General features: G+C 38.3%; 2 protein-coding genes and 1 long non-coding RNA gene across 3 annotated transcripts; 2 read left to right on the top strand and 1 right to left on the bottom strand.

Moving 5' to 3' along the window:
* Positions 1–24,315: 24,315 nt before the first annotated feature.
* LOC103096335 (uncharacterized) lies at positions 24,316–136,504 on the bottom strand. The gene is made up of 4 exons (XR_461924.3): positions 136,450–136,504; positions 95,509–95,642; positions 59,752–59,798; positions 24,316–34,081 (listed from the first exon to the last, which is right to left on the bottom strand). It is a non-coding gene; the product is annotated as an uncharacterized LOC103096335 (long non-coding RNA).
* LOC100012625 (olfactory receptor 4D1-like) lies at positions 108,751–109,828 on the top strand. The gene has a single exon (XM_001366936.3). It carries the CDS (start codon positions 108,818–108,820, stop codon positions 109,766–109,768), a length of 951 nt encoding a protein of 316 aa, XP_001366973.3. The 5' UTR covers positions 108,751–108,817; the 3' UTR covers positions 109,769–109,828.
* LOC100012586 (olfactory receptor 4D1-like) lies at positions 119,810–120,745 on the top strand. The gene has a single exon (XM_007481826.2). The coding sequence runs from the start codon at positions 119,810–119,812 to the stop codon at positions 120,743–120,745; it is 936 nt and encodes a 311-aa protein (XP_007481888.2).
* Positions 136,505–143,900: the final 7,396 nt, after the last annotated feature.

Genomic DNA, 143,900 nt, shown 5'->3' with positions numbered 1-143,900 from the left:
CGGGCATTAAATGCATCAACCAGTACAGTTCCACACTCACCGGTGAGGAGAATGGAAGGAGCAAATAAGCCAGTATTCCCTGTGTCTGTTACCGTAGTAGGTAGAGGGATGAGCTGAGTCATATTCCAGTGGCATATTGTAACCAGTGTAAAAAATAGCTCACATACAAGCTGGACAACAGAAGCAGGTGGATGGAAGGGGCCAAATGGCTGCTTAGATCCCATTCTTCCTCTAGGAAAAGACTCAGTGTAGAAGCATGAAAAGGTTTTGTAAATCTTAAAAGAAAAAAGTAGAAATCTGGCCTCAGACACTTCCTAAGGATGTGACCTTGGGCAAGTCACTTAACTGCCATAGCTTAGCCCTTGACATTCTTCTGTCTTAGAATTGATATTAAGAAGGAAAGTAAGAATTTAAAAAAGAAATGAAAAGAAAAAGTAGACCTTTTCCTAAAGGATGAGCACAATGCCTGATGCATTGGAAGGCACATAATAAACGCCTCTTTGTTCACTGGGAAGTTGATGACCAATTTAATTGACCAGGGGGGTTGCCTCTAGCTCTATATCTGTGCTTTTTGTTATTTAGTCATTTCAGTTATATCTAACGTTTTGTGCCACCATTTAGGATTTTCTTGGCCAAGATAAGTGAGTGGTTTGCCATTTCCTTCTCCAGCTCATTTTACAGGTGAGGAAACTGAGGCAAACAGAGACTTGCCCAGGGTTGCACAGCTAGTGAATGTCCAAGGCCAGATTCAAACTCAGGAAGATGAATCTTTCCTAATTCTAGGTCCAGAACTCTATCTACTGCACCATCTAGTTGCCCTACATCTTGGTATAATTAATTAATAAACATTTAATAAGTACCTGTCATGTGCCAGGTACTGGGTGATATGAACAAAGGCAAAAGACAGTCCCTGCCTTCAAGCAGCTCACAGCATGCTGACCACAGTGTCATAGGACATAGATTCAAATACCACCTCTGACAAATTATTACTAATGACCTTAGACAAGTCCTTCAACCTCTGTGAGCCTCAATTTCCTTATCTGTAAAATCAAGGGTTAGGAATGCTATGATGCTGTCAATGGTATTGGTCCATCTAGCCACATGACATCAACGCTCATGAAGGCCAGCTATTCATACTCTTTGTTAACTAGGGGTTTTCTAAAGCTGCTAATCACTGCCCTGTGATCCCCCTCCTAAATCAGTCCTAGATTGCATCCTTCGTGTGAGTGATTTCTAATGGACTGAGCCTTTCTTGGATGGAATGCTTCTTGAAAAGGTGACTAAACAAATGTGGTTAGGTGAATTAAGTGACCAGTTCCCCCCATCTTCTGACCAAAGGGGGGACAGGATAGCTTTCCTAGTCTCCAATCACTTTGCTCTTCTACTCATCGTTATTCTATTTGGAGGTTCCCAGTTGCTTGAAAACGTTTAAAATTCTGATCCTGCTATTTAAGGCCACCAAAAATTTGATTCCTTTTTACCATTCCAACCATATTTCACATAACGTTCCTTCATATAGTCTACATTCTTGTCAAAGGATTGCTTTCCATGCCCCATTTTCATGTACATTTTTAAATTTTATTGATCCATTTTTAATATCATTTAAAAATTTCCAAATATATCTCATCCCTGCTCAGGGAGTTGTCTCTGATGATAAATCCATTTCCCATTCTTTTTTGTTTTCTCTTATTTCCATGCCTTTCCCATGGCCTCCCCTGAGGTTGCAGTGGAATCGCATCTCCTTTCATTCCCATCTTTTGTACTCCATCCTTGCCTTTAAGGACCAAGTCAGGTACTATTCCATGAAGTCTTACAAAGTCCTAGAACTCTGATGGATGAGCCTGCTGCTCAGAGCTTGCTTATTCTAAGATAACTAACTACTGGTTGGTTAAAGACTGGCTTGGCTGGTGTCACTTACTAATTGCTCCAGCTCCCCTCCTATTCCTTCCTGAGGGTATTTTTAATTTTTATTTTAATAACAGATTTACCCATAAGTGTTCCAAATTTATGATTCGTTGTTGTCTCCAAGAATATTAAGAAAATCAACAACCTTACCTTTCATCTTAAAATTAATACTGTATATTGATTCTAAGGCAGAAGAGTGGTAATGGCTAGGCAACGAGGGGGCTGCGACTTGCCCAGGGTCACACAGCTAGGAAGGGTCTGAGGTCACATTTGAACCCAGGATCTCCCGTCTATAGGCTTGCTTTTCAATCCACTGAGACACCCAGCTGCCATCACTTTAAGAGTAATTTTGATTAAGAAAGTCTTGGGTTAGTGGAAAATCAAGTACTAAATACTTTGCATCCTTCATTCATTCAATCAGCAAGTGTTTATTAAGCTCTTTTTATGTTTCAGTCAGTAAGGGGCAGTGGTGGCTAGGTGGTGGAGTGGATACAGCACTGGGTCTGGAGTCAGGAAGATTCATCCTTCTGAGTTCATATCTGGCCTCTGACACTGTGTGACCCTGGGTAAGGGTTACTTAACCTATTCGCCTCAGTTTTCTCATCTGTAAAATGTACTGGAGAAGGAAATGGCCAACTACTCCAGCATCTTTGCCAAGAAAACCCCAAATGGGTTCATGGACAGGACTGAAATGACTGAAAGTTAATTGTTAAGGCTGATTATACCTTTGGGCATGCAGGTAAAAGTTAACAACCAGCTCTGAAAACAAAAGGCACACTTTCAAATGTAATCTTATTAACACTTTCTCCATTACTTTCTTCAGTCTACGGAATCAAGAAAACATAGATCAAGCCCTCAAGAGTAGGTTTGCCATTTTCAAGGTGTATGTGCCCATACTGAAAAGTTATCTATCTATCAGCTCTCATAAGGCATTGGGAGATGGCTCTAGCACACTTCTGGCTCTATCCCCGATGAATCTAGATTAATAGGATCATAGTACAGACGTGGAGAGGGGAGTATCGACTGTATAAATAAATGCAATTCTCCCTACTGTTGTAAGGGATTTTTAGTAGGAGCAAGCTAAAAATAGGAGATCCTGTAGACCAACATTTCGGGGTTCTCAGGAGCTGAGGAACTGATCACAAAGACAGTTTCTGGGAGCAGTTGGCTTCTTCTCTGGAGGAGAGAGGGAGACTTGAAGTTGCCAGGAGACTGGACCTTCCTACAATCAAAATCATCTTAAGGAAATGGTAGAAATAGTGGATAACATTACACTGGTGGACAGTGTGTGCTAATCCATCACTCCCCTTCTGATCTTGATTCCTGCAGTGTTACTCTTCATACTAGGACTTCTGCTTGACCCAAAATGGACTCCAGTTGTGTGAGATTAATTTTGACCCTTGTTCTTGCTCCTACCAAACCCTCCCCAATACTAATTAGTAATTAAGCAGTTAGTTTAGAATAGGTATAAAAGGTTGTTAGAGTTTTGGTCTGATTTGGATATAAAGTTAGATATTCCCTGATTCCCTTTCCCTTCTCCCGTTAGTTAAATAAATCTGTTCTTTTGTTATATATATTTAGTTTGAACCCTTATTTAACCCATTTATTTCATTACCAACTAAAAGAAGTGATAATATACTATTCCCTGATGCCTTTATCAGGTGAGAACAAATTTGTATTGTGCGCTAGGCATGAATAAAACCTGGATACCTCTCTGGGAATAATAGGACATTTATTTGTATTTGCCTGGGGATTGGTCACATCCTCTGGGAACTGTATAAAGTCACAGAGCTAGCTGGAATGGACAATTCAGGCATCAGTCAGAGTGAAAAGAGCTGCTCCCCCCCCACCCCAAAGAAAATGCTTGGTGTTGGGGTAGGAGTGGAGAGAGAAAGAGTGTCTCAGCATAGAGTCAAGAATTGCACATTACAGTCCTATTCCTTCCTTCCTTCCTTCCTTCCTTTCTTCCTTCCTTCCTTCCTTCCTTCCTTCCTTCCTTCCTTCCTTCCTTCCTTCCTTCCTTCCTTCCTTCCTTCCTTCCTTCCTTCCTTCCTTCCTTCCTTCCTTCCTTCCTTCCTTCCTTCCTTCCTTCCTTCCTTCCTTCCTTCCTTCCTTCCTTCCTTCCTTCCTTCCTTCCTTCCTTCCTTCCTTCTCTTTCTTTCTTTCTTTCTTTCTTTCTTTCTTTCTTTCTTTCTTTCTTTCTTTCTTTCTTTCTTTCTTTCTTTCTTTCTTTCTTTCTTTCTTTCTTTCTTTCTTTCTTTCTTTCTTTCTTTCTTTCTTTCTTTCTTTCTTTCTTTCCTTCTTTCCTTAATTTAATTCATATAATAAGTACCTTCAATGGACAAGGTACTCTATTAGGTCCTAAGGATACAAAAAAGAAAAATAATTCAGTTTTCCCCTTCAGATAGCTTACATTCTACCAGATGGGATGTGACGTTTATTTAAGTACGATATAAAATGGAATATAACAGGGACTAATAAGAGCCTAACAAAGAGCTAGAAGAAATTTGAGAAGAGGGAGATTCCTCTTACCTGGAGGTGAGTAGTTCAGAAAAGGATTCATGGAAGCAATGACTCCCAAGTTGGGTTTTCCCTCCCTACCCCTTCAAATTCTCTCCTTCTTCTCCACCTTTCCCCCTATCCATTGAGAAGGCAAGAAATATGACACACATTATATATAATGAAATCATGCAAAACATATTTCCTCATTAGCTATGTTCCCTCCAAAAGCAAGGAAAAAGAAAAAATACCCTTGAATCTGAGACCATCTGGAGGTAGGTAACATTTCACATGATTCTTTGGAAATTGTGGTAGAACATTGAATTGATGAGTGTTACCAAATCTTTCACAGTTAATTGTCCTTATAATGTTACTGTTAAAAAATGCTAGAGAAAGAGATATTGGAGTAGGAATGCAGATGAAAGCATATGATTTTTCATTTGCATATTTGGGTACATGTTTGGGGGTTTTGGTTTTATAAGATTATTCATTTACAAAAATGAACAATGTGGAAATATGTTTTGCATGATAATACATATATAACCCAGATTGAATTGCTTACCAGCTCTGGGAGAGGGGAGGGAAGGAGAGAGGGAGACAACTTGGATCATATCAGTTTGGAAAACTTATGTGCATATTTGTTATCACATGTAATTTATAAAAAATAAATAAATGCATATTAAAATATAATATTGCTATTAACTTTATAGTTTGTTCTCTTGGTTCTGCTCACTTCACTTTGCATCAGTTCATATACCTCTTTCCAGGTCTTTCTGAAGCCATCCCTTTTATATTTTCTTATAGCACAGTGGTATTCCATCATATTGATATATCATAACTTGGTCAACCATTCTCCAATTGATGAGTAACCCCTCTCTTTCTAACTCTGCCACCACGAAAAAAGAGCTGTTATATATATATATATATATATATATATATATATATATATATATATTTTATTTTTTTTTTACTTAAGTATCCCTTTCCCTTTTCCTTTTATCTCCTTGGCATATAGATATAGTACAGATATTACTGGGTCAAAGAGTTCACACAGTTTTATAGCCCTTTGGGTATAGTTCCAAACTGCTCTCCATAATAATTGTACTAGTTCACAGTTCCACCAATAGTATATTAGTAGACCTGTTTTTTCATATACCCTTCAGCATTTGTCCTTTTCCTTTTCTGTCATGTTAGCCAATCTGATGGGTGTGAGGTGGTACCTCATAGTTGTTTTACTGTGCATTTCTCTAATTAGTAGACTTACATGACTTAATAGCTTTGATTTCTTCTTCTGAAAACTGCCTGTTCATATCCTTTGCCCATTTATCAGTTGAGAAATGGCTGCTATCCAAATTGCATTTTGATTAAAAAAAAAAAAAAGAGGGGCCTCCACAAATGGAGATAGAGATAGAGTGATGAGGGAGAGTCTATTCCAAGAAGGGAGGACAGGGAGCTGCCTAAGGACTAGCTAAGAACAGGGGATGAAAAGTTTGACTAGAACACAGAGAAGGTAAAAGAGAGAAGTCTGGACAGCAGCGCCTAAAATGCCAGTGTCAGATGTTTGAACTTATTTAATAGATAATGTTGAGAGACTGAGGATTTTTGAGTAGAAGAGTGACGTCATTCTGGGGGGGGGGGACATCAGGAAGATTACCTGGGCATCAGTGTGGAGGATGGATTGGAGAAAGGATAAACTGGTACCCAGAAGACCAGTTAGAGGACTATTCTAGCACTCAAGCAGATGCTTCCTCAATTCCTTGACAATGCACTAATTACTCGGTGATATTTGCATTGTCAGCTGGGAGAGGAGTGCTGTACTCTAGCTGAGCTTTTGGTTCTTTTGTCTTGACATCAAGAAGCAATTAGCCATCAACTCCCTCCTTCCTTCCTCACTTGAAACATTCCAATCACCTAAACTAAATCACCACATTAACTATCAGGATGGCACATACACATAAAAGGTTTAGGAGTCTGAAGGAGAAAAGAGAATGGGGTGCTGTATATCTAACACTCTTTCCTCTTCCCCTATTATACTCAGTGCACTTTTCCTTTGTTTATTCCCTGAAGAAAGGTGGACCAGCATCTCTGATTCATCTCTTATGTTTTTTCACATTAGAAAAAGGCTTTCTAACAACGGGTTTATTAGAATAAAATTCCACCACAACCAAATAACTTGGAAGCTTCTTAGAATTTGTTATAAAGGGAATTGACCTTACAGGTAAGGAGGATAGAAGTGGGAACAGAAGATAAAGTACTTTGGGAACCAAAGAAGGATATAGACAAGATGTTTTGTTATATGGAAGCTGTGTGGTAGAGTTAATAAAGTGCTGTTCTTGGAGTCTGGAAGACATGAGTTCAAATCCTGCCTTAAACATTATGACACTGGATAAATCACTTAACCTCTACCTGCCTCAGTTTCCTCATTTACAAAATGGGGATCTACATTCCAGGGTTGCTGTGTGGATAAGATGAAATAATATTCCTAAAAGAGCTTCTCAGACCTTAAAGTTCTCTATAAATACTAGTTATTATTATTATCGTCTTCATCATCTTTTAGATGAAGTCAGGATGCTGATAAGTTGCCTGTATCAATGGATTATATAGTACACTTATAGGAAGAAGGAGAGTCAGAAAGAAGTCAGTATGAATGAAGGCAAGTGTGCCCTGACTTGGCTTTCACATAAACTTTCCCTAGTCCAGAGTATTCCCCATCTGAAACAGAGTGGTTCTGGGAAGACTTTAAATAAATACTACTTATATTTTAGGAAAGGCCCTTTTATTCCTATGCTTTCTAGTGTTGCTTTTTAAAATATCCTTACCTTCTGTCTTAGAATCAATACTGTGTATAATTTCCAAGGCAGAAGAGTGGTAAGGGTTAGGCAATTGGAGTTAAGGGACTTGCCTAGGGTGCCACAGCTAGAAGTGTCTGAGGCCAGATTTGAACCCAGGACTTCCTGTCTCTGAATCCACTGAGCCACCCAGCTGCCCCCCCTTTCTAGTGTTTTTAATAGGCATGGGTGTTGAATTTTGTCAAAGGCTTTTTCTGCATCTATTGAGATAATCATGTGATTTCTGTTACTTTGATTATTGATATGGCCAATTATGCTGACAGTTTTCCTAATATTAAACCAGTCTTGCATTCCTAGTATAAATCGCACCTGGTCATAGTGAATACTCCTTGTGATATATTGCTGAGTCTCTTTGCTAGTATTTTACTTAAGATTTTTGCATCAATGTTCATTAAGGAAATTGGTCTGTAATTTTCTTTCTCTGTTTTTGGTGAGAAGGTTGAGAAGGTTTTTAGGAAGGAGGAAGAATCAAAAAAGCTTTGAATGAGGACAAGGAAGTAGCTTCACCAGATGTTGTTGTTCACCCTTCCTTTTTTTTTTTTGATGAGTCAAGATTTTTAGGCACCTTTATTTATTTTTTAATGTTTTAATCTTTATTTTATTTTAATAACAAATTTCCACATAAATTTTCTAAAGTTATATGATTCATGTTGGCTCCCTCCCTTCTTCCTTCCCCCCTCTCAGAGCTGATAAGCAATTAAATCTGGGTTATAGATGTACTATCAAGCAAAACATCGCTCTTCCTTTTGAAGAGGAATAGTGACATCTTGAGGTGATATCTTTACTTAGGCATGAATTGGAGTTAAATGAGGCAGATTGGCACAAAGTCACATCAGCCTCACTTTCACTTCCAAGGTCACTAACATCCAATGGCAAGATAAAAGTCAGGATGACTGGCAATGGTTCAGGCTGCAATAGATGACTGTGGCCTCTTCAATATCTGTCCAAGTTCTAAGCACTCCACAGGGTCTGCTTCAGCTATTTTCATAGCCATTGGAACAAATTGTTCTTATCTGTCCTTTCCACCTCTGGAAGTCTTCACATGCTGAGGGTAAGACATTTCCCTTAACTCACCAATGGGTCTGAGGTTCATGGGTTACCCTCAACCATATTGGGCCATCTGCAGAGATGATTTTACTGGGATGTGGCAACTGTGCATGCTACAGCTTCTTGGAACCACAAGGGAGAGCTGGGTGAATGGCTGTTAAGGCAGGGTAGAAGAATAACATGAAGTGAGAAAGGAGTTTGGGGAAGATTTAATGAAGAGAGGGCAGCTAGGTAACACAATAGATAGTGCACCAGGTGTGGAGTTGGGAGGTCTTGGGTTCAAATTTGACATCATACACTTCCTAGCTGTGTAACCTTCAGCAAGTTACTTAACCTTCTTTGCTTAACCCCTGCCCTTCTGTCTAGAGTTGTCACTAAGACCAAAAGTAAGAGTTTGGGGTGAAAATATCTAATAAAGAACCAAAAGATTGAAAAAGGTACAATCTAAGGTAGTGTGGTACAGTGGAATGAGAAGATCAAGGTTAAGTTTTCTCTCTGACACTCATCATTTATTAGACGTTGGACAAGTTCTTTAATTCCTTTTATCTTAGGTTCTCCGTCTTTGTAATATGAGAGGGTTGGACTAGATGGGTCTGAGGATTCTTCCACTCTAAATCTATCTTTTTATTTTTTATTTTATTTTGTAAAAATACTTTTCCATATTTCCATGCTTCATTTTCTTTCCCTCTCCTCTTGGTCCCACTCCCAGAGCTGACAAGCAATTCTACTGGGTTGTACACATGTTCTATGATCTTATTTTAGAAAAAGTTTTCTTGAGACTTTTGTTCTTGACACCAGAATCACTTCTTGATATTTTCTCCACCTCCAAGGAAATCCCTGTTGTAACAAAGAGGATTTCTGTAGGACCAAAGACCTCCTAAAGTTGGAAGGAACATTAAAAGGCCATCTAATCAAAGTCTTCCATTTTGCAGATGAAGAAATTGAGACTTAAGGAGATGAAGGGACTTGTCTAATGGCACCTAGATAGTAAGTAGGTGAGATGGGATTGAGACTCAGGTCCTCCAATTCTAAAGCTTGACTGCTTTCTCTGCTTCACCACACTGCCTTCCATGTTTCCCTGAAATCTTCATATTTATCTATGCTTAGGGTACTATGGTTGTAACATTGTTTTCCTTTAAAAAGTAGGTCTATGCCTTTTTATGCTTAATTCTTTAGTATTCTTCTCAGAAGATCTATTGTTTGTCATGGTGTCATTGGAGAAACCAAGATGAATTCAACAGATGCACAAGAGCTTTCATTTTTTCTTATACCTCAGAAAACTTGTTTGGAGTCCCCTAGCAGACACTTAAAAATGTATATATATATATATATATATATATATATATATATATATATATATACTTAGATATATACACACACACACACATATATATGTAATTCCTTTCCGTCTCCCCCTTCTTCCATCAGCCTCCCTCTAAGCTTTCTACCATCTTAACTCCTCTTCTATACCGTCCCAAGAGTAGCCCAGAGACATTGCATCAGAATTTTGTGCTCTAAGAACAGAGGAAAAGCTACAATCCTCTCCTGGGACCCTTCACTAACCTATCCTATTTCCATCTGGAAGTCTTTCAGCTTCAAGATCTGAAGGAGGGAAGGTAGAATTAAAAGAGATGTGGGAAGATGGCAGCTGGGTGGCTCAGTGGACTAAGAGCCAGACCTAGAGGCAGGAGATCCTAGGTTCAAATTTGGCCTCAGACACTTTCCAGCTGTGTGACCCTGGGCAAGTCACTTAACCCCCATTGCCTAGTTCTTACCACTCTTCTGCCTTGAAACTAATACACAGTATTTATTCCAAGATGGAAGGTAAGGATTTAAAAAAAATTTAAAAGAGATGTGGGGAGAAAGAAGACGAGAGCTAGGAAAGAGAAAGGAAGGGTTTGAGGCTGCATTACAAGACTTACTTTTTTCTCTTCCCTTAGTGAAAGCTAGTCAGTAGCTAAATGGTACAGTGGATGAAGCATTGGGCCTGGGGTCAGGAAGAACTGAGTTCAAATACAATCTCAGATACTAGCTGTGTGACCCAGGGCAAATCACTTAATCTTCAATTGCCTTAATCCACTGGAGAATGAAATGGCAAAACACTCCAGTAACTTTGCAAGAAAATCCCATGGACGGTTATTGGCATGATATGGAGTCCAACAGGAATGCTCATGGATTAATTGATTGAGATAATCTTCAGTGTCCCATCTAGCCCAAAAGGTCTTCGGGAATAGCAAGGGCAGAGATTCAGTAGCAATACAAAGAGATTTAGCTTAGACCAAAGGAAGCTTCTCTGTTCCCACTATAAAAATTGGGAGAGGCTGATAAAGAGATTAGAGACAGAGATGGGGATGGGCTTTTTAGGATGCTTTGAGTCTGGGCATTCAATAGCCTAATATCTTTCCTCATGCTACCTCATCGGCTCCTTTTGGCTGCATCCAGACATGGTTCCCCAGAGAGGTCCCTTCCTGCTCCTTAGGGCCAAGAGGGAGAAAACTTTTCAAGTGGTTCCAGTGAGCCTTGTTATGGGAGTTTGTCATAATGTTCTACCCAGGGCTGCCATTAAAACTTTGCATGCCCTGGGGGGAGCATTAGCTCTTATTAGGCCTCCCTGCTTCTTTCCTGCCTGCATCCCTCACACCCTTGGGAAAGTGTTAGGGTTGGTTCAGTGGGGATTTCTGCTCGAGGTTTTGCAGAGCATTATATATTTTTGAAAATACTTTCACATGCATTGCCTCCTTTCACCCTCAGAACCGTCTTATGTGATAATCAGGGCAGATATTAACATCCTCATTTTTTTAAGTCAAGAGACCAAGGCCTACAGAAATTACTAAAGCTTCCTTAGCCAGTTGGTGTCAGAGTTAAGGCTAGAATTCTGATTTCTTAGTTCCCAGTTCAAGGCTTAAAAAAATTTTTTTTTAACAGAAATATTTCTATGGCAAAGCTTCTTTTCATTTCTTTTTGCTTTTCTCTTCTCTTCTCTCCTCTCTTCTTTTCTTAAAAAAAAAAAAAAAACCATCAACCCTTACTTTTTGTCTTGAGATCATTACTCTGTACTGGTTCCAAGGCAGAAGAGCAGTAAAGGTTAGGCAAGGGGGATTAAGTGACTTGCTCAGGGTCATACAATTAGGAAGTATCTGAGGCCAGATTTGAACCTAGGACTTCCCATCTCCAGGTCCGACTCTTTATTGACTGAGCCATATGACAGTCTCTTAACTTTTTTGGGGTCATGGATCACTTTGTTAATATGGTAAAACCCATGAATCCCTTTTCAAAATAATAGTTTTAAGTTCACAAAATAAAATACGGAGGATTATGCATGAAACCAATTACAAATTATCCCTACCACATCATGACTTTCTCCATCATGACTTTGATATATTGAAGGTCAAGCATAAGAAATTAAATAGGAATTTTGGAGGAGTTTTGCAGAAGCCTCAGTCAACATGCAAAGGCTAGCAGATGATACAGAAAAAGTTTAGAAATTCAGAAATGCATACTCAACCCAAAATTTACCATAAGACACTGTAAATACTTCATAAAAGAAAAAGAAAAAATCAGATTTCTTTTCTGATATGAAGAGCAGGCCAAAAATTTTTATAAGGATTTTCCAGATCTCAATGGCTTTGTAATGTTGAAGAAATAACTGTATATTGAAATAAAGTAAATTTCTATTTAAAACAAAATAAATAATTTTTATTGATAAAATTTAAAAAACAACCCTAATTTCCCTTCCATAGACCCCCTCAAATTTATCAAAGGATATGAGGTTAAGAATCCTTGCCCCACAGTCTTCCTGGGTAATTCTTTTTCTTAAGAAAAGACCAAGGCTTTTATTTGGCTAATGGTCCCAATTTATTTGCAGAGATGAGGAGCTAAAGTGGAACAGTATCAGGAATGGAGTCAGGAAGACACATCTTCCTGAGTTCAAATCTGGCCTCAGACACTAACTGGGTGACTCTGGACAAGTTACTTAATCTGGTTTACCTCAGTTTTCTCATCTATAATATGAGTTGGAGAAGGAAATGGCAAATCATTCCACTTTCTCTGCCAAGAAAACCCTAAACAGGGTCATGATTGAAAAATGAATGAAAAAAAAATCATGGTTGAAAAATGACAACAAATTTGGAAAGAAGAAACTACTCAGGGAGAAGGGGGGGGGCTTCTATGTGGAGGGGACACTTGGCAGAGGAAGGGTGGGGCATGGAAGGGAGAGGAAAGAAAAACTTTAGACGAGTCTTATGAGGGAGGAGAAAGGCTCTAGAAGATTCTGGAGACATAGAGAGGGAGAGAAACATCATACCAAAGTCCTTAGAAGGCCTTAGACATAAAGGAAGAGGAAGAGAGGCTAGGAAGGAAGAAGCCCTGAGAGGGAGATGTGGATGAAGATTTTAGCTTCAGAATAGGAGAGTGAATTTGGACTAAGATTTGCTGGAAATGTGGGTAATGGTGAGATGAGAGTGGACTGAAGGAAAAGATAATAATATCACTTTTATAAGTAGTCATTTATGTGTGTTAGATACATGTGAAAATATAGACAGCCTCTCAGAGGACTCAGATCTAAAATATATAGAGATCTTCATTAAATTTATAAGAATAAGAGCCATCTCCCACTTGATAAATGCCCCAAATATATGAATAGACAATTTTTTGGATGAAGAAATCAAAGCCATATATAGATATATGAAAAAATGCTTGAAATCACTACTGATTAGAGAAATGCAAACCAAAACAATTCTGAGATATCACCTCATACCTATCAGATTGGCTAAAATAATAAAAGGGGAAAATGACAAACATTGGAGGGGAAGTGGAAAAATAGGGACACTAATACATTGTTGGTGGAGTTGTGAACTGATCCAATCATTTTGGAGAATAATTTGGAATTACTCTCAGAGAATTATAAAACTTTATAAACCCAATACCATTACTGGGTCTGCTTCCCAAGGAGATAAGGGAAAAAACTGGAAAAGATCTTGTATTTTCCAAAATATTTATTGCAGCTGTCATTGTGGTGGCAAAAAATTGGAAATTGAGGGGATGGTCCATTGAATAGAAAAGCATAGGTTTAGAAAAAACTCAGCCTCTAGGCAGAACTATACCAGAGTCAGTCTATATCCCATCTCTGACTCCAGGCATTTTCTCTGGTTGTCTCTCATGTTTAGAATACTCTCTCTCCTCAGCTCCACCCACTGATTTCCCTGGCTTCCCTTAAGTCCAAATTAAAATCCTACCTTCTATAGAAAGCCTTTCCAACCCCCCCCCCTCCCTTAACTCTAGTGCCTTTCTTCTATTAATTATTTCAAATGTAGGCTCCACATGATTTGCTATGTGTAATTTGTTTATACATTGACTCCCCCATTAGATTATAAACTCTTCAAGGGCATAAAGCTATCTCTTGATTCTTTTTGTATCCCCAGTGCTTAGCACAGTATCTGGCACAGAGTAGGTACTTAATAAATATTAATTGATTGTACATGGTCATATCATTCTTTAAAAAAAAATCAAAACCCTTACCTTCTTAGTATCAATTTTAAGAGAGAAGAGTGGCAAGGGCTAGGCAATGAGGGTAAGTGACTTGTCCAGGGTCACACAGCTAGGAAGTGTCTGAGGTCAAATTTGAAACCAAGACCTCCTATCTCTAGACCTGGCTCTCAACCCAGGTTGAGGTGGCTATCCCTCCCATGGAAGTCTTTCAACGCTGTTTTCCTTAACATTACTATTCTCCTCATCTAAATTGTTCTCTTGGTTCTGCTCATTTCACTAAATCATTATGTACTAGTCTTTGTGAAATTTTCAGAATCCTTCATCTCTGCCAAACCTTATGGCAACAATATTCCATTATGTTTAAATAAAACATTTTGATTCTCCATATGGTAGACACCTATTGCAATCTCTGGTTCTTTGCTACAACCAAAAGTGCTGCTGTAAATATTTGTGTACAAATGGATTCTTTCCTTATGTTTTTAATCTCTTTGGAGTCCAATATGTTAGATCCCAAGGATGCTGTTTTCACTCATTTGAAATTTGGACTGTAAAATTGTAGGGATGAAACAAATAGACCTGGTCCTAATAGAATGGAATAAATAGTACCCTCTTTAAACTAAAGGGCCAAACTTCCTTTCCCTAAGATGAATGTCAGAGATCTGGAAAGTGGGGAGTTTGAAGAAACCAAAATAGATCTGGAAGAAAAGGCAATCCTTTTAATGTCTCTAGGCAAACCCACCTCGAGAAATCTAACAACTGCCTTAGTAGCTGGGGGAGTAGAAGTGGCAGGCATATTTAGAAACTATCCTATGGGAATGGGATTGAGGATATGGAATTGGAGGAACCCAATTTCCCACCCTGAAAAATCAGCCAGATGGTTAGGTGCCCAGATAGTAGAAGTAGCATTTATAGACCATCTTGAGGGTGGGGAACTGAGAGAACCTGAAGACAGAAAAGCTAATGTCTAGTCTAATTCAGTCCTAAAATGTTTTTCAGATATGGAGGGGATAATTTCTGACTTTTCCCAACGTCCTACCAGTCTCTTTTCCCCCTACTATAACGCTTCCTAATTGTGTGGTTCTGGACAAATCTCTTCACCTTTCAGGGCTAGTTTCCCTATCTGAAAAAGGAATGATGCCTGTCCTACCTAGTTAACACAGTTATGGAGGCAAAGGTGCTTTTGAAGCAGAAATCAACAAGTTAACAGATTAAATCAATAAGCTGACAGACATTCATTAAATAGCTACTATGTGCCAAGTGCTGTGCCAAGTCTTGTGGATACAAAGGCTAGACAAAAATAATCTCGCCCTTCATGGAGCCCAAGATAGACCAGTATAATGTTCACTATTCCATAAGAAATTCTCCTTTCACTTGTCATTCATATTTACCTGTTAGATCCCTAGAGGGATCTGTTATTTCAGGTTCCAGGGGTCACTCTGTAGGTCCACATTCCAAATACTATTAACTCATGAACCCCTACTAGTCTTGTTTCCATTAACAATCAACATGTGGATTCAAATAGTATTTTGAAAATGTATTTACAAAACAAAGCATAGCAAAGGTGTTTTCTGTTGTTCAGTTTTTCAGTTGTGTCAAATTCTGTGTGATCTACTTTTGGGGTTTGGCTCCTCCCCCAACTTCTTTATACAACTGTGAGACAATGGGTCTGAAACACTACATATAACAAAAAACAATTTTTGGAAGGGGCAGCAGGTAACAAAGTGGATAGAGTGCCCAGCCTTGAGTCAGGAAGACTCTTCTTCTTGAGTTCAAATGTGGCCTCAGAAACTGTATGACCTTGGGCAAGTCACTTAACCTAATTTGCTTTGCTCTTGCCCTTCTTTCTTAGAGTTGTTACTAAAACAGACAGAAAGGGTATATAAATATATATGTATATCACATCAGTTGGTTTTGAAGAAATTTTTTTAACCTTTTTTTCCTTTGACAATAAGATAACTCTTTGGAATTGAGTGGAAGGGATGGAAAATATGGAGTGTCCGAAAAGTCTTAGTCCAGTTTTAAGCTTCATTTTCTCTAGGACATTTGAGACATGTAGTATAGATCATTTAAAACCAAAAGATATTAATAGAAAAAATTTTAAACACAAGTGGGCTGATTTGTTTCAATTGTTTCAGTCATGTCCAACTCCTTGGAACCCCATCTGGGGTTTTCTGGGGCAAAGATGTTGGAATGGTTTGACATTTTCCTCTCCAGTTCATTTTACAGATGAGGAAACTGAGGTAAATGGGGTTAAGTGACTCACCTTGGGTCATGCAGCAAGTAATAATGCCAGATTTTAACTCAGGAAAATGTCTATCCATTATGCCACCTGGTTGCCCCCAAAGTCATTCATAAAACATTTCTCCTCCCCACCCCCCCCCAACAAGGGGTATACTTCCCCAGAAATAGAGTCCATGGAAAGAGTGGGCTCAAACTTAGAGTAAAGTAGCAGTGAGGCCAACATAGATACCCATGTCATGATCCCTAACAGTATTGGGAACCTTTTCCCAGTTCAAGTGCCCAGAGGGCAAATTCAAACTGTCTGTGAGCCCCTGCATTACCAGTGAGAGCTGAGGGAGAAAGTAATTTCTCTCTTAGTGCCTTTCCTAGTTCCCTTTGGATATAGCATCTCTAATGGCCAGGTTGCTCAGATGGGTTTTTCTCTTCATAGTCCAGCTATCTTACTACCAGGGATCTTTGAAGTTTCCTCCTCCCATGGGTGACTAGTTCTCTCTGTCTCTATGTCTGCTTAGAGCATGAGTCTCTTTCATGCTTCTTGTGTTCAGTATCTCCTACTGGTCCAAATAATTCCTCTTCAAAGCTACTTGACTGATGGTGGGTGGAAGGAGAAGAAGAGGAGAAAGAAATGCAAGACATTCTATCCCTTCCCCATCAGTCTTCTCCATAGGTGGCTCCAAATTTACAAATATCTCCTGCCCTCAAACTGCTGAAATTCATCCAGGACCAAGCTATTTAATTTGTTTGCTCACCCAATCATGTTGTTCCCTCTTTGACTGGAGCAGAGAAGTGACTGTACTTCATAAAGGGATCAGGGCATAGAAGCATTTTTACAGTTAAACACCTCATTAATATCTTGTGATTACATTCAGAGCCTTCTTGGGCTACATTAACTGAGATTGTCTGGGGAATCCCCCCCCCCCAAACAAAATACTGTGTGACATCTCTAGAAAGGAAAGGTCATTATTGCCTGGGTAAAGGCTTCTTAAAAGCGGTGGCTCTGATTTAGACTTTAATCAATATAAAAATTCAACAAGTTAAGATAGCGAGGGAGAACATTGTAGGCATGATGAACACTAAGCAAAGACATGGGAAAGTGTGAGATATGTTCATGGGACATATGCAAAGTCAATTTGGCTAAAGACTAGAGTACATTGATAGGAGTAATACAAGATAAAGCTGGAAAAATAAACTAAGTCAGATCATAGAGATTCTTAAAATCCAGGAAAAAGAATATTTATTTTAATCATCAGTCAGGCAATAAAGTAATATACTGTAACAGTTAATTTTAGTCTCTTGTAATAAAAGTATTATATTTTAGAGGTTTATTAAAGATTATTAGAAATCAAGGAAATAAGAAAATACAAAATAAGAAAAAGCATGTGCCTAGGGCTGAATAGCCCATTCACAGCCACTTACTCTACATCTTGCATGCCAGTTAGAGAGACATGTGTGCTTAGAAGCCAAAGAAGAGAGTCTTGGGAGGCAGAGAGCCTTTAAATAAAAATTGTGTTCTCGTACTCAGGTGAGATTATAGGGAATTCTGGGGAGTACTTCTGGGGATTGAAGTCTGGGGTTCAAATCTCCATTTTTACAATAGGAAGCCAAATACAGTGAAATACACTTATAATCAACTCTAGATCAAGATCTAGCTAGAGATGTGGATTTGGAATCACCTATTTCTAAATCTAAATAATTTAAATTTAAATAAAATTTCTTATTTAAATAGATAAGTTTGATTTCTGGGTATAAACATCAATTTATTAGACCAGCATTAACCAATAAATTAGTGGTTTGTGAATTTCTTCATAATCAGAGACTAGGCAGTCCCTTCACTCTGGTCTGCAAATACAATTTGGGGGTTCATTATTCAATCTTGGACATCTCAAGGTATCTCTGATTGGTGAGTAGTATATGAGGAAGCAGTTTTTCTAGATTCTCAACCCTTCCTCACAACCATAGGTGATGGTGAGCAGTGATGAAGAGGCTTATTATTTCTTTTTATGAGGTGGAGGAACATTCCTTGGAGTTCCTAAGAACAAAGGAAATGTATACAACAGTCACAAAACTGATTTGAACTTCTGATTCAGTTGTAGAAATATTTCAGTATATATTAAAAATAAATTTCTTTCTAAAACCTCAAATTCAGCATGTCTAAAATATAATTTATCACCTTCACCGGGCATTCAAAGTTCTTCGCAATCTAGCTCCAACCTGCCTTTCCAGCCATATGCTCCCTTGTACCCCTAAAAGAAACCTACATTACCCCATTCAAACAGAACAACTTGCCATGAACATCCCGCCTTTTCTTGCCTCTCTCTTCGAACCAATTATTTCCTTCACCTGGTGTCTAGATCTCTTACTCCAATCCATTTTTAGGAACTGCACATATAGTTTTCACAAGCTTGCCTCTTCTAGAAAGATGTCCTAGATCCTCTCAGTCAGAAGTAATCTCTTATTTCTTTTCTGATGGCATATATCAAATGCTGCTTTGTGTCATAGTTCATAGGATTACAGACTTAGCAACAGAAGGGACCTTGGAGGTCATCTTGTTCAATCTACCCATTTTTCAGGTGGTCAAACTAAGGCCCAGAGCAGGGAGGTGACTTGCCCAAAGTTACATAGATCTGAAATGGTAGAGCAGGGATTTGACTACATTTTTCAGACTCCAAATTTTAGCACTGTTTCCATTGTCTATTTTTGTTGTTGTTGTGTCTTTGTAAACCCACATGGGGAGGCAACTTGGGATTATACCTAAGTGATTTGCCATTTCTTTCCTCAGTTCATACTCCAGATGGGGAAACTGAAGTAAACAACTGAAGAGACTTGCCCAGGGTCATACATCTAGTGTCTGAGACTGAATTTGAACTTATGAAGATGAGTCTTCCTGATTCCAGGCAAGGCACTCTATCCACTGCACTACACCTCTCTCTCTCTCTCTCTCTCTCTCTCTCTCTCTCTCTCTTGGTCCCCAGTACAATTCATGCTTTTTTTTTTTTCCCAGACCTACCTGTGACTTTACTAATGTAGGGAGCTGCTAACATGGTTGCTACCTGTGCTAATGCAGATTTACATCTCATCTGTCAGAGTATTAGAGATAATTGCTTAGGACACTGTAGAGTTACACGACTTGCCCAGGGTTACACACTACCATGTTTTAAGGGTAGAAGTTGATGCTAGATCTTTCTGATTTCAAGACTATCCCTCTATTCACCATGTTGTGCTACCTCAGTTTTACATAGTAGACAATGAATACATTTTTTAAAAAAATGAATTATTCATCTTTGTAGAGAGTACCTGATATAGAGCCTTGTGTACAACAGATATTTAAAATCTTTGTTGAAAAAGTGAATTAATTTAGATACATTGTTTTTGTTTCTTTCTTTTTAATACAAGATAGAAATTGTATTGAACATAGAGATTATCATACCTCAATCTTTCTTTCTTTAGAAGAAAAAGCCCCATTCTCTTAACCTTGATTCAGAGAATTTATTTTCACTTTTTTGAACACATATTGCTCCTTGCTGATGCTCTTTCTCCTAGGACTGATTATTGTTAAGTGGCACAGTGGATAAAATCTGGAACACTCATCTAAGTTCAAATCTGGTCTGAGAGTCTACCTGTGTGACCTTGGGCAAGTTGCTTCACTCTGTTTGCCTTAGTTTCCTCATCTATAAAATGTGTTAGAGAAGGAAACAGTAAACCACTCCAGTATCTTTGCTAAGAAAACCTCAATTGGAGTCATGAAAGGTTGGACACAACTCATATGATTGAACAACAACCTTTCCTTTTTCATGTTTCACAATAACTTACTCATTGAGCTTTGTTAAAACTCCTGTTAAATAACCTACCTACTGGTTTCTCATTTCTTTTCTTTTTTTAAACCCTTACCTTCCGCCTTAGAATCAATTCTGTGTTGGTTCCAAGGCAGAAGAGGGTAAGGGATAGACAAGGTCAAGTGTCTTGCTGAAGGTCACATAGCTGGGAAGTGCCTAAGGTCAGATTTGAACCCAGGAACTCCCATCTCTAGGCCTGGCTCTCAATCCACTGAGCCACCTAGCTGCCCTGCTGTACCCCTTCTAATTTATTTTCTTTACAAACTATCAATTCTTCTTCTCAGTCTCACTAAGTATGTGCCCTTCAGATTCTCTCTACCTCTTCTTTCTTAATATCTAACCACTGTCTTGTCACCAACTTCTGATAGCAAGGGCATCCATACTTTTAGAGCATTTTAAATTATTTCTTGTGTATTTTCTAATTATACTCTCATGACATCTCTATTTTATAAGACAGAGATTATTCTATCTATTTCAAAGATGAGGAAATTGAGATCTAATGTGAATCTTCCAAGGTTGTGTCCTTAGTGGAAGAGCTGAGACAAGATCCCAGATTTCCCAGTTTCTAGTTGTCAAAGTGGAATCATGAAGTTCCCAGATTTGTAGTTTAGAAAGATTTAGTGATCCTCAGTTTATTTAATTTGGAGGGAAAGTCCTACTTCACTGGTCTCAGGCTAACAATAGACCTCCAGGTAGTTTGGGTGGGAATAGCTAATCCTATCGGATGTTATGTATCTCTTTTATCCCAATGGTTTCTCCCCCTAGGCTAAAGTCCTTTACCCAGGTGGCCCAGCCCAGGGCTGGATCTTTCCCTTTTGTGTCCATAGTGAAGCACCAGCCCCTCACAGTTATTCCTGTCTGCAACTCCACATTTTCCTTTCTTACCATTGTAAATTCAATCAACTGTCCCTCTCATCCTCAAGCCCCCAAGTTTCACCTAGAAAGGTATTTAAGCTACCTACTTTAAGGGCTCCTTGGAATTGTCCAATCTAGCTTAGTTGGCATTCCCAGGGGTCAGTGTCCAGAGCGGCCAGAGTTCAATCCTCAGACTCTGTGCAGTCGTGTGCAGCGCACAGCTCTATGTAGAGGCCTACTATTGCATTGAACCTCTTTTTTCCTTAATTAAAGAGTGATTTTGACTATTTAATAGTTCTGTGTTTTTTCCCAGTCAACACAGTCTAGGGATCTTCCATACTGCTACCAATAGCAGGGCTTCTTAGTATTTTCTTTACTTGTTCCTCACACTACTTTTTTGCCTTTTGCCTTAGTTTTGCCTTTATTTTTTCCCCTGCTGCTTGCTCACTTTCAAGATCAAGACTTATCCTTTCCTGGAGAATTCTCAATTTCCTTCAAGTCAGTTTTGTCCTTTGGGCTCCATTGTCTTGTCCTTTCTTTGTCACCTTTTCCATAGCATTCCTACCTCTTACTTTTTGCCTGGAAGGTGTTAACTTGGAAATAACACAGAACTATTAAATAGTCAGAAAAACCAAGTTTTTAATCAGGAGAGGGATAAGTCCAAATTTAATTCTTTACTCAGCCAGGCACCACAACTTTTTCAGGTATAAACCCTGGACTCTGGGAATGTAATCCCTGGGAATGCCACAATGCTAGATGCCGACTCCAAGGAACAAAAGAATTTGGGGAACCTATATACCATTTGGGGAGTCCAGGGGCAGGGAAAGATGATTGATATCAATATAGCTACAAAGAAAATGGGAGTATTCAAACTACATTGACAGGATACAATCAAGCTTGGGAAAGGAATAATAGTTAGAGGCTAGGGTATAAGAGAAGGGGCTACTTACAATGGATATTAAAGGATGGTTCCTTACCATATGCCTACACCTACTCAACTAGGATTGTCATTCTTCAGAGGGTCCCCCACTTAGTCTGAAACTGCTAGCCTGGGATTCCCTTCAGGGTGGATTCCCATGGGAACAGGGAACAAGTGCAAACTTTGGGGTCTCCAACCAATAAGCTAGTCCTGAAACTTGGGGTTCATCAGATCCCATTAGGCCACAAGTTTGGGATTCCTAGATTCTGTGTTGACAAAGGGCATCTATATCTTTTGTGTTTCTTCTCCACAGGATTCCATTTTTCTTTCCATTCTTCCATCCTCATCCTGTTCATCATATGGAGCTCTCTCTGTCCATTGTGTTGTTATGGAACTCAACCCCAAGAAATACAACATATGTATTGCCTATGTTAATATGGAATCTAGAAACCTCAAACTTGTGGCCTAGTGGGATCTGGTGAACCCCAGGTTTCAGGACTAGCTTGTAGGTTGGAGTCCCCAAAGTTTGTACTTATTCCCGTGGGAATCCACCCTGAAGGGAATCCCAGGCTGGCAGTTTCAGACTGAGTGGTAGAATCTCAGGTGAATGACAATCCTAGTTGGGTGGGACTAAGCATATTCTAAAACCCTCTTTGTTTTAGGTAGTCTCCCCTATTGTATCAGAGACCCTTTCCCAAGAAGACCCACACCTGGGTAGGAACCATCCTTTAGTATCCCTTGTAAGCAACTCCTTCTCTTTATAACTAGCCTCTAGCTATGATTCCTTTCCCAAGCTTGTTTGTATCCTGTCAATTGTGAACTTTAGATTACTCCACCCTACTTAGTCTAACAAAAACAGGAATGTATACACCCATACTTAATGATTAAGTATTTAGGAGGATGGCCTATGCCAGACATGTGGTAACAAGTGACAAATCAGAAACAACTGACAGACCCCTGGGCTGTCCTAAGTCAAGCTTAAGCTACCATTGGTACATGTGAGATGCAGGAAAGTGATGTAAAAACTGTCTATATATTTCACATCACTTCCTCTCTCGGGGCCTCTTTGGCAGTGGAGAGGTAGCTGGTGGAGCATCCTGAGCATTTCGGTATCTTGGGTGGTGGCTGCTATTGTCCAGGTTTAGCGGTGAGTTTTCCTTGATGCCATACTGGAGGAAGCTGAGTAGCCTAGTTCAGGTGAGGCATCTTTACTGAGCCCTCTTGGAGTTTAGGCTAATTCTTTCTCCTTTACTTTCCAAACACTATCTTCTTAGAAAGCCATTAATCTTCTTCAGATACCTTGTGGTGGAGGACTTTGAACTCCCCCTGGCACAGGCCAGGTGGGAGAAATCCTACACCTCTCCCTCTCCCTTCTCCTTAATTCCTTCCCTCTATATTAATTAAACCACCATAAATTTGCAAACTGACTTGGGTATTTTATTTGGGATATTCCCTGGCGACCAAAATTAATTTAGATTAGGTCACAACCCTAAAATTATCCTTACACAGTGTAGTTTGAACACTTCCATTTTCTTTGTAGCTATAGTGATGTCAATCATCTTTCCCTGCCCCCGGATTCCCCTAATGGTATATAGGTTCTCCAAATTCTTTTGTTCCTTGGAGTCATCATTTACCATGGTGCCACTCCCAGGGGTCAGCGTCCAGAGTGTCCAGAGTTCAATCCTCAGACCCTGTGCAGTCCTATGGCACGCAGCTCTGTGTTGAGGCCTACTATTGCATTGAACCCCCTTTCCCTTGATTAAAGAGTGATTTTGACTCTATAATAGTTCTGTGTTTTTTTCCCAGTCAACACCTATGACTATAGTATGGGGGTCCCCAAACTATGGCCCACGGGCCACATATGGCCCCCTGAGGCCATTTATCCGGCCCCCATCTCACTTCCGGAAGGGGCACCTCATTCATTGGTGGTCAGTGAGAGGAGCACAGGATGTATTGAGCACACTGTATGTGGTGGCACCTCAAAGCGTGGTGTTGCTCACGTACAGTACTACTTCCGGTGACATTCTTTTTGTGGTGCCTTATTCTGAGAGTAAATGAATGAGAATGAGACGCTGCGCAAAGGATTATGTGGCTGCACAATGGCAGACCTCAACATGATGAGCAGCAATCTGGGGGAGGGGATTCTATACTGTGTATACTGCTGCCCGGTATAGTGGTGGCAGTGATGGGCCTGTGCAAGGTGTGACATGCCCATCACAGACAGCACTACAGCCTCCTCTGTCCCAGACAGTGGTACACAGTATCACAGACCCAGCACCACCTCCAGTACTATATACAGGCATTGGATAGCAGTGATCTGGCCTGTGACATCAGTGGTAGACCTCTACTGTGAGAAGCCCACCTCTGCCACTGGGTGTTTTATAAGACACCCTCTGTTTTTTGGTGGTCAAATTAATATAAGACTTTTATTTTCAGGGAAACACGGTAGTACAATGGCCCCCATTCTCCTATTACAGGGGCCATTATGTTGTGCATCTGGGGGAGTATGGTTGCCATTGTACTATATGGGGAAAGTGAGGCATGTGTTTTTTGTATTATGGTCTATAATTACAGATCCATAAATACAGACTGCAAGAGGACACACACTAGTGTTGTGCCTTCTTTTTTCCTGCCGTGCAATCTGATCTCATGGGCCTAACCCATGTGATCAGATACCTGTGTGAGTTCACAGATCGTAGTGCAGTTCACACAGGGTAGTATGAACTGGAAAGGTGGTGGAGGAACAAAATTTGTAATTGTGCTGGTTCCTGGACCACACCAGTGTGAGCCTGAGGTAAAAGTGGAGTTCCACCAATATGGCTACTGGTGAGGCTGAAATGATATGAACTGGGAAGGCTGCATTGTTTTTGTAGGGCTACATATATATGTATGTATTTTACTAATAACAATTTGGAATCCCTAGGAAACAATTATACCAAGAAAGAGAAAAATTGACTCGAAATGTAGGATATTGTAACAGTTAAAATTTAGGAATATGGGGAGACTGAGGCAGGTAGAAATTAGTTTCTCTCTGCAAGGAGTATTATATTTTTTAGAGGTTTATTAAGGATTAAGGATTAAAGAATATACAAGTAAGAAACATGTGCCTAGGCCAGAGGCCTAGACAAAATAACCTCACATCATAGAAGAAACGCCTCTGCTCCAAAACGGAAGTCCAAAAAAAAGAGACCCAAAAACCTTTGCCACCAGCTTAAATCCTTCCTCGATCTCCGCCCACCTCAGAATTCCCGTGAGATTACAAAGCATTTTGGGGAAGTGGAGCAAAGGCTTGTGGGGATTGTAGTCCTGTATTCGAGTCTATTTTTTACATTTCCCCGTTTGATCCTCTGGGAAGAAGTCCTTCCCCAAAGGATCATAAAAACATAATCAATTTAAAGATTACAAAAATTTGAGGATAAGAAAAAAAAGAACAAAACCAATAATTACTGGACGCATTAACAGAAAGTCAGTTAGGGGGCAGTCCCCTTTGGCATAAAAGTATACATACAAATAAATGTTCAATCAACCATACCCAAAGTTCAATTTTGTGCAACTTGTGGTCTGGAGGCTTCTTCATGGTGGCTTCTCCAACAGTTCAGTTCTGGATTCAGAGAGGTAGCATCTTCTTTACCTAAAATTGTTCTCAAAAGGAATTTAAACTTTGCAATTTATGTAATGATATTTTTTACATTCCCCCCATTTAGAGGGTGATTGACAAATACAGGATCACTTAGGGATGCATGGCTGAGGTATGAGGTATATGAATCAATTGGTAAGAGAAATGAACAAAAACATCAGAAAAATCCAAAAGAAAAGAAAAATTTCTGAATGAAAATATAGACTATCAAAGTCTTATGTGTAAAAATTACAAATGAAAGAAAAATAAATCTATAACAGGTCCTTGAATCAGGGCCCAATCAAAATGATCTAAGCAATGATGCATTTACCCAGTCAATAGCCAGGACTACAGAAAGGTACCACACTATGGAAGGCAGAAAAGGGGACCAGATTATAGGAGCCAAGGTTTTGGGGATACTCGTCTGTGAGTATTTTCAGAGTGAGTGTGGATACAAGGAAAGCCTATGTCAAGCAATGATAAACATAGTAACCTTGAGTCTTCACACTAGGTTCAAGACCTTTGTATTGGCCTAGACGTGCATCAATCCATCCTGGATTGGCTTTTCTTTGGCTCTGTGAAATGGCTCTTGTGTGTATATCTTGTCCTGGAATCAGACAGAATCATTAAGCAAAGTCCCATAATTTATTTAAATAATTAGTGGTATCATTTTTATAGTCACAAGCTTTTAGGGCAAGCATTAGGAAATGTATCTTAAACTTGTAGCACTGAAAAGTCAAAAGGTTAAAGAAAATCTTAATGCTGGTGACATGTGCTTCAAATATAAAAAGGAGAGAAAAAAAACTGAAATAGTATATTGCACATGCAAGAAAAATATAATAATAAAGGAGCTTTAAAAAATTCAAAAATATAGCTTATAATCATTGACACTCTGTGTCAGCTAAGAAAATATAAAATGCAAGGCTTTCTCACCAAAAATGAGATCCATTTCCTCTTAATATCTGGCCATGCTCACTGTGAGTAGAAGGCAAATGAATTGAACAGTAGTACAAATATGTAGGTATCAAAATCCCCAAAATTCTCAATAGCCCAATTAATTACAATAGCAAACAAACACACTTTCATATTTCACATAAGTTGCTGTATGACATTTTTAAAACCTATGAATTGATGGACATTTGTCACAATTTTTACAAACGTAGCAATCTTTCAACCTTGGTATTTAAACATATTTTTAAAACAAAGTAAAACTCATCTTGGGTTAAGAACATAATCAAGAAATCTATATATCATTCTGGTAGAAGTAAAGTAGTGAGCTGAAGAGTATAAATAAAGGGATGCTCCTTTTTCTTGGAGGCTTATAGGGATACAAATGCCCTGAGATTAACTGCCCAGACTTCCATTCACATATTTAGAAATGCGGGAAGGTTGGGGGTTATAAAATGTATTTCACTTCAGCTACTATTGGCCTTACCTCGCGGTAGGGGCAGGCAAAAATAACCAGAGATTGTTAAAAAAAATTACAAAAATCATATTTAAAAAAACCCTTAAAATCATTGAGATATTTAGCACATTAAATTTTCCAAGGTTGTTATAGCAATTGTAACCAGTTCTGAAGTCCATCTATGTGATAATTTACAAAGTCAAAATATAAAAACTATTTTTTTCATATGGGCTTAATTACAATAATATTTGTTTAGCACAGTTATAGGGGGAAAACAACAGAATTTCAAAACTCAGTACATTCAAAATAAATTCAATCAACCTTCAGTGTAAGAGAATATTGAATCCAGTAACATATGAACTTAAAATCACAAAGTTAAACCATAACAAAAAATGCAATAGAATACAGATTTTTATAACCCATTGGAGTCTGAAATGCCTTAGAATATAGCCTTTAGTCTCTTCAAGGTTCATTGGGTTCTTATCCATTTAAATGCCTATTGTCAGAAGGCAGAGTGGCAAGGACTAAGCAATGGGGGTTAAGGGGTCTGCTCAGGGACCCACATCTGGGGAGTATCTGAGGCCAGATTTTAACCCAGGACCGCATGTCTTTATGTCTGGCTCTCAGTCCATTGAGCCACCCATTTGCCTCCCCAAAGTTGAATCTTTGGGCTGAATCTTTCTTCTGGCACGCAGGTGAAATCAATGAAATTACCAGAAGAGTCAAAAGGTATCCTTTTAAACAGCCCATTGCTATTAAGTTTTTGTTTGAAAAATCTGTTTCTTCTCCTCTCCCTTTTCTCTCTCCCCTGCTCTGATACCTTCTCCTGCCCAAGTCCACGTGGAGCCCAGGCCGCCCACATGGAGTCAATACCCCCATCCACTCGGAGGCTTAGCCTAAGGGAAAATTGCCCATTCTCCTTTCCCTCACATCTCTCCCCTCCGCCCACGTGGCCAATACTGTTACCAGCTGGTCGAAATGAGTCCTGAGCAATCTGCTCCAAGGATCTGGGTGATGAGCCGTCTGGGTCGGAGGCTAGATGGGTGAGAGACAGACCTCCGGGGTGGGTAGGGCCGGGAGCCAGAGTGCAGACAAACAGGGCTGGCAGCTCGGGCACCAGGTGAGAGGCCAGGAGCAGAAGCAGGAGCCGGAGAGGGCTGCAGGCAGGAGCTGATCAAGATAGTTTTCTAAAAGGCATCTTGGAGATACATGACTTTAAAAAAATCATTATCTAGGCTAAAACATTTGAGAAGTTCTCATCCAATCTAGTGGTCGCCAAAAACTGTAACAGTTAAAATTTAGGAATATGGGGAGACTGAGGCAGGTAGAAATTAGTTTCTCTCTGCAAGGAGTATTATATTTTTTAGAGGTTTATTAAGGATTAAGGATTAAAGAATATACAAGTAAGAAACATGTGCCTAGGCCAGAGGCCTAGACAAAACAACCTCACATCATAGAAGAAACGCCTCTGCTCCAAAACGGAAGTCCAAAAAAAAGAGACCCAAAAACTTTTGCCACCAGCTTAAATCCTTCCTCGATCTCTGCCCACCTCAGAATTCTCGTGAGATTACAAAGCATTTTGGGGAAGTGGAGCAAAGGCTTGTGGGGATTGTAGTCTTGTATTCAAGTCTATTTTTTACAATATTCAAAGAACAGTGGACTTATGATTACTTTTTCATGTAGTATGTGAATTTTAAAACTACTCCACCCTTCTCAGGCCATACTTTAGAAGATCTGATTTAGCTATTTCCTGAGTAGTAACAATGGGGATACTTGGTTTAACAGAATCAAGTCTTGGGAACTATACATTTCTCCACCCTACTTAGTTTAACAAGATCAGGAATGCCTGCACCATACTCAAAGATTTAATTATCTGAGGAAATGGCCTTCAACAGACATGTGCAGAAAAAGCAGACAGACCCCTGGACTATCCTAAGTTAAGCTAAGCAGATTGGTACAGATTAGACACAGGAAAGTGATGTAAAACCATCTATATAAGGCACATCACTTGCTCTCTCTCTCGCTTTCCTCGGAAAGGTGACTCTGGCTGTCAGCATGCTAAGCTTTTCGACATTTTGGCATGGTGGCAGCTATTGTCTGGGTTTGGCGGTGAGTTTGCCCTTGAGCTGATTCAAGTTCAGGCATCTTGGCTGAGCCCTTTGGAGTTCAGGCTGATTCTTTCCTCCTTCCTCTTCAAAACCTCATCTTCTGGAGCCTCTGGTCTTCCTCCTGGCACTAGCCAGGTGGGAGAAATCCTACACCCTTTTCCTTCTTCCTTCTTCTTAATTTCTTTCCACTATACAAATTAAATCACCATAAATTTCCAGCTGACTTGGTTATATTTCTTTTATATTTGGGATATCCATGGCGACCAAATAATTAATATAGTTTAGGTCACAATGCTAAATTATCCTTTACAAGTATAAGGAAAGAGCTGTGTGTTTGATCTGCCAGAATATAGTGTCTGTGTTAAAAGAATATACTTTGCATTGACACTATCGATCTCAACATAAAGATAAATATGATTGTTTGGTCAGAGATATGAGAAAAGATAAAATATTAAAATTGAAAAATACATTGACAACTCAGCCAAAGACTTTTGTGAAGCAGAAGCAGCTAAATATTTCATCACTGTGAGCAAGTTTTCAAGTTGCCAAGCTAATAGCGTGCATTGGCAGACCATTTGTGGAGGGAGAATTTGTTAAAGAGTGCCTTCTTTCTCTTGCCAAAGAGATGTGTCCAGAAAAGGCAGACTTATTTAGTATAGTTAGTCTTTCAGGATCTACAATTACACGAAGGATTGGATAAATGGGAGACAATTTACATCAGCATTTACAAAACTCTGCAAGAAAACTTTCCTATTTTTCCTTGGCACTTGACGAGAGCAATGATGTTCGTGATTCTGTATGACTTCAATTTTTATTTGTGGGACAAATAACAATTTCAAAGTCACAGAAGAGCTTGCTGAACTGTGTAAGGGGTAAAATTTAGGGGTTATTAACTGAATATATTATACTAGTGGTTTCCAGGGATTAATTCAATCCCAATAAAATACTCAAGTTGGGATTTTTTTTTATGGTGGTTTAATTACAATAGAGGGAAGAAATTAAGAAGAAGAGAGAGAGAGGAAAGAGAATTTAAACTGTTCCAGTCCAGGCTGAGCCAGGCAGGAGTTTAGAAGCCTAGGCCAAGGAGCCTTCTCAATCTAGCTCAGCTACCAGCCACAAGACCTCCTCCGAGATGAGGGGTCTCCTAGGAGGATAATGTTTTCAGGAGGTAAAGGAAAGAAGGAAAGGAGAAATCAGTTACCTCACCAAGGATGCTCAGGGAAGATGCCTCACCTAACCCACACTACAGAGCTTCTCCCAGCCACCTCACTGGCAAACTACAATCCCCAAACCACCAAGACATCCAGCATGCTACCACAAGCCACATGAGCCAAATAGAGATCCACTTCTCTGGGAGAGAGCAAGAGCGAGAGCCATGTCTCTGTGAGAGAGGCCAGAGAGAGAAAGTGACGCGAAATATATAGGCCATTCTTTACATCACTTCCTGTGTCTCACATGTACCAATGGTAGCTTAAGCTTGACTTAGGACAGCCCAGGGGTTCTGTCAGTTGTTTCTGATTTGTCACTTGCTAGCACATGTCAGTCATAGACCATCCTCCTCACAGTTAATCCTTAAGTGGGGGTGTATACATTCCTTGGTTGCTAAATTTCTAAGGACTAAGCAGGGTATAGAAAACCTAAAATTCATAACTGCAAAGCATTGAAGGAACAACTACAGGAGAGGATATCTATGAAAAGGTTTCCTAAACTGTGAAGGATTTGGAACTGGACTGGGCTAAACTAGCCAGTGTGACGACTGATGGTGCTCCTAGCATGTTGGGGTCTAAGAAAGGAGTAATTGCTCACATTAATCAAAAGATGGACAAGTGTAACCATTCTCATCCAATAGCCATACACTGACTCATCCACCAACAAGTGCTGCTATATAGAAAATCATTGAAGCAGGACTCTGTTATGAAAATTGTGGTATCTTGTGTTAATTTCATTAGAGCTAATGCAATAAACCACAGACACTTTTAGGAATTTCTGTTTCAGCTAAATGTTGCCTATGAAGATGTTCTGTATCACACAGAAGTCCATTATCTGAGTCGAGGGAGAGTTTTGAGACATTTCTATGACTTATTTCCACAGATTACAGCTTTTATGCTTTCAAAAAACAAAGAAGTACCAGAGCTCAATGATGAAGAATGGAAATGGCACCTCACCCTTATGACAGATGTCAGAGCTACTCAACAGTTTCAATGGCAACTTCAAGGAAAAGGGAACCTTATTTGTGATATGCAATCACATGTGAAAGCATTTGAAGTAAAATTAGACCTCCCTTATTAAACAAGGGAAGGAGGAAAATTTCTCCCATCTCCCCTTAACTCAAAATCTGTTAGTGGAAAAACCCTTGATTGCATTCCCAAAAGAAACATGTGTGGATTCACTGGAAAAGTTGGAAAAGGAGTTCTAAATAAGATTTAAAGAGCTTCATCTCTATGAACAAGACATACAGCTTTTCCATAACCCATTTTTTATTGACATTGAAAATGTGGATTGAAGGACCAGCCCTTTTCTCCCTGACCCCCTTGCCCCTGGAGCCCCTGCAGTCAAGTTAATGAAGGACCAGTTACCATACCCTGGAATGTGCTAGGAATGGATAACAACCCAGTCCCAGGAGTTCCTGTCACCCCACTCCAGGAACTGATAATGACCCTAACTGATAAGGATCTCCAGCCCTAGGAGTTCCTGTTCACTCCCCCCACCCCAGGAATTCTTGTGCACTTGCCCTACTATTCCAGTATAAAAAGCCTACAAGCTCCAGACTTAGGGTTCCAGCCATTTTTTAGAGTGCTGAGCCCAACTGCAGTTTGTTTAATAAACTCCCTCCTGTGTGTTACATTGTTAGTCATTGTTTCATCCTTGGGATCAATTAACCAGGCACTTCAGGATACAATTTACCAAATGAAACTGGCTGAACTGCAGAATTGTGACTCTGAAAGACTCATTCAAGTGAAGCAGTTTGCCTAATTTCTATGCATCTCTCCCCTCTGAGACATATCCTAATCTCAGGAACCATGCACTCAAAATGTCAGCCATCTTTGGCAGTGCTTATATCTGTGAACAGACTTCTTCCAGAATGAAACATCTGAAATCTCCAACCAGATCTAGACTAACTGATGCACACTTGCATCACTTGTTATAGCTAGAAGTGACAAATATGGAACTGGATATTGACCATCTCATTAACCAAAAGCAGGTCCATAGTTCCCATTGAAATACTGGTCAGTTTGTTGATTTAAATTTACTTGTTCTTTATTTTAAATATTGTATTTGTTCCCTTTTTTTTTTTACTTTAAAATAAGATATGTGCAGTGTGCATAGGGATTTGTTCATAGTTTTTTTTTTTTTTTAATAGTCTGGCCCTCCAATGGTCTGAGGGAAAGTGAACTGGCCCCCTGTGTAAAAAGTTTGGGGACCCCTGCTATAGAATGTTAGTTAGTATTGGAAGAAACTTTAAAAATCATCTAGTTCAACCTCCTCATTTTCAGAGGAGAAAACTTGAGTCAGAAATAACTTGCTCAAGGTGACCTGGTGAGTTAGAGGCATAACCTGAACTAGTTAATTAGTTTTCTAACTAGAATTTGAGAGCTAGAAGGGACCTTAGAAACAAGTTGATCCAATCCCTTCACCTTCATTTTATTTATTTATTTTTTGAAATGAACTTTATTTTATCTTCCATTGACAAGTTTAGGTATTCAAATCTAGAAAGAAGAGCCCAGAAAAAGGAATGAGCAAATAAAATTAAACAAAAAGGAAACGATAAGTGATTGTGCATGAATCTATTTACTTCTACTATCTTTACCCCAAAAATTTATATATTGACTTTGTCAATGTGGAATCTAGACGTCCCCAATCTTGTAGCTTAGAAAGATTTAGTGGTCCCCAGTTTATTTAGCTTGGAGGTCGAAAACCCAGGTTTGACCTTGTCACATGAGAGTTCCTCCCAGAGAGAAGGTCCTACTTCACTGATCTCAGACTAACAATAGACTTTAAGATATTAAATATCTCTTTAGTCCCAATGGTTTCTCCCCTTAGGCTAAAAGTTCTTTGCTAAGGTGGGTCCAGCCCTTGGCTGGGTCTTTCCCTTTTGTGCCCATTGTAAAACCATCACCCCCCACCCTCAAGCTCACTTGGTAGGGTATGAGACAGGGTTGTAGGTTCGAGCCATGCATTGTGTAGAATTGTCCAATCTAGCCTGACTTCCTTTCCCGGGGGTCAGTGTCCAGAGCAGCCAGAGTTCAGTCCTCGGACTCTGTGTAGTTGTGTGGTGAGCAGCTGTGTGTCAAGGCCTACTATTGCACTGAACCCCTTTCCCTTGATTAAAGAGTGATTTTGACTATTTAATCGTTCTGTGTTTTTTCCAGTCAACAACTTAAACATAGTAGTACATTTTATGTATTATTTTCTAGATCTTTTTGACATTACTTTTTTGTGGTCTTAAGTTGAAGGATTTGGTGTTATTGTGTATGTTATAGTAATTGTGTATAGTATTCTTTTGTTTCTGCTTTTTTTTTTCACTCCAAGTAATGCCATTGAAACTTTCCCACATTTCTTTCAAATCATAGGTATGTGTTTGATGAACTATTATTAAATGATCATGAGGAATTATGGGGTTTAGGAGACATGCCCAGCAACTGGAAAAAAGGTAAATATTGTTTTGATTTTACAGTATTATAGGATTTTTAGTTGAAGGGGAACTTGGTATATAGTCTTCTAGTCTAACTTCTTATTTTACAAATGAGGGAACTCAGGTCCAGACAAGTTAAGTGATTTGTCCAAGATCATATACTTATTAAGCAGTAGAAGCAGGATTCATATCTGTCATTTCTAACTCTGAATTCAATGGTTTTTCTACTATGCAATATTATCTTTGTTGGTATGTACAAGGTGTTTATGGAAGATGAACGTTTCTGGTGTGAGGGCTTGTTAAGCTCTTTTCAGGACTATTCATCTTCTTTTGGTGTCCACCTTAACTTAACTCTCATCTGTGGCTTCAAGAAGCTGTAGCATGTGTAGCAGCCACATCCTGGCATAAACTATTTCAGCAGATAGGCTAAACCAGAATGAGAGTAACTGGCAGGCCTCAAACCCATTAGTGAGTTAGAAGGGTATCTACCCCAAACATGGAAAGACTTCCCTCAGTGGAATGGCAGATGAGGACACTTTGTTCAAGTAGCCATGAAGGTGTTTGAAGCAGGTTTTGTAGAGTACTTAGAGCTTGGTTAACATTGAAGATTCCAAAGTTATCCACTGCATATTGAGCCATAACCAGGCATCCTGACTTTGGTCTTGCCACTTGACTTGAATGATTCTGAAAAAGAGAATGAAGTTAATGGCTATGCAACTGTCTCACTTGAATCCATTTTAGGTGAAAGTCAAGATATTGCCCTTGTAATATCTTGGTCCTCTTTGAAAATGAAGGATGAATAGCAGCTAGAAGTTGGATTCTTCAAACAACAGGTTTGCAATTTTTTTTTGAAAATTTTATTTAATTAGTCAATTTAGAACATTTTTCCTTGGTTACAAGAATCATATTCGTTTCCTTCCCTCCCTCACCTCTTCCCATAGCTGATGCACAATTCCACTGGGTTTTATATGTGTCCTTGATCAAAACCTATTTCCATGGCATTGATGTGTACACTAGGATGATCATTTTGAGTCTACATTCCCAATCATATCCCCCTTGACCCATGTGATCAAGCAGTTGTTTTTCTTCGGTATTTCTACTCCCACAGTTTTTCCTCTGAATGTGGGTAGTGTTCTTTCTCATAGATCCCTCTGGGTTGTTTAGGAACACTGCATTGCTACTAATGGAGAAGTTCATTACATTCAATTGTACCACAATGTATCAGTCTCTGTGTATAATGTTATCCTGGTTCTGCTCCTTTCACTCTACATCAATTCCTGGAGGTTGTTCCAGTTCACATGGAATTCCTCCAGTTCATCATTCCTTTGAGCACAATAGTATTCCAAGATTTGCAATTTGTAATGATTTAAAAAAATTTTTTTGGAAGGGGAGAATCAACCAACAATAGATGGTGAGATTTTGTTTTTTTAGGTTTTAACCTTCTTTGTCAGTTGTCTGATTATTAATTATGAAGATGTGTTCTACTGCTGAATAAGTTGTAAAAGCCCACCTTCTTTTTTTCTTCAAAGAAACCCTAAATTTGTAAAACCAATTTCATATATGAATGATTCTCATATGATTCTCAAATGATACTCATGTTTGGTAAATATGAGTAAGTATGCCTATTGTCCAACCTATGAAATAGTTGGATATCTAACATATAATAACATGTATATGTCAAGTACTACATTTTAAAAGATGTTGCTGAAAGATGGTGAGAAGAATTCAGAACTGGATGAGATATATAGGCTGGATGACTTTTGGAAATGAGTTCAGCATTTTTAATGCCCTTAAGCTTCCTCCTGAAATGAAAGCTCATCTTTTTTTTTTTTTGGTGATATTCTTTTGGTGTTTAAGGAACAGAATACCACAGTCTCCAAAGGAGGAAGGTCAACCAAAGTGTGGTAGAAAGAGATTCATGATGGGAATGAGTTGCCTGCAATACATTATAAATGAAGAATTATGGAGAAGTGGTGCAAAGGATGCTATTGAAAAGACATAGAATTGAAAAAAAGGTTGATCACATGTTCAGAGTAAGATATAATTGATGGATGGCTCATGTTGCTCAATTGGAAAATGAGAGGAAGGCCCCCTAGAGTATTGGGGTGTCTCTCCTATGGAGGATCTATGGGAGGGAATGCACAAAAGTCATAGAGGATACACAACATAGATACTTTCTAATCTCTATCATTGGAGCACATACTTAACACATGTCTATTGAAGGAACAAAGTTTAAGCAAGAACTTCATGACAAATATAGCTCTAGAGAAATGAAGTGGATTTCTAGAGATTCCTGATCACTGGTGGTTGCTAATTATGCTTCACAAAACATGTTTCTTGTATTTGTGGATTGCTTTATGACATTGACAATGGCAGATGTAGTATTCAAACTCAGGTCTTCTAATACTGAATTTAGTTTTCAGTTCACAATAATATGTTGCCTTCATGCATTTGTGAAATGAATGTTAATTGTTAATTCAATTCTGCAAGCATGAATTAAGTGAACACTCTGGATAAGTTACAATAGTGAGATATAGCAGATAGAAGTAGCATGTTTACTTCTAACCGGAAAAAAGGCCGATTTTTGAGTGAGGAAGACCTGTGTTCAAGTTCAGCCATTGACATATACTAGATGTGTGTTCACACTGTTATTTCTGTGTGACATATCATTTCCCATCTCTATGGCTTTCTCTCATTCCTGAATTGCACTTTTTCCTTCTTTGTGCATTTAGGATCTTTAGCTTTCTTCCAAGCTCAGCTCCAATGCCACCTTCTAGTTAAGGTCTGTCTATATGATCTTCTCCACTGATAGTGTCTAATCCTCAAATTACCTTTTAAAATTTGAATATGTTTATACCTATTGAATATATTTATATGTTTGCACATATTGTATATATTTGTATTATTCTCCAATAGAACATAAGTACCTTTGGGGTAGAGAATTTTCACTTCTTTCTTTGTATCTCCAATGCTTGGCACAGTATAGGACCACAAAATAGGCAATTAATAAATATTTATTGCTTGATTGCAATGACTCATCTCTACTTTATGAAGTGAAACTTAACAATTTCCCTTTTCTGTGATGTATGATTCCAACTCTCCTTATATGATCTCCTTAGAGTTCCCCAAAGATTATTTTATTCATAATTTCTCAATTATTACTTGTTCTCCAAGTGTGCATTGGTGGGACAGTGTGACACAAGTTTATGGGTAGACTGCTATATTTTAATTGTCCTATCCTTGATTTGTATAAAGATTATTATTATTATTCCTGTTTGACTTCTACTGAATATAAATGTTTAGATTATTTCTTTACTTTCCTTCTATTGATTAAAGGTTATGATTATTTTTGCTTCTGCGTTATTGTTAAGTAAATGTTTCATACTGAAGAATCAATCAATGATGTTGTGACTGATTTTGTATAAATGGGAAGTACACCAATGGGGGTTTGGGAACTATAGGGGTAAATAGTAAGAGTTTATACCCCTAAAGTAGGTTTACCCTAAGAGAAAAAGTCAGGAAGAGAGACACAGAGAAAGTAGAAACAGACAGACAGAGACCAAGAGACAGACAGTTGTAGCAATGTCATTGTAGCTATGACTAGTCTCCCCACTTTAGGAAAACTCCCATACCTGATAGTTAGAGGGCAGATTGATTTAGTCAGACCATAGTGAAGAGGAGAGGGCATAGTCTATGTTGGATACCATATCTATGAAGATAGTACCATTTTGGTCAAATTGGCACTAAGAAGGTGTCATGGTTGGTCTAGATGACCTCTGAGGTCATTTCCAGTTCTAAAATTCTGGAACATTGCAGGTATTTAATCCATTTCCTCTTCTCGTTGCATAAAACCTTGACCAAAATGAATAGAGAGACTGGCAAGCCTTTGGATATAATAGTAAAGAGATGACGTCTTGTTTTAATTCAACACCATCAGTAAATTAATTTGTGCCAGAAGTAAAAGTATAGATGCTGTCACACTGTCAACATCAATCAGCCGTGAGTCCAGTGCCTGGACCTGCATTTTGTGAATTACTGTTTTAGAACACTTTGCCAGACTTCTTCAATTTATAATTTACCTATGGATTTCCCAGAACACCCAGGACACTTTGAAGTCAGCCATCTGGTACTCACTCATGGGCAGCCCAACACTCAGCATCAATAATCCTGCTGATGAGGTTACTTTTGCTTTGAGAAATGAAGGGCGAATCTCATGACACCTAGATGTACAATCACTTACCTCCTTCCATTGTTGTATTAATAATCTCTTAAATGAAAGTTTGGACTAAATGATATGCAGATTCTGCCTTCTCTAACAATCTGAATTCCCTTTTGATCAGCACATCAAGGAGCAGTAATGGAATCCAATCTTTTTCTAAATTTTCATATGAGGAAATGTTTGATTGCCATTTTTCTTTTTGGAATGGATCTGCATTTTCTTTGTTGTAGGAAACTCCTGTTAAGGAAACTTCCTCTACTGATGTAGATGGGCAATCTCTTTGATCTGAGAGAGGTTAAAGAACTTGCCCAAAGTCACATGTCTAGTATAAATTATGGGTAGGACTTGAATGAGTCTTCTGGTGTCTGAGGCCAGGTCTCTACCTACTATGCGCTATCCATTGCCTTGCCAAATGTTTTGTTATCTTTTTTAAACCCATACCTTCCACCTTAGAATCATTACTGTGTATTGGTTCCAGAAGGAAGAAGAGTGGTAAGGGCTAGGCAATGGGGGTCAAGTGACTTGCCCCGGGTCGCACAGCTGGGAAGAATCTGAGGCCAGATTTGAACCCAGGACCTCCCATCTTTAGGCCTGGCTCTCAATCCACAGAGCCACCCAGATGCCCTTTATTATCATTATTTTAAATAAAAATTATGTTTGATGTAACATTTTATTTTTCATGTTACATATCTTGGGGGTATTAGAGAATGTTTTTAAATGTAAGAAATTAACATTTAATATGAAATAGCCTTTGCCTGTCTAGGTGATTTCCTTTAGGATTTTTTTTTAAACCCCTACCTTCCATCTTGGAATTAATACACAGTATTGATTCCAAGGCAGACGAGTGGTAAGGGCTAGGCAATGGGGGTCAAGTGACTTGCCCAGGGTCACACAGCTGGGAAGAATCTGAGGCCAGACTTGAACCTAGGACCTCCTGTCTCTAGGTCTAGCTCTCAATCCACTGAGCTACCCAGCTGCCCCCTTCCTTTAGGATTTTGAAGACCCTGGTTCCTTATTTATGGTCCTTGGAAGAGTCTGTCTTTCTAAAACATAATTTCCCATTTTGCCACCTTGCTCAAGAATCTTCAGTATCTTCCAATTTTTGTTCAGGAGTGTCCAACTCTCCATGGCCCCATGGACCATAGCTATCATTGGGGTTTTCTTGGCAAGGATCCTGGAGTAGTTTGCCATTTCCTTTTGTCAGGTAATCAGAGGTTAAATGACTTGCTCAAGGTCTCACAGGTAGGAAATGTTTGAAGCTGGATTTCAACATAGGTCTTCCTGATTCCAGGCCCAGTGCTCTGATCCACTGAGCCACAGCTAATTCTACCTTCCAATTACCTCTAGGATAAAATACAAACTTCTCAGCTTGGAATGTAAAACTCTTTGTGATCTGGTTCTTACGTTCTTAGGCTTATTTATTGTTTTTGACATCCTCTATTTTATAGCTAAACAAATCTTGCTATTTCTGAGCTTGATATTATACCTCCCACCTGTGTGCCTCTATAGAGGCTGCCCTTTGTGCCTGATATGTAAACACTCCTTACTTCTGCCTTTTAGAATCCCTTTCTCTCAAGACTCATAACTTGAGTTGCCTCCTTTGGGAATCCTTTCTCGATTTCCAGTTGAAAGTGTTCTCTCCATCCTCAAAAAATCATACATATAATTCTATGTCTATGTGTGGCATCCCCTCACCCCACTGTAGAACATAAGCTCTTTGAGGGCAGAATTCACAACATTTTGTCTTTGACCTCCTATTATCTACTACAATGTCATATACACTGTAGGTAGGTACCTAACGCTTGCTGGATTGGGTTGGATACCAAGCCTGGTAGTTTTAGACTCCCATTGGCTACCATGGGTGAAGAAAGACTCTGGATATCAAGATATTTTATCCCCCTCTCCTTCCCCTGTCTAGAGGAAGGTCATTCCCCTAAACCTTTTTGCAGATCTTGGAGCTATGAGGGCTGGGGATAGGGCTGGACTAGACTAGAACCCAGCTTTCCCGTCTAATACCCTATTTCCCTGAAGGTCCTTCTCCTCTGGGAGTAAAGCAAGTGAGAATAAAATTCTGTGTCTACAGAGGAGCACAGATCTACTGCCTAATTCCCAGCATTTAGCAGAATGTTTTGTACATAATTGACTGCTTGATTGGTTGTGTAACTGAAATTCTCAAAGGGTAGTATTTTGTTTTTGAAAACTTTATTTAATTAGTTAATTTATAATATTTTTCCTTAGTTACAAGAACCTTGTTCTTTCCCTCACCTTCCCTTACCCCCTCCCATAGCCGATGCACAGTTCCACTGGGTTTTACATGTGTCCTTGATCAAGACTTATTTCCATAGTATTAATATTTGCACTAGGGTGATCATTTAGAGTCTATATCCCCAATTATATCCCCATCAACCCATGTGATCAGGAGTTGTTGTTTTTCTGTGTTTCTGCTCCCACAGTTCTTCCTCTGAATGTGGATAGCGTTCTTTCTCAAAAGTCCCTCAGAATTGTCCTGGTTCATGGACTTCTCCATTAGTGGCAATGCAGTGATCCTGAACATCTCAGAGGGATTTATGAGAAAGAACACTATCCACATCCAGAGGAAAAACTGTGGGAGTAGAAACACAGAAGAAAAACAGCTGCTTGATTACATGGGTCAATGGGGATATGGTTAGGAATGTAGACTCTAAATGATCATCCTAGTGCAAACAACAACATGAAAAACAGTTTTTGACCAAAGACACATGTAAAACCTAGTGGAATTGTGCATGGGTTATGGGAAGGGGAGGGGAGGGGAAGAATATGATTCTTGTAACCAAGGAATAATGTTCTAAATTGACCAATTAAATAAAACTTAAAAAAAAATCCCTACAGTTAGTAGGAAAAAACCCCTAAAATCCTTACTTTCATTCAACAACAACAACAACAACAACAACAACAACAACAACAACAACAGAATTGTCCTGGGTCATTGCATTGCTACTAATAGAGAAGTCCATTACAATTGATTGTACCACAGTGTATCAGTCTCTGTGTACAATGTTCTCCTGGTTCTGCTCCTCTCACTCTGCATCACTTCCTGGAGGTTGTTCCAGCTCACATGGAATTCCTCCACTTTATTATTCCTTTGAGCCCAATAGTATTCCATCACCAACATATACCACAATTTGTTCAGCCATTCCCCAATTGAAGGGCATCCCCTCATTTTCCAGTTTTTGGCCACCACAAAGAGCGCAGCTATAAATATTCTTGTACAAGTCTTTTTCCTTATTATCTCTTTGGGGTACAAACCCAGCAGTGCTATGGCTGGATCAAAAGGCAGACAGTCTTTTATCACCCTTTGGGCATAGTTCTAAATTGCCCTCCAGAATGACTGGACCAATTCACAGCTCCACTAGCAATGAATTAATGTCCCTACTTTGCCACATCCTCTCCAATATTCATTACTTTCCTTTGCTGTTATGTTTGCCAATCTGCTAGGTGTGAGGAAAGGGCAGTATTTCTTAATTTTAAAACAATTTATTAATTGATAGGTCAAGATATCCTAATTTTGTCAGATGATTCTCTCAGAAAACCCCTGGCCTGGGTACCTATATACACTTATTGGGAGCTCATTATTCAGTCCCTCTCTTGAATATTCCAAGACATCTCTAACTGGTAAATAGATAATTAGGAGATGACCCATCAAACACCCAACCCCTCCCCAAACCATAGGTGCTCAAGGTTATGCCTCACTTTTCCATTAACCAATTTTTGTTAAAAAGGAAGACATTCCTTGGGATGCCTTAGGACAAATAAAGTGTCAAAAGCAGTAGACTGATCAGAATCTCTGACCCAGAACTTAAACACAGGAATTCTCCCTAATCTATCACTCTTGTATAGAAATTAATATAGTACATGAAAAAGAAATTCTCACAGTGGTTATTTTCCTTTGTATTTAAAGAGAACCAAAAATAACATCACTATGCTAGATGCCTGACTGTGGCTGAGCTTGGAAGGCTCTATCACAGGTTGGGCACAAATAGCCTATATGAACTTTTGGGACTGAGATGTCTCTAAATTGGTGCATCTCACATTTCTTTTGAGCCACAGAAATTCTGCTTTGCTTATAGAGAACTACAGTTAAGTGGTTCAGTGGGTAGAACAATGATCTGGGAGTCAGGAAGGTCCATCTTCCTGAGTTAAAATATGATCTCAGACACTTACAAGCTATGCCACCTGACCCTGGACAAGTCATTTAAACTTGTTGGTTTCTTGCACATAGTAGGCACTTGTTTGTTTTTAAACCCTTACCTTCTGTCTTGGAGTCAATACTGTGTATTGATTCCAAGGCAGAAGAGTTGTAAGGACTAGGCAAAGGGGGTTAAGTGACTTGCCCAGGGTCACACAGCTAGGAAGTGTCTGAGGCCAGATTTGAACCTAGGACCTCTCGTTTCTAGGCCTGGCTCTCAATCCATTGAGCCACCCAGCTGCCCCCATAGTAGGCACTTGTTGAATGAATGAGTAGGTCAAAAGGTGAACTTCTGCAGGTATCAGGATTCTCTTGTTTATAGAATGATGATGTCTGAGGATGTTTGTTTACTAACCTTCTCCCCCCTTCCAATAAAGTAATAATAGTAATAATGCTATTTAGTGATTTTAGTCATGTCTGATTCTTTGTGATGGCATTTGGGTTTTTCTTGGCAAAGATAATAGAGTGATTTACCATTTACTTCTCCAGCACATTTTGAAGCTGATAAACTGAGGCAAACAGGGCTAAGTGACTTTCCTAGAGTCACATAGCTGGTGTCTGAAGCTGGATTTGAACTTAGGTCTTCATAACTTTAGGTCTGATGTTCTATTCACTTGCCAACTATAATAATAATAATAATAATAATAATAATAGCTATCATTTATACAGCACTTTAAGGTTTGCAAAGTGCTGTGTATGTTTTCTCATGTGATCCTCACAACAACCCTGTAAGGTAATACTGTGTATTGGTTCTAAGGCAGAAGAGCAGTAAGGGCGAGGCAATAGGGTTAAGTGACTTTTCCAGGTACACACAGCTGTGAAGTTTCTGAGGTCAAATTTGAACCCAGGACCTCCCATCTCTAGCCTGACTCTCAATCCACTGAGCCACCCACCTGCCCTGTAGGTGCTATTTTATAGAAAAAAAGAAGCCAGGTTTGAGTTAAGTAACTTGCTCAGGGTCACAAAGCTAGTAAGTGTTTGAGATCAGATTTGAACTCAAGAAGGTGAATCTTACTAATGTGTCCAGGGCAGAATTTGAGTCTTCCTGACTCCAGTTCTAATATCTTATCTATCAGGTTTATGAGGCTCTTTTCTTCCAATGTCTCAAATGAATTTCTGAGCATTTTCCTTTGGGTTCTAAGCCCCAGAATGGGAATTTTAGAGTCTCTGTTGTTACTTCCAAATAGAACTTTGTTCTAATAACTCCCACTGCACCTTTGTTCTTAGGAGACAATCTCACTTCTGTGTCTTTAATTTAGTACAGGCCCCTTTCCCCTGGAGTCTCTCTCAGAACAAAGCCTGGGTAATTAAGGGGTCTGGAGAGACAGAGAGGCTGCTGGTGTAAGGAGAACCTCTGGGAAAGCGAAACAACATGAGGTAGAAGAATAGTATCTAGCGATGGAGCTAATGTTGATGTACTATTTGCTACCAGTAGCTGCTGGGCTTGGAGATAGGAGTGCCCTAAATGTGAATTTTGCATCTTGCATTTAGTAGTTATGTGACTATAGACAATCTGCTTTTCCTCCTCTGAATCTCAGTTTCCTTATCTGCAAAATGGGGATTACAATATCCTCTATTTCAATGAGTGATTGTGAGGATCAAACAAGAGGATTTATACGAAGTGCTTTGCAAACTTTAAAGTGCTTTATAAATGCTAGCCATCATTGTCTGTCCATTATGCCATCATACTCCTTTTTGTATACAGGAGACACTTAATAAGTGTTTTTCAATTTGAATTATTCATTTTGTGTTTCTAGTACCTAGTATAGTGCCTTGCACCACACAAGAGGCACTTAAAATCCTCATTGAATAAATGAATTATAAAGTGCTTTGCAAACCTTAAAACAGTACATAAATGTTAGCTACTATTATTCTAATATCAGGCTTCTTAATGGCTAACTTTTTTTAAACCCTTACCTTCTGTTACTGTTATTGTTCTAAGGTAGAAGAGTGGTAAGAGCTAAGCCCAGGATCATACAATTAGGAAGCACTTGAGATCAGATTTGAACCCAGAACTTCCCATCTCTAGGTCTAGCTCTCAATCCACTGAGCCACCCAGCTACCCCCTCAAAAATTAACCTTTTGACTCCTGACCCCATCCAAGGTTTCCCAAGGAAACTTCCTATTGGCTTATTTTTAGCTCTAGGGTATTTGGTTCACCAGCTAGCAACCAAAATCAGCAATAAATATTTCAGTCTAAAGTATACTTGTGACAAATCAGATAAGAGACAGAGATAGGACTCATATCTGAGCCCTCATTAGCAAAAAAAAAAAAAAAAAGAGGGGTATAGCTAGAATCACTCTCTTCTCAGAGAGTTAGTTCCTGTTCTCTCATAAACAAATTTACAAAAATCAATACTGGGAGTTCCATATTTGTGAATGAATCTGCAAACTTTGTTGTAAGCAGAGTTTGCATTCTCCCCTCAGCTGTTTCTCACAAGGGTATTGTTACTTTGGCCTTTGCTGCCTTTTGTAGTTCCTGGTCCTCACTTAAGACCTCTTCAGCCATCATACTTAGCCACAGTCATCTTTGTTTCTGCTCCCCCCCCCCCCCTTTTCAGTCATTTTTTCAGTCATATCTGACTCTCTGTGACACCATTTGGGATTTTTTTGGCAAAGATACTGGAGTGGTTTGCCATTTCCTTTTCCAGTTCATTTTATAGATGAGGAAATCGAGGCAAATTGAGTTAAAGTGACTTGCCTAGGGTCACACAGCTAGTAAATGTCTAAGACAAGATTTGAACTAAATAAGAGGAGTATTTCCTGACTCCAAGTCCAATGTTCTACCCATTATGCCACCCAGTTGTCCTTGTCTCCTCTAGTTTTAATTTTAGATTCCTGCCATCTGATCTTGGCTCTGACCCAAGACCTCTCTGTGGTTCAGGAGGATCATATTCTAGATTGCTGTCATTATGCTACAAGCATTCTCTTTCTCCTTACATTGAGAACATATGTATTGGGTTCATGGCATCATGGGACAGTGAACCTTTTAAAACTTTCCTGTCTTTTCTAATTACTCAAGTCCTTCCTTCTACTGTTTATGTAAAGTTCTTTCATAAATTCAAAGTCCTGTCCAAGGTGGCAATTATTATTATTAAATCCTGGATCCCATTCTAGGCTGGAGCTAGGTAATGGATCCAGAGACCCTTTCCTTTGGGTGGCTTTTAATTTCATCACCAAAGAGGTTGGAAAGATTGAGTGGTTGAGTGGAGGGGGAAGAGGAGCAGTGGGGTGATAATATTGAAGAGGCAGAGGTAGAGATTAGGAGTGGCTTTAGTAGAAATGAGACAGAATAGATGCAGAGGGATGATGAATGGGCTATGTATGAAGGAAGATGACAGTGCCTGAGGAAGAGACCTAAATATGCTTTGTAAAGAAAGAGACACAGCAATCCAATGATTTACAATTTCAAACAAAATATTCTATCTTTCTCTTCTTTTTTTCTCTTTTCTTTTCCCCTGTCTGTCCTTCTCCTTTCTCTTTTTCTCTCTTCTCTTTCCTCCTATCTTCCTTCCCTTCCCCTCTCTTCTATTTCTTTGTTCTCTGCTTGCTTTTCTTTGTTTCTTGCACAGTTCATTCTTTGTATACAAGTATTTTCTTCTTACACACAATTATACTCTGTCTATATTTAAAATCATGCTGATTTCTATCTCTCTGTCTATTTATTTCTATTTTTCACATACAGGGTTCTTTCAGTGTCTCAAATAAATTTTTCTTTTTTTTCCCACCACTCACATATAGTTTTGTCTTCCTTAAAACACTTGTAGCATTGTGTTGTGCCCCAACATATAACAGATTTTTTTTTTGTAGTGGTCACAACTTGTATGATTTTGTTTATTTTGTAGTAACTTCTAAGGGTGCATGCCCTATCAGTATCATGATCACCCTTTTAGAAGGCTGGTCCTGTCAAAATCTGGCTTGATTTCACCTTAGTTAGAACTAGGGGGTCTGTGTCTATGTCTTTGTCTATGTCTATATTTATGTCTAGGTTGTCAACCTCAGAACCAAACAAACAGCAATTATGTTACTCTAATAAACCAATCAGGCAAACAGCTCTGCAGCAAAAATATTTATTTCTTTTGAGAGAGAGGCCACATATACATATGGGGATTGGATAGACCCCAACCCCACAGAGAAAAAATCTGCAGTTTTTATAGTGTTTTAAGAGGGAGGGGGATCTCATGGGGGAGCAACGTGGGAAAACTTCTGCCCAGAAACAGGAGATATACTGTAAATCATTTGGAATGTAACTGAGGATGTGATTTCAATAAGATGCAGAAATAAGGGCACTCTGATCTTTTCTTGTGGTCAGGACCATTGCAAAGTGATTTCCAGGGTAATTGTCACTGCTGTATCAGGCTGATTTTGATGTGTAAGGGGGTAAATTTAAAGGTTTTTGACTAATATATTATCCTTATATGGATTAATTCAAACCCCAATAAAAATACTCAAGTCAGTTTGGGAATTTTGTGGTGGTTTAATTAATATAGAGGGAAGGAATTAAGAATTAAGAAGAAGAGAAAGGGAAAAGGGTATAAGATTTCTCTGGCCTGAACAATCTGCAGGGATCATGGAGAAAAAACACTATCCATAAGCAGAGGACAAACTGGAAGTAAAAACACCAAGGAAAAGCAATTGCATGACTACAGAGGTTGAGGGGATATGATTGAAGAGAGACTCTAAATGAACACCCTAATGCAAATACTAACAACATGGAACTTTTTTTTCCAATGAATAATGTTTGAAAATGACCAAATAAAATAATGTTTAAAAGGAAAAAAAAGATTTCTCTGGCCTAGCCTGAGCCAAGGGAAGTTCAGAAACCTTCTAGCTACAAGGCCTCCTCAGAGATGAGGGGTCTCCTAGGAGGATGGCATTTTTAGGAAAAGTAAAGGAAAAAAAGGAATCAGCCTAAACTCCGAGAGAGCTCAGGGAAGACGCCTCACCTGAACCACGCTTCTAAGCTTCACCCAGTCACCACATCAAGGACGCTGTGTAAAGATTAAAATTTAGGGGAGATGGGGAGACTGAGGCAGGTGAGGCAGGTAGAAATTAGTTTCTCTCTGCAAGAAGTATTATATTTTTTAGAGGTTTATTAAAGGTTAAAGATGAAAGAATATACAAGTAAGAAACATGTGCCTAGGCCAGAGGCCTAGACAAAATAACCTCACATCACGCAAGAGACACGCCTGCTCCAAAACGGAAGTCCAAAAAGAGCCAAGAGAGCCCTCAAAAGCCTTTGAATCAGCTTAAATACCTTCTCCATCTCGGCCCAGGTGAGATTACAAGGCATTCTGGGGAAGTGGAGCAAAGGCTCATGGGGATTGTAGTCCTGTATTTGAGTCTATTTTTTACAACGCTCACTGCCAAGCCCCGACAATACCTGCAGCCATGCCAAGATGCGAAGATGCCCATCATGCTGCCACCAGTCACCTCTCCACCCAAAAAGACCGGAGAGAGGAAGTGACTTGAAATATATGTTCCAAGGCAATTCTAAATATCAGAAAGCCTTTAGAAACTTGTTAAAGCTTGATGATGTCTACATCTATGACTATGATTATGACTATATTATTTTCTCTGCTTTTGTCTCCCCTGTTTATAGCAACTTATGCTTGCATAGAGGTTAGTAATCAATATGCCTCTCTTGCTTGTGGGATTTCCCTATGGGATCAGTGCCTACTCTTTCCTCTTTACTCATGCCTCAATCTCCTGAATATTAGGTCTTCTATCTCTCTCCAAAGGATCAAAATCTACTCCCAAGTCTCTACCCACTATTGTCATTAAGTATATCAGTCAAGGATTTTTGTGGCTGCCTGATTTTCTTTTATGAAAGGTAGGCTAAAGAGGTTCATGGATAAAGGTAACAGTGGCAAGCAATTGAAGAATAGTTTATTTGTAAGGAGACAGTTGTCTGGACTATCTCTGATGGGCAACATGGTCAGTTCCTCTCCTCTCTGCCTCCAAATTGCTCTTTTTTTCCAGAGGTTGGAGGTAGAAAGAAATTGTCTATCAACTTCATAGAAATAGGAGTTTTGCACTAATTACCCTTTTCAGAAAAGGATGTAGGGAAACTTCTTTTTTCCAGAAGCCTCCAAAAGCAGTCTCAGAAGGTCAGATTCAAAGATTTCCCCAACTGGTGAATTTGGGGATGATATCTGCTTCAATCTCTCATATTCATAATAGTGCATGCTATTATGAGAGATGTATTTTGCTAATTCCTCCTAAGAGCCAGAAATTTTGCAGTCCTTTGTAAAAAATCAGTCTGAGTTTACTTAAAATCTATAATTATGTAGCACAGTGGTTCTCAACCTTTCTAATGCCGTGACCCCACAATACAGTTCCTCATGTTGCAGTAACCCCAAACCAAAAAATTATTTTGGTGGCTGCTTCAAAACTATAATTTTGCTACAGTTATGATTTGGAATATAAATACCTGATATGCATTATGTATTCTCATTGCCACAAATTGAGAGGTTGAGAACCGCTGATGTAGCACATCCATCAAAAGGAATACCAATATTTAAAAAATGACAAAGGTGATTGTGGGAAGCCAACTCCAAAACCCCATCGAACAAAGGTCTGGGGACATGGAAGGCATCCTCAGTAAAGCTGAAGGCCATAATGCAGCTGAAACTTGGTATCTCACCTTTTCACCCTGAGGCCTGTAATTTCAAGATCCCCCTCCCTTTTGACAGGAAAAATCACTGATGTATGCATTTCCTTGGAAATCTAAGTTAGGCTGTTACATATTGATTTATGATCCTATAGAAATCGATGAGGTAAACAAGATTATATTGTATCACTTTACCAATCATTTACTTTCATTGTGTATGTGGAATCTTGTGCAAAGACTTCAGCCTATTTTGCTCTCTCTATAAAATAGAAACTACAGAAGGTAAAGTTTGCCTTGATTAGCTAACAGTTTTTTTCAGACCTCCTGAATCCAAGTGTATTTTGTGTCATCTCCCTTATCCCTTCTTGGAGACCCTTGAATAATTTGTTAAGTGGGTTTGAGAGGTGATTATTATAATATCCTAGATAATTATTCCATGGTACTATTAAAAGATAATGGAGTGGCTTGTCATTTCCTAGTCTAGCTCATTTTATAGATAAGGAAATTGAGGCAAATAAGGCTAAGTGATTTGCCCAGAATCACACAGCTAGTAAGTGTCTGAGGCCAGATTTAAACTCAGGAAGACTCCAGGCACGGCACTTCAACCACTTTGGTGCCTAGTTGCTCAAAACAGATAGGTATGTATGCAAGTCATTTCCCCCACCTACCCATCTATTTTATCTTTATTTATTTACAATAACCAATAATATATATTTTTAAACCCTTATCTTCCATCTTGTGTATTGGCTCCAAGGCAGAAGAGTGGTAAGGGCCAGGCAATGAGGGTCAAGTGACTTGCCCAGGGTCACACAGCTGGGAAGTGTCTGAGGCCAGATTTGAACCTACAACCTCCCATCTCTAGGCCTGGCTCTCAATCCACTGAGCTACCCAGCTGCCCCCAATAACCAATAATATTAAACATTATTTTTATTATCTAGTGATTCTAATATTTATTATTTTAATAGCTAATAATAATAGCTATAATAAATACATAAGCAACTCAAAAAACAGCTAAATAATGAAACAGAAATATGACTGAACCATGCAGTAATTAACATGTGTATCAATAAACAGATGCAATTATATGTAAGGACATTAAAAAAATACATCTTACCTTTTGACTTAGTGTCAGTTCTAAGGCAGCAAGAAGAACAGCAAGGGCTAGGCAATCAGGGTTTAAGCAACTTGCCCAGAGCCACACAACTAGGAAGTATCTGAGGACAGATTTGAACCCAGGTCCTCCCAACTCCAGGCCTGGCACTCTATCTATTGTGCTACGTAGCTTTCCCCATATAAGGTATTTTTTACATGGTGTGAAGATGGGATTAATTCCTCCCCACCGATTTTTAGATTTAATCACCAGAAGCATATACACTCCACTTATCCTTAAGTATGGGGAAGTCTGTGACCCATGTGTGTTATAGTAGATGACAAATAAAAAATGACTGACTGCCCCCTGGGCAATCTTAAGCAAAGCGAAAGCTGCAATTGGTCCAAGTAAGTAGAAGGAAGGCACAGGAAGTGACAAAAGGAATGGTCTTTAAAAGTGGGAAAAACTTCCTGTGAGGGGCCTTTGGCCTTAGAACTTGGTCTTAAAGGAGCTCCAGCTTGGGACCTCAGACTGCTCTTGGATCTTCCTCTAGGACTACGATGTGGGTGAGTGAAAAGTCTGATTCCTTTTCCTGGCTTTTCTGGAGGTACTAGCCTCCAGAGAGGCCCCTCATCTTGGAGGAGGCTTTGTAGCTAGAACCCTTGTTTAATTTACCTCTGGGCCCCCCTATTCTAGGGCCTCTAAAGCCCTGCCTGGTTCAGACCAGGCAGGAGTCATTATCTACTTTCTCTCTCATTTCCCTTACTTTTACTCTTTCTCCTTTTGTAAATAAACCACCATAAAAAGTCATTCTGACTTGAGTATTATATTTTTGGCTACCACATTTTTAACCCTTACAATGGACAATTTCTATTATTGCCATTTGGCTATAGACTTAGCCACTTTGGAGTCACCTGTTACTTCCATAAGCTAATCTAACTACAGTTTGAGAAGGTTTGGCTATTTGGTGTTCTGATGACTTCTCTGTGTCTATACTTAAGCTAGTTGATGGTATGGGCTCCTCATCAGAGCTATAGGCCTACTTCTCTGAACCTGGTCTTATAGGAAGTTCAGCTTGTCTCTCAGAATTCCCATGTCTGTAGATCATTTGTGTACCTTTGCTCTCCCATTAGCTGAAGTTTTGACAAGAAAAAACTTGCCTTTGAGTTCAGTCCTTGTTTTAACTGAGGTTCCCCATTGTTTGAAGCAAGGGTTGCTGGGTATTAATACACAATGCCTCCCTCTTTCACTGGGAGTGCCAATTTAAGAGCCAGTCGTTTATTCAAACAGCTTTTGTATAACTGGTGGGTAGTTTCTTTTGCTTAAAGTCTGCTTAGATGAGTGTCAATCACTTCTCTTTTAAAAAGAATGGAAAACTTTATTTTAAACCATTTGTGCACCTGTTTATTTTGTCTTCCTTTTCCATGAAGCAAGGGAGAGGCATAAAAGGATTTTTAATGCTTTTTTGAGACCCTTTTTCAATTAAGGAGCAATATTTTTCTTTTGTTCTTACATTTTTTTTCTCCTTAAAAAGAAAAGAATTTGAAAAATCCTCTTTATCAAATATGCATAGTCAAGGAAAACAGGTTTTGGACAAGTTCAAAAATGTGTGTCTCATTCTATGTATGTAGTCTTTCACCTCTGTTAGGTGGCATAAGAATGTGTCCTATATTCTTTTTCATAGTCCATGGAATCATGGCTGGTTATTGTGAAGACCGTACTACTTAAGACTTGCAAAAATATTTATTTTTATAATGTTGTTGTTATAGTTATATCCCAATATTCAAGCCTGAAATTAGTATAGCATTTTCTTCATCAGTAGAGAGAATTATTCTGTGCCTACATGAGGGGTAGAATTGTTATGGGCTTAGGAGAGGAGAATTGGTCATTTGGCTTCTAGCTGCAGGAAAGAGAAAGCACGTAGTTTTGGATGTCTTCAGAGGAAGTCCCCTAGCAGGAAAAAAATTACTTTGGGAAAAAGTCAACACATACTGGGCCTGCTTCCTTGATCATATACCCAATTTCTAGCTTGCTGAATTAGGGACTTGGGAGAATTTTCTCTTGGGGGGAATAAGGAACTTTCATTTGAATTGAGCTCTCTTGGTCCTAGAGGGAGAACTCATTCACATTGTGCATTGTCTGGCATATTCTAATATGTATATATTCTCTGATTTCTGTTTACTACTGATTTGAATTAAATAATTTAACTAATTTACTCTTCAGTGCATGTGTAACTAGCAGTCAGTGGAAAAAGAATCAAGCCTTTGGATATAGTTTGGGATACTTCTTTCCCATTATAGGATAGCAATCAAGAAAGTGTTTTAAACCTAAAAATTATTTCCTATAGGCTAGCAATATTTGGGGATAGACAGATAGGTATAATTCTAGTCCAACGTCTCCTCTCTGAGAAGAGCAGAGTAGGCCAACATCATGTCTCTACCTTTCTGCTTTCATTCAGGCAAGAATGAAAATCTCTCTTTGGAGAAGGGCAAGTGAGATTCCCTAAAAATACTCCCTTACAAGCGATATTTTGATGGTTCTTTGTGAACACAATCACATATAAACATATGGACAGCACACACACACATCCCTTACATAGTATAAATTGCAAAAGTGGCATTTATCAATAGGATGCTACTTCAGGTCAGCTTTCCTTCATGGATCCAACACTTTGAGTAATTTCTCTTCAGGGTCTTCCGTGTTTTGAGTGAGGCCATCTCTGGGTATGCTAACACTTCCAGACAGTTCACAACTGATTCTTTTTAAAAATCAGATATTGAACAGTGGCAGATGTCCCTGAGAAAACCTGGACATATGTTTAAACTGGTAAAAATCCAGCTGGGCCATGTGGAAAGCTGTCTTCCCTTCATCTTCCCTAGTCATAGGAATATTTTATTTTCTCCTCTAGGAATCCACCGTTGAGACCAATTGACATCTATCTAAGTTGAACCTGTGGCATGGTACACTGGCCCACTTTATTCCTTTTGTTCCAAGTCTACTAGTTTAAATATATTGTTGGGGTAGAAATGTAAGGGGGTTTTATAAAAAGTTGAACTGAATTATTTAAGAATAGGGTCACCAGGAATTTAATTAATTCCAAAGAGATTTATTTTGACAATTTATTTATAAAATATAGAAAGAATGAAAATAAGAAAAACCAGAGAGAGAATAGGGTAAGATATCTAGCCTACACACTAAGTATTTTGCTCTGACCCCAGGCTCAACCCAGGCAGGGCTAATTAATCCTTAGCTGGAGGGGTCTTGGCCTTGAGCCGAGGACCTGTAGGTGCAGGGAGCCTCTCTCAAGAGGGTAGGTCTCTCCCGAGGTTAGTCCCTTCAGAAAATCCAGGAAAGGAGCCAGCCTTTTTCACTCAACATGTGTCAGTCCAAAGGGAAGCAGTCTGAGATCTCAAGCCCGAGCTCCTCCAAAATCAAGTCAAAGATTGCAGAGAGAAAAGACCTGTCACAGGAAGTTTCTTGGCATTTTTAAAGACCATTTCTTTTTGTCACTTCCTGTGAATTCCTTCATTTTGACATGTATCATTACAGCTAAAACTTTGCTTAGGACTCCCCAGGGGGCAGTCAGTCAATTCTGATTTGTCACCCACTATTGCACACATGGGTCACAGACCTCTCCCACTCAAGTCTGAGTTGGGTGTATATGCTTTTTGTGATTAAATCTAAAAATGGGCAGGGGAAGAGTTAATTTAATCTTCACAATCAGGGGAGAGTTAATTTAATCTTTACATTATTCATCTTTTCATTCTTTAGAACCACTCCTATAGGGGATGCATTTGGACTGTCAGGTTCTGTGATGTTTCTAGTGACTGATTGTATTGGACATGACTTCTGAGGTCTTCCATGACAGATAAAGGAATTTTAGATTCTTTCTGAAATTGTTGGAACTCAGTCAGATGAATTCTATGAGTGGCTCCTTGGGCATATCTTACTTTCCATTCATGCAGTAAGATTGTGGGTGTCCTTTTGTGGGTCTCACCCATGCCACCATTTCTTTAGGTTCTGGGGCATCATCAAAATCAAATCCTTCAGGACCTATTCCTAAGTTTGAAAGTGTTCTCATGATGTGTACACTGCTGCCACTTGCCTCTATTTTCTAGTAGGATTCTGGATAGGCTTCATTAATGGTCAAAGTATTCAGGTCTTGGGTCCCAGCTCATTTCTTACAACATCCTGCTAGAATTTTGAACAGGCTGGAGTTGGTTTTCATCATTGAGAGTTGGCAGATTTAGTTGTTGTTTTTTAAAAACCCTCACCTTCCATCTTAGAATCAATACTGTGTATTGGTTCCAAGGCAGAAGAGCAATGAGGGCCTGGCAATGGGGGTTAAGTAACTTGCCCAGGGTCACACAGCTGGGAAGTGTCTGAGGTCACATTTGAACCCAGATCCTCTTGACTCCAGGTCTTGTGCTCTATCCACTGTGCTATCTGGCTGCCTCTATTTGAGTAGTCCTTATCACTTTGTCTTTCAAGTTCTAGCCCTTTCTTTTTAAAATAAAAACCCTTACTTTCTGTCTTAGAATCAATACTGTGGATTGGTTCCAAGGTAGAAGAGTGGTAAGGGCTAGGCAATGGGGGTCAAGTGACTTGAAGTTCTAGCCCTTTCAAACAGCATAAAGGTGCTTTCCCTGAGTGTCTCTGAAAAAACAATTGAAATATGAAAACAACTTGAGGTTCCCTGTCCAAGATAGCAATTCAGTCCACATATTCAGTTACCAGTCATCTTCAATCACTACCTGTAAGTAGGTTCCTATGAGCCCAGGTATCACAAATTCCTAAGGAACTGATGATGAGGTCATTGCTATTGTTCTTAAGGCCCAGGTTGACTTTGTTCCTTGGCCGTCTCCTTTTCTTCAAGGGATTTCAAGAGATTTTGACTTCTGTAGGATCAAGGCTACATTTTTTTTTTACTACTACATTCAACACATGACTAGCCATTGAATTCCCAAAGGAAAGTGAGTTTGCCTCTCTGGTTATAGGAAAGGGAAAGGGAATAATTGTTTGTATAGGGTCTACTATATACCAGGCACTGTGCTAAGCACTTTACAAATATTATTTTATTTATATTCTGATGGAAGTGTTTTATCAAGTCTCTGTGAATGCTACTCCCTCTGCCCTTTACTTTCCCAAGGAGAATGGTTTTGTCTACTTCTTCCTATATATCTGTCACTCAATCTGCTGGCTTCTGCCTCTGAACCTGCATTTGCATGATGGATTCCTTGCATTGTTTGCATGGCTTATGAAGGAGAAGATATACATGGGCCAGGTGAGAAATTATGGTCCTCCATATTTGTTAGCTTTTGTCTCACCTCAGTTAACTATGGTGGTAGTAGCTGTGAATCAAGACCAGTGGTGGTTAGGGTGGTATATATCAGACCTCTGCATGCTAGATATTACACAGTCTTAATCAGACCCTGAATCCCATATGAATACACGGAGAACTGACTTTTTCTATCTTCCATAAGCAGCACTTTCTAATGACCTCTCTCATCTCTCTGTCTCTGTCTGTCTCCTCTCTCTTTCTCTCTCTCTGTCTGTCTCCTCTCTTTCCTCTTTGTTTCTCGGACTCTTCCGCTCTTACATATAAATACACAGACACAAAGAATTCTCTACTTCTTTGTCTCTTACACACACTTTACTCTCATTCAAATGGCCTTTTCTCATACAAAACCACACAGTTCTTTTTTTTCTCAGATAGCATTTTGTCTGTCACTATATGCTTATCACATATACAGATAACTGTCTTATAAAGTTTCTCTCTCTCTGTCTCTGTCTCTGTTTCACACACACAAACCATATACACTACACAAATGAATGCATACATATACCTAGATCATTCACCCTGGAACATTTCTTTCCTGGTTCTGGAGTCTAATTTCTTTAAGTTTTTCTCCTCTTAGTCTGTCCTTGCTTCCTTATTAAGAAGAAGAAATTCTGGACAGAAATTCAGTGCCTTACTGAATTTCTTACTGAATTATTCAGTTGGCACTCTAGGTAGTTGGAACTACCGTATAGGTCCCAGTTCTTAGTAGATGGGGAAGAATTGGTTGGGGGGTGGGTGGGCAGAGTCCCATGGTTTAATATTCTGTAAGGAAAATGAGACCCAGAGGAATGGGAAGCTCTAAAGAATGAAATTCTGTTGACACAAACACAAATTATTTCCATGAGAAATAAAAATGGGAATTGTCTAAAGAGACTGTTTGTATATCAAGCTTATCAAATAACTACATTAAAATAATGTGATTGGAAATTGGAACCAAGGTTAAGAAAAGGAAGAAAATGAAAATGATGGACTCTAAAAAAGATGTCTGCAATGCTAAAGCCAATAATTTTATAATTGGGAAGCAGAGAACAAAAATATAGAACAGTGCCTGAAGGCCAGATATATTAAATGTTACCCCTTCTCAAGGATATTCTGATACCCTTAGGGAATTGGGGATGGTTCTCTTGCCTCTGCCATTGACTTAAATCTCCACTCTATTCTCCCAATTTTAGGTGTCCAAGCATCCCAGTTCCACTCAATCAATTGATGGTCAAATTGGCTTTTCAAATTTGCTTCAAAGGTATAGCAAGAACAAACATGCAAACATTTCACTCCAGCACCTGGGGGACATAATCCCTTCTACACTGTTTTGGTCTCTGAGAAGGACGAGGGAATTAGGTTTACAGTTTATTCCAGATCTCACATAATATTAGCCCCACTGAGTTCCAAATAGGCATGAGACAATGTTGGGGGAAGAAGAGAAGAGCTTTTCAAGGCTTCTGGATGGACAGGTTGCAATGTTTGACCCAGAATATTTGGCTTCAAAGATCAATTGCTTGAGCTCCCAGATGTGACTCCACTAGGCTGCTAGGTAGCACCGTATATAGAGTACTGGGCTCGGTCAGGAAAACCTAAGCTGACTTCTGGCCCCAGATACCTACTAGCTGCCTGACCCTGGGCAAGCCCTTCAACCTTTGTTTGTTTCAGTTCCCATATGTAAAATGGGTATAATAATACCACTTATCTCCTAGAGTTGTCATGAAGCTTAAAAAGGAAGTGATAGTGGTGAAAATTGTTTAGCATGGTGCCTGGCACACAGTAGACACTATATAAATGCTTATTCCTTTCTTCTTACCTTCCTGCCCTTAGAAGTGAAAAGGACAAATGAAATAAGATAAAAATTCCAAGCCTGTTTCTTGGCACCGCAGGGCCCAAGGGGAGAGTGAGGTAGCCCTCAGGCTCTCTCTTCCTCAGCTTGAGTGAATGAGTTGTTCATCCCTTGGCACTGCCAGAGTTGTTTACTTCTGTTAGAAAAAGAGACTGTTGCTTTGTTGGTTTCAAAAAGCAGACAATTCTGGTAATGCAGCCAATGTAAAGAAGATGCCTTCTACCACATGACAGGCCAATGTAGAATGTCCACAGGTCTCCTCTTTAGAAGCGGGTCCTTGGAATCTTTCACATGGGTACCTCCATCAGGGGCAGTCTGGGCATGCACCAAACATCCATTACAAAAGGTAGCGAATGACCAAAACCCAAGAAAAAGGAAATGATTTAAGAGAACATCTTGTTGTTTTCAGAGAGCTAGTCACCTGACCTGGATTACCTGCATCCTAGGGTACTAAAATAACCAGAATAGGCAATTGCTAGGCTACTGTCCTTTGCTGGATCCCTGACCCATAACAGGATAAGGGCAAGGGAGGTGGTTGATGTGTGCTGGGGATTAGGGCAAAGAATCCATGAAAGCCACAAAATGTGGAAGAGCAGATCCACAACTGTATGAAGGTTTGCATGGAAGAGTTAGGAATACAACATAGAGGGATAAATATAGAGTATTAACAAATACTCTTTTATCTTATGTAGCATCTTTTCCTAAAGAGACCATGATACTCCCTTATTCAGCTATGACTCTACTACTGTGAGGGAGGATAACACAGATAGGTGCCACAGGACTGGGGCCGGCTCATTGTGTTCCAGATTTTTTAAGAGGTGGATTCTTCAAATATGGATTGATGAACCTAATTTTGATTCTATACAAAATTTTATCAATTGTTAAGGAAAGGAAAGATTTGTAGCTTTTAAAGAAAAGCAAGTCGTTATAACTTGAGTCAGCAGAGATTCATTAGGAACAAGTCATGCAAAACTGACCTGACTTTTTTCAAGATTAAAAGAGGAATGAATTTCACTGACATAGTTTCCCTAGATTTTGGCAATGCATTTGACAAAGTCTTTTATTTTTATTATTTTTATTTTTTTTTAAAACCCTTACCTTCTGTTTTAGAATCGATACTGGGTATTGGCTCCAAGGCAGAAGAGTGGTAAGGGCTAGGCAATGGGGGTTGAGTGACTTGCTCAGGGTCATATAGCTAGGAAGTGTCTAAGGCCTGACTCTCAATCCACTGAGCCACCATGTTGCCCCAACAAAGTATTTTATGATAGGCTTCTCCCAAAGTTGGAGAGATTTGTGCTGGATGACAAGACAGGTAGGTAAATTAAAAACTGGTTGGCTGGGTGAGGTGAGGTTGGATAGGTGGCTCAGTGGATTCAAAACCATACCTAGAGATGGGGGATCCTGGGTTCAAATCTGGCCTCAGAAACTTTCTAGCTATGGGACCCTGGGCAAGTCACTTAATCCCCATTCCTTAGCCCTTGCTGCTCTTTTGCCTTGGAAGGGTTTTAAAAAATTGGTTGGATGACCAAATCTGAAGAATGGTGATTAATGGATGAATTTCAATATGGCTGGAGGTCTCCAGTGGACTCTCAAAGGGATATGCCCTTGGAGTTGTTCTGTCCAATATTTTTAGCTGTGATTCAGATGAAAACATATATGACATGTTTATCAAAACTGCAGATGAAATCACTTTGGGAAGGATAGTTAACACATCGGATAAAACAAATGCAGTCCAGAAAGATTGCCACAAACTGAAATGATGCACCATTTCTAATATGGTGACACTTTCAGAATCTATAATTATAGAATAATGGACTTGGATTGATTTCAGCAGTCATCTGGGCTAACCAATATTTGTTTGAGAATCCCCTCTACAAATAGTTCTGCAACCTTTGTTTGTAGAACTCCAATTAGAGGGAAATCCATAACCTCTCAAGTCAGCCTATGCCACTTTTGGACAGCTGTAATTGTTAATTGTTACATTGAATTAAAATGTATTTTTCTATAACTTTCATTCATTGCTCAAGGTTATCTGGGGCCAAGAAGAAAAAATATCATGCTCTTTTCCTAAATGGCAATCCTTCAGTACTTCCCAGAATGGCAACCTAAACCCTTCAATACTTGAAGACAAACATCATGCTTCCCTAACTCTTCTATTATTTGGGATAAATAATCCCAGTACTTTAAATCAATCTTAATTAAAAAATATCCTTACCTTCTGTCTTAGAACCAATACTGTGTATTGGTTCCAGTGCAGAAGAGCTCTGAGAACTAGGCAATGGGGATTAAGCGACTTGCCCAGATCACACAGCTAGGAAATCTTTGAGGCCAGATTTGAACCCAGGTCCTCACTACTCCAGGCCTGGTTCTCTATTCACTGTGCTACCTAGATGCCCCTCAGTCAGTCTTTAGATGGCATGGTCTTGAGGTCCTTCATTATCCTGGTTGTCCTTTTTCTAATACTCTCCAGGTTATTAATGACCTTCCTAAATTTTGGCTTCCAGAACTTAACACAACACATCTGAAATGGTTTTTCTAGGGTTGAGTACATTGAAAATACCACTTCCTTCATTCTGAACACTAGTATTCTCTCTCTATATATAGCATAAATAGTTTGTTTTTCAGCCATATTGCACTGTTGGGTCACATAGAACTTAAATGTAAGTGAACACAATAGACAAAAAAAATCAATCTCAGGTCAGTGAAGTGGTTCTAGGGATAGGAAGTCCTGGGTTCAAATCTTACCTCAGATACTTTCTACCTCTGTGACCCTGTGCAAGTCACTTGACCCAATTGCCTAGCCCTTACCACTCTCCTGTCTTAGAATCAACCTTTAATATTGATTCTAAGACAGGAAGTAAGGGTTTAAAAAATCAATCACACAGGCATAAAATGGGGGAGAAATGGCTAAACAGAAGGTCAGTCAGTCAGTCACCCAGTAAACACTTAGTAGGCACATACAATGGTCCAGGCACTGTATTAAGCACTGAGGTAAAAAAAAGAAGGGCCAAAGAAAAATCTTGCCCTCAGATACTCACCATCTAATGGGAAAGTCAAAATGCAAGCAGCCATGAATGAACAGGTCCTAGACAGGATAAAATGGAGAGAATCAATAGAAGGAAAACACTGAAAAAGGCTTGAAGATGTTATTAGATTGCAAGAGCAGCAATGTGATATGGCAGTCAAAAAAGGTAAAAGCAATATCAAGATGCTTTAACTGAAGCAAAGTATCCAGAATGAGAAGGATTATATAGTTTCATTGTACTCTTAACTTGGTGAAACCACATCTGGAGTATTATGTTTAGTTCCTGATATCACATTTTAGTCAGGATATGGACAATCTGGAGCACATCCAAAGTAACCAGGATTATCAGGAGATTTCAAACCATTCCACATAAGGATTTATTGAGGGAGCAGTGAATGTTTATCCTAGAAAATAGAAAACCTAGGATGCATTAGGGGGAATAAGATAACTGTCTTTAAGCACTTGAAGGGCAATTTATGAAAGAGGATTAGATTTCTGTTTAGACTCAGAGAAAGAATTGGGAGCAATGGGTAGATGTTTCAGAGATGCAGAATTTAGTTCAAGGTAAATTCAGTTGACCCATGAGTCATTACCAAGGTCCTGGATTTATTTGGATGAATTCAATTTTTGAATATTTTCAATGATAATATTCTATGGCTCAGGACCACACCCAGTATTTCCCCAGGGAATATTAGACTTGGCTAGGTTTTAAAAAATAAAAATGCTGTAAAATAAATGAGGAGGAGGAGAAAGAGGAAGGAAGAAAAAGCATATTTACATTCCATAAATACATAGATAAAACAGTTATTAAGCACTCATGATGTGCCAGGAACTATGATACTTTAGACTTCTAGCATATATGTTGGAGTAGGTAGAGCACTGAACTTGAAGTCTGAAGAGCCCAAGTTCATATCCAGTTCCTGTAATTACTTGAATGATTTGGGGTAGTTTACTCAATTTCAGGTCTCAGTTTCCTCATCTTTTAAATGATAGGGTTGGAATCTCTAAGTTACCTTCTAGCTCTAAATAAATGGTTCTGTGGTCTCTTTCATCCTGTGGTGAGCCTCTGCCTCCAAGACAATCCTCTAGACTTATAAAATTGCTTTTAGTGGAAACCCCACTTCCAAATCAAAGGAAAAAACTTTGGATCTTTAAAGAGTAAATTCTGTTGTGCCAGACCTGTAAATTCCTCATAGTTCTCAGTAACAATAAGGATCAGGTCCAAATTTGTTCCTTTTTAAAATAATGATTCTATACCTCTTCTTCTTGGCTTTTGCTTCCACAGCTCCTCATTTGAACCAAGTTCTTGTCTTGGATTAGTAACTTCTTGGTCACTCCGTAACTTTTATTTCACAGTTGTCAATTCTTCCTAAAGTTCCTAGTCTGACCCAGGATTTTCTGATCATTCTTCCGTTGCCTCCTTTCCCTGCCATTCTGAGAGCCACATGGTTGGCTAGAGTTGGTGGTGGTGGTGGGAAGTCTTTCTGGTTTCCTGAAGGAGTCATGCAATTCTGAAGGCTTCTATAGAGAGATGAATCTATATTGATGTATAATCTCCCTCGCTTCTCTTTGTTGGACTGCTTTTCTTTCCAGCTACAGTTCTTCTCCGTCTACAAGCCCTTGAAAGGGCCAAGCCAAACAGCATAGCTCAGATTTTTAAAATTTAACAATGCATGGACGTGGCTTAGTATGAGAATAAAGGTTGCTCCTCAGTGGAGCAATGAAGACTTTAGATCTTGATAGAGTTCTCGTATCTGATCTGGGAAACCCAAGAGGGAGAGGAGCTTCTCTTAGACCAAGCCTGGGCACATCTTCTACCTAAAGAATAGTTTTTCATCAATAAAGACTATCAAAAATCCTTAGGAGTCAGTGAGTTCTCTATCAGAAGAGTTCTTCCAACAAAAGCTGAATGACTTTTTATCAGGGAAATCCTTTTACATATATATGACTTGGACAAGATTATCTCTGGGATGCAATGATTTTATGCTTCTTCTCTTTATTTTAAATGTCCTTTATTTTCTAATTAAAAAATAACATGTTTCTATTAAACTGATCAGTTTTCAACTTCACCTTTCCTGCCCTGGATTTCTTGAATAAGCACTTAAAGCATTTATTTAAAGAAGAGGGTTCATTTAGGGTTAGGGGAAGTACTTACAATTCCCAGGAAGGAAACAGTGAAAAAAAGATTGCCATACTACTAAGTATTAAATTCTCATTGCCTGTAATCCCAGGAGGTGAGTATAATGATAATAAATTGATGATAACAGTAATAATAATAATAATAATAATAACTTCCTCAAAACTTAAACCCAAACATGCCACAGAGAAGGGGGAATGAACAACAGCAAAGTACAGGAATGCCAGCTAGGGTGATGTACAGAGGGACTTTGTATGACCACTAGTATAGCTATGAAGGTCTAGCAGAGGTCCAGTGATTTCACTGATTGGTTTAGCATCTTGGTCAGTGTAATGAACCTACTTCAGAGGTAGAAAAAAATAGATGGAGTGGCTTAGGGTTGCAGTGGAAGTATCATGGTTAATAGATTGACCCAAAGGATGTCAAACTAAATGATACTCCATGTTTTGGCACCACAAGAAGGTAAGATACACTAGAATGAATCATACAAAGCAAAACACCTATTGCTAAAAAAAGCTACAGCACAAATGGCACTGACCGCTACAACAGGCAAAACATTAGTAGTTATGAAATGGACTAAATTTATGAATACTTTCATTATGTCTCAATACTGTTTTATAGCAAAGTTAGAAAAAAATCCTACCCATTATAGGTAAGGTCTTCACACCTAGTGTTTGGTTAATGATACCTTCAGCTCCAGATGACGCAACAACATATTACAGTCAAAAGCAAGGGAATTATAAGAAACAAGTTTACCTAAAAACTCAAATTAGATGAGATAAAAGCTGAAATTAGGAAAATGAAGAAAGCTGAAGAAGAAAAAATTTTCAACTTTTTTAACCCGAATTCACTTGAGATCTTCATTTAATACAAATTACAGAAATTCTACCTAATAATGAAGTGAATGCCATTAATAGTACCAATGTCTCAAATGATTTTGAAGAGGAGATAGGCAACCCTTTAATGGGAACTTTTAAAAGAGTCTTTTTTTTTTTTCAGTTTAATAGCATGAATGCAACTAACAGACCAACTACAGCCCAAAAAAGAGATATAAAAAACTGGCATTTGCAAAAACCACCATGAACAAATTCTTCCATGATATTTGATAGAACATGTGAAAAAAATTAGGAACTACACATAACAGTATATGTCCTGGCCATTTCCATGATAATAACTATAAAAGGAAAGATAATTCTAAGAATATATCCTATCCTCTTTCAGGTTTCATTTGTTGTCTTTTCCAATTAGCATGTAAGTTCAGGGACTGTTTTTCTGCTTATTTTTATATTTCCAGCACTTATTACAGTGTTTGGCACATAATAAATGCTTAATAAATGCTCTTGGACTTATAGGACTTGACTATGGCAAAAGAAACTCCCAGAAAGCTATTTAGAATAGCTGTAGAAAGGCACTAAAGGGGGCATTTAGGTAGTACAGTGGATAGAGTCTAAAGAAGGGAGGTCCTGGGTTCAAATGTGACCTCAGACACTTCCTTTATATGTGAACCTGGACTTAGTCCTAATTGCCTAGCCATTACCACTTTTCTGTCTTAGTGTCTAAGTGTAGTTAGTATCTAAGACAGCAAGGAGGGGGTATTTTTTTTTTTAAAAAGGAAAGGAAAGAAAAAAAGGCACTGGTAGATTATATTAATTATGGATGGATGGAAAGTGAAGTAGAAAACCTGAATTCTACATCTTCCAACAACAAAACAAAAGTAACAACAACAAAAAAGAAATATGTGGCATGGAATTGGGAAAACAAGAATATATTAAAAATCTTAGATTCCCTTAATCAGCAATTGAAAGCAAAAGAAAAAAAATTAAGGTGATATGAGTCATAGCCCTGGAAAAAAGGAAAATGAAAAATTCAATATTGCCCAACAATTACTACAGAGCCTTGAGAAGAAAGGAAATCAAAGGAAATGGAAAAAACCCCAAAGAAGGAGGACAGGGAAAATTTCTAGACATCTCTATGGTCCCACAAAGTCCAATCCCACAAAAATGCAAATTGGATCAAATGTGAAATAGAAAGAATGCATGCCATTAACATAATGAAAAACAGAATGATTATGTCAATGGAGATGACTGAAGCTTTAGCTTCCCTGCAAAACAAAAAAAACATTAGGATCACGTAAAATCTGTAACTGTTCATTGAAATATTTCCCTGTGGCTCACAAATTTCTAGCAAATCACATTACCAATTTCCTCTTAGATTTGAGCCTACACCTACCTTTCTGAACAGAAGGCATCAAATATCAAAGAGATGGAAACACCAGAGACACCTCCAAATATAGCCCAAATGTGTGTTTATGTAACTTATACAAAGCATTCACCATTTGCATCTTTAATACTTATGTAATCCATGCCTCAATACTCATTTGCATGGGGCACTCCTTACTGGTGGCAATTATTACTAAATACTCTTTCGATATCTTGTTCTCATTTATTTTGTGTATTGACTGGTTTAGATTCTCATTTTTATGTTCTCTGACTTCTCTGTGCTATTGGCTTGGATAAATAGATTTATTTGCTATTTGCTATGTATGTTCATTGTGGAACTTGCCTTTGCTGGGAAGGGAGTCAAGCCTCGGATACATATCTTGGGCTGCTCTTTCCCTGTTAAGGGATAGTGATCAGGAGCTCAGTTTGAACCAAAACATTTCTTCCAGGCTAACAATATTTAGAGGGTAAATGAATAGAATTCTAGTCCATTACACTTTCTCTGAGGAGAAAAGAGGACCAGCCTCTGGTTCTAACCTGATGGCCTTTCTGGCAGGAATGAAAAGTCTCCCTTAGAGAAAGGTAGATGGAGGAGACCGTAGAGACATCTATTCATGTCAGCCACATCTAGATAGACCAATATGGACCTGAATTATTTCCATGAACAATATATACAGTCACTCTTTACATCTACAAAAAGTAATATGTTGGCTGGGAAGTAAAAGAGTGGACCCAAAAGTCCCAGCTTTGGAAAGAGCAACTTATCACTGACTTGATAATTATCGAATAGTTGCCTGAAAACACCAAGATATTTATAGCATCTTTATTGATTTGGGCAAAGCCATGACTCAGCTCTGTACTCATGGCTTATTCATATCCTGAAAATATGTAAACCAGACCCAAGTATAGTGAGGCCATGAATATTTGAAGTCTACATAGAAAACTGGTTTCTCTTTTTAAAATGCTACCAAAACAATATTTAGAAGAATTGATATGAAATGTGGAATCTTTCAGTGTCATGGCTTCTGTGTCGCTGGTGGTTCTGCTCAGTTATAAATCTATTATGGTCTTTCCTAAATATAACTGAATATGGATTCTAAGGAAAAGAGGAAGAATTTCAAAGCACCTTATTATCCACTTGATATACATGGGTAGCATCAAGTAATATAGCTCCACCAAAAATATATTAAACAATTTCTATACATCATGAACTTTTTCTTTAATATCACAATATCATTTGGACTTGGTAAGTATAAAATTCTTAATGTGGGCCAAGTAAATATAGAGATAAAGGCTTTGGTTTGAATTTGGAGGTAAAACTGAATCAATAGTTGAAAGTGATACTGCAAAATTCCCTGGTCTCCTTCAGGCAAGACACATACTACATACATAAAGTTATCAAAGAGAAAGATATGTATAGCAAAACTTCCTAGTGTCTTGAAATCAAAACTCAGGAAAAAACACATGAAAAGCAATTAACATCAATGAAATGCTAGTCTTAATACCTAGTTAAAATTCTAGACCAGTACTCCTCTGAGGAAAGCAAAGGGCCAGTCTCCAGTCCCAACCTCTTCCTTGTCCCCTGACAGGAATTAAATCTCCCTTGGAGAAGGGTGGATGACGGAAATTCTAGAAATATCTATTCATGCTTCCCTGTGAGCTAAGCTAGACAGACCCACGTGGTACACATAATCTACATGGGCAACACACACACACACACACACATTCATTTCTCCTGAAAGAAAATAACCTACTGGCCAAGGAGTAAAAGGGTAGAACAAAATGTCCCAGCTCTGAAAAGAGCAACTTATGATCAAGTTTATAATTATTAAGTTTACCTGATTTTTTTTGAACCATAAAATGGACCATAGCAGATTTGGAAAGTAGCCTGACAAAAGGGCATACAATATTAATGAAATATGGAGCCCACAATCCTAAAATACCCAAGAAAAGATTAACACTTTCTTTTCAATTAAAAGGGGAAGAAATTTACTAAATGTTCTCAGAGCATGTGATAATCATGTTAAAATCTTACAAAATACTTTTGAAATAAGAAATCATCATTTCATTGAGCAATAGGGTATATACCACTGGGTTTATTGAATGTGAACTAGAAAGTGATTTATCTTTGCATAAAAATCTATGAGTGATGAGGTGATGAAAGAATTTATTTAGTACTTTAAAAGTTTGCAAAGCATTTTACATATATAATTTGGCTATTGTAACAACCTTGTAAAGTAGGTGCTATTATGGTCACCATTTTTTGTATAGGAGGAAACTGAGGCTGAAAAAGATTATGTGACCTGTATGGGGTCACAGAGATAATAAGTGTTAGAGGTAAGATTTGAACTCAGGGCTTTCTAACTCCAGGACCCAGACTCCATCCATTGTGCTATATAGAACTCAACCAACAATATGTCACAGATCAAACAATGGTAGTCATGCAGTTTCTTTATAGAAAAGGAAAGGTTTTATGATATGATAATGATTCAGGACCAAGGCATTGTAATTAGAAATTCCAGATGTGTTATTCTTTAAGAACTGAGACTTATTGATCAATGCAGAGTATGGAAGGAAATGGTAGAAATTGTGTAATATTTCACTGTAAGCTATAAATAAGTAGCATCTATTGATTACTTAGTAAACATAAAGGAGTGAATTGGTAGATAGAATTATCACCAGAGGGACAGCTAAGTGGCTCAGGGGATAGAGAGCCAGGTCTGGAGATGGGAAGTCCTGGGTTCAAATGTGACTCCAAACATTTCTTAGCTATGTGACCCTGGGCAAGTCACTTGAACCAAATTGCCTAGCCCTGACTGCTCTTCTGTTTTTGAATGGATACTTAGTATTGATTCTAAATAAGAAGGTAAGGATTATTTTTTTAAAAACAGAATTAAAACCAGAAACTTGCTACCTTACATAAATTAACAAATGACAAATACTGGTTCAAAAATGTATACTTCAAAATATCTTTGGAAATTTAACAAATAGCAAGTGAAACCACACCATTATCATGGACAGAACTATTACTCATAATTGATTAGACTTGATATTGATTCAAAAAAAATTTAAGAACATTTTAAATAAATGTCAGCATGCCAAATACTCATAATTTCCAAGCTCTTTGGAAGGAAAATCATTCAAAATATAGGACATAACAGAGGAAATCAAAATTGTGTGGGGACTAATATTCTTATCACCCTGTCTACTACTGGACTTGTCTACTACTGGACTTGTCCCAAAGATGCTTTTAGCAAGTCGAAAGAAGATGAAATTACATCCCAGTACTTTCCTTAAATTGCAGAAAGATGTCATTTGACACCTGTGCCATAACCCACAAAATGTTAAATATAGAGTTATGATAATGTTATAGCAATTTGTTCCAGGAGCATTTTTATTTGAAATTAATAAAAAAATAGAAAAAGAACATGATGGACCCCAACAGAAACAATCATGGTTTATCTTTATTTGGTATTAGCAGCTTAGGAGGACATCAGAGAACCAGGTAGTCTTTAAAAAATCTCCATGGGAGCCCAAATAAACAGTTTTATTTGTTTTTTTCCCCCAAGGGGAGCTAAGATGGACCCAAGAAATATGATCACTGATAGAGCAATTGCAAAAGGCTCCAAGATATATGCTAAGTTTGTGTTTCTTCCTAAAATGGCCATCAATGATCTCTTCAGCAAACACAAAATAGTGTCCCTATTAAAATGGAGGGTGAAAGATTTGGTGAATATCTCTAATCTTTGGATTATTAGTGAGGATAAAAGGTTCTTAGTATAGAAGAAATATTCCAGGGAGGATGATAAAAAAATTCTGACATGATGGAAGAAAACTAGTGTCAAAATATAAGCAATGGGAAGAACATGATAAATATTAATAAATAAAACTGAGTTGGGGAACAGGTAGGTAGCTCAGTGGATTGAGAGCCAGGCCTGGAAATGGGAGATGCTGAGTTCAAATTTGGTCTCAGACCCTTCCTAGTTGTGTGACCCTGGGCAAGTCACTCTTCTGCCTTTTAACAAGTACACAGCATTGATTCTAAGATGGAAGGTAAAGGTTTAAAAAACTTTGGTTTGATTAAAAAGCCCAACAAAATAGAAAAATCATTGATTAATATGATTTTTAAAAATAGAGAAGAAAGCCAAATCATTAGCATAAAAATGAAAATGATGAATTTATCATTAATGAAGATGAAATCAAAGCAATTATTAAGAGGTACTTTGCCCTATTATATGCCAATGTGTTTAACAACTTAAGTGAAATGAAAGAATCATTACGAAAAAATATTCTGCCTATGCTAACAGAGAAGATAGAATATCTAAATAAATTTATTTTAGAAAAAGAAATTGAACAAGCCATAAATAAACTTCCTAAGAAAAAAGTATCAGGACCAGATGGATTTACAAGTGAATTCTACCAAACATTTAAAGAGCATCTAATTCTAATAGTAAATAAATTATTTAGATAATTGGTAAAGGAGTCTTGCCAAACTCCTTTTATGAAACAAATAAGATACTGATACCTAAACTAAGAAGAGCAGAAACAGAGAAATTATAGATCAGTTTCATTAATGAATATAGATACAAAAATTCTAAATAAAATAGTCAGGAGACTGCAAGAATATCTCACAAGGATTATATATTATGATCAGACAGGATTTATACCAGGTATGTAGTGATGGTTTTATATAAGGAAAACAATATAATTGATTACATCAACAATGAAAGCACCAAAAATCTATTGCTATAATAAATGCAGAAAAAGCTTTTGACAAAATACAGCACTCATTCCTATTTAAAAAAAAAATTGAAAGCTCAAGTATAATGAATTTTCTCTTAGAATGTAAAGGAAAAGAAATTCTACCTTGTGGCTGGATGACACATATGAGAATTTTCATGAAGAGTGATTCCAGACATTCTGAAGAACCACATCATGCTGGCTGGAGGAATTCTCTTACACTGTCCAAGAGGAAGAGGTGTATCATGGTAGTTGTTGTGCCCTTACTGAGGGATATAGTGCTATTGAAGTATAAGCTTGAAGACCTGAAAATAGCTAACTGACAGGTGTGGTACCTTCCTGGGGAATGTATTTAGTTTGTGCTTGAAAGCTTGCCCAAATCTGTTAAATTAACTAATAACCACCCGTTTCTAATGATTCATATGGGAACAAATAATGCAGTCAGAATAAATCTGGGTGAATCTCTAAAGATTAACATTCTGGGTAGGATAATGAAGGCATTTAGAAGCACACAGGATATTTACATCTATTCTCTCGTGTGAACTTTAAAAACTACTCCACTCTACTTAGACCCTACTTTAGGGGAAGACAAAGTTGTAATTTCCTGATTGAACAATGAAGGTACTTAGTTCTCACCTTATAGTGAAGCTATAACCTTAAGCTAAGTCTATTTTTAGATCTAATACAAAAAGGTGTTAAGTAACTATAAAGGTTAAATTAATCACAAAAAGGTCAAGTAACTTACAAAAGGTGAACTTAACATAGAAGTGTTAAGTAACTCTAAAGATATAATCAAATCAAAGAAGGTGAGAACTAAAAGTATGGGCAGTCCTGGAGAAAAAGCCTTTAATGTGATTGGTAGATGTGAAAATTTAGAGGAGGAGGCACAAGGATGAAAGGATGAAATATTTGAGATTTTTCATCCCTCAAGTAGACTCTCTCTCTTTCCCTGATTGGTGGTGGAGAGTTAGCTGAAAGCTGTGTACTGAGCCTTTCAGCATCTTAGCATGGCTACAAGCTATTGTCCCATTCAGTGCTGAGTTTCTGGCTGAATTTTCCTCCTTTACTTTCCAACTTTTTCCTCTCAGAAGCCTCTAATCTTCTTCAGAGACCTAGAGGAGGGGAGTTTAAAACTCCCCCTGGCATAGGCCAGGTAGGAGAAATTCTATATCCTCTTTCCTCCTTCTTAAATTCCTTCCTTCTATATTAATTAAGTTACCATAATTCTCCAGACTGACTTGGGAATTTTATTTGGCGACCATTTAAATCTAGATTTAAAGTCACAACCCTAAAATTATCTGACACTCAGCTGCTGGTCATGTTGTCAGGGGAGGAAAAAGTAAGACACACAAAACCAATGTAACCAATATTAGAAGGGAAGCAACAGATTGGGAAAAAATTTATAACAAAAACCTTTGACAAAGGTCAAATTTCTCTAATTTATAAGGAGCTAATTCAATTGTACACAAAATCAAGCCATTCCCCAATTGACAAAAGGTCAAGGGACATGAATAGGTAGTTTTCAAATAAAGAAATCAAAACTATCAATAAGCACATGGAAAAGTATTCTAAATCTCTCATAATTAGAGAATTGCGAATCAAAACAATGCTGATGTACTACCTCACACCTAGCAGATTGGCCAATATAACAGTAAAGGAAAATAATAAATGTTGGAGGGGTTGAGGCAAAATCAGGACACTAATTCATTGCTGATGGAGTTGTGAATTGATCCAGCCATTCTGGAAGGCAATTTGGAATTACGTGCAAAGGGCTTTAAAAGAACACATACCCTTTGATCCAGCATTACCACTACTAGGTTTGTACCATAAAGAGATAATAAGGAAAAATACTTGTACAAAAATATTCATAGTTGCACCCTTTGTGGTAGCAAAAAAATGGAAAATGAGGGGGTGTCCCTTGATTGGGGAATGGCTGGACAAATTGTGGTATCTGATGGTGATGGAATATTATTATTTGTAAGGCATGATGATCTGGAGGATTTCTATATGAACTGGGAGAATCTCAATGAACTGATGAAGAGTGAAATGAGCAGAATCAGGAGGACATTGTATACAGAAAGTAAAACATTGTGGAACTATCCAATGTAATGGACAAGCCAAAACACTACTGAAGGACTTATGTAAAAGAATTCTATCCAAAATGAGAATAAGAACTATGGGAGTAGAAATGTAAAAGAAAAACATATGGCATCACTTATCACACACACACACACATACACACACACACACACACACATATATGGGGTATGTGATTTGGGGTTTAGGCTTTAAAAGATCGCTCTATAGCAAAAATGAATAATATGGAAATAGGTATCAAGTGATAACATGTGCAACCCAGTGGAATTGCTTGTTGGCTCTGGGAGGGGGAAGGAAGAGGGTAGGGAAAGAAAATGAATCATGTAAAGATGGCAAAATATTTAAAAAGAAAAATTAAAAGGAAAAAAAAGAAAAAGTTAGAGAAGTAGTCAGAGGAGGGCATATAGGTGTTATTTCATTTTCTGGTCCATAGTTTAGGTTATTACAACAAAAGATTTTTCTTTTCAGTTCTTTCTTTCTTAAACTTGTTCTTTCTGTCTTAGTAACACTTCTAAGACAGAAGGGCAAGGGCTAGGCAAATAGGGTTAAGGGACTTACCCAGGGCCACTCAGGTAGGAAGTATTTGAGGCCAGATTTGTTTCATATGACATGGAATGTATGTTAGGGAGCTGTTCGCTGGAGAACCTTCAACCTGATCAAGATGGCTTTAAACTGAAATTTGAGGAGGCCAGAACTAAAAAGATTTAGATGAAATAGTCAAGAGTTGAAGAACAACATAAAAGATATAAAAAGAAGCGTCAGTAATTCTCACACAAACCATCGGAAATATATGGAGAGCAATATTTTTGAAATTGGATGTCTATATAGCAATGGACAGAATATAGTTAACAATATAATAAGTGTAATGTCCTATACCTGAGCTAAAATATCCACTGCTCATGAACAGAGGGAAGACCTAGGCAACAATTCTTGTGAAAATAACTCCATTTCTAGAGGATTTGGGAAAGATGGTAGAGGAGGGGGTGAAATTTCTTTTACTCTCCCAATATCCCCCCCCACCAATAAAAAAATAACGCCACCAAATCAGGGCCAAAAGCAGCAAAAAAACAAAGAATTAAGAATAAAGCTGAACAGCCAAGGACAACTAGGGAGGAAGGTCTTTGACTTTCTATAGTCCCATCAGATAGGACAAAAATTGTGGAGCAAACAGCACAGCAAGCTCTAGGGGCTAGAATGGAGCAAACAAGGCAGAATCAACAAGTAGCAAGCCCTGGGGACAGGCCAGGTAGTCTCACCTTGTCTGCAGAACCCAATAATTATATCTCAGTGGCAGATACTGATGAAGTCAATAAGCCGAAGGCCCTGGGAACAGCAGCCTCAGCTCCAGAGATCCAAGTTTGCCTATACCTGGGGGTTGATTGTTAACCAGAGAAGAACTTGGAGGCCCAAAGCAAAGGCCAGGCACCTTCTGTATCTCAGATTGTGTCATCAGGAGCACACACTGGTATGTGTGTGTGGTTGCTGAGAGGCTGGGGCCCTGTTGGCTGTGCTCATCCTTAGGAGAGTGAAGTCCTTGACTGCCACCACCAAGGGGAAGTAAGCTATTTGCTTGTAGTGTCAGAATTGCCTGGTTGTAACATCTGAGGTCAGTCAGAGACTGGGCTTACATGGGGACCAGGAATTACACCTGACCTTGGGTTATAGAAATTGGAAGAACTAAATAGGACCCAGGAAATAACAAACACAAAACACCCTGAAACTGGAAGTACAATCCCCATAACCTAGGAATCTTGGGACTCTTGTGTAAAGCTAATAATTAAGCCTATTGGTCTGGCTGCTAAAAATTTTTTTTTTAAAGAGTAAACAGGAAAAAGAAACCAAATATTAGTTGCCATTATGAGGACAGAGAAAACCTGGGTTCAAACTCAGAGGATATTGAAGTAAAAATATCTACTTCTAAAATGATAAATGGCTACAAACTCAAAAAGAGCTTTTGGAAAAGCTTGAAAAAGATCTCAAAAACCAAATGAGAGAGTTTGAGGGAAAAAATAGAGAAAAAAATAAGAGTAATGCAATGAAATCAAGAAAATTATGAAAGAAAGATAACTCAAATGGAAAAAGCCTCAGAATCTCACAGGAGAAAAGAAGTCATTAAGAACCAGAATTGGACAGGGAGAAGCTAACAACTTCCTAAGACAATAAGAAATAACTTGTTAGAAAGTAATTTTTACTAAACTCATTTTATGAATCAAATATGGTGCTGATATTCAAACCAGGAAGAGCAAAAACAGAGAAAGAAAAATTTAAAAACCCACAACTTTATTAATATGAATGCAAAATTCTAAATGAAACATTAGCCACAATTAGATCACAATAATACATCACAAAGATTATATATTGTGACCAAATAAGATTTACATTATGGATGTAGGAATAATTTAAAATAAGGAAAACTGTCAATGTAATTGATTATATTAATAACAAAAGTAATAAAAAACCCAGAAGATTAAATCAATAGATGCTGAAAAAGCCTCTGACAAAATACGACATTAATTTCTATTAAAACACTGGAAAATAACATTGAAAAGCACAGGAATAAGTGGATTTTTTCTTAAAATGATATGAAGCATCTATATAAAACTACCAGTATTATTTGTAATGGGGTTAAGCTAGAAGCCTTCCTAATAAGATCAGGAGTGAAACAAGGATGCTCATTATCACAATATTATTTAACATAGTATTAGAAATGCTATCAATAGAGCTAGATGACTCACTGGATTGAGAACCAGGTTTAGACGTGGGAGGTCCTGGGTTCAAATCTGTCTTCAGATATTTCCTAACTGTATAACTCTGGACAAGCCACCTAATCCCCATTGCCTAGCCCTTGCCATTCTTCTGCCTTGGAACCAATACATAGCATTGAACCTAAGATAGAAGGTTAGCATTTTTTTTTACTTTTATGATAGCAATAGCAATAAGAGAAAAAAAAAGAAACCAAAGGAATCATACTGGACAAAGTGGTAATAAAATTATCTCTATTCACAGATGACATGATGGTATATAGAGAAAATCCTAGAGATTCAACTAAAAAGTTAGTTGAAACTATAATAATTTCAGTAAAGTGGCACGATATAAAATAAACCTACATAAATCATCAACATTTGCATATATTACTAACAAAGTCTTCCAAGAAGAGATAGAAAGAGATATTCCATTTAAAATAACCACAGATAGAATAAAATACATGGGAGTTTATCTATCAAAACAAATCCAGGAGCTATATGAAGATAATTATAAAATACTTTTTATATAAATAAAGTCAGATCTAAATAATTGAAGAAACATTACTTGTTCATGGATGGACAGAGCCAATATAATTAAAATGATAATCCTACATAAACTAATTTACTTATTCAATGTCATTCCAATCAAATTGCCAAACAACTATTTTATTGAGCTAGAAAAAAATAATAACAAAATTCACCTGAAAGAACAAAAGATCAATAATATCAAAAGAATTAATGAAAAAATATAAAGGATGAAGGTTAGCAGGGCCAGATTTTAAATTATATTATAAAACAGTAATTATCAAAACTGTCTATTACTGGTTAAGAAAGAAAAAGGTAGATTAGTGGAATAGTACAGACATGCAACAAATAGTAGTAAAAGTTTATAGTAGCTTTATATTTGACTAAAGCATAGATCTAGATTTTGGGGCTAAGAAACCATTGTTTGGTAAAAAATGTTGGGACAACTGGAAAGTAGTTAGGGAGAAACTAGTTATAGACCAAGATCTTACACTATTCACTAAGATAAGATCAACATGGACACATGATCTAGATATAAAAGGAGATATAAGAAAATTAGAACAGGGAACATATTACCTATAAGATTTATGGATAGAAGAGGCATTTATGAATCAACAAGAGATGGAGAGCATTATGAGAAATAAAATGGATAATTTTGAGTACATTAAATTGAAAAGTTTTTGTACAAATAAAACAAATATTGCCAAGATTAAAAGGAAAGTGGGAAATTGGGAAAAATTTTATAGACAATCTCGGAAAAAGGTCTTATAGCTAAAAATTAGAATGCTTTTTCAAATTTATAAGAATAAACACCATTCCCCCAATTGATAAATGACCAAAATATGTGAACAAACAATTTTCAGATGAAGAAATCAAAGCCACATATAGGTATATGAAAAAATTCTCTAAATCATTACTGATTAGAGAAATGCAAACCAAAACTAATTTGATAATCATCTCACATCTACTCATCTGATTAGCTAAAATGACAAAAGGGCAAAATGACAAATGTTGGAAGGGATATGGAAAAAAGGGGACACTACTACACCTGTTTGTGAAGCTGTGAACTGATCCAACCATTTTGGAGAACAATTTGGAATTATACCCAGAGTATCTCAAGGAGATCAGGGGAAAAGGAAAGGAACCTATATATTCCAAAATATTTATAGCAGCTTGTTTTGCAGTGGCAAAGAACTGAAAATGGAAGGGATACCCATCAACTGGGGAATGATTAAACAAATTGTAGTATATAATTGTGATGGAATACTACTGTATCATAAGAAACAACCAGGAGGTTAGGTTTTTAAAAAGCTCAGAAAGAACTACACAGGATAATGAAGAGTGAAATGAGTAGAGCTGAGAGAACATCATACATAGCTATTGATTTAATACTTGAAGAATAAATCCAAAGAATGAACTGAAAAATGGAAACATGAAAGACATAAAAGAATGAACTGAAAAATGGAAACATGAAAGATAATTTATATATACAAAACTGTCTCGTAGATGATTCATTTTATGATGGAGGAGGGTCTAAGACACATAAATATATTTTATTTTAAAAAAGAAAAAGAAAAGGACCTCCTTTTCCTCTTAGTGCACTTCAAACTTAATAAAGGAATGGTATGCCAAAAAGGCTAATAAGATCTTAAATGGCATTTATAGAGACAGAAAATCTAGGAGGAAACTTTTTATCTCACTAGTAACAAACCCTAATCCCTGGTTATATCACATTTTGAGAATTTTATTTAGTTATTTTTAGAACATTTTAGGAATGTTATTAACAAGCTAAAGCATATATATAGGAAGGCAGTCTCACAATCTTTATACACAAAGGTAGTTGAAGGAAATGGGAATATTTATCTTAAAAAAAAGAGACTTGGGTCAGCTAGGTGGTTCATTGGGTAGAGAGCCAGAACTGGAGATAGAGAGTCCTGGGTTCAAATCTGACCTCAGACACTTCCTAGTAGTGTGACACTAGGCAAGTCACTTAACCCCTATTTCCTAGCCCTTACCCATCTTCTGCCTTGGAACTGATATTTAGTATTGATTCTAAGATATTCTAAGACAGAGGTAAGAGTTTTTAAAAAATCATATGTGCAAGAAACGGTGTTAGGTGACACAAAGATAATGTCTATCTATCCATCTATCTATTGATACATATATAGGTTACCATATCTGTATAGCATAGATTTTGCTTTGAATATTCCTGCTTTGCTTATGCCCAGTCAGTCTTTTATTCCATTTTTGTCTCTCTTTTTATGACGAGAAAGCATGTTTTCTTAACTGGTTAATTAAGAATATTATGTGGGACAGTAAAAATTCTTACTGCATCAAGAAACATAGCTTTTACTTTATGATGGGAAAAATGGAATGGCTCTGCCATAAATGACATTATATCAGTTTATTGCATAATGTTTAATAAATGCTTTCCCATTCATTCCATTTCATTCGTTCACTAAGCTAGTTCTTTTAAGAAGGATTGCAAATTAATTGGCTAATATCTTTTTCAAGGACCTTCTTAGTAGATGATGCTAAGCTAATTTGTCTATAATTACCAGAATTTTAAAAAATAGTCTCCAATCAGGAGACCTGTTCACACCTCGTTACTGAATCAGTATATGGCCTTAGACAAGTAATTTTTCTTTTTAGGTCTCAGCTTCAGTCTCTATAAGAGGATAATATTTCTCTTTATGGCCTTTTATATTTCAATATCTTGGGAGTCTATGAATACTAGATGTGTTCCAGTTCCTTTGTTGTTGTTTAGACATTTATGTCTGACTCTGTGACCGTGTGGACCACAGCTTGCCAATACTATCCATGGAGTTTTCATGGCAAAGATACTAAAGCAATGTATTATTTTCTTCTCCAGTGGATTAAAGCAAACAGGTTAAGTGACTTGCTCAGGATCACAAAGCAAGTAAATGTGTGAGGCTGATCTTGAATTGAAGTCTACCTGACTCCAGACCTAGAGCTTTATTGAGAGCCACCTAGCTGCCTCTGAGACACCAGTCCCTTAGAAATGTGGAATGGTGTGATGGATAGAATTCTGGGTATAGATTCAGAAAGTCTTGAATTAAAATCTGGTTTTTGATACTAGGGGTGTGATCAGAGACAAACCTTTTATTCTCTCAGTGCTTCAGACTACTCTAAGCTCCTTATTTATTTATTTTTGTGGATTGTTAAAATTTTAATAGCAAATCTCCACAAAAGTTTTCCAAAGTTATATGATCTAAATTGTCTCCCTCCTTTCTTCTCTCCCCCCTCCCAGAGCTGACAAGCAATTTAATCTGGGTTATACATGTCTTATTACTCAAACATATTTTCATATTATTCATTTTTGTAAGTGAATAATCTCTTTTTTTTGTAAGTGAGTAATCTTATAAAACCCCAACTCCCAAATATATGCCCAAATAAACAAGTGAAAATCATGTGTTCATCTGCATTCCTACTCCAGAAGTTTTCTCTGGAGGTGGACAGCATTCTTTGTCATAAATCTCTCAGAATTGTCCTGGATCATTGTATTGCTGTCAGTAACAAAGTCTATCACATTTGATCGTTCCACAATATTGTTGTTACTGTGTATAATGCTCTTCTGGTTCTGCTCCTCTCACTCTGGAGGTCATTCCAGTTCACATGGAATTCCACATGGAATTCCTCCAGTTCATCATTTCTTAGAGCACAATAGTATTCCATCACTATCATATAGCACAATTTGTTTAGCCATTCCCCAAATGGGGAATATCCCTTTAGTTTCCAATTCTTTGCTACCACAAAAAGATCAACTATAAATATTTTTGAACAAGTAGGTCCTTTCCCACTTTAAAAATCTTTTTATATAGTGGTATTACTGGATCAAAAGGTACACATTCTTTTATAAGCCTTTGGGCATAATTCCAAATTGCCCCTCTCCCCCTAATGGTTGGATCATTACTCAAAGCCACCAGAAATGCATTACTGTCCCCAATTTTGCCATACTCCCTCCATGTTTATCATTTTCCTTTACTGTCATATTGGCCAATCTGATAGGTATGAAGTGGTACCTCAGGATTGTTTTAATTTGCATTTCATTTATCAAGAGGGATTTAGAGCATTTTTTCATATGATTATTGAAAGCTTTTATTTCTTCATCTGAAAATTGCCTATTCATATCCTTTGACTACTCTAAGCTTCTAAATAACAAATGGGTCATTGAACCTCAGAGTTCCTTATCCTCCAAAATAATGTAATCAGATACATCAAACTAACGCTAATTCTAACCCAAATCTTAACTAGTCATTTTTCAGTCAAGTCCATCTCTTTGTCACCCCATTAGGGATATTCTTGGCAAAGATACTAGAGTGGTTTGCCATTTCCTTCTCCAGCTCATTTTACATGTAAGGAATTGAGGTAAACAAGGTTAAATGACTTGCTCAAGGTTACCCAACTAGGAAGTGTCTGAAGCTAGATTTGAATTCAGGAAAAGTAGCTTTCTGACTCCAGACACTACTCTCTCCACTGCACCACCAGAACAAAGGAAACCACTTCCTTAAGTGCCCTTGGTACAAGTTATAAATTTGGTACTTCTTTTTTTTTTTTAACCCTTACCTTCCATCTTGGAGTCAATACTGTGTATTGGCTCCAAGGCAGAAGAGTGGTAAGGGCTAGGCAATGGGGGTCAAGTGAAGTGTCTGAGGCCAGATTTGAACCTAGGATGTCCTGTCTCTAGGGCTGGTTCTCAATCCACTGAGCTACCCAGCTGCCTCCAGTACTTCTTTATAATTATCTTTGTTTCAGATGCTGCTTATCTATTTCTTTTCTATTCTGTTTTGCTTTCCCAAATGTCCATTTCAACTAGACTTCAGTAACTAGTTGACATGTTTGGTATATCTTAATTCCTTTTTTAAAAAATTATTTTTCTACTCCTGTCTGTGTGGCAGATTTTCCTCTGTCTCTTCCATTGAGCCTAATACAGGGTGTCCCAAAAGTCATAGTGCAGTTTAAGCTATTAAAGTTTAAAACTACACGAGGACGTTTGGGACACCTTGTATGAATGAAAGAAAAATGGTTACTTTTCCTGTCTCTGGAGCTGGCTGAATCTCCTTCCTGGTCTGACTTTTCTAATATCGTTCCAACGCAATCATGCTATTTCTTCCCACTCATCTGTAACCATCTGGCCTAATTTTCACTTCTTGTCGCTTTTCCGTTTGCCCCTCAGATAGCTCTGGATGCTTAGTAAGTGGTTTTTTTATGATATAGAAATAGCACCAATTTTTTCAAGCTGTAGCAATCTTGCTATTGGTGTTTGCCCTTTCAAAGGCTACATCACAGTGTTATCTGTAAATGTGCTTGCAGACAAGACAAATTGCTCAGGGAAAGAGGACAGTGGGTCCATTTTTCTGTTGCTGAGCTGCATCTCAAGCTGTTGCAATGCCAAGTAGACCCCAAGTCTATCGATATGTAAGATTCTATCACTGCCTTCTGCCTGCATTCTCTATTCCTCTTCTGAAGCCAAGATTCTGTAGACACAGAAGAATTAGAAACCCAGAAATCAAGTGGAATGGGATCTTACAGGTCATCTTATCCAACCCCCTCATTTTACAGAGGAGGAAATTGAGACCAAGAAAGAATAAGCAACTTGCCTGACCAGATTCACACAACTCATTAGTGGCAGAGCCAGGACTATAGCCCAGGGCTCCAGACACCTGAATTCTTCTTATTTTGATGGAAAAGAGGTTGAATTAATCTTTTCTTTTTTTATTCCTGATTTTAGATGAATGAGTATTTATCTCAAAAATCTATGAATCTACAGATCTAGTTTTGAAGATGTGCTTGTGAATTTTGGTCCTGAATCCTGTAGGTAGAGGTCAAGTGGTGACAACTGAGCTATTGCTCTTGAGAAGATGCTCACTGACAAGAGAATTGGTCCAAGCCTGCCTCATTATACCAGTATACATGTACCAATAGTTATTTGGATAGCCTAAAACTAAAGTGAAGTGTCAAGTGCCTAATTAGGTGTCCTGCAAACTATATTATATACTCATGAGGGTTAAGTTCCAGTAGATTGTAACACTGATTATAAGTTAGTTTACTGAATCTTGTTTTAATTTTGTTTTTCTGATTATTCAGTAAAATTTTCTTTTTTGTGTGAAGAAAATAAAGATCTATCCCATACTTGATTCATATTATATACTGAGAACTATATCTTTCTCCTTGTGCTCTTAGGTGCCACATAGAGGATAGAGCACAGGGCTTAGAATCAGGAACTCATCTTCATGAGTTCAAATCTGGCCTCATATAGAGAGTAAGATTTGATTGAACAACTTTTCTACTCTTTTTGGAGGGGGGGCAGGAATGTCATAGGCAAGAGTAAAAACTTAAACTTTAAATTATTTATCCACAGAGTGATGGTATGGGATTTAACAAACTGAAAAGTGTGAGAAAAGGGAGTCTAACCCTCTTTCTTTAAAGGTCTGGTTGTCTTAGGACTGAACCTAGTTTGAACTATGGGTCTGAGTCCAGGACAGATGGACCCACTGGTGAGAGAAATGAGAAAGAATACTTCAGCATCTTGGGAATGACAATGATTCTAAGTATAAGATTCATATAAATGATAAAAGATGTGGAGATATCAAAGTACTTATAGAACAAATGACAAAACCATGTGTAATAGATTCATAAAATATGTAGATAGTTGATTATACTGGGAGGTAACATCATAAAGAGGAAACAGTGAGTCTGAGGTCCACATTTCCCATTAAGTTGTACTCTTCTGGACTTCTCCATCAGTCCCACTCTCTAACTTTCTTTCCTGTCACTTTTTTCAGTTTCTTTTAATAGGTCACCTTTTTCCTTATTAGAATGTAAGCCCCTTGAAGGCAGGGATTGGCTTTCTTTTTGTTTGTATCTGTATTCTCAGTGTTTAGCACAGTTCCTGGCACAAAGGAATTATTTAATAAATTCATATTGACTGACTGACTTAAGTAACATATCTTCCATCTTCTCCTGGTTCAGTGTCCTTGTAAAGGGGATGGATCTTGCCCTGGGGCTTTGAGTGTTAAATAAAATTCCATCTCTCTCTCTCCCTTCCTGTGTATTTGTGGGCATATGTGTTTGTGTTAGTGTCTAATGCAAAGAGTAACTTTTAAATAATCTTCCTTCCAGGTATACTCACTTCCACTCCTTATGAGTCTGATTTCCAAATCTAACCATTACTAATTCCTTCTGAATGTCCAGCCTGTGTGTGAATGTGAGGTCCAGGCTGAGTCTCACTGGATGAGCAAGGAAGTGGTCCCCCAGGAAGATATGAAACTCCTGAATTCCCCCTGTCCTGGACTAATGGTCATCCACATGATCTTAGATGCCAAGGTCATCCATTGCATCCTTCTCCTGCACCAGTTGTACCAATTCTTGTCTTGCCATTCTACTTCTGTGACTCTAGAAGAGGGAGTGAGCTGATGACTTTGTGGAATTCTGCCTCACTTAAATCCAATTCATGCACAATTCAAAAACATCACCTCATGATGGCAACAATCCTCTTTGAAAATGAAGGACAAATAATATAACTATGAAATCCAGGTGCTGAATGGTCCAAGTCCTATCCCTTCCCTTATCCCATTTCATTTGTGGTTCACAATAATACTCTGAATTACATAATATGAGAATTATTATCCCCACTTTACATATGAGTAAGAAGTCTTAAATAAATGAAGTAACTTGTCCCAAATCACACAACCTGAAAGTAAGTAGAAACCAAATTAGAACTCATATAATAAAATTTCACATCTAACATACTTTCTATGTTACCACATTGCCTATCTTGTACTCATTTGATAATAGAGTACTAAAAATATCCATATCCATCCAGATTCCTTATACATTTTAACAAAACCTTCATAGATTTGGTGATGAAGAAAAGACCCCAACGATGTGCATTTCAGGCACTATGACAGGACAAAGAGGAAGATTTTGGAGACTTTGAACCTCTTAATCATGCCTTCAGATTAGTCTGGATTTACTTGTGAGTAAAAGTAGATGTAGGAGAAGTATTAATGACTTCTCCTTGTCCTAGAATGTTCAAGTCAAGAAGTTGACTCAACCTAATGACAAAGCAACAGTACAATACTACAGTCATTTCAGTGTAAGAAAGCAGCCATCAATCAACTGGCTTTGTGCAGACAACCAGAAGTTCTTTCCTCTCCTCCTTGCTCCTAGTCATTTGACTTAAAAGTTTCACTCTTAAGCGATCCAATAGGGTTGGCGCTATCCATGGTACTGACTCTCTTAAAAATTTTTTTTTAAGCCTGGAGAATGATTTTTCTGACTTCTTTTGAAGTTTGTCTTATTCTGAGAGACTCTTCTTGTGTAGTCCTCTAGTCCTACACCCCGAGAAGTCTTACAATTTTTAATATCCCTGGTGGGGTTTGTTCTACAACAGAAATCTCAAAGATTATATGCATGTCTGGTGCAATAATTCAGGTATGTTTCAATAACTCTTATTGTTCCTTGAGTCAGTGACAGCACCCTCAGTTCTATTTCCTACGTTAGAACCAATCTTATTTCCTTTTGTGATTACCCTCTGAACGTTTGGACCATACCTATGTGTTTATGAGTTCTGAGAAAAGATCAGGGAGATTTGTAAAGCTACAGTGTGCCTGAACAAAATTAAGGCCACAAATACCTTCTCTCTCATTTAGAGTAGAAGGTACATGAGGACCCCTGAGATTGTACCCATACCATATGACAAGTCTCCACTGGGAAGGTGACACAAGATAGCACCTTCAGGAGGTATAGAGAGCTGATGTGTGTACCCTGAGGGATTTAGTGACTTTAATGAAAGTGAGAATGAAGGTCAGAGGTGATCAATGGTTGATATAGTCTTTTGGGAGCAGCTAAATCCTATTGCACATAGAATTTGAGCTTTTCAGTGACCAAATACAGAACCAGATTTATGCAATGGAGGTAAGATGGTATGTAAAAAGATGGAAGTATATCAATAACATGCATCCATGGAGTATATTTCCCTTATATTAAGAGGCACACTAATTAAGACATAAAATTCACACAATTCATTTTCCTCTGTCTTTATCTCAGTCCTTCACTGTCTTCATTTTCTTCTACTTCCTCTCCATATCTATGTGACTTTCTTTTCCTCTCTTCCTCTTTTCTTATTTTACCTTTTTCTTTTCTTTTTTTGTCAATTTTTAGATATTTTTCTCTATCCTTTCCCCCTTTCTCTTAATTCTGCTTTCTTGTATTTGGAATCACATTTTTATTCCTATTCATGTCCATCCTAGGATTTTTTCAGACCACGCATATGACAATTAATCTGCCAGTTTGCATATTGAAGAATTCTTATTCTTTCTTGCCTCTTTCCACTCAGCCTAAGATTTTAGCACACACATAACATTTGTCTCAATTACTTACTAAGTAATCTTTCCAGGAGTCTTGTCTAAGACAGGTCAATTTGGTAGCAACTAAAGGATATGTATGGCCTTCATACTGACCAAATCCATTTTGTATCCAGTGCCAACTTGTGTGTGTGTGTGCACATGTGTGCATGTGCACATGTGAGCATTAGGAGAGGACATTGAGTAATAATACAGTGAAACTTCAGACTCCTTGAGAAGAGAACAGACTTGATCTTATTTATATTTGCATCCTCCACAGTTCCTAGCACATATTAAGGGCTCAAACATGTTTGCTGAATTGAATTGAATTATAGAATAATAGATATGAAAAGAACATTGAACATAATCTAATCTCAAAAGATGAGGAAATTGACACCCAGAGAGACTCTATTCAAGGATCTTTCCACTGCACTTGTATTTGTATGAGAATATGTGGCTGTACAAATAAGAGAGAGCAGCTTTCAGAAGGTTTTATGAGATTTTTAAGGGCCCCAATTCAGTTTAAAATGGCTCTCCCATGGTAGTAATTCCTAGTATTTCAGGGCATCTGCATTCTCATTGAGGCCAGTGCTCCTTTTATCTGGGCAAATCATGACCCATCCATGTCTGTTCATTAATGCAGATCACATTCAAGTCATCAATGCAGATCACATACATACATGGAGTGCATTTCCTTCAAATAAAGATGTGTATAATTTGCAGATATCTAATTCATATAAAATTCCCATATAATCATATAACCACAATGCCTCCTCTGCCTTTCTCATAGCCTTCTTCTTTGTCTTCCTTTTCTTCCGCTTTTTCATATCTATTAATCTATTGTGGCTTCTTTTTTCTTTTTTCCCCTCTCTCAGTTTGTAATAGATGATATCTGGAGGGTATATTCTGATGGTATACTAGATAACTAATGGATCTGGTAGTTATCTTCTTTTGCCTACCCTCCTCCCTTTATGCCTCCCGTTTTTCTCCCTCTTCAGAAGCCTTTCATCCTCCCCTCCCCCCTTCTTCAGTCTCCCTCAAGTCACTCAGTGTAAGTTGTGAGGTTTCAGTGAAATAGTTCTTAATCTTCTTTGTCAAACAAGGGGTTTATTTGGGGAAGACAGGATAAGGGTAGAGGATAAGGTAAGAGGGGTGGGATATCCCTATTATCTATAGTGAGTGTTAGGTTGGAGGATATTGAGAGAAATGGCAATTCAGTCACTAGCATGAAACAGAGCCAGTCAGATAGCGATATAAGGATTATTGTTCTTCTTCTTCTGCCTTCAAAATCAGCCAGGTCACCTCCAACTTGATTATCCCAAGTCCCAGAGACAAACCCAGCTTCTTCCTTCAGTCAGCTAGAAAATCCAAAGACTTCACATCCAGTCAAGCAGTTGACTCTTGCCTCCAACTGTTTCCCAGTCACATTCCAAATGGAATCTTCCTTTGATTGACAGATGATCCATCTCCAGCTTCTGTCCTTTGCATACATGCCTCTTCCACAAGTTTTGCATATGAAAACCATTCTTTCAGTGACCAAACACAGGAATTAGAAAGGAAGCTGAAACTCATAGAGATTGATTGTCTTTTTTAAGGTCACAGAGCTAGTAAGTTGCAAACCCTGGAACTGAATTTAGATGCTCTGACACCAAGTAGGCTGTTCTTTCCCGATAGCATAATTTAGCCCTTTCAATTTATAAATGAAGAAATTTCAACCCAGAGAAGGGGAGTGATTTTACTAAGTTAAAAGCAAAGCTAAGAAGCTAGGACCACTACAGATATCTATTTTCCAAATTCAAAGATTCTTCTACTACTGTGTGTATGAGGGTATATGAATGTGTGTATGTGGATATATCAAAGTGTATATACTAATTTTGGAGAGGATCTTATAGAGGATATATTGAGATTGTGGGAAAAACTTTAGCTAATTGTCATGCTTGGGCAATGAAACTCATTGTAATCGAAATTATTCTTTTAAAATTTATTTATGATATTTTCCCAAAAGAATTTAGGAGAGATTATGCTAGAAATTGGGACTCCTGATTCCTACTCTGTACCCAACTCCTGGTATAGAGGAAACAGGAATGTACTTGGAATCAGAGGAGCTGGGACCAGATTTCAGCTTTGACATATTCTATCTGCATATCATTGAGCAAGCCACTTTTCTCATCTACAAAATGAGGAAGTGTTAGTATATTATTCTGAAGATCCTTTCTAATTCTAAATCAAATTATCTTATGAACATCTGTGACTCCATCAGTCAGTGACAATCTTCTCCTTCTATTCCACCCATTGGCTTCAGGGACCATCGACCAATGACTTCTAGGTCCCCCCAAAACTTGGAAACAATAAAATTAAAAAGGAATTGCTTCTAGTATAGGATATTTTGGCTTAAGTAATGACAGATCAATACATTTTATCAACCTACTGAATTCTAATCCCAAAACACTAAGGGAGAAACTTGTAATTTTCTACAAAAAACATTACTGGTATTTCTCTTCTAGGTGTTGGCTAGAAAGACTCCATAGAAATAGAAATCTCACTAGAGATCAGTCAGTCAATAAACATTTACTGGTGCTTACTATGTGCCAAGTACCAAGCTAAGCATTGGGAATATAAAGGAAGTCAAAAGATAGACTGCTCTCAAGGAGAGTGGCAAAATTGACCTCTCGTGGTTCTTATAGACTCATGTAAAAGTTAAATTTAGTCTCTACTGATAGTATTATATTTTTAGAGGTCTATTAAAGATTATTAGAAATCAAGGATAAAGAAATTCAAAATAAGAAAAGCACGTGCCTAGGGCACATTAGCCCATTCACAACCTACTCACTATATCTTGCCTGCCAGGTAGAGAGACGCATATGCTTAGAAGCAGAAAAAGAGAGCTCAGTAGGCATTACAGCCAGTTTAAATACAAATTGTGTTCTTGCACTCAGGTGAGGACTCAGGTGAGATTATAGGGAATTCTGTGAAGTACCAAGGTCTTCTGGAGATTGACATTTGGGGTTCAAATCTCCATTTTTATACTCAGAACTTGCAGACTTTTATGTTTTTGATCTTATTGTTTCCCTAATAACCATTTGAAGTAACTGCCTCATTATGGTCATAGTGACCTCTGACTCCAGGCTCCATATACCTATATGTATCTTATTTTAGAATCTGGCTGTTTTAGACCTTGCCTTTTTTATCTATCACGCTCCTAACATGTTGACTAACCACATTTATGAGTCCAAAATCATCATTTACCAGGACATGACCCTAATTTTCTTCTCTTATCACCTACAGTCTTCTTTTCAGTAATGACACTTGTCTTCTATGCTGTCATTTCTTGACATCTCTATTCTATCACCATCATGAACACTTAAGTGTATTTGGGGCTGGTGGTAACACCTGGGCAAGGGTTTTTTCTACTTCATTGCCCAGATTGGTCTTCCTGCTCCTTTTGTCTCTCTATGACCCCCAAATCCTGAACAACTTCTACTGTTAAATTCCTCACATTCTGAGACTAATCTGCACAGGTATCTTCTTCATGAAGAGCCTCATGATCACTAACAATGGGAAGTTGGTCCTCATAATAATTTTTCCTCTTGGATTCCTTCATAATCATCCTGGTTATGCTGAGATCTCATTTACTAGAGAAGAGATAAAAGACCTCCTTTGTTTGTACCAATTATATCATTGTGGTACCTATAATCTTTGTGCCCTGCATTCTTTATCTCTGCACAGATCTTTTCCTTCCCCAAAGACAGGACTGTTTTTTTTTTTTTTTATCAGTTATACACAATAGTCATACCTGTGCTGAAAACCATGTTTTATACATGATAGAATCAGAAGATATGATCTGTGTTAAAGATGCCAGGGATGTATTTATTGATTTGTAGAAGAGATTGAACATCATGTAAGCAGAATTTGGATTAGGTCATTTCATCTCTGCTAGTCCAAGTTTGCAGAGTCTGTTCTAATTGTATCTTATAGGACTGTTGTGAAGATGGAGTGAGATTTGGATGAGATTTGGAACTAAGAAGCCTATACCATTATAAGAGAAGAAATGAAAACATCTCTTTCAATAAGAGGATAGCTTAGATGGATGTGATATGTTGAATTCACACAATTGTTAGAAAGATAAATTAATCTTTGTGAATCACATATTCTCCTGGACTCTGTGGTCATTCTGGCTGGAAAATGTGACCAATTTAAAAAATAATAATTACATTATTAAGTAATAGCAATAATATTAATTATTAAATATTAATACAATTGAATCAATAGTGATAATGATTAAATAATTAAATTAAATTTCTTTCCAATCCTTTCTTATAGATCAAAGATGCCATCCACTGCTTCCTGAACTAACACCAGTCATCTTGACTTTTGTATTGCCATTGCACCGCAATGAGCCTGGAAGAGAGAATGAGGCTGATGACTTTATGCAACTCTGCCTTAATTTAGTCCAATTCATGCACAAATCAAAGCATCATCCTGGAATGTCAATGGTTCTCTTGAAAATGAAGAATGTATAATAGCAGGAGTACTAAGAGAAACAAGCCCAGATGAGAAGAATGGACAGCCTCTGTCCTGGTCCTCTCTGACTTCTGGTTAATTGTGTGTATGTGTATTTTTAAAAAATAATTTAAATTTATTTTCTGGATTTAATGTTATTTCTCATGAACATCTATGGTTGACACTGTCCCTATGTTGCCTGATGTCTCTTTGTTTTTGGCATAATAGTGCAATGGATTCCACATAGGAAAGAAGGACTTCTTTTTCCTAGGCTGGGAGCTTAACCTCTAGCTCTTTGTTAGTGTTTTGCTCTATAATTGAGGGCATAAACACTGGCCATTTCATAACTACATCTACAAGTACAGTACAGAATTAGTTATGAATACAGATCATATTTTATAAATCTGCCTCATAGCTATGAAAGGATGTTATATTTATTATAAAGGGTGGTTCTCTAGGTGGGAGAAATAAGAGGGATGTGAGGGGGAAATTTAGGAAATGTAAAAGCAAAGGATATCTTTAGAAACTCATTTAAAATAACACTACTTTATCATCACTGGTATCAAATTCTGTTCCTCTTCTCCAAGGTCTATTCCATACTTGATCTTCTCTTTTCTATGCTCCAAAGCATACCATTACTACAGTAAGTAGTCAGATAACACGATTTTTCACTTCATTGAGAAGACTGTGACTGTCCAATATTAACACTTTAAGCAAATCTTCTCCATTCCTCAAACTGTCTTAGTTAATTCCAGATGTCATTTTCCTTCCATTCAGTCCAAGAAGAAATATTTCTGTTTTTCTCCCTTGATTCCATTTTCTCCAGGCTCTTCTAGGGTTCTACTCTGAAATCATTCCCTCTCATGCAATTTCAGTTTTGCCCCATCCACTATCTTTTCCCCTTTTGTCTGAAAGACTGCTTGGGTTTTCCCCAAAATAAAGTCTTCCTTCGACCCTTATAGTCATTCCAGCTACTATTTGATCTCTCTCCTCACCATTATGGATTAATTTGCTGAAAAGGAAGTCTGAATCTGATGACTAAACTTCCTCATTATCCACTTCTTGATGTTTGTAGTATTTTCTCCTTAACCTGGGAGCAACAGAACTTAGCAATAATGTGTCTATGTATTTTCATGTTTGGGTCTCTGTGAGATGGTTGGTAGTTTCTTTCAATTTCTATTTTGCCCTCTAATTCTAGAATTTCTGGGCAGTTTTACATGATGATTTCTTGGAGTATGGTGTCAAAACTCTTTTTTATTGTTGTAACTATCTGAGAGTTCAACTATTCTGTTATTGTCTCTCCTTGATTTATTTTCCATGTTGGTTGTTTTTATGCTAAGATGTTTTATATTCTCTTCTATTATTTCATTCTTTTGATTTTACTTTATTATTTCTCATTGTCTTGGGAAATCATTAGCCTTCTCTGTCCAATTCTAGTTCTTAATACATTATTTTCTTCTGTGAGTTTCTGGCTGTCTTTTTTTTCCATTTGGGTGATCTTTCTTTTATAATTATCTCAATTTTCTTGCATTGCTCTTATTTTTTTCTTAAATTTTCCTCTGCCTCTCTCATTTTGTTTTTGAGGTCTTTTTAAAGCTCTTCCAAAAGCTCTTTTTGAGCTTGTGACTGTTTATTGTATATCTTTGTTGTTTTTGAAGTAGATTTTTAACATTTCACTGTCCTCTGAGTTTGAGCCATGATCTTCCCTTACCCCATAATAGCTACCAATAGGTTCTTTCTCCTTTGTTTGCTCCATTTCATTCATTTATTTATTTATTTTTAATTTTAGCAGCCAAACCAATAGATTTAAGTACTGGTCTCTTACTGGACTTTCAGGCTTCCAATTGCACTAGGATATGTTACCTAATGCTTCAGGATTTTTTTGGTGTTTGTTTTTACCTGGTTCCTATTTATTTTTTCCAGTATTTATAGTTCAGGATCTGATATAATCTCATGTCTCTCACTCAAGCCCCAGATTTTAGGTGTTCTGACCAGAACCAGCACTCACTGCCTACTTCTTTTAACTAATCAGTATTTTACTTCAGTCATTGCCACCCTACTAAAACTGCCTTCTCTACCAACATCAGTTACCACCTGGGAAATCAACAAATCTAATGACCTTTTTTCATTTCCTTATCCTCCTTGACATCTCTGCAGCTAATGATCCTGGTGGTTACTCCTCTGGAACAGATATTGTTTTCTCCCTTGGCTTCATAACCCCATTCTCTCTTGGTTCTCCTCCTATCTCTTTGAACATTCATTTCTCTCTCCTTTGCTCAAAAGAGAATTCCGTTTCTACCTGCTAGGCGTAGATGTCAGAGGCAATTTGTCCTTGACCCCCTTCTCTCCTCTCTTCATGTTCTCTCTCTTGGCAAACTCAAACACTCTCATGGTTTCATTTCCCATTTCTCATTAGATGATTTCCAAATCGGTACTTTTTGTTCTGATCTTTTCTGAACTTCCAACCACATTTCAAACTGCCTTTTTAAGGCATCTTAGTGTCCTACCAACATGTCATTTTATACTCAAAGAGTTCTCAAAATTGACTTTGCTTTATTTCTTCCTCAATTTTCTCTATCTTTTGATTTTACTCTGCAGCATTGCCATTTGTGTTTGAATTTTATTTCAGATTTGAATTCTTGGAGTTATTTTCACATCTTTTCTCTCTCATCAGCTCACTAAAGGCTACCCTAGAATATTGTTATATCTCTCTTTTCCTGTCACCTTTACTGACCTATGAATCCTTGTCATTTCTGACTCTAAAGTACCTCCTGCTTTCATTTACCTTGTCTGGATCCCCTCTACATCTACCCTACCTTAAGTACACATCATTTCCCATCTGGACTGTTGCTTGTTAGTAAGTCTTCCCATCTCCGCTCTCTTTTCTTTCTGATCTTTTTTGTTGCTGCTAGAATAATTGTCCTTGTACATAGATCTGGTCATACCCATCTCCTATTCAAAAACAAAAACTCAGAGGTGTTCTAATGCTTGCCAAAATAAATCTCAAATTCCTTTCCCTTTCAGTTCACAACCTGACATTTCTAGTCTTTTTTTTCCTAATCTTATTTCATATTTTTTCCTTTCTAGTCTTAGTTCATATTTTTTCCCTCAGCAAACTCTATGCTTACTTACACTGGACTATTCTCTTCCATAAAATGTGACCACCACTCTCAAACATCCTTAATTTTTTTATTGGTGCTGAATTACTGCTCTCTCCTTCTCTCCCTTCTCTCTCCCTCCTTCCCTCCTTCCCTTCCCCTTCTCTCCTCCCTCTCTCTTTTTCTCTCTCTCCCTCCCTCCCTTCCTTCTCTAGAAGTGAATAGCATTTTTATCATGAGTTCTTTGGAATTATTTTGGATTCTTGTATTGCTAGGAATAGCCAAGTCACTCACTGTTGGTCATTATATGATATTGATCTTACTGTGTATGATGTTCTCCTGGTTCAGTTCAGTTCACTTTGCTCCAGTTCATGTAGTTCTTTCCAAACTTGAAAAATTCTTTCTTAAAAATTTACTAGTTACAAAGCACTATGGTAAGTGTTGCTGATACAAACAGTAAAGCAGAGACAGTTTCTGCTCTCAAGGCACTCCCATTCTAATTGGAGATAATACATGCCAAGTGGAAAAGGCCCATATTCCTTAGCAGCATTGCAGAAGACCTAGCACTGGTGCAGAGCTGGCACTGGGTAGCTGCCCCATTCCTCTCTTCCCAATGCCCGAGGACATTTTTTGCATTCCCCACCCCTCTGTCCAGCAGCCCAAAGCAAGTACTTTCTCAACTGTCTCTGGTAATTGGGGGGCTCACAAACAGCTTGAATTTGCCCTCCAGGCCCTCGAATTGGGAAAAGGTTCATCAACTAGGCATGGCAAAACAGATGAGAATGTATTGTTTTTAGTACTTCTACTGATAAAACCTTTCCCATTTCTGATGTTGAACCATTAGATAGTACCAAGAACCTTCTCCAGGTCTTTAGAAACTGTGGTTGCAGAGGAGGCAGAAACAGTTGCCAGGTTACAATAGCCAAGAAGAACTTGCTACTTCCCTGGATGGTAGTTGTAAGGGTTAAACAGGAAGCAATGGTTTGGGGGGCATTGCTATTTCCAAAGCCTCTGGATTAGGGATTGTGGGCTTTGGAGCAACTAGATGATACAGTGGGAAAAAGCATTGGACTTGGAGTCAGGAAGACCTGAGTTCAAATCTAGCCCCAGCTATTTGCTAGCTATATGACCTTGGGCAAGTTACTTAACCTCTATCTACTTCAGTTTCTTTAACCTTAAAACAAGGATGTTAATAGCACCTTCCTCTCTGGGTTGTTGTGATGATCAAATGAGATAATATTTGTAAAGTGTTTAGCACATAGTAGGTGCTTAACAAATGCTTGTTTCATTCACTTCTCTCTTCCTTTGCTTTTCTTCCACCTTAATATAGAGACTGGCTTACCACCTGACAAAACAACAAAGCAATTTGAACTAATTAGTCAATCATTTTAGTGTTAAAAAAAATCCAGTTCAATTATTTTGCATTTTGTAGGAAAAAAAAACCCCTTCATCCCTACTTCCCCATTCCACCCCCACCCAACACATATTCTGCATTCCTCTTATGGAACACTGGAAGGAAATGGCATAAGAGGGCATCAATTCAAATTCTAATACTTTCTGGGCTTTGGTTTCCTCATCTATAAAATGAGGTAGCTATAAAAGACCTCTAAGATTCCTTTTAGCTTTTGAGTTGCCATCAAATATTCTCTAGTTATCTGAGTTTCCTACTTTTCATCCATGTCTAAAGCTAAATGAAGGGTAAGGCACAGTCCATGGTACTGACTCACCACATTAACCTTTTTGAAGTATGAGAATTCATTCTTTAAACCTTCCTGGCACTTCATCCCCATCTAAATGGCTTTAGCCTTTCTTGATAATTCTAGTTCTACACTCCCAGAAGTACCTATAATTCAAAAATGTCCCCAGTGGTTTTGTCTCAAAATAGGACTCTCAGAGACTTGTGTGTTATGAAATCAAACACTTTTTTTAATAACTCCCATTGTTCCTTTGCTCCAAGAAATTCTGATCATCAGTTCCTGGATCTGGTTCAATCCTCTTATCCCTTTAGTATCTTCATGTCCCTAGGGCCACACACATGTGTATGTGAGCTATGGGGGAAGGTCACAGAGGTGTGTGAGGTTATAGGATCCCCAGAAAATTATGAGGCACTAAGCCTTATCTTTTATTCAACTATACACATCACAACTCAGTATCTTTCCTCTTAACCTTAACTCTCCCATTCATTTTGTTATTAATGTTCACAGCTTAGGAATCATCACTGATTCTTCACTCTCTCCTTGCCTCCTCCTTTACAATCAGTTGTCATGTTTAATTGGTTCAATCTCCTCAGTCTCACTTGTATTTGTCTCTACACACAATCAAGTTTGCGTACTCATTATCTTTTGCCTGGGCTATTGGAATAACCTTCAAGGTGGTCTTCTTGCATCTAGTCTCTCTTCCCTATAATCCATCCTCCATTCAGCTGCTAAATTGATAATCCTAAAATGCAGGTCTGACCAGGTTTCTATCCTACTCAAGAAGCTCCAGGTTCTCCTTTACATTTAGGTGAAATTAATGCAAATGTTTGGTTTTTAAGGCATTTCACTATCTGGTTCTACCTAGCTTTCCTGGCTAGTTATTAATTAATCCTCATTTATTTTGAACTGTGGTCAAACCACCCTACATGGTCCTTGTATCTGATATGTTGTTCCCTACCTGGATGCCCTTATATATACAGTACTCCACACCTAGAATTATTTCACTTCTTCCTTTTGGAATGCCTAATAGAAAGTCTCCACTGAAGGGTAATTTCCTTCAAGAGGTTTTTCCTGATTCCACCAGCTGTTATTTATTTTGTACAAATACTGTATTTACCTCTGTAAATTTGTTATTTAATGCACCCTTTCTAGAAGAATTTAAACTCCATAATGGAAGAGATTGTCTCATTTTAAAATTTGTATAGTCAGTACCAGGTACATCACTGGCACCTAATAAATTCTTGTTAATTGGTTAAGTAGACTTGACTGGAGGTAGTTGGGAGGCTCAGAAAATCTGCCTCATCTTCTCTTCAGATAACCAGCAAGCATCTTCCTAGCAGCAAGCACTGAAGGTATAGAAGGCAGAGGTGTGAGGACTCAATAAGGGATATATAATTGAAAATCTGTTACCCTAAAAAAAGAACCACATTTCCCGGGAGCCTACTGACTTCCTGTCATTATGTACTTCCTGTAGACAGGGGATAAATTCAGTGGGCGTTCCTGCTCTGCTCTCTTTGGCTTGATGTTGCAAGCATGGTGGTGGTAAGCAAAGGTTTTGAACTGTCTGATTAGCCATGGGCACATGGTTGGTTTTATTTTGTTACCCATTTATTCCTTTACTTCTAATGATCATTAATAAATCTCCTAAATATAATATTTTTATTATTGAGATTAAGATCCCTTGATTCATAGGCATCATATAAAATTCACATAGGTTCATGCTCATGCTCATTGAGTACTGTCTCTTCCCTTCATCCTTCTTCCCTCCCTGTTCCATTTACTTCTCTTTTTCTCTTTTTCCATATTGTACATTTTTCATGGTTCCAACTTTTCTTCTCCCTCTCTCTCAGTCCACTGGCCCCTTGGATTTAGCATCCCATTTGAATTCTGTTGTTGTTTTAGTATTCTTAAAACCTCTTTAGGCAAAATTATTCCATCTCAAGCTCCTCACTCTTTACAGCAATCTCTCATTTACTTCATGTTCTCAGTATGTACACAATGGTTGTCTCAATCGAATGGAAGAGTCTTTTGGTAGTTTTCTAAGACTAAACTGAGAACGCTTGGAAATTGTGTTAGCAATTAAGAAATATCTGTGAAGCAGTCTCTGTCATGTCTATGCCTCTCTCAGTTTGGGATGCGAACTCAGATTGTGTGTGAGTGCGCATTAATGTGTGTATGTGGATATGTTTGGGATAGAGAGAAAATATTAGTGGATAAGCAACTGAGACTGATTATAGCCCTATTCCTGTCTTCTTATGTGCTATTCATGTCCTTAGACCTGGTGTGTGTAGCTCTGTGTGTGTGCGTATGTTGCAGGGGATAAAAATATAATGGATGATATTGGATGACTAGGTGGTACCAGGCTTGGAGTCAGGAAGACTCATTTTTCTGAGTTCAAATCTGGCCTCAGACACTTACTAGCTGTGTGACCCTAGGCAAGTCACTTATCCCTGTTTGCCTCAGTTTTCTGATTTGTCAAATGAGCTGGAAAAGGAAATGACAAACCACTCCAGTATCTTTGAAAAAAAAAAAACAACAAACCCAAATGGAATCACAAAAAGTCAGATATGATTGAGAAACAACAAAAATAACAACAATAAAGATGACACAGATACTGAGACCCTTCTTGTGGGTTACTCACTAACCTTTGCAGAGAGAAGACAGGGTACTGGACATTCTGCCTAGTCTTCAGCGGTGGAATACCCAGAATCAACAGACGAAGATTGGAGAGCCCAAACAATGCAATGGGAACAGAGATGTTGGAGCAGCTGGAACCAGACTAGATAGCAAGAAGAGAAGGCACCAGGCCATTATCACTGGTTTCTGGGAACTCCGAACCACTATGGGTTCAGGGACCAGACTGGGGATCAGGGAGGGCAGCTGTTCCTTCTGCATTTCGTTGTTCCTAACTGGAAGAGGAGAAGCCCTTCTCTTTCTCCATGCTGTATGAACCTAGAGACAGCAGATAGGAGAAGGAAAGAGGTATACAAGGAAAAGCTAGGGAGTGATAATTACTTCCGCACATGTGGAGAAGAATTTGCACAGTAGTCTTTTAATTTATCTATTTACTTAGAGTCTAAGTTATTACATCCTAAATTTAGTGACTTGTTTTCTTTATTTTAATTGAATTATTTCTTTATTTTCATTTAATTATGGGCTTTAAGCTGTCATGAAAACATATGTTGTACTTCTAAAGCAGTGTGTGCAGAGGGAAGAGCAATGAGCGAGTTATTCCAACGGGGATGGGGCCAGAGACATCATTGTTGGGGTGGAGAAAGCAGCACTGGCTTGTTCAAATTGTGAGACTTGTTCAGGTTTTCGGTGCCCTCCAGTAGAAGCCACTGGGGACATCTCTGGAAAACCAGGGAAAGGCTGACATTACTATGCAGGGTGGAACTACTGAGGGAGTCGCTTGAGTAGGCTGCCACCTGTTGGCCAATTCTGACATTGCACCTGAGCCATAACATCTACTCTGGGTTTTTAAAGGCCAATGTGATCCTCCAAAGAAGCCTAACCAAAAACCATACCGTATGCACAACAGGCTTCCCGCTGGGCCCCACCTAGAGAAGGGATGAGTCCCCATAAGCAACAGGACTTTTCGTCATGCTTCCCTTTTGTGCTGTGCTCTGAGGGACAAACATGTCAAGCCCCCACCCTTCACCCTACAACTTGACCCATTGCTTCATTAATGCTCTCTCAGCTGGTTCAAATGGAATATCCACCCGTAAGGGCTCAGGGACTGTTTCTGCTTTTTCTTCATATCCCCAGCTCTCCAAACAGTGCATGGCACTTAGTTGTTATTGTTGTTTGCCCTTTGTTTTTGTAAAATGCAGATCATAAATTGTAGGACCGGGAAGGGGGTGGGGGGAGGAAAAGAAAATGATCTTTGTTTCCAATGAATAATGTTTGGGAATGACCAAATCAAATAATGTTTAAAGTGAAAAAAAATTGTAGGACCCATTTTGCCAAGAATCAACAATAAAATGTCATGGAAATGTGAATGATCTCAACTTTTTTTACAAACTAATTTTGTGATTCTGGGTAGGTCACGTAACCTTCTAGGTCTCAGCTTCCTCATTTGTAAAATCTTATCCTTTGTTTTTTGAAGAGAATGTATAGTTAGAAAATCTTGAACCCCTAAAACTACATTACCCAGAATGCTTTTCCCTCTGTGCACCTTTGTGTCTTCACGTAATTGTTTATGAGTTCTGTAGCTCTGCCGGCTCGTTCTCTTCTCTTGCAATGGGGAGTGGGTTAGTTAGCTTTTTTATTTTAGTTATTATTAATAAACTTCAAAAAATATAATAGTTATTATGTATTGAATTTTAATCTTTATAAGGACCAATGATGAGGAGGAGGATAATGAGGAGGACCAATGATGTGGAGTGGATTTAAGTGAGGCACAGTTGCACAAAGTCATCAGCCTCATTTTCTCTTCTAGAGTCTTCAAAGTCCAGGGCAAGATAAAAGTCAAGTTGGCTGGTGATGGCCCAGGATACGGTGGATGATCTTGGCGTCTTTTATGTCTGAGCCAGCTCTAAGAGCTCCACAGAGCTTGCTTCAGCCATCTTCATGCCTTTGGAACAAATCATTTTTCATCTGCCCATTCTACCAGGGAAGGCTTCCCTTGCTTGGGGTTGGCGTTCCCCTTAACCCACCAATGGGATCGAGGTCTGCCCTATCGGTTACCTTCCACCTGGTTTGGCTAGTCTGTTACCGGACTATGGTCACTTCACATGCTACTTGGAGTCACAAGTGAGAGTTGGGTGACCCTGGTATTGGCGCTGATATTTTGGTTGTTGTTCAGTTGTTTCACTCATATCTTCCTCTTTGGGATCTCATTTGGGTTTTGCGGGGAGTATTTTTTGGCAGACGCTGGAGTGTTTTGCCATTTTCTTCTCTAGTTCATTTTATAGATTAGGAAAAGGAGACAATCAGGGTTAAGCGATTTGCCCAGGGTAACATAGCTAGTAGGCGTTTGAGGCTAATCTGACTCCAGGCTCAGCACTCTATTCACTTTGCCATCTAGCTGCCCTGTGTTGGCACATGGCAAGCATACAAATGCTTATTAATTCATTCAAACACAATTAAAGAGTAGGTTTTATATTACTAAACACAGAACTGTCTTATTTCATAAGTTAATCAATTATCTCAGAGCCCTAACCTTACTTTATAAAAGACAAAGAAACTTCTTTTCCCACAATTTTTTCCTCTTGTCTCAGCCTCAGACCCTGGGCTTAGAAGCTCAGACAAACATCACTGCCTTTGTAACTAATTAACAAGGCTTATCTGAGACACAAATGGTACAGCAGAAAGAGATCTTGATTTGGAGTTTGAACAGCTGGGGTTGAATCCCAGCTTTGCCATTTACCACCTGTTTGGCAAGTCTCTTGACCTTTCTAGACCTCCGGTTCATCCTTTATAAAATGATGGGGTTGGATTAAATGGCCACTAAGGCTCTTTCAGTTATAACACTGTGATTTTCTGACTTACAACAGTTAACTTCCCAAGTCTCCCTAGAAAGAAATTCTTAGTCTAATCACAATGCCTCATCAAACTCTCTCACTAAATGACAGTTAACTGTTATGCCTTTTTCTTAGACGTACAATAATAATATCCCAAGCCTATTCCTTATCTCTTAAAGGCACAATAATGGTGTCCAAAATGTCTACAAGAGGCTATTTAAGCCAAAGTCAAACATGTCATATCTCATTTTAATTTTATTAATTATGACTCCAACAAATTAAAAAAAAAAGCATTTAGGGAAGGCATGATGTAAAATAGGGCTCTTTCTGTGATTCCTTAAGCCATCGTTGCTGCCATTTATTAGCCATTGGCTTCAGTAACATGTTTCCTCTACAAATGTAGGAGCTATCAGTGCTCCTGATACTAACATAGTCATTCTTTTTAAAAAATTTTATTGGCCAAATTTAATTTATTCAAAGGCAAACAGAAACGTTCCTTTAAAACACACACATGTATTTGGAGTATTTCCTTTTGGGGCAGTTAAGTGGTGCAGTGGATAGTGCCAGACTTGGAGTCAGGAAGACTCTTCTTCCTAAGTTCAAATCCAGCCTCAGATACTTACTAGCTATATAATCTTGGGCAAGTCACTTTATTCTATTTGCCTCAAATTCCTCATCTGTACTGTAATCTGGAGATATAAGAATCACATGGGAGCAATTAAAAGATGAGAATAATAAAACAATTCATATTTACATAATAATAGTAATCCTTAGAGAAAAAATGGCAAACTACTCCAGTATCTCTGCCAAGAAAACTCCAAATGGGGTCATGAAGAGTCAGACACAACTGAAAAAGACTGAACAACAATAAATAATACTGCTGCATTTATTGCTTGTGTGACCTTCAATGGATCACATCATCATTTGGGGCCTCAGTTTCCCCATCTGTAAAATGAGAGGTTTGGATTAGATGGCCTCTGAAGTCTCTTCTAACTTTACATCTATGATTCTATGCCTTCATCACTTTAAAGTATACACACAATACACACAATAATTCTCTGAGGTCAGTAATATAAATATTCCTACTTTCCAGATGAGGAAACTGGAATCCAGAGAAAATAATAGTCATATGGCTAATATGTATTAGAGCCAGAATTTGAACTCATATCTCCTAAGTCCAAGTTCAGTGATCTTTCTGCATAAATACTTCAACAAATCACTTTATCTATATGATCTTATTTCATTTTACTTCAGCCATCTAAGTTATTTAGAACAACCCCCACTTTCAGATGAGAAAACTAACTCTCTAAGAGATTAAATGACATCCAATTTTACAAAACATTAAATGACTCCCAATATTATAAAAATCTCACTTGGAGCAGATTTGGTATTTGAAATAGTATTATATAATCTTTTTAAAAATCTTTACTTTTTGCTTTAGTAACAACTCTGAGACAGAAGGGTAAGGCTAAGCAAACAGGGTTAAGTGACATGCTCAGGGTCACCCAGACAAGGAGTGTCTGAGGCCAGATTTGAATCCAGTCCTCCTTACTCCAAGCCTGGGACTCTTATCTACTGAACCACGTAGCTGACCCGGAATTGGAGAAACTTACAATTGGAAAGTATCTAAGAGATGACCTTTACTGAACTGTAACTGCAGCAGAAGTCTCTTATACAACACTCCCAACCAGTCTTTAATATATATATGTATATATATATATGTATTATGCATATACATGTATATATGTATGTATTTTTATATATCTACATATGTTTGTTTCTTACTTAACTTGCAGGTCCATACTATTTCCTCAAAATTAATGCAAGCTCCTTGAAATAAGGGGTTATTTAATTTTTGTCATGGTATTCCTAGTATCTACTATGGTTCTTGGTACATTGTGGAGACTTAATAAATTATTGTTAAATGAATAAATGAACTGATTAATTAATTGAAAGCATCCACTCAGCTTCCACTTGAAGATTTCCAGTAGGAGGCACTTACCTCTGGAGGAGCCCTTTCTTTTTTTCTAGAAAATTCATATTGTGGGGAAGTTTTTCCACATTTGAGCTCAAAATGTCCCCTCTTTAACTTCTAATATTAATTCTAGTTCTACCCTCTGGAATAAAGCAAAACAAATTTAACTCCTCTTCGAGCCCTTCAAATAATTTAAATTAGTGATGATGACTCACTTTTTTTTCTTTTTCAGTCTTCCATAGTTTTAAAAATCTGTATCTTCGTAGCATTGTTTCCAGTTCCCCTGGCAATCTGGTTACACTCCTTCCAGCTTGTCAAAGTCTTTCTTACCATGTGATACCCAGAATGGACTACAATATTCCAGATGGAGTCTAAATATGGGTGAGTCAAAAGTGACTATTATTCCCTCATTCTGCACATTATACTTCTGTAACTGGAACATTGGAACAGGCTTGCTGTTTGCTCAACAGATGCAGACCCTGGGAGTAGCAACTGGCTCTGCTTTTTATTGCCTGAAGGAATGAAAGGCAGAATCTGAAGAGTGGGGAGAGCATCCTTGGGAGAACAGCTGATAGAAGAACAATGAGACAGGTAGCTGGATTGAAGGAGAAGGAGGAGAAGGAATGATTGCTAGGGAGGAGTGATGGAAGAGAGACTAGAGAAAGAATAATGAGGGATAGATTTCTAGCCTGAAGGAATATCAGATCTTTTCTTCCTTTCTGCTCCTTGTTCTCCTCCTGCCCACCAACCCCCGGCAGAGTACTGTAATTTACAAGGGTTGGATAGGTCCCTAAGGGGAGCTGTAGCCACAGAGAAAATGAAGATTTAAAAAAAAATTCCTGGCACTTAAGTTTTTCTGGATATGAATCCATTTCCCATGAGGTGATTGAGGGTAGGAAAATAGGACCCATCGGGGTTTATACTGTAAGTTGTGACTGTAGAGAGGTGACACAACAGATTGAGAATGTTCTCTTGACTTTCTAGTGAACCCCAAGTTATTTGTCCCTATCTAGGGGCCATGGGTTCTTTACAGGTCTCTGGGAGGAGGTAGCAATCCCCTGGCAGAAGAAAGGAGTCTCTTGGCTCTCTATGGACTCAGGCCCTTTCTGTGTCATTTGAGTTCAGTAAAATCTCTTCTATATGTTGATGCTTGGTGAATCTGGGTATTTAGAAGAAGAGCTCGTTCTACTATTTGGGGGATACTAAATAATGAAGGTCCCAGTTTCTACCTGGGTGGGAGCACAGAAGACTGAGCTTTGTGAAAGTCTCTCCAAAGAGTACCCAGGACCTTCAGAACATTGGATCATGGTTGACAGTGTCACAGCTTCTTCAGAATGCCTCTGGGCTTTCTCTTCTTGGGTCTCACAGACCAAGGTTGGTCTCTTTTCCTCAGATTTTTCTCCTACTTTAAATTATCTTCCACTCAAGTATCAAACTGATGAGTCAAAAGCTTGGATCTGATCATGTCACTCCTCCTCTCCCCACTCAGTAACTCTAGGGGTTCTCTATTACCATCAGGCCAAATATATCTTTTTTTTAAACCTTTACCATCCATCTTGGAATCAATACTGTGTATTGGTTCCAAGGCAGAGGAGTGGTCAGGGCTAGGCCATGGGGGTCAAGTGACTTGCCCAGGGTCACACAGCTGGGAAGTGTCTGAGGCCAGATTTGTACTTAGGACCTCCCATATCTAGGCCTGGCTCTCAATCACTGACCTACCCAGCTGTCCCCCAAATATATCTTTCAATTGGTGTACAAACCCCTATATAACCTGACTCCCTAACACCTTTCCAGGTTTTTAAAATGTTATTCTCTTTCCTTCCACCTCTGATCCAGTGACACTGGCCTTGATGTTTCTCATACACAGTGCTTTATCCCCTGACTTGATATTTTCATTGACAGTCCCCCACCCCTGGAATTCTTTCTCCTTGTGTTCATTTCCTGGCCTTCATGGCTTTCTTCATATCCCATATAAAATAGCACTTTTGGCAATAAGTTTTTTTTTCTGATTTCTCTTAATGTTGGTGCTTTCTCTTTGTTGACTATCTCCAATATTTTATTTGTATATGTAATTGTATGGGACTCTCATTGGTGGAGATCAATGACCTGAAACTTCATGAGTTGTGGAGCAGAATTGGTAAGAGCAAAAGTACCCCAGGCTCTTCAAAACTTTGGACCTCCTTTGAGTTTCTTAGATCTCTTCAGTCTCTTTGTGTGCTTCTGGCTTCTAGTTTTAAGAGAAAAAATGGAAGATACTACTCTACATCAGGTGATGAAATGAAAAAGCTCTGAGAAGAAGCTGATATGAGAGGAACTGGCAGTCTCCATCATGGTGTCCCTATCACTAGCTTGCTACACTACAGACTTTGAGAATTTCCCCTTGAATGAGATCTAGGACACTCTCTCCGTTAAGCTGAATTACCTTGGTTCCAGTGAGAGAGCCCTTTCACTCTTCATTGTTTGGTATATATTTTCTATGTATGCTATCTCTGATTTCTGTTCTGTTAGGATTTGGATCAATGGGTTTCTTAGCTTCCTACCATGTGCATTTATTATGGAATTGGTATTTGGTGGTAAAGGGCTCAAGTCTTGCACATTAATCTTGGGGTCCTCCTCTTTCCTAATAATGAATAGCAATTAGAAGACAGATTGAACTTGAAAACAATGTTCTTTAAATTAACAGTATTTAAGAGAGCAGAGAGATATAATTCAAACCTGATTTCTTCTCTTTCTGAGGAAAGCAGAGTGGTCAAACCTATGATCCTAACCTCCTGCTTCCCTTCCTGGAAGAACTTAGTCTCCCTCGAAGAAGATTGGGGGTGAAGAGATTAGAGATGGCTATTCTTTCTCCTGTCAAGAACACACAATACCTCCATGTTACTTGTGGGGATCAACTCTCACTATGTGTGTGTGTGTGTGTGTGTGTCTGCATATTGTTTCCCTCATTATGAGCTTCTTGAGATCAGGGATTTGTTTGTTTTGCCTCTCTTTGTATTTCCAATGTTTTGCACATAGTAGGTGCTTAATAAATGTCTGATGACTCATTTGGATGGTTGCAGGAACCACTTCTACTCTCCCTTCTTTGCCCAAATCTTCATTTTCCACTCCTGGGTAGATCAGGATGATTCTAACCCATTTATAACCTTTCTCCAAGCACAAGGGGTAGTGAGCCATCCAATCAGTGAGTACCTTTCACTGAGTCATGCTGCCTTTCCTCTTCCTTTCTGCTTCCCATCCTCCTCTAAGGCATCTGGCTAAGTCATGCAAATTATTCCATGATTGCCTCTCGAAAGTTTATTTTAAGATATTTGAAAGAAAAAACCAAAAACAATCTAGATAGCTGCTGCACTAGCAACTGTGACCTAGAGAGGAGGGCAACTTTGACACAATGGTAAAAACACTTTTCTCTACATATTTCTATTAATGGAACCTCAGACTGGATTGGATTTATTTATTTGACTTCTATGTCAATGGTGCTCCCCTGGATTTAATGAAATTTCTTCTCTCCATTATACTATAAAGTCTTTGGCTCCTCCCTTTCAAACTCATCTCCCATTCCCTAAAGACCCTGCTCTGTAGCTAATTCCATCATTGCCTGCTTACTAGCCCTCTTCCCACCCTAGTTGCTACCAGGTACACAACTATATGCCATTCTTCCTACTTTCTCAATGGCTTTAGCACAGTGTACAATGTTATTCCCTTCACCACATCCCCTTGTTCTCATCCCAGGGAATTGGATCGTTCACTTGAATGCTCTTGCTACCTCTTATCCTCATCTCTTCAACACCACCATTAAAACACTGGCCCTTGTGGTTGATAATGATCTTCCTGCTGAATCTCACATAGAACTCTTATGTATACTTCAATCATGATTTTATAAAATAATATTGTATATTTAACTACTCTATATTTCTGACCTTTCCCCTTTCTAGATTGTAAGTTCCATGATAGCAGAGACCTTATCTAGATTTTGTTATCTTCTTCATCAAATAGCACAGTGCTTTGCATATTCATTGTGCTTAATATTCATTGAAAGAATAGATAAGTGGAATTGCACTTTGGCTACCAGAGGAGGTTGGGGGGAGGGGAGGGAAAGAATATGAATCATGTAACCATGGAAAACATTCTAAATTAATTAATTAAATAAAATGTTCCAAATTAAAAAAATTAAAAATAAAATCCTTTTTAATTTGATGTCAAAAAAGAAAGGATAAATGACATACTAATGGACATATGTATAAGACCATATAGTTATGATATGTTTACATATTATCTTATTTGATTCTCATAGTAACTCTATAGGGTGAGCTGAGTATGGATTATTACCATTATTTTATGGGTGAGTAAATTGAGTCTCAAAGACTTGAGTTGACCCAAAATCCCAATTAGTAAGCAACTAAAGGAATGAGAGCTTGATTTAGCTCTGCTGCCCCCAAATCTAATGTGCTTTCCTTTCTACTAGTATGTCTGTCTTATAAAGATGGTTAATAGAGGCCAATGATAAAAGTGTAGTTTTACTCCCAAGATATTCAGACACATTAATAGAGTCTTCATAGAATAACGGCTGAATAATTGACTTTAAGAATTTAGGACCTATGATGGGTTGATGGGAGAGGTTTTGTGATTGAAAACATCTTTAATCATACTGCATCAGTGGCTGTGAACTCAGATGAGGCTGGCCCTACCTATTAGTAAAAATAGATGTAAGAGAAATATTAGTGGTCTTTGCTTTTCTTTACTTAATAAAGAAGTTTGTTTACTTGGTGCTTCAGCAGCAAGACAGTCTGGTTACTGGCTAACCTCCCATTAATTTAAGAAAGCATTCTACTCAATTTCTTTGATGTCATATAGACACACACAAGGCACCCCCTGCTCCCCGTAACCTCATTCTCACACTGCAGTTATTTGGAAAATTTTTGACTTTTCATCTGGTTGCTGAAAGAACAGTCTTGTCTGTGGTGCTGAATTCTCAACTTAAATTAACCATGTGAATCCCTGAAGATTATCTCTACTAAACTTCCTAGAAGTTTATTTCATTCTAAGAGATTATAGTTCTTCCTGATCCCTGAAGTCCCACACCTGGAGAAGTCCTAATATATATGATGCTTCTGGTAGTTTTTGTCCAGTAATGGGTCTCTTAAAGACTATGTATTCCTGAGGTAACAGTTCAGGCACTTTTTAATAACTCCCACAGCTCCTTTGCTCCCAATAACACAGTCCTCAATTCCACTTTCAGAATTTGGCCTAGTCTTATTCCCCCTTGGGTAAACCTCACCTTTCCTCCCCCTGGGCCATACCTTTGTGTCTGGGAGGTCAGGAAGAGGCTTGAAGCTGTAGGGTAGTGTGGAAGACACGAGGCAATATGCTTTCTCTCCCATTCTGGGTTAGAGGTAGGTGAGGGAATGTGGGGGCATGCCCCTTCATGGCTCACTAAGGTTTTTCTCAGAAACCCTTATGGGGAGGGCATAGAAGAAAGATGAGAGAATCAAGGGAATAATCAGATTTAGTGTGAATGCAGATGAAAGTTAGGAGAAAGTACTGTGTTGTACTGCTGAGAAAAGTCAGCTGCAAGCAGCAGATTCTGGTTTATGGAAATCAGAACCTTTACTGACCAAATATGGAACCAGATTTATGCATTTGGAAGGAGGGTGGGTACAAAGAATGAGGAAATGTGCTGGTCTCTCTCATCTTCACAGAGGACAAATTCCCTTTGTACAGACAGGCAGAAGATTCATAGATCTGATATATTTTACATTTGGAGTGTTTCTTAGCTGTGTTAGCTCTTTGGAAGCTGGGGACCTCAATTCGAATTAATATTTCACAATCAGGAGCACACAAATGTATGTGGGACAAGTAGTGGATGCCAAGGTGTTAGGTTTTACTCTTTGCATTGTCTATCTTGTTCTTCTCTCTCTATGGCCCTAGGATTATATCCAAATATGGATATTCTAGGCAAAGATCAAGGAAATATAAGCTCATGGTGACCTTGAAAAATTGAAACTGTAAGTACCTTGTCCCATTCTGGGGTGGATATAGATGAAAAGCTTAGAGACTGTCCCCTCTATTTACTGAGGATCCTCTTGGCAGTAGCTACAGTAAGTATAGAAAGTAGAGGTGAGTAATGAGTAAATTAATGACTTTATTGGCACTGAGGGTGGAAGTTAAAAAAGATAATTTGTTGGCAATGTAAAGGGAATGCAAGATAGTGAACATTTATCTCCTTCTCCATAAGAAGAGCAGTGTTTCAGTGGGAAGGGAATAAACATTTATTAAGTACCTACTACATGTCAGGTACTAAGCTAAGGGATTTACAACTATTATCTCATTTGATCTTTATGGGAGGTAGATGCTATTATTATCCCCATTTTATCACTGAAGAAACTGAAACAAATAGTAATTAAGTGACTTGCCCAGGGTGACACATCTAGTAAGTATTTGAGGCTAGATGTGAACTAAGATCTTTCTAACTCCAGGCCCAATAATGTACCACTAAAATGCCTTTGAGTGACAAAAAACAACTGACTTTATGAGTTTAGAGGAAGATTCTAGAGGAAGATTAGAGTTTAGAGGAAGATGGTGATCATACTAGGGTATATAAATACATGGGTCACATACATAGACTCTTGACTCATGACACACTTCCCTCAAATAGAGGGTCATAAATTAATATACATTATATATTCCTACTGGTTCTTTGCCTTCTATCTCTTTCTCTTAGCAGTTACTTCCTTTTCTCTATCTCCTTTTCTTTTTCTCCTCATTTCAAAGTCTCCTTTGCTCTTCTTCTATTCCCAAAACTCACTTTTACCTCAACCTATCTCCATCTCTTTGATGACATCTGGGATTAAATATAAGCTTTAAAACTTGCTCTTCTTCTTAGGGAGAGAGTATGGTATAATGTTTAGTACATTGGATTTAAAATGAGAAAGTTTGATTTCAATCCCACTTCTGACACTGAAAAGCTATGTGAACATGAGCAAGTTACTTCTTGTCTCTGAATCTTGGGCAACCTTGTAAGAACATCAATTATACTTTTTGTTGGAGGAAATTCTCACACCTATGAAATCACTGTTCATTAATGTAATGGATTTCTTGGTGATGCTCCTAGAGCACCTTCAGACTAAATTCATACATCATTTGAGAATTCTCTTTCTCCTTCTGTTGTCTAATTTTCTTAATGGCCACAACATACATATATTGTTTGCCTCAGCTTCAGAAGTGTCCTTCAGTATCCTTTCATCTTTGAAGGATACTCTTCATAGAGGTGACAGATGGGATGGCAGTTTGGTTAACAACTGAGAGAAATTTATATCATTTACTGTGCCTTACTTTGTTCTAAAGTGTGTGTGTGTGTGTGTGTGTGTGTGTGTGTGTGTGTGTGTGTGTGTAGTGGGAGTTAGAAAAAGTCATCAGGTGGTAAAGTATCAAAAAGCTCTTTGAAAGCTAGAAAATGTATTTTTCATTTTCCACAGTTCATAAAACATAGTATGGACTCCAGAAAAATCTGTGGAAAATAATTGAATTTTAGAAGGGTAGAAGTGAAATTGTCATGCAATCTCCTCAATTTACAAAAGAGAAAACTGAGACCTAGAGAAGAAATGTAGTTAGCAGCAAACACTGTACTAATACTTAGGTCTTCTGATTCCTAGTTCAAGGATTTTCTGACTACATTATGAATTGTGTTTATATATTTATGTATGCTTGGAGATAAATAGGAAAGGTTGGCTTCTGAAGATCTGATAAGATTGTGGAAAGACCCTAAATTTTTGAGAAGAGCTTTCCCAGGATAATGAAACTCTTATGCTGGGATTTGTTAACTTTCAAATTTTATTCATCATTTATACCAGATTTGGATAGTGCTAGGAATTTGAAATGAAGTCAGAAAGACTCATCTTTCTGAGTATACATTGGACCTCAGATACTTAGTAGCTGTATGAACCTGGGCAAGTCACTTAACCCTGTTTACCTCATTTCCCCACCTGTAAAATGATCTGGAGAAGGAAATTGGCCAGTATCTTTGTCAAGAAAACCCCATATGGGGCCACAGACAGTCAGATATGACCAAAATGACTGAATAACAACTTGTTTCCTACCATCTTATATGACCCTCTAAGTCACAAATACTCTGTCTCTTGTTTCTCTTTACCACCATCCATTGGCAATTATTTTTATCTTAACCCTTATCTTCTGTCTCAGTTCTAATACATAAGAGCAGCAAGGGCTAAGCAACCAGAGTTAAGTGACTTGCTCAGGGCCACACACTTAGGATGTGTGATGCCAAATTTGAGGCAATTGGTTTTGACAGCATCTAGGTCCCTTACAGCCTTGGGATTTACTGAAGGTGACAGTGACCAGATTCTAGCATAAGTACGATGTCCCTTTAATTTAAGAGTTAATGAGTTTTGATGGTAGACTAAATTCTTACCCCTAAGCCGGGACAAGTTGTAGTTTTCTATTTTCTATTTTCATTTCACATTTAGTGTGTTTCCTGTCTAGGTGTGTTCAAGAGATCCTATGGAAGCAGGAAACTTCACTAGAGTAACTAACTTTATTTTCTTGGGACTCTCAGAGACACCAGAGCTACAGGACTTTCTGTTTCTGATATTCCTGATTGTCTACATAACAACTATTTTGGGCAACCTCCTCATTATGGTCATTGTGACTTTTGACAGCCGGCTCCACTCTCCCATGTATTTCCTTCTCCGTAACTTGGCTGTTGTAGATATTTGTTTTTCATCTGTCACTACACCCAAGATGCTGATTGACTTCCTGTCTGAACCCAAGACCATCTCCTACCAGGGCTGCATGACACAGATCTTTTTCTTCCATTTCCTAGGGGGTGCCACAGTCTTCTTCCTTTCAGTGATGGCATTTGATCGCTATGTTGCTATCTCCCGGCCCCTCCATTATGTCACCATCATGAACTCTCAGATGTGTTTGGGGCTGGTGGTGGCTGCCTGGGCAGGAGGCTTTGTCCACTCCATTGTCCAGCTTGCTCTTCTGCTCCCCTTGCCTTTCTGTGGCCCCAACATCCTGGATAACTTTTATTGTGATGTCCCCCAAGTCCTAAGACTTGCCTGCATAGACACTTCTTTCCTAGAACTCCTCATGATTACCAACAGTGGCCTGTTGGATCTCATCTGGTTCCTCATCCTTCTGGCTTCATACACAGTCATCTTGGTGATGCTGAGATCTCTGTCAGGGGAGGGGAGACGAAAGGCCTCCCTCACCTGTACCACCCACATCATTGTTGTGTCTCTGATTTTTGTGCCCTGCATCTACATCTATGCCCGGCCTTTCATCTCTTTCCCCATAGACAAGGCTGTTTCCATAAGCTACACAGTCATTACTCCCATGCTCAACCCCATGATTTATACTCTGAGGAATCAAGAGATGAGAGCTGCCATTAAGAGGTTTGGGAGGCATCCAGTGACTTGTAGAATGAGTGAAATTCATGCTAGTTGACTTTGGGCAAGCAATTTTACCTCTTCCAGTCTTAGACTCACTCATATAGAAAATGGGCAGCTTTATTCTATACTTCCCTTACCACATATTCTAATTCTATAATTCCCTTCAATATTATGCAAAAGAATATTCTGAGGATAAAGTGAAAATAAAAATTTTTCTATAAGAATTCTATACCACTCAGAAGAGAAATAAGCTTTCCTATTTATGGAGTATTGACTATGATGAATAGTCACATGGGACATCCATACAAGTTACATGATTTCCTCTTTTCTCTTACCTACTATCTCACTATAATCGCACTGTCCTGAGATTGTGGCTCATATCCTAGAAATGTCTGAGCTTACTTGCCTTTTCTAGATAGTAATGAAGAAAGTTCCATGGAGCCTTAAAGCAGTATATGCTTTTTTGTAGGGCTGAGGAACATAATATTATTCTTTTTGATAGTTTTCAAAAAAGGAAGAGATAAAAGTATTCAAACTATAGGCCAGGAAGCTTGAACTTGGATCCTGGCAACTTATTAAACATTAGTTATTACTTATTTATATGTAATTATTTATTGTCACTCTTATTAAATATCAAAGAGATGGTTAGTAAATGTCTGAGAAAGAAAGTACTAATTACACTGAGCTAGTATGATGTCTTTAAGAACAAGTTCTTAGACTGTCTCATTTCCTTTATTGATCGGGTTAAAAAAATGGCAGATCAAGGATATATGGTAGATATAGTTACCAAGAATTTTATAAGATGTTTAATAAGGCAACTTTTGCTATTCTTGTGTGGAAAATGGAGAAATGTGGGATAGATGGAAGTACAATTAGATGGGTACATACCTGGATGAGTGACTCAACTCCAAGAATAGCTATTAGTAATTGACTTTTATCTTGGAAGGGGATCTCCAGTGGATTGTTCCAAAGATCTCTGCTTGACCTTATGCTCTTTAATTCACAATTTTATCAATGATTTGGGTATAGACTTAAATGGTATGCTTGTTAGTTCTGAAGATAACACAAATCTGGGGAAAACAGGAAATGAATTGGATGACAACCAGGATTCAGAAAGCTCTTGATAGGCTAGAATGATGAAGGGGAGATGAAAAGTGGCAAAGGGAACCTTGTTGTCAGGAAATAAACTTCCTAATAATGAAAGTCATCCAAAAATAGAATGGGCAGCTAAGTGGCACAGTGGATAGAGTGCTAGACCTGGAGTCAGGAAGATTCTTCTTCTTGAGTTCAAATCCAGTCTTAGATACTTACTAGCTGTGCAACTCTGGCCAAGTCATTTAACTCTCTTTGCCTCTGTTGCTTCATCTGTAAATGATCTGGTAGAGAAAATAGCAAACTACTCCAGTATATTTATCAAGAAACTCCAAATGAAGTCACAAAAAATTGATAATGACTGAAAAAGAAATTGAAGAGCAGCAACAAAAAAGCTGTAGAGTTAGAAGCCAAGCTAGGAGGGGAATAAAAAATGTCTAGCCTGAGACCCTGCCCAAAATGGAGAATCCCATCAATGGAAGGAAGGGACTAGAGTGGTGAAGGAAAGTTCCAGGATGAGAGGCAGCAGTGGAAATGTGGTAAAATCTAAAGAGTCAGAAGCAGAGCTTGAAGGGCAAAGATGATACATAATGAACCAGTCTGAATGAATAATATGATAGTGATAAATTAATAATATGACAATGTAATGAAATAGGTTACATAATAAAACAATTTAAATTAGTAAAATACATTTATATAATGCTTTAAGGTTCCATGGCACTTTCTTCATTACTATCTGGAATAGGCAACATGAACATTAACTTTTTGTCTTTATTGCCCAGAGGAGGAAAATGGTCTCATTGAGCTGGAGTGACTCATTAATGTTCACACAGTTAGTTTTTTTTAAAAAAATCTTTTCCTTCTGTCTTAGAATTGATAGTATGTATTGATTCCAAAGTAGAAGAGTGGTAAGGGTTAGGCAATTGGAGTTAAGTGACAGTAGGCATTTTCTGAGGTCAGATTTGAACTCAGGTCCTCCTGACTCCAGACCTGGTTCTTTATACATGGAGACACCTGACTGTACCACACAGTTAGTTTCAAAGATAGAATTTCAACCCATGTTGAAATTAAGTTCTGTAGTCTTACCACTATCATTCAGAGTGCTTTATTCACATACACTTTGATATCAGCATGGTTCCTTCAATCATATGAGCATATGTAGAGTAAGCAATACTGTTCCCATATTTCAGATGAAAAAACTGAGAGACTCAGAAAGGTTAGATGACATACCTAAAGTAATGCAACTCACTAGTTATAGAATCATTGAATATTTAAAGTGGAAGATATCTCAGTGATCAACCAGCCTGATATATACCTGAATCACAAATCTACTCTACATATTCTACAAGTTAGTTTCTATTTGCAGACCTCCAGAGAAAGGGAGCTCATTACCTACTGAAGTAGCCAATTCTGGTTTTTGATTCTAACTCCCTAATTGTTAGGAATATTATATTTTTGTCCCTCTGTAATTTATGCTTCTTTATCTTCATTTTTTTCTCTAGGGACAGGCAAAATAAGTCCAACCTTTCTATTGCATACCAAGTCTTCAAATATATGCCAGCACTGATAATATTTTTCTTAAATATGTTCTTCTCCATGCCAAATGTATTAAATTCCTTCAACCAACCCTTGTTTAGCACTGTTTCCAGTCCCCTAACCATCTTGATGACACTTTGATAATCTTCTTTTCTAAGATGTCAAATCCAGAACAGAGCAGAAAACTCTATTTAATGCAGAGCATCATGGAATACACATATCTCTTATTCTCCACTTTACATGTCTAATAATTCAGTCTTAATTTGGAATTGCCTTTTTGATGACTATATCTTACTGTTAACTCAGGTTGAAGTTTGCTAAAACTAGAATTCTGTTTTCATATGAACGAATGTTCAACTTGAATTTCCCCATCTTTATTTTTGCATTTTTTGTTCTAAGTCCTTCAATTTATGTTTATTAAAATAGATTACATTGTAAAATATGTATTTATTAAAACAAAAAAACAATTATTGTAAATATTTATAATGTACACTTGCACACACCCATAACATTATATTGTTAAAAGAAATAAAAGATGTGTATATTGATTAACATTAACAAAGTACTGATATTGTTCTGTACATTTGTCCTGACTTTTATTATTCTTAATAGTTTCATTTACATAGTCTAGTTAGTTGTATACTTTTTTGGGTTCTATTGTCTTCACACCGCATGACTATGTATTCCTATATTTCGTTGAGTTCCTCATATTTCGAAGTCCTTAGTGGGCAATAATATGCCATAATTTGTTTGTACATTCCCAGATCTTTGGTTGGTCATTTATTTTGTTCCATGGTGGGTTTTTTTTTCTCATTACAAATAGTGCTAATAGGAATATTTTTATGGTACATTTTTTACATTACACATCCCTGTTAATATTCTAAATCTATAATTTACTAGTAGTATCACTGGTAAAAATTCACAGGCACTTAAAAAACTCTTTGAAGTATCTTATTAATGTCTTTAATTTGTATAGCAGTAAATCTGAAAAGAAAATTGAGTAATATTATAATTTATACTATATCAGGATGATTTAACAATTTACATTCTGTATCTCCAATTATTTAGTTCTTCATTTCTATAATTTTTTTGTATTTATACAAATCATGTTTGTCTTGGTGGGCTAACCCCAAGTTATTTAATACAATTGTGATTTCTTTAAATAACATTTCTCTCTCTACTAATATTGATGTTTTCGGATAATGACATATAGAAATGCTGATGATTTGTTGTGGGCTTGTTTTATAACTGGTTACTTTGCTGAAGCTATTTATATCTCGAATATTGAAATGAATATTTATTATTCTCTTGGGATTCCTAAAGAAACCATCATATCATTCATATGAAGAGAGAACCCAATGTAAGCAGTCATTTGGCCAACAATTTCACTGTTTCTTGTTTTATTATTATAGCTCACAATAGCCCAACTATATAAAATAACAATGATGAGAATAGGAATCTTTGTTTCATTGCTATTTTGAGTGTGAAAGATACTAATGTTTTGTCCATTATGCATAATTTTGACTCTTGGATTCAGGAGGATTTTTTTTAAGTTGAAGAAAAATCTTTTCATTCTAAAGTTTTTTTAGTATTTTTATGTAAATGGAAATTTATAATTTATGAAAGGTTTATATGCATTTATTGATATTCTGATCAGATTTTTCAAAGGTTTGTTATAAATGTACCACAAAACACAGGTCCAACAGATTATACTTGCTTTGTAAACTATTTACATCTAATTAAATTATTTTATTGTTTATATGATTTAATGTTAACTGCATCTCTAACAATGAACCATCTTTGCACATAATGAATAATTTTATGTCTTATTTTACTTTATCTTTCCATGATTTTGGAACCAAGACTGTATTTTGTACTCTAGAAAGAAATATATAAACTGTTGTCTTTTTCTGTTAATGTAAAGTTCATATAATAAATTCTTCCTTCTCCTTTGCCTTTCATAGTTGATCAATTGTCAAATTTCATTCATTCTACTCCCATAACATATATTGAATTTGTCCCCTCCCTTCCATTACTTTTGGCTTCATCGTATTTGAACCTTTCACTATTAACTGAGTGCACCATTGAAATAGCTTCCTAAGAGATCTTAATGTCCATTCTTTTCTTTCTAATTTATCCTTTATCCTTCTACTGGAACAATTGACTCTGTGCCAAGATCTAGTCACCTGACTATTCTCATTGAATATTTCCAGTGGCTACCAACTGCCTACTGAATTGAGTTCAAATTCCTTTTCCTGGAAGTTAAAGACTTCCCCAATCTGGTGACTCTCTTCCCAGCCTTTCTAGTCTTATCTCACATCATTCCCCACAATATGTTTTATACTCCATCAAAACTAGATGACTCTATCTTCAAAACACATGCCCTTCACTCTCATGCTTCCATGGTTTTGTTTCTCTGTCCTTCCCTGACTCTTCACATATTGAATTTCTGCCCTTTCTTTTAAATCAAATACATGAAGGATTTGTGACTTCAGTGTAGAGAATTACCTCTACAAGGGTAGATGGACAGTGTTATCTAAGATATAGAAGGCAAATCCTGGGAAGTTGTCTGGGAATCATAGAGGTTAAGGAAATTATCCAAGGTCAGCTGGTTGTTTATCATCCTACATACTCAAAGAGGGACCAAAATTACTTCATTGATGTCTTTTGATTCATGCTTGGATTTAAGTGAGTTATTCTCCTTTGCAATTCCCTCTCCAATGCAAGATAAGTTATATATGTATATGTTAATATAGATTTATGTTATTTATATATATATATTTATTAAATATATTAAGTATATTTAACTCACATTGGAATTAAGGTAGAGTTGCATGAAGTTGTCATCTTCACTCTCTCTTCCAGAGTCATCAAAGTTCAGTGACAAGACAAAAATCAAGATTACTGGCGATGGCTCAGGAAGCACGTAGTTAATAAATGTCAGAGATGTGGATTTTAATCCCAGGTTTTTTTTACTCTGGGCAGCTAGATGGCACAGTGGATAGAACACAGAATCAGGAACACTCATCTTCCTGAGTTCAACTCTGGCCTCACATGCTTCCTATTTGTGTGACCCTGGGCAAGTCACTTAACTCTGTTTGCCTAGGCTCCTTTATTTGTAAAATAACCTGGGGAAGGAAAAAGAAAGCCACTTTGCTTAAGAAACCCCCAAATGAGGTCATGAAGAATTAGACATGACTAAAAAAAATGACTGAACAACAACTTTCTGACTCTAAGCCCAGCACTCCCTCCATCATATATGTAGCCTTAGAACCTCTAAAGCAGTGGTATTAAACTCAAATAGAAATAGGACTGCTAATCCTCACATAAGGATCCCTGTGGACTACATATTAAATTAGTTTTAAAATCTATCTATTTTTTGTATTTTTATTTATTTTATCAAGTATTTCTCGATTATATTTTAGTCTGGTTCAGACTGCAATCAGGAGTATCCTGAGCCACATACACCATATGTTTGACACTTCTGCTCTAAAGTCCAATGAATATGCTACACATTTCAGAGAGCTTTGCCTGGCTCCTGCAGTTGGGAACAGGTTTCCTTGAACATAATGTAAAATTTGTCTTTCAAATCTCTAATGCACTTGCATATAAATATGGGTTTGATACTTTTTTGTGTTTGTGTTAGCTTTATTAGCACAATAGGTAAATTGTCTCATATATACATATATTTACTTTGTCATATGTAAATTTTATGTACCTTTCCTGCACCTATCACTACAATTACATCTCTTCAAAGCTACTCTCCATTTTATACTGTGATGATATGTTAATAGGTACTAATAATGCACATGCATTTTCCTTCCCAAGTAACTTGATTTAAAAAAAAATTTTTTTAAACTTGAATTTTTAAAGCAGCATTATGGAGTCAGTGATAAAGTGGTGTCCCTAAAGGAGAACTTTTTTAGGCACTGTGGGAGTTCAGAGGAAAAGAGGACTTTGAGATAGAAGACTTTAGCAAACAGACCCCAGTTTCTTTAACTATTAAACAGCCAGAAGATCCCTTCCAGTTCTAAATCTAGGATTCTATGATCCTTTCATCTGATCTCTAGTTATCTTATAAAAGCAGCTGACAACTCTTTTTCCAGGTAATATTGGCTTTACCTGAATTTTTCCTGGATTCAGGAAGGTTATTAATGTTCTTTGTTTGCTCTTGAAAGTTTTTTTCTTTCTCACTTGATAAAGAAGTTGGGTCTGCCAATCGCCAGAGCAGCAGCAGCAAAACCATTTGATCACTGTCTAAAACAATCTTGTCGGTGTAAGAAGCAACCAACTCAATTATTTGGTACTATGCACACACCAATACCTCCCCTCTCCCCCAAACTCCACACTCTAGTTATTTGACTAGGCTTTCATTTCATGTGGTTTGTCCAAGAGGCAAGTGAAAGGCCTGTCCATGGTGCTGACCAGACAGCTTAACCATTTTGAAGCCCAAGGACAGATCTTTCTAAACCTCCCTGGAGGTTCTTCTCATTTGAAGGGACTATAGCACTTCCTGATTCTTCCATTTCTAAATAGCAGTGTGTAATGTCCTTGGTGGCTTTATTCTTTTTTTCTTACCTTCCATCTTAGAATCAATACTATATATTGGTTGCAAGGCAGAAGAATGATGAGGGGTAGGCAATTGGGGTTAAGTGACTTGCCCAGGGTCATACAGATAGGAAGTGTCTGAGGTCAGATTTGAACCTAGGACCTCCCATCTCTAGGCCTTGCTCTCAATTCACTGAGCCACCCACCTTCCCCCTGGTGGTTTTATTCTATGTAAGGCCATTGAAAAATTGTGTGATATAATAATCCAGACTTTTTTTTTTTAATAAATCCCACTGCTCCTTTGCCCCTAGAAACACCATCCTCAATTCTCGTTTTGGATTTAACCCAATCTTATTCTCTCTTGGGTATTCTCCCAAATGTAATGTCCCAGTCTATGTATATGTGAGTTTGGAGTAAACATCAGGGAGATGTTGAAGCTGTAGGATATCTCTGAGTATGTTAGTCCCTAAATCCCATTTTTCATTCTGGACTGGAGGTGAGTGAGGGACCCACAGAATCACAATCCTTTTTGTCAAGTTGATAATTAGGGGTTCATGGCAGCACCTACAGGATGCATAGAAGTAGGGGTGTACTAGTAAATATTTAACAACTGGATCTCCAATAAAATATGCCTTCAAATTTAATATGAATCGTTAACTTTTCCCTATCATTTTCTTAAATTTAGAGATCAAAACAAATCAAACTTTCATTTTTATAGTAGTTGCTACATTTGATTAACAAGGTATAAATATTTACACTGAAAATTTAACAATTGACTCTCTTTAGCCAGTATGAGCTGGCTGCAATACTCCACTGCAAGATGACAAAGTTAAGGGAAATGAGGGATGAAATATCTTTGCTGGGAGTGAGGATGGAATCTGGTAGAGAAGGTTGAATAGTAATGTGTCTAATTTCTGTTGCATATGGAAACCAAGGTTTTCAGTCAACAAATACAGAGCCATAGTTATGAAATGGAGGGAGAATATGGGACAGAGCATATGGAAATACACAGATCACATATGGCACACTGTCCTTCATTAAAAGGAGCACCCAATTCATAGACTTCACATATAATTCATACCAACTCAAGCCAGTCTTCTCTCTCTTCCTCAGTCTTATTCTCTCACTTTCTCTATCTTCTCCCTACTTTCTTTCCCACTTTCTCTGTTACAGACTCTTTCTCTTTTCTGTCTCTCTTCATCCATATTTTTTTGTCTCTCTCTTTTCTTATCTCTTTCTGTATTACCCTCTACTCCTTCCTCTCTTTTATTTCATTAACCTGATTTGGTTTTACTTCCCATTTAATTCTGTTATTTCTCTTGTTAATGTTCCTTTGGCCCCTGCAGACTGATTTTATTCCTCATTTCAGATTCCCCTCATTCTATCTTCTCTCATTTCACTTTTTTCATGGTATCAGTGCACACCTATACAATGTTTTTATTTGTCTCATGGAATGTGCTCATTTTGTATATTTTCTGAGAGATACATTGGAGGCTTGCTTAGCATCTCAGAGACATGTGTGACTCTCATACTGCCTTATCTGGCTCTGCCTCTCTCCCTCTCTGGGACCTAAACTCAAAGCAGGGGGGGCCCTTCAAAGAGCAGCTCAAAGAAGTGACCTCTAAAAAGCCTTCCCTGATTTTCCCCCAGCTTCTAACTTCATAATTTCTTTTAAAAAACCCTTCTCTTCTGTAAGACAGGAGAGTGGCAAGGACAAGGCAATCAAGGTTAAGTGACTTGTTTAGGGTCACCCAGCTAGGGAATATCTGAGGTCCGTTTTGATCCCAGGTCCTCCTGAATCCAGGCCTGGCACTCTATCCATTGTGTTCCCTAGCTGTCCCCATGATTCCTTTCAAATCTATCTATTTCTTTTTGCTCATGCTGCCACCACCCTAACTAGGATCCTCATCACTGCTCACCTGGATTACTAAAGTTGCTTCTTAATTGATCTCCTAGCCTCCTGTCTCTCTTCCCTTCAATGCATCCTTTACACATATGTGAAAATTATCTTCCTAAAGCCCAGGTTTAATGGTTGCTCTGCTGCTCCACAATTGCCTGTAGGGTAAAATGTAAACCTCATAACCTGACATTTAAGGTATAATCTGACATTCACCTACCCTTTTAGCCTAATTTCATATGACTTCTCTTCACACATGCTTTACATTTCAAGCCAACCAGCCTACTAGCTCTTCCTTGAACTCAAGCTCATGCTTCTTACCTTAAAATTTTCACACATGCTTTTCACTTCCCATCCCTGAAATGCATTATCTTCTGTCTTCCCACCCCAAAGCTGAAAGCTTCTTTATTTTCCTTTAAGGTTCAGCTCAGATATCACCACTTCTGAGTAGTTTTCCCTTATCCCTTTAAAACTCTCTCCTCAAATATTCATGGAGCATTTTTCTGGATTTGTCCTTTGCTGCCTCTACTCCTTATCACACTTCTTTGGGTACATTTCCTATCCATTATCTCAAGTAAACTGCTTGAAGGCAGGGACTATTTTATTTCTGTCTTTCTATCACTAATGATTAGCACAATATCTTGCATTCTGCAAAGGCTTAATCAATATTATTTCAGTTGAAATGATGACACTGGACTCAGATCATCCTTGTGTGCATCCCCTCATTACTTTTCCCTTTTTTAAAAATAGAAATTTCTGGGTTTTGGACCTAATTGCTAATAGTCTTTTAAGGACTGTATGTAGAACTTTCAATTTTGAAATACCCTAAAGAAGTAACTCTTCTTTACCTTTTTTATTCTCATCTTTCCTAATGTTTGAGATTCCAAAATGGGGACTTCATCCACAAAGAATGATAGGTCAAAGTTTTTACTGACCCAATAAATCCAACCCTTAAGATTTGTAGGGACAAGGTGTATATTTTTTAATGGTGTGTTTTCTCTCTAGGTGTGTTAGAAAGATTCTATGGAAGCAGGGAATCTCACTAGCGTGACTGAATTTGTCCTCTTGGGACTCTCACAGGCTCAGGAGCTTCAGGGTTTTCTATTCCTTGTGTTCCTGATTGTCTATATAACAACCGTTATGGGAAACCTCCTCATTATAGTTACAGTGACCTCTGACACTCGGCTCCATACTCCCATGTATTTCCTTCTCCGTAATTTGGCTGTTATAGATCTTTGCTACTCCTCAGTCACTGCCCCCAAGATGCTGATGGACTTCCTGTCTGAGACCAAGACCATCTCCTACCAGGGCTGCATGACACAGATATTCTTTTTCCATCTCTTGGGTGGTGGTACAGTCTTCTTCCTCTCAGTAATGGCATTTGATCGCTATGTTGCTATCTCCCGGCCCCTCCATTATGTCACCATCATGAACTCTCAGATGTGTTTGGGGCTGGTGGTGGCTGCCTGGGCAGGAGGCTTTGTCCACTCCATTGTCCAGCTTGCTCTTCTGCTCCCCTTGCCTTTCTGTGGCCCCAACGTCCTGGATAACTTTTATTGTGATGTCCCCCAAGTCCTAAGACTTGCCTGTACAGACACCTCTCTCCTGGAACTCCTCATGATTACCAACAGTGGGATGCTGGTTCTTATCTGGTTCCTTCTCCTTTTGGCTTCCTACACAGTCATCTTGGTGATGCTGAGATCTCACTCAGGAGAAGGGAGGCGCAAAGCCTCTTCCACATGTACCACCCACATCATTGTTGTGTCTCTGATTTTTGTGCCCTGCATCTACATCTATGCTCGGCCATTCACCTCCTTCCCCTTGGACAAAGCTGTTTCCATCAGCTACACAGTCATCACTCCCATGCTCAACCCTATGATTTATACGCTGAGGAATCAGGAGATGCAGTCTGCCATGAAAAGATTAGGGATACGTCTACTGGTTTGTAGAAGGGAGTGAACTTCATGTAGACTAAATCCTGGGTAAGTCATTTCTCTTCTAGCTTCAGTCTTCCCATCCTTAAAATTGTAGGCTATATTCTCCACATGTATTCACTATAGGTCATGGGGCTGCAGGGAGATGCTAGGGGGCTTTGCAGTTGAAACCTATACCTGAGCAAGGAGAGGAGTATTCCTATATCCACAGCCAGATAGCAATTATTGTAAGCAATCCCCTCATGGTTATAGCGGCTATTAAAACCCAGGTCTACACTCTCCTGTATTTCTTGCTACATAATTTGGTTACTATAGATTTATGCAACTCCTTGACCATTAGCTTCAGAAATCAAGACCATCTCTTACCAATTTCACAAGTTACATAAGATCACTGATGTAGAATTGGAAAGGATCTTATATGCCATTGATACTAATCCTCTAGTTTTACATATGAGGAAATTAAGACCAATAGAGATAAATGACTTGTCCAGGGTCACCCAGCTAGTAAGAGTTTGAGACAGGGTTTAAACTCAAGTTTTCCTGGCTCCAGCTCTAGCATTATATTATACCACCTTACTACTTCAATGTATCAATCAATGAATGTATCAATCAAATGTATTCAAAGCATGATCCATATCCTCCTTTTCCATGTCCTATGGAAATGTTCCTATTTATGGGAGAATAGCCATGATGAATTATAATATAATATACATACACACATATACACAAATATACATGTATGTATCTTCATATACATATATATGACCTACAAAAACCTATTTTTTTATCTCTGGGCCTTGTGACTTCCTCATATACATGTTTGTTTTCATATTTAAATATTTCTCTTGGTTTCTATTTTCTTTTTTGTATTAGGAAAATAATTGAGTCCAGATATACTCTCTTCCCCATTTCTCTAAGATGGTCAGGCTATCCTGAGCCTCCGGACCTATTTCATAACAAAGGCAATTGTTTTCTGAAGATATTGGGAGCACACTAGTCTTTCTTCCATTTATCTATACAGTGGTTTTTCTGAGAGAAGGATAAGAGCCCTGATGTGCTATGGGAAAAGCATGGATTGCACAAGCACAAGGCTATTGAGGCACATGGTGTGTGGTGTGTGTGTGTGTGTGTGTGTGTGTGTGTGTGTGTGTGTGTGTGTGTATTTCATCAATCATTGAGCATGGAGCATAGTGGCAGGACCATCCCCATGAGTATAATCTGCCCATTTTCTTTCTTTCACTTTGCTTCTATATTTTGAAAATCCATTTCATTTCTTGTTGGCAATGCATCATGGAGTCATCATCAGGATAAGTGCCAGAGGAAAGGTACAGCTCTTATGTGCTATGAGAGTTCAGGAGAGGGAGAAATCTATGGAGTGGTGTAGTCTAGGAAGTCACATAAGAAGTGGGATTTGAGCTTGGTCTTGAAAGATTCAGATCAGCTGAGTAGAGAATTTAGGGCATTCTGGATTCAAGGTGAGTTAGAGTATGCAGGGTGTGTTTTGGAGATTGAATGTAGATAACTGACTCTAGTAGAGAATTTGAGGGGGAAAGCTCTAGGTACATAAGTCAGGGCAAGATTATGGTGGGAGAATAGCATGAGAAACACCAATTTTATTTGTTTGGTCTAAGACTTTAGGTCATGTGGCTGGTTATTGACTTACGTGGAGCTAGAACCTAGGTCTCTTGTTTAATTGACCTTATTCACTCCATTGTTCTTTATACCAGATGACCTGGTAATTTTCAAATACTTTTTAAATAAAATATGTTGTAAAATAAAAAGTGTTTGCAAAGTGGAACACATGCTACTAATGTGGTAGTGGATGTGGGCCTTGATATGATGTAATCCTGAACTTGATTCCACCGCTTTCTTCCAAACAGGTGAGTCCTCCTAGCATGGAGAAGACTTTCCTTCAACCTTCCCTGCCTCACATATCAAGAGAAATCAAACTCCAGTAGTTCAATAAAGAAAAACCATAGGTCTCTTGACTTCTGAGAGGAGATAGTTTTAAATGAAAGAAAGCATAAGGGGAAAGTGGAAATAGTGATGACTCCAAACTCTGCTTCTTCTACTTCTCATTTCGGGTGAATCATTTCATCTCTCTAGGTCTCCATTCCTTCATCTGTAAAATTTAGGAGTTTGCCTAAATGACTTCAAAGTTCCCTTCTATCTCTAAATCCCATTAGTCTCTAAAGCTTTCAGTCTATTTCTGCCTCACTTTCTATTGCTATGTCCTTTTGACTGTCTTTGTCTCTTTATACCAATCTGGGTCTTTGTCTCCTGGGATGTGACTTCCTATGAACAAACCTCTCAGCAAAAATCCATAATTGACCCATGGTGAGATATTAATAGAGAAATAATTCATTCCTTTCTTTTGATCCAGAACTATGATTTACTTAGTATCATGAACTCTCAGCAAGGAAACTCCCTCTGCCAATGCAGATTAGTCCCAGCTCTGAAACTTATAGTCTGAAATTTCCTGAGAAATTAAGTGACTTTTCCATGGTCACACAGTCACTATGTATTGGGGTAGGATCTGAACTTATATCTTTCCAACTCCAAAACGGGCCTGTTATTTATTATGCCATGAAGTCTTTCACATATTTGTAACAAAAGGCACATTTCTATAATACTTAATGAACTAAAAGGATTTCCTATAAACAACCCTCTGAGTCTAAATATTATTATCCCCATTTTCCAGATTTGGAAATGGTGACAAGTAATGTTAGAGCCAGGATGTGAATCCAGGCCTCCTGAATCCATATCCAGTATTTATTCCACTACTCAATATTGTTTTATGTTGTGTTCTTTAGTAATTTTTTTTCAGTTGTGTCCAACTCTTTGGGACCCCTTTTGAGATTTTCTTAGCAAAGATCCTGGAATGCTTTGCCATTTCCTTCTCCAGCTCATTTTACAGATGAGGAACATGAAGCCAGCAGGGTTAATTGATTTGCCCAGGGTCACACAGTTAATAAGTGTCTAAGGATGGATTTAAACTCATGAAATTGGTTCTTCCTGATTTCAAGTCCAGTGCTCTATCCACTGCATCAGTTGGCATTTTATTTTTACCATCTATCTATCTATCTATCTATCTATCTATCTATCTATCTATCTATCTATCTATCTAGTCTCATTCCAATGGCCCCATTTGAATGATCACAGAAAATATTTAAAGCAAGCAATTCTATATTTCTCAGATGAAGAAACTCAGATTCAGACTGGGCAAGTGATTTGCCATTTATAGTTTACTATCAGCATAAATGAAATGTGAAATTTGGGTCCAGGATTTAGAGTGGAAATGCCCTAAGGTTTAGGGAAGTTTAAAGGAAGGGAGTTTAAAGTTTATCCAGTCCTATCGTCTTGTTTTATAGATGAAGAAGCTGGGATCCATACACATAAAATGAATGACATGTAGCCACGTAGCTAGTTAGTAACTGAAAATGGATTGAAAACTAGATCCTCTGACTCCCAATACAGGATTCTTTCTACTATACTGCACTCCTGGAAGATACCTCAGTGGTCACTGAGTCAAACACCTCTTTGCCCTCTACAACAGCTCCATCCAGGCTTGACTTGAAGAGCTCTAGTAGAGGAAAACTCACCACTCCCTGTGGCAACCCATTTCCTTTCTTGGGCAGTTTAACCACTGGGGAGTCCTCTCCTACACTGAACAAAATGATCTTTCTATAAATTCTCCCAGTTTGTTCTAGTTCTGCACTTTGTAGCCAGGTGGGATGAGTCTAAGCCCCTTCTGCATGACAGCCTTTCAAGGCTAAACATTTCAAATTCAACCAATTTTTTATGCCATCATTACTAATCTCCTCATCAAAATTTCCACCATACCTAAGATCAAGATTCTTGGGGGGCAGCTGGGTGACTCAGTGGATTGAGAGTCAAGCTTAGAGACGGGAAGTCCTAGGTTCAAATCTGGATTCAGACACTTCCTACTTGTGTGATTTTGGCAAGTCACTTAACCCCCATTGCCTAGCCCTTACTGCTCTTCTGCCTTGGAACCAATACACAGAATTGATTCTAAGAGGGAAGTAAGGGTTTTTTTTTAATTTTTAAAATTTAAATTATTTTAATTTTTATTTATTTAATTTTTAAATTTAAATTTAAATTAAATTAAATAAAAAATTTAAAAATTAAAATTTTAAATTAAGATTCTTCCCTAAAATGTGTCATCTAGATTTAAACATAATACTCCAGAACTAGTCAGAGCAAAACTAAGTACAATGTAACAACCATGTCCTTCATACACTCATACATATTATTACTATTAACTATATTATTGCATAATTAGGTATTCACATTATGTGTATTTTAATGTGACCCAAGAATTTTAGTTTTTTTTTTTGGCAGGCATGTCAAACTGCCTGCTGAAGTAGTTTGATGAATCCTCAAAGAATCTTCCCTATCTGGTATATGGGCAGCTAAAATTGTAAACCTATTTGCAGAACTTTCTAGTTATCTCTATAAAATTTTATTCCCATCACATTTGACCAAAAATTACATATTAGTAAGTTCTTTGTAGTAACTAAAGAAAAGTCTTGCTTTAATGTAAATTTATGTCATCTTTCTCAGTCTTTGGAAGATGTGGGAAAGAATTATAACATCCATCCTTTTCCTAGGATAGTTTCATACTTCCTGATGCACCTCTCTTTATTGTTTACAACTTATGGAGCACATAGAAGCACTTATTTTCTGCCCCTTCAGAGCTGCCATGCTAAGCATGGTGGGATGAGGAGTCACATGAGATATGACTCTCACATAAAATGGCCAAATCTATGAATAAACATATACCAAGGAATCATTTTGCCTGTCAAAAGATATGAATAAATTGTTTTAAAAAGAAGGAAAGTCATCAATAACAATGTGAAAAATAATCCAAATCCATAATTATAAGAGAAATGCAAGTTAAAATATCTCAGAGGTTACACTTCATATTCAACAATTTGACAAAGATAATAAAGATGAAAATAGTCAATATTGGAAGGGAAGCTGAGAGATAGGCTCACTGATACATTGTTGATGGAGCTGTGAAGCTGTCCAAGAACTGTGGGAAACAATTTGGAATTATGGGAACAATTCACTAAACTCTTTATACTCTTAGTCATAGCATTCTCACTACGGTGTTCAAATAATGGGAAGGCTGTTTTATGGAAGAAGAATCAGTCTTGTTCCATTTTTGTCCTTGAGGGCAGAATTGGGAGCAGAGGGTGGAAAATGCAAAGAGGTCAGTTTAATCTTGAAAAGCTTTCTAATAATAACACCTGTCCCAAAGTAGAATGAGTTGCCTTGGAAATGTGTGGATTTCCTCTAATTGTCTTTATTTTTTAAATTTTTATTTAATTAAGAAATTAATTAAGAAAACATTTCCATGGTTACATGATTCATGTTCTTTCCCTCCCTTCCTCCCATCCTCCTCCCATAACCAACAAGCAATTCCACTGGGTTTTACATGTGTCATTGATCTAGACCTATTTCCATATTATTGATATTTGCCCTAGGGTGATCGTTTAAAGTCTACCTCCCCAATCATATCCCCATTGAACCATGTGATCAAGTGGTTGCTTTTCTAATGTATTTCTACTCCCCCACTTCTTCCTCTGAATGTGGATAGAGTTCTTTCTCATAAGTCCCTCAGAATTGTCCTGGATCATTGCATTGCTGCTATTAGAGTCCTCTACATTTGATTGTGCCACAGTGTATCCATCTCTGTGTATAAGGTTTTCCTGGTTCTGCTCCCTTCACTCTGTATCAATTCCTGGAGGTCATTCCAGTTCACATGGAATTCCTCCAGTTCATTATTCCTTTTAGCACAATAGTACTCCAGCACCAACAGATACCACAATTTGTTCAGCCATTCTCCAATCGAAGGGCATCCCCTCATTTTACTAATTGTCTTTAAATAGAGCTTGAATAACTACTTGTTATACAAGTAACAGTGAGGATGCTTTAGAGGAATGGGTTAGACTAGGGAGCTACTGAGGCTCCTTCTTGCTCTAAATTCTGTGTTTCAGAAATTCTAACTGACCCATAGTCCCTTCAGTTTCTCTCAGAAATCGTAAGTACTGTGTGGACTCCTTTCTAGTTTCTTAGAAACCCAGACATCATCTTGGGAGTTTTAAGACTAGTAATGAACTAGTCTTAGGGGTGCAATAATTTTAAACAATTCTTTATGTACCCAAAGGAATATGTAAGATCTCAGTGTTGGTTAGAAAAGATGGTCCAATAAAAATGAAAATAATTTCTTTATTCTATTATTTTGGTACCTTGGGTTTTGCTGTAGTGTTTTATAGCTAAATCCAAATGGTTTGAACATATATTTGATAACTGCTTAATGCAAATGGAAAATCTAGCCACCAAGAGAAGGATTAACCAGAGCCTTGCTTCTTTACTAGCAGACAGATACTAGGATAATTGGGATAGTGTAGAACTGAGGAAAAATGAAAAATTGCCAATTAACAGTCCTGCATACTGGTTTATGTTCTGATGAAGCTAGAGTACGTCTCTCAAAATGTTGCAGCAATAGTTGAATCCTCTTTTAAGTTTGTTTTTGCCAAATTTGCACTTATGAATGTCCTCTGTTTAGCATTACTTTTGTGTATAGGCATAATTATGTTCTATGTTCATATTGTCCATTGAATATATTTTTCTGGTCCCTTTTGGGAAAGCCTTATAGATGTGACCTAAGTAAAATTGTTCTCAGAGTTGAAGACTTAATGAGCCAAAGAATGAGGGGAAAAGGAATAGAAACCTTCATTGGAGATGCACTCTTCTAATGGAACCTGGTTTAACTGCATGCCTAGCTACAGAATAGGGAGTGGGCACAGTACCTCCATCCCCTATGGCACACTAGCAGTGGTTTTCCAAGATGAGTCTTGACTAAGTAATACAAGATCTTAGCCTTTCTCAATCTCATTGTGATTTCCAACAATGCTACTTATGTCTCAAAGACCTTGACAACCTGATGTTAGAAAGCTCCAAGGTTGCTTTAAAATCAAACCCCAAATTCAGTAGTCTTCTAGTTCTATTGATGTCTCCAAAATATAGGAGTCAAAAATATACCTTTATTATATTTGGGTAAATGTACTTAAAAGGCATATGTATGGGTTCCTGCATAGGGAAAGAATGCCCACTTAGGCACCACCAAATACTACATCAAAAAATTAAGGGCTTTATTCCCAATGCTATTCACTCTATAACTCACTTCCACTTCTGCAAGAAAACACTGAGAAAAGAGGATCGGCACTCATGGCTAAATACAAGTCTTCAGGTTTCCTTTATGAAAATAAACCCATAATACTACTGGGCATAAGACTCTTTTCTTAATAAATGCCACCAGTCCCTCCTTAAGTCCCCTAGGAAACCTAGATTTCTCCAGCTTTCCTTGTCTTGATGAGGAATAAATTTTTTTTCTAATCCAATGGTAATACCTTCATTAGACAAATGAAGGGAAATACCAATGAGCTTTAAAAGGTTATAATCTTACAATGTCAAGTTACAAACATCATCCAATATATCCCATTCCCTTTAATTTCCCTTTTAACTGGCCTCTTCTCTTTCCCAACAAATTAGGCCAAAAGGAATCAAATGAGTCAGATTTGCTTTCTTCAGTCAATCTCATTAATTCATTAATAGCCCCAAACCACACTTTTCAAGATTACTTTGTGGATGGAAAGCATTGGCAGATATCCAGACTGTCATTGGAAGGAGGAATAGGCAACCCCATCCTTGAAAATCCTGGTTGGTCTATCTCCTTTATGCAAATTTCCCCAAGCCAAATGGCTATGCTTGGCATCTGCCTAAGAGCCAAAGAAAGGCAACAATTTACAAAAATGGATAACATGAAACTGTCTGGGTCTCAATGCCAGCCCAGCTGCCAAGAATGAACAGAGGAACAGATGGGCAAGGAGTAGTGATTTGAGAATTGCCTGTAGGGTCACAGTACCCTGACCATGTATATTCAGTTGAATAACATAGAATTCAAGAACCGAGATGAACCTCAGCAGTCATTATTCAAACTTACAAGTCTAACCTAGGGTTCACTCTTTGAACTGGCTCATTTGTCCAACCTGCATTCACTCTGGCAGGTCTGGGATTTCCTGAAAAGGTCTGAAACCATGCTACTACAACTCAAAATTCTCAGAATTCTTGTGGTAATCTGGGTGTGAGGAAGTATATGCTCCCACTACTCACTACCAAGCATCTTCAGTCCCCACTAGTGTGCTTCTGATTTACATGAAGTCAGTCATCATGATGTCATTAACTCAAAAGAATCAAGCAGGCAAAAGAAGGAATAACCATTACATTAGCTCTTCAGAAGGTAAAAGTAGGAATAATCAAACTTCACAATCCACTCACAGTTAGTCCATAAACATTTATTAAGCACCTAATATGAGCTATTTGCTAAACACTGGGGATGCCAAAAAAGGCAAAAGACAGTCCCTGACCACAAGGATCTCTCAATCTAATGGGGGAGATAACATGCAAATAACTATGTACAAACAAACTATGGAATAAATTGGAAATAATCAATAGAAGGAAGGCATTAGAAATGAGAGAATTCAGGAAAGCTTCCTGTAGAAGGTGAGATTTTTATTTGGAATTTAAAGGAAGCCAAGAGGTTGAGAAAAGGAAAGAAAGAATTACGGGGATGGAAGACAGTCAATAAAGTATCATATTGTCCACCAAATGCCTTTTGCTACTCTCTCTTTTAGGAGAGATTCTATACATGACCCATAGGTAACATTATCCCCAAGACAAGACAATGAACCAAGGATCATAACATAACATATACTCTCTCAGAGTTAGATTATCTTACTTCTCCAGCTCTCCTTACCTTGGTAAAGAATAAAAACTTCTTCTATTCTAATGGTAATAACAACAAAAGGTTGTTATCACATCTTCATTAGATAAATTAGGGGAAATAGTTACAATGAGCTTTAAAAGTTTATAAATTTACAGGGCTAGGTGACTCAGTGGATAGAGAGTCAGGCCTATAGAAGGGAATTCCTGGATTCAAAGCTGGCCTCAGATATTTCTTTTTGACATAGCCTAAACAGCTTACTACCACACCCTCTAGGTATACTTCTTCTAACTGTTATGATAATGATAACAATTTTTAAGAGTTACAAATATCATCTTTCCATATAGGAATATAAGCCATTTGACCTTATTGAAGCCCTTAAATTTTTCTCTTTCTAATTTACCTTTTCATGCTTCTCTTGAATTTTGTACTGGGGCCTCAAATTTTCTGTTTGTCTGGTCTTTTCTTCAGTAATACTTGGATGTCTTCTATTTTATTAAATGACTATACATTCCCCTGAAAGAATATAGCCAGTTTTGCTGGGTAGATTTTTGGTTGTAAATCCAGTTCTCTTCCCTTCAGAGAATATCATATTCCAAACCTTATGGTCCTTTGATATGGAGGCTGCCAGATCCTGTAGGATCCTGACTGGGGCTCCATGATATCTGAATTGTTTCTAGCTGCTTCTAGAGTTTTCTCCTTGGCCTGGGAGCTCTTGAACTTGGCTATATTGTTCATGGGAGTTGTCATTTGGGGACTTAATGCAGGAGGTGACCTGTGGATTTTTTCAATCTCTATTTTACTCTCTTGTTCAAGAATATCAGGCAGTTTTCTTGTATAATTTTCTATGGTATGATGTCTAGGCTTTTTTCTTTTTTTGGTCATGACTTTCATGTAGTTCAATAATTCTTAAATTATCTCTCCTGGATCTATTTTCCAGGTCAGTTGTTTTTTTTTCAATGAGGTATTTAATATTTTTTCCATTTTTTTATTCTTTTGATTTTGTTTTATTGTTTCTAGAAGTCATTACCTTCTAATTGTTCAATTCTAATTTTTAAAGACTGAATCTCTTCCATGACCTTTTGATCCTCCTTTTCTGTTTGGTCCATTCTTCTTTTTGAGTCATTCTTTTCCTACTTTGACTTTTTTGCCTCCTGTGATAGCCCTAGTATCTACTTCAGGGTTGGGAATTATAGAAGTGAGTGGAGAAAGGACTCTTTGAGGACTACAGGGGAGGTAGGCTTGCATTGGATAAATATTAGGACAAACAAAGCACAAAACAAAACAAAACATTTCCTTGGAGTACATGGGGATATGGGTGCAAAGGGGGGTAGTTTGGAGGGAGGTGGTAGGAGAAGGTAGCTCTGTACAAGTTCTTTTTGGTTCTAAGTACAGTTGGCTGGTCTAGAAGCAGACCCAGAACCTAAAGTAGCTGTTGATCTTGAAGGTATCCTTGGGGACCTTGGAGATGCCATTTCTTTGACATTACCACTTAGAAATTTAGGTGGCAAAATAAACATAGTGCTGGGTCTCGGAGATCTGAGTTGAAATTCAGTTTCAAATACTAATTAGCTTTGTGTCCTTGGGCAAATAATTTAACCACTATATTACTTAGTTTTCTCATCTATAAAATGGATGGTTGTTGTGAGGATTGAATGAGATAATTTTTGCAAAGTGTTTTGCAAACCCTAAAGCACTATTTAAATGCTAGCCATGTTGATGATGATGATTGGGGAAGCAGAGAAGGAAGCAGTTCACTGGGCTCAGCTGGGGTAGGAAAAAAAAGACTCCAGTATTCTTCCACTAGAACCTGTGGGCAGGAGGAGATATGAGGGATTTGGGTATGATGAATGAAGGATCTGATGTACTAAAGCCTCAGTAACACTACCTTAGTATTCAGCATTATGAGGGTGATGCTGATTTTATCAGAGCAATGACATGTTGAGTGACAGTCACAATGTTTGGACACAGACTCCCTGACTCCAGATTTGGTACTCTCTCCATTGGACTATGATACATTCTCATTCAAATGCCATGGGCACATATAATTCTTACCAACAGTCATAAAGGAAGGGATAATCCTTCATAGATTTATCTTCACAACCAGACCAGGGGACTCTCAACAGTAGAATTTCTATCTTTTAAATTATTTTGTCTTCTTAGCAGCTATTCTGCTAAGCTATTCTATCAGCCCCCCAACAGGACTCTGAATACAGTAGGTACAGATGTTCATTATATTTGTGAACCAAGAAAATATATCAATCGATCAATAAGCTTTTATTAAGTGTCTACCATGTGCCACATTTTGTGCTAGACATACAAAAATTAAAATAATCCCTGCTCTCAAAGAGCTTACATTCCATCAGATGAGACAATACATTTAGTTATATACAAGCTAAATGGAAAGAAGACACAAAACAAACTTGGGTGAGAAAGAAAATGAGCAGCAGAGGGGACCAGAAAAGACCTGGAGTAGGTTGTTCTTGATCTGGTCCTGGAGAAAACTAGTGTCTCCAAAAGACAGAGGTGAGAGGTAGAGAATTCCAGGCATTAGAGATGGCAATAGAGATGGGAGATGATGTCTTATAGGTATGGAAAAGTATTTTGATCCTGACAACAACTTTGTGAATGAGATGCTATTATTATCACCACTTCACAGGTGAAAAGAGGAGTAAAGTCAATCAGTCAATGAATAAATATTTATTAAGCACCTACTATGTAATATAATGTGCTAGATAGTATGGATAGACTATAGAATATGTCCCTAAGAATAATCTGTAAAGACTGGAAAGGTAGGAATTCAGGTTATGAAGAGTTTTAAATATCAAATGGAGGAGTTTATATTTTATCTTGGAATGAATAGGAGGCAACTAAATTTTATTGAGAAAGACATGGTAACATTTGCACTTTGGGAAAATCACATTAGTAGCCACCTGAAGAAAGGATTGGAGTGTGGTAGAGTTTTGAAGCTTGGAAGCCAACGTAGGGAGCTATTGTAGTAATTTAGAGAGAGAGAGAGAGAGAGAGAGAGGATAAGAATCTGAATTAGGGTGAGTATAGAGAAGAAGATGAATGCAGGAGAGGTGGTGGTAGAACCAACAAGATTAGACAACTGATTGGAGGTGTAGAATGAGTCAAGGATGACTTCCTTCCACAATCAAAGGGAAATTTGGAAGAAGAATGGTTTTAGAGAAAAAAGACAATGAGTTCTGCTTTGGGCACAGAAGTTGAGCTTGAGTTCCATATGAAACATCCAATTCAAAATACCCAGTAAGAAATTAGTGATGCAAGATGGGTTCAGGATAGAAAGTAGGGCTACATAAATAGATCTGGGAGTCATTCAAGTAGAGGTGATAATTGAACCCATGGGAGCTAATGAGGTTAGCAAGTAAGAGAGCATAGAAAGGGAAAAGAAGAGGGTTAAGGATATAGAACCCCAAGAGACATTCACAGTTAGGGGACATGACATGGATAGTGAACCAGCAACAGAGAGTAAGGAGTTGTTAGATAATGCTAATAGACAAAGACCTTTACAGATTTTTATCACGTTTGATGCCCATAACAACCTTGTAAAGTAGATGCTATTATTCCTATTTTGCAGATGAGGAAATTGAGACTGAGAGACGTAAAGTCAGGCAATCTATAAGTATTTATTAAGCACCAGGCACTGTGCTAAGTTCCAGAGATACAAAGAAAGGTAAAAGAAGGTCCCTGCTTTCAAGGAGTTCATGGTTCAACGGGGGAGAAGATACATAAACAACTAAGTTTGAACAAACAATATACAGGATCCTGTTGGAGATAACCAACAAGAGAAGGCACTAGAATGGAGAAGGTTTTAGAAAAACTTAGAATACAGTGTTGTGTTTGGGACTTGAAAGAATCCAAAGAAGCCAAGAGGCAGAGTGAGGAGAGAGAATTACAGACATAGGGCACAGCCAATGAAAAAAAAAGCCAAATTCAGGAGATGGAGTCATACAGCTCACAAGTATCCCAGTCAGGATTCAAACTCAGGTCTTCTGATCCTAAGTTCACTGCTCTATCTACTATGCCACCTAGATATACCGTGACTTCTGCCTGGCACATAGTAAGCACTTCATAAATGTTTATTAGTGGCAGCTGGTAGCTCAGTGGACAGAGAGCCAGGTCAGGAGTTAGGAAGACCTGAGTTCAACTCTAGCCTCAAATACTTGCTTGGGCAAGTCACTTAACTCTAATTGCTTAGCCCTTAACTCATTGCTACCTTAGAACTGATTCTAAAACAGAAAGTAATTTAAAAAAAGATTTAACAGAATGACATCTCATAAAATCCTAGCGTTGTTCCTAACCATGGCCAATAACTGAGACAAACCTATCAGGCAATTAATACTCCATTTCAGACAATCAGAGCCCTCACTATCCTTGAATTCTATTTCCAGCCTTCTCATTTTTGGAACTCAGAGCAGATGTTTGTAGGGCCATCTGACACCAGATGGAGCTGTTGACTTCTTTTCTTTTATGATCCTGGAATATGAGGCTATTGTCTTTCTCCCTGAGAGACATCTAGAAATTACCTCTCCGGGAAACTGAGTAGGAGAAGCTCATCTCTGAAAGCATCCATGAAAGATTCAGCCACGGTCATCATCCACAGGTGGACATTGTCCAGGGTCCCATGAAGATCTAAGAGATTCTAAATAATTTCCACATTCCCCAATTGAGTGCTCAGTTTTCTTCCACAGTCTGAAGCTGGAAATGTTCTCAGATGTTAGATCAGGGCAACAACCATGCATTAAGTTCCTACTCTGTGCTAGGTACCATACTGAGCTCTGGAGATACAAAGAAAAAAATGAAGAGTCTTCGTCTTCAAGGAGTTTATTTCTATTGGAAGGTGTCAGGCATTATAGTCCTCAGGAAGTGGCAACAAATTCACTTCTCCTCCTCCATCTCTCAGGGTCCTTGAGGAGAAAACAGATCACCTTTTGCTGCCCTCCCCCAAAGGCTGCTTAGATTGGACAGTTCAAAGATTGCCAATTCTGTGGCCTCAGTTCCATTCTTTCCTATGCCCTCTAGGACTTCAAACACACAACTTCTATGCTGTCCTTTTAATTTCTTCTTTTTAACTGGTTTCCCCCCCTTCAAATAGGCACAATTCTTTGCTATACTGAATTGTATTCAAGTTACAGTGCCACATTTTGGGAATGATATAGAAAAGTTGGAGAGTATCCAGAAGAGGGACTAGTATGATAAAGGGAATGGAGGCTATGTCCTATGAAGAGCAGTTGGAAGTATTTAAGCCAGAGAAGAGAAGACTTGAGGGAATATGATAACTATTTTCTCATATTTGTCATACAGAAGAGAGGCTGGGGCAGTTAGGTGTGAAGTGGATAGGTCTTGAGTCAGGAAGATACCTTTTCCTGAATTCAAATCTGACCTCAGACATTTAGTAGTTGTGTGATCCTGGGAAAGTCATATAACCCAGATTGCCTCAGTTTCTTCATCTCTAAAATGAGCTGGAGAAGGAAATGACAAACCACTCCAGTATCTTTGCCAAGGAAACCCCAAATGGGGCCATGAAGAGTTGGACATGACTGAAAAATGACTGAAAAACAAAACGGATGAGAGATTAGAGATTTATTCTGCCTGGCACCAGAGAGCAGAACTAGGGAAACAAAATTCAACTTATAATGGTTTTCTACTTGTGAAAGTCATTGAGTGGAGGCTGGAGAACAATTAACCAATATATTATGGTGGGGATTTCTTTCAATGAACCAATGGTCCATCGTCCAAAAGGTCCAAAAATTGATGTTTCAGTGGTCAATGGACCAGATGGCTGCTGTAGTCCTTTCCAACTCTCAAATTCTATGACTCTGTGATATGGATGGAAGCTGCTGAGAGACAGATTTCATTTTAATGGGGGAGGAATGATCAGAACTGTCTAAGTGAATGGGTAGATACAGGAGGGGTGGCTTTCCCCTCATTGAAGGTCTTCAAGTAGAACCTGAATCAGTGCTTTTTGAGGGATGCTAGAGATGGGGGCTTTGGTCAGGTCTGGGTTGGACTTGATGGCCTCTCAGGTTCATTATGATTCAGCAATTCTGATTCTAGGGGAGCAAAACAAAACCCTTTGTCTGGTCCTGATGTTCTCTCCTTGAACTGCTTTTTTAATTTTTCTCCTTCCCTTTGCTGCCAAACTTCTCCGGTGTGCGGTTGGCAGTCATTCTCTTTTTTATCCTCATACTCTCTGGCTTCTATCCCTACCAATCTAAATCAAAGTATTCTCTCCAAAGTCATTGCTGATCTCCTACATACAAAATCAAATGGCCTTTTCTAAGTTTTCAGCTTCCTTGACTTCTTAATAGCATTTGACACTTCTGATCATCTCCCTTTGCGAAACTCTTCCTGGACTTGGATGATGCATAATTCCAGTTTACCTCTAGCTTCTCTAACTCCTCTTCCTGTCTCCTTTGTTGATTTATCTTCCTCTTCCCATTCTCTAAATGCAGACCCCTGCAAAGGTCATTTCACCTTTGTTATTGCTGCTATACATTCTCCATATCAGAGCCAGGAAGGAGTGGGAGGAGAGAGAGAGAGAGAGAGAGAGAGAGAGAGAGAGAGAGAGAGAGAGAGAGAGAGAGAGAGAGAGAGAGAGAGATTTTGGACATGCCTTGGAAGAAGAAAAACCTGGCTTCCAATCACACCTCAGATACTGTGAATTGGACAAGTCACTTAATCTTTCTGGGCCTCAGTTTCCTCTGCCATACCAAGAAGGATGAAACTTTTGGGGAAAGAGATGGACCCATTCTGCTTAGCCTTACACTTTGTTTCTGCCCCCAGTCTTGCCCGACATTCTAACTTCAGAAGTGTTATCAGGAATTGGGTTCACTATTAATTATAGATATATAGGCATGCACTAGGTATAGGAGGCTGCAGGAATTACTTACTGAATTGGACCCTGGAAATCCAAGTCAGCCAGACCAGATGTATGCTGTCTCAGTGTCTGCCTTAGGTTTGGCGCCCTGATGCAACCATCCTGGCAGGCTGATTTGGTCAGCAGGAGGCTCCATGCCAGCAGGAGCATTCCTTGGCCTGTGCCCAGATGTGTGACCTTGGCTAGTAGACTTCCATCACAGACACTTGCTGGCTGGAGCCTGGGTTCTGTCCCAGCTGGAAGGGCTGAGTCACTCTCATTGGCTGAATGTGAAGGACTTGTGCATAGACTCATAGATAGAACTAGAAGAAAGCTTAGAGGTCATCTGGTCAAAACAACTCACTTACAGGTAACTGGGACCACCCTGTGCCTTTGTATCTATTTGAATGAATATTTATTTAACTATTTATTTATTAAACCCTTACCTTCTGTCTTAGAATCAATACTGTGTATCAGTTCTAAGGGGGAAAGGAGTGGTAAGAGCTAGACAATAGGAGTTAAGTGACTTGCCCAGGGTCACACAGCTAAGGAAGTGTCTGAGGACAGATTTGAGCCCAGGACCTCCCATCTCTGAGCCTGGCTGGAGTCTTCAGCTGAACCTGAGCCTGAGTCACCCAGCTGCCCCTATTTGAATTCATCTTATTTTCCCACTAGGCTTTGGGGTTGTGTTGATAATATTTTGATAGAGGGAAATTGGCAGAACTTTTCTGGTAATTGTCACATTTTTCCCCTCTCACCAAGAATGCCCTGAATGGGCAGGAATAAGAGGCAAAAAGGCACAAGAGAAGGAGTGAGTGAGAGGGCTTGTGCATGAGCCTATATGTCTGTAGTTCCCTTTTCTTTTGATTGTCCTTGAGTGAGATTCCTGGTCACCATGTTGGCAAGTAGGAGCAGAAAGCTACTGCAGTCAGACTGAGATTTCTTTCTCAACATACAGGATTCTGGGGTATTGAGTGTCCATTACTAGAGCTAATCAATAGGAATTTACTAAGCACTTGCTATGTGCCAGATAATGTTAGCCACTAGAAATAAAAAGAATGAAATTACCTCTACTAAAAAGGAACTTATTTCTACTGAGAGGCAAAGAAACATATAAGTATATCCAACATAGAATGTTTGACCATTTTCAGTCATACCCCATTTAGAGTTTTCTTTGCAGAGATATTCAAATGGTTTGCCATTTCCTTTTCCAACTCATTTTACAGATGGAGAAACTGAGGCAAACAGGGTGAAATGACTTATCCAGGTCACACAGCTAGTATGTGTCTGAGGTCAGATCTGAACTCATGAAGATGAGTCTTCTGGACTCCCTGATACTCTATCCACTGCACCACCTTACATATAGGACAGTGTCCCTTTTATCAGAGAGTAGGAATAGAAGCTGGAGATAGATACCTGTGGGTCAGTACAGAAATTCTCAATGTGCTTTGAATCAGGGAATGTATAATTGAAACTGAGAGGGAGAGTCCTCTCTCTCGTTCTCTTTCTTTCTCTATCCCTCCCTCTTGTTCTTTCTCTCTCTCTCTCTCTTTTTCTCTCTTTCTCTAGTTCTCTCTCTTTCTCTCTCCCTCCATCCCTCTTGTTCTTTCTCTCTTCTTCTCTCTCTTTTTCTCTCTCCCTCCCTCTCATTCTCTCTCTCTCCCTCTCATTCTCTCTCTCTCTCTCTCTCTCTCTCTCTCTCTCTCTCTCTCTCTCTCTCTCTCTCTCTCTCTCTCTCTCTCTCTCTCCCCCTCCCTTTCTTTCTCTCTCTGATTCCTTCCCTCCCTCTCTGTGTATCTCTATGCTCTGTTTTTCTGTGTGTCTCACTTTCTCTCTGTAAGGTGGCAGACCCATTCTGCCTGATGATGCCAATTGTGGAATGGCAGAGGCTCTGAGAGAATCCTGGGATAATGAAGAAAGAAGAGCAGCACACTCCGGCATGGAAGTAATTAGATTTTATTGGGGGGAGCTTACTCATGAGGCCCAGTCTTAAGTGGCAGAAGGACAGTGATAGACTCTTGCATTTCCCCTAGGTCAAGCTAGATATTATATAGATATACATATACATAGTAGGGATATTGCTGGTTAAAAGAGTATACACAGTTTTAGAGTCCTTTGGGCATAGTCCTAAATTGTTCTCCAGAACGGTTGAACCAGTGCACAATTCCATCAATAGTGTGTTAGTTTCAGGGGCAACTGGGTAGCTCAGTGGATGGAGAGCCAGGCCTAGAGATGGGAGGCTCTGGGTTCAAATCTAGCCTCAAACACTTCCCAGCTGTGTGACCCTGGGCAAGTCACTTGACCCCCATTGCCTAGCCCTTACCACTCTTCTGCCTTGGAGCCAAGGCACAGTATTGACTCCAAGACGGAAAGTAAGGGTTTTTAAAAAATGCTGTGTTAGTGTCCCTATTTTTCCACATCCCCTCTAACATTTGTGATTTTCCTTTTCCATCATGTTAGCCAGTCTGGCAGAAAAAAAGGCACAATGCCAGGGACGGCACAGGGTCACATGCAGGTTTCCCCATGGTATCTTAAGGTTTCTCAGAGAAAGTTGTATAAAAGAGTTATTTTGCTGTTTACAATAACCATGGTGCCGTAGATTATGTGCTTAGCTTCTGGTTCCCATCATACACTCTCTCACTGCAAGAGAGGAAGAGTAGAAACCTATGAGAGGTGATTAATGAGTGAGTGGAAGGGAGCACAAGAAGGGGACAATGCCAGGTCTTGTGCCGTGCCACCATGATAGCAAAAGAGCTAGTAGTCATTGTTGAAGGAAATAAGGAGCCATTACACCTGCCATAGCTTCTCTGACCAAGCTGGGACTAAGAAATTCTGCAGCCCAGAAAAGAGGCACTAAGCCTGGGAGCAAGGAGAAGAGGCTCTAACAATAGTACAGGCTGGGTGATTCTTCATTTGGCTCCCCTTCCCCTGACTTTCACCTCTTCCTTACTGGGAGAGACATGATTCTTTTCCATTGGGTTTTTCCCCCCCTAGGAGCTGGTTGGTCTGAGATGTCACCTCCAACCTATCAGAGTGGCTAACATGACAGAAAAGGAAAATGACAAATGCTGGAGGGAATGTGGATAAATAAGGACACTACTTCACTGTTTGTGGAATTATGAACTGGTTGAACTATTCTGAAGAATAATTCTGAACTGTGCCCAAAGAGCTATAAAACTATACATACCCTTTGACTAACTAAATCCCTACTAAATCCCAAAGAGATCAAAAGCAAAGGACTTATATATATTAAAATATCTATAGTAGCTCTTTTCATGGTGTGTATAATGTTCTCCTAGTGCTGCTCACTTCACGTTGCATCAGTTCATGTAAATCTTTCTAGATTTTTCTGAAATCATCTTGCTTGTCATTTCTTATAGCACAACAGTATTCCGTTACAATCAAATGTCATGACTTCTTCAGTCATTCCCTAACTGATGATTATCCCCTCAATTTCCAATTATTTGCTACCAGGAAAAGAGCTGCTATAAACATTTTTGTACAGTTAAGTTCTTTTCCTTTTTCTTTGATCTCCTTGGGGGTGCAGACGTAGTAGGGGTATTGCTGGGTAAAAGAGTATACACAGTTTTAGAGTTCTTTGGACTTAGCTCTAAATTGTTCTTCAGAATGGTTGGACCAGTGCGCAATTCCACCAATAGTGTGTTAGTGTCCCTATTTTTCCACATCCCCTCTAACATTTCTGATTTTCCTTTTCTGCCATATTAGCCAGTCTGACTGATATGAGGTGGTACCTCAGAATTGTTTTAACTTGCATTTCTCTAATCAATGGTGACTTAAAGCATTTTTAATTGACTATAGATAGTTTTGATTTCTTTTATTCAAAATGTACTGTTTATATCCTTTGACTAACTCTCAGTTAGGGACTATCAATTCATATTTTATAACTTCCCATACATAAAGACCAAGAGGTTCCAGACCAGAAATCTAGACACGGGATGAAAGCCTGGTAGTCATAGTAAGGAAAAAGGGAAATGAGCTAGTCTCCTTCTTAGGTGGTTGACTTACATGCCTCAAATGCTCCTTTTTTTCCCTCCAGCTCCAAGTTTGAAAGCAAAACCCTACTCCAACAAGGGATACTGCAGATGGGTAGAGAGAAGGTAAAACAAGAAGGAAATAGTTATTGAACTAGGGGTGCTACTCTTACGAGGGTGGTGACTTGCTGAATGGAAGTAAAGAGTTCTCTTGCTCTCCATTCTCTTACTTTCCACCCTCCAAATATATTGCCCAAAATAATAAAAACCACTATTGTAACTGTTAGACACAGAAGAAACATAAAAATGCAAATATTGATAGGTAGTTAAATACAAGGTAGCAAGAGAGGTAGTGCATTAGCAGTTGGGGGGATGAGGAAAGAAGACATGCGAGAATGTGGTGCTCGAACTTTGTCTTGAAGAAAGAGAGAAGTAGAATGAGGTGGAGGTGAGGGGGAGAGCATTCCAGGCATGGGCAAAAACCAGTTAAAAGGCACAGATTCCCAACTGTCTCTCTGCCTAGCTGACAGTCAACCATCCCCCCCGCCCCCCTTGACACCCAGGACACTCAGTTAGGCATTCATCTTCATCCTGGATCCATAATCTCCCATGGAGCTAGTAGCCTTTTAGAACGACCTCAGCTAAATGGGAGGATGGGCATAGGGAGAAAGGTTCCTTCTTCTCTTATTTATCTTCTGGATATTATTATCTAGATATATCATTATCTGGATATATCTGGATATATCATTATCTGGATAATGATCCAGGCCAATGATGTTAAATTCAAATAAAACCATATCTCTACTGCATCAAATTGTCTTGGAATCTCATAAAGTAACATTATTTATATTGTCATATTTTTATTTATTTTGTTAAATATTTCCCTAATAACTTTGTAATCTGGTTTGCTTGTACTCTACCAGGCTGCTCTACCTTTTTTGTTTGATACCCTTCATCTAGGCAACCAATAAGGTGGCACAATGGAGAGAGTGCTGGGTCTGGTCAGGAGGACTCATCTTCCTGATTTTATATTTAGCCTCAGATACTTACTAGCCATATGACCTTAGACAAGTCACTTAACTTTTTTTGCCTTGGTTTCCTCATCTGTAAAACGAGCTGGAGAAGGAAACAGCAAACCACTCTAGTATCTTTGCCAAGAAAATCCCAAAATTGGGTCATGAAGACAGACGTAACTGAGATGACTGAACAACAACAAAAATTGGACTAGGGCTTCTTCCAGAAGGCAGGCATTGCCATTGCTGGGTCAGATGGTATAGATAAAGCTGTGGCCATGCTGGAAGGCCTGGGTGGGATCCATCAATTCACTGTAGCTTGCAGTTGCAGGGGGACTCAGCCCCAGTGTACTTCCAAAACGATAGTTAGCAGTTTGGCTTGGTAGGAGATCGGCCAGTTTTTGTGTATGTCAAATAATCTGGTGAAGCCTTTAAACCCGACCTCAGAATAATGTTTGTAAGTGTATAGAACACATGGGATTACAAAGGGAACCAATTATATTAAAATATAGTTATGAAACATTAAAAGCAGTTCAAAGGAGGCAGCTAGGTGGCTCAGTGGATAGAGAGCCAGCCCTAGAAATGGGAAGTCCTGGGTTCAAATCTGGATTCAAGCATTTCCGAGCAATGTGACTCAGGCTAAGACGATGCCAACTGCCTAGCCCTTACTTACCTACTATTGATTCCAAGATGTAAGGTAAGGGTTTAAAAAAAAAACCCGACAGAAAACAAAAAACAAGTTCACAGATTCCAGGTTAAGAACCCCTGATTAATGACCTGGGATAAAGGAATTAAAGACTGAGTTGCCTGCTCTTCCCCAAACACCCAGCTAAGCATCTAGAGAATCTCTCAAATCTTCCAGTTCTCAGCTGTTCTCCCTGTGCTTAGGGAATGATCTTTATCCTCAGCTCCACTCCTCACTCAGTTCCCGTCTCTCATAACTGGCTGCCTTCTCCTTTCCTCATCATTCAGTGTCCATCTATGTTACTCCCCTCCCCTCCCCATATCTTTTACTTACTCTCCTATCCCTGGTACACAACCCTGTTATGGGTATAGAATTTCCCTGCTTCCCCAAGCCAGAGCCATTAAAAATACTTTTTATTCAATCATAAAGTATTCTAGAGAAAATCCAGTGCTATTTAAGACATCATTCCTCACTCCACTCCCATTTTCCTTGGGACTGTTGACCACTGGTCACATTCTCAGAATGATCCCATCTGGATTATTTTGCCATTAGAAAGGCTTACTCTCTTCTCTTCTTTGAAAGGCAGTTGTGGCTCAATGGTAGGCTTACAGTCAGGAATACCTGAGTTCAAATACCTCAGATACTTCCTGGCTGTGTGATTTTGACCTAGTCACTTAACCTCCATATACTTAGGAGGCAGCCAAATAGCTCAGTAGATAAAGTGCTAGGCTTGGGATCAGAAAGACATGAGTTCAAGTCCAGCCTTAAACACTTCCTAGTTATGTGGCTCTGGACAAGTCATTTAACCTCTGATTATTGCCTAACAAAAGGATCCATTGGATTCACTGGGGAAGGAAATGAAAAACCATTCAAGTATCCTCACCAAGAAAACCCCCTGGATAGCTTTGGTTCATGGGGTCACAAAGACTTAGAGATAGCTAAAGGAATAATAATAGCATTGGCATAGTGGGTGGGGGATTGGTCTTGGAGCAAGGAAGACCTGATTAAAATCTTGCTTGAGTCAGTTAGGAGTTACGTGATCCTTGGCAAGCCACCTTGCCTCTTGGGGCTTCAGATTCCTCATCTGTAAAATGACAGGGTTGGACTTCATGGCCTCTAAGGAAGATACTTTTTAGCTCTAAACCTATGATCTTATGATCTGAAGTCATGGGGTCATTGCTCTATGTCCTGACCTAGCCCTAGGCTAGGATATTTGATGGAACATCCCCCAGGGGTGGTCCTTACTCCTAAAAGTAGTATCTTTGTGGGGGGGTCCCCAGGTAGACATCAATAAAAGTGCCCATTCCCAAAGCCTTCAGAAAATACGCCTTCCTTTTATCTCTCCCCTTTCCTCCTTTTGTCTTTCATAGAATCACACATTTTATAATAGGATCATAGGATTTAGAGCTAGGTAGAGGAGATTCCCATCTAGTCATGAAGTTTGGGCTAGATACTCTTGGGGGATGAGGTGGAGATCTTGGGATAACCCTAGTATCTCTTCATGAGCATGCCTGAGCATGCTTCTAGGTCCCTGGTAATCTTGTACATCACTTGAACTAGCATCTTTGAAACTTGGCCCCAGTTCAGAGCCAATAGGAGAGGAAGAATGTAAAGCTAGAAACATGGCAGATTTTTCCTTTCCTTCTTCATTTGTCCCCACAATTCTCTCCTTCAAGAAGATCCCCACATTTCCCCCCACCAGGCCCCCATCAATACAAGTCCATCCATAGCCCTCCTTTGCTTAGTGGCCTCTTGGTCCTCGTGGAACCAATAGGTCACACCTGATGTAGGCTGA

The sequence above is a fragment of the Monodelphis domestica genome, chromosome 2 (assembly GCF_027887165.1).
Source record: "Monodelphis domestica isolate mMonDom1 chromosome 2, mMonDom1.pri, whole genome shotgun sequence".
NCBI lineage: Eukaryota > Metazoa > Chordata > Mammalia > Didelphimorphia > Didelphidae > Monodelphis > Monodelphis domestica.
Note: the sequence above shows the minus strand (reverse complement) of the source record. Positions and strands in the feature narration are given on the sequence as shown.

Coding starts and splice junctions, on each gene's coding strand:
- LOC100012625 (XM_001366936.3), top strand. CDS start 108,818: ATGGAAGCAGGAAACTTCACTAGAGTAACTAACTTTATTTTCTTGGGA.
- LOC100012586 (XM_007481826.2), top strand. CDS start 119,810: ATGGAAGCAGGGAATCTCACTAGCGTGACTGAATTTGTCCTCTTGGGA.